This window comes from Kogia breviceps, chromosome 17, assembly GCF_026419965.1.
Source record: "Kogia breviceps isolate mKogBre1 chromosome 17, mKogBre1 haplotype 1, whole genome shotgun sequence".
Taxonomy (NCBI): Eukaryota; Metazoa; Chordata; class Mammalia; order Artiodactyla; family Physeteridae; genus Kogia; species Kogia breviceps.
The window spans coordinates 74225931-74348786 of NC_081326.1; the positions used below are offsets into that span (position 1 = coordinate 74225931).

Consider the following 122856-nt stretch of genomic DNA (forward strand, 5'->3'; position numbering starts at 1 on the left):
TACAACACCAACAGTGAACCCTAATGTAAACTATGGGCTCCGTTACTGTATCACGTGGTTAGATTTTCACCAAGTTTGTTGGGTATGTTTGTGAAGGCCTGGCATTGGATACAGGTACACACAACTTTCCCTTTGGGGGTCCCTGAAGACCCCAGGGGGCAGTGCAGCTATACTCCAGTGCAGCTGAAACCAAAGTGACAAAGAGGCCTGTGACTCCTGATCGGGGGTGACAGGCCACAGCACAAAGAACACGCTGGGCGGTGGTGCCCAGGCACAGCCAGGAGGCCAGCAGGGCTGCAAGGGGGTCAGGGGAGCAGGTCTGGGAGGGCCTGGTCAGCTGGGGTGGATGGGAACCACCGGGAGGGTGGAGCAGGGAAAGTGGCCTGACCTTATTTACACTCTAGAAGGATTGTTTGAAGTCCCTGTGTGTTGTCAGGATTCAGAGAACTCTACAGCCAGAAAGGGTGACCTGCTCTGTATGCGAGTTATGCCTCGCTAATCCTGAGTTTAAAATGCAAAAGCATGCATTCGGCTTCTGTATTGAAAGCAGATGGGAGGAAAGAGGGAGGGGAGGGGAGGTGGGGGGGGAGGGCGGCTGACGCAATAATCCAGGCAAGACCTGGTCCTGTGGACCCAGGGCGGGTTGGTGGAGGTGAGGAGAAAGGGGTCAGGTTCCGGATAAATGTTGAAGATACAACCAATGGGACTTTCTGAGGGCTTGGATTTGGGGTAGAAAAGAGAAGTCGAGGATAATTCCAGAGTTCTTTGGCCTGACCAGCTAGGAGCATGGCACTGACTTACTGAGATGAGAAGCAGGGGTCTGGGGAGGTGGCGGGAGGGGGGTGATCAGGAGTTCACGTTGGACCCGTGAAGTCGGAGACGCCCATTGGAAACCCGAGTGGACACGTGTAACGGGCGGGTGGATGCACAGACCGGAGATTTTTAATGAATGGTTTCTGGATGGAAGGGAGGGAGGTGGGGAAGGAGAGAAGGAGGGAGGGGGGAGAGCAGGAGGAATCCACACCCGACTGTTGTCCCGTCCGAGACCTCCCGTGCTCTCAGCAGCCTGGCCGGCTGACACCAGATGGAGGTCTGTCACCACCCACTGAGACCCATGGATCAGAGAGAGACCTTCGTCTCTAAAATGTCAACACAGATTGTAAGTCCTTTTCCAGATGCTGCCTGTGATCTTCTTGGGAGCCTCCCAGAGGCAGGATGAGGAGACCTGGCCTGAAGAGGTTCTCTGTGGGGCGACAGTGGCAGGGACAAAGGCCTGGGCTCCCTGACCTCGCCTGGGGCTGCGGGGACGCTGCAGCTGGCCCGTAACTGTACTTGCTGGGTTCCAGCACTGCCTTCGCTGATGCTGGATGTTCAGGCGGGGCTGGGGTGGTACGGAGCCAGGAGAGGAACCACCGTCAGGGGCGGCTGGCCTGGGCTGGCCGGGCTGATGATCTCTCTGAACCCTCCCAGAGGCGGACGTCCACGAAGGATGGACAAAATGAAGCCGCCTCTGACCCGTGAACTGGTTTTTTTAGCCCTTGCTGCTATCGTGAGAAACCCTGGCTCAGATGAGAACACTGAGTGGTGAAAACAGTACCAAGCTCGGAGGTTGTGGGAAGATGAAACGAGTCCGTATCTGGAGAAGAGCTTAGGACAGGCGTCTGCAAACTCTGGCCTCCAGACCACACCCGGCCCCCGGTCTCTGCGTGGCCCACCAGCTAAGAATGAGTTTTACATTATTAAATGGTGCAGGGGGTGGATACCAAAGACGAAGAATATTTTGTGACCCATGAAAATGCTGTGAAAGTCAAATTTCAGTCTCCATAAATACAGGTGTATTGGATACAGCTGTACCCGTTCATTTACGTATTCTCTCTGGCTGCTCTCCTGCTACAGCGGCAGAGTTGGGGTATGGCATTAAGTCTAAAATAGGTGCTATCTGGCTCTTTATTGTCAGAGTTGTCTAACCCCTGGCTTAGAAGACCCAGCTCCTGAAACAAGGTGTCCTATCGAGGAACAAACTGTGGTGATGTGATGTTGACCGTTGAGAGTCAAGGTTCTTACCAGGGTCAGGCCTGTTCCCTGTATGAGCCTCTGTTCTGCGGGAGCCGAGGAGAGCAGGCAGCAGGTACCCCATGAATGAGTGCACTTACGACAGGACCGGTAGAAAGGAGCCTGGCTTCCGTGGGGCTGCACCTGTGGCCATGATGTGCTTTGGTCCAGAATCTCCCCTTCATCTCAGCGTTGGGACAGCACGGAGAAGACCACGGTCCTCAAGGTGTGGTCCCCACCCAAGCAGCATCAGGACCCCTGAGGCCTTGTTAGAAACGCACAGTTGTGGCCCCACCCTGGACCCACAGTGAGGATGGGGCCTGGCAATGTGTGTTTTCAGGAGCCTTCCGGATGCGGGCAGAATCGGAGAGTACCACCCCTTCAGGAAGTCTGACACTGGCACCCCCAGAGTTCCGTGATGCCCGGGCCTCTGCAACATGAGTGAAGTCAGAAGCCCCTAACCTTTCAGCAGCTACCGTGGGTTGCCGGGAGCGGAGTTTACCTTTGACGCAGAGATGACAGAGCATCTTTATCTGCCTGTTTCTCCTTTTTTCCACACACACGCAGAGACAGGTAGAAAAGGGCAAAAGGGGATGTCTCATGTTTTGAACTCAAATTCCTCAGCCAGGAAAACAAAAATTGGCAAATCGGGGGGTCTCGGTTGGTTTGAAGTCCTTGCTGAGGTTTTTAGCGGCAAAGGCTTCTCAGCGGGCCTGCCTGCGGTGAGGAAGACCAGTGAGAACCGCTGCCCGATTTTGGCTCTGTCCACCCTGCTTGAGAGGGTTTTCCGAACGTGGCTTAAGGCAGGAGGGCCTGGACAAAAACGGCTCTTCATTCCCCTTTCTTAGTGAAGGAAGACCAAGACACATTTGCAAACGTGCCATAGAGATTTTAATGAAAAAATTAGAAAAGTGCATTATTTTACAACACTACAGTAAATGATTTTCTTTTTTCTGTAAAGACATTGTAAAATATATACAGGGTTGCTTAGTGCATTCGTTACAAAAGAAAGATGCAATCCCTTGCATAAATTACATATTTTACACGGGCTGGATGTCTACTTGGACTTGTAAACATTGGTGATACAGTTTTGTTTTGTGTTTGTTTTTCATTCTTCAGGTAAGCTGCGATAGTAAATACCTCTGATAGTCATTTGATGGTTGTCTCATTCTGTTAAACTTCAGAACGGCATTCTAAGGCCATTTGTGAAGGCGTCCTCTCCACAGGTGGAGAAGGCCAGAGAAGATAAACAAAAGGAAAACGAACAGGAACAGTAGGCTTCTTTGAAACTGGTTCACCGTGGTCCAGTTGGGATCACTGAATCTGCCAAATCCGGTGCGCCTTCCCACCCAAGGTCTGATGCCTCGACCACAGTTGGGCCTGTCGTCCAAATCCCAAACGCCCACCAACGTGGGAAGGGAGGGCCTAGCGCTCGGGACAAACCGTTCCATCCTCCTGGCATGCGGCCAGGCTGACCCAGCTTCTGCTAGAAACTTCCTGACCTCCATCACTCCTCGGGAGTGTTCTGGAGGCCTTCCAGCAGCAGCACCGCCATCAGAACAAACCCAGGTCCTTTTAGCATGCAGTCATGAAAACGTCCAGCGACGCCAAGGAGAAAAATATCCAGAGACCCAGAGATACCCGGTCAGTGCGTACACGCGCGCGCCGCAGGTGCATAAGCGAGGCTCACACCTTTGTGCCCCCAACTCCCAGAATGCACTCCCTGTGCACACAGGCCCATCATTTTAATGGGCGTGAGTTTGAACCTAATTCAAGCTTAACTTCTTCTATGCCTAGGGTCACAAATGACACTTTTTAAATGTTTAATGTTTGAGGTACAAGGACACACAGTCGGCGAAGTTTAAAAGTGTACGTGGTAGAGGGAGTATCTATCTGCAGTTTCTTGGCCTGCTGGGAATAGACTAGAAATCCTTCCTTCTTGCTACGCGGTTCAGTGACTTAAAATCTCCTCACCCTCTTTGACATCTTTCCTTTGTCTCCTCTGTTTGTTTAATTACAGGTCTTCTGATCAACAGTATGTGCGGACAAACGAGAGAGCCTCAGACCTTCCGGGTGAGGTTAGCCTGTTTTCCTATTTAAATTTCACTCAGTAAGACCGACAGCATCACCTAATCCAATGCATTTTCTGTGCCGTGGAGATTTCTGATAAAGCACGGGGTGGACTGAGGTGGCCTCTGGAGGTCCCTTCCAGCCGCAAGCGGCTGTCAAAATGCTATTTGTGGGCTGAGTAAACAAATATGTAATTAGCCTTTTTCGGGACCATGTTCTTCTCTGAGGAGCTATCAAATTATACAGAAATCTGGTTAATTGTGGGTTCTGCTTCATTGGATTCCCACTAATCGTGTTTTGCCTTTCATTCGATTTTTATTTTTCTACCCAACTTCTAAAATTCAGCTCAAGAAAATGCAGCAATAGCTGAGCCATGTTCTGATTCCAAGAAGTGCTCATCTGACTCTCTTTCTAGAACTTGTGCATCTTGGGAGCATGTGACCCAGTGGAATTTTAGCCTTAGGAGGCCACAGAACTTGACCGTCCAGTTCACCACAATGGCCTCTCACTGAGGTTGATGGCAGATGCCCAAAAGCTCTAAAAATAATCGCCGGGTAAGTGAATCAATCAGCAGGAATACTGCTCAGAGGGGGCCCTGCAGAGCCACTGTTGCAGCTCACGTGAGTAGCTGCTTTGATCTCTCAGGTTAAGGAAAGGTAGGACTATCCTCAAGGTTTTTCAGGGAAAGGGGGGCTTTGGTTCACTGGGCAATGTGTCCCCCCACATTGCCAGCATTTGGTCCACTTGGGACTGAGCCAGGGCCACAAAGGAGAACCTGTCAACAGAAGGGTCAGAGGAGCTGGGTAAAGACATGATTCTTTGGTGCGAGGAGGGTTATAGAACAACTCTACCTGGAATATGTGGCGCTCCCCAGGGGGAAGGAGCTGGCCCCGCTCAGGAACCCTATGTTTGGGAGGACTTGGCCATCCCGCCTCCAAAGCGCCCCCCCCCCAGGAAATGTCAGCCAAGGGCGTGGAACATAATAACACTTATCTCCTGTCATCTTCACCAGCATCTGCCTCTCCCCTGGCCATTCCATCCTTTGTGGGAGAGGAAGTGACTTGCCCAAGGCCACCTGGCCTGATTACAAAGAGGAAGTAAAGAAAGCCGTTGAGGGGGGTGGGTGCTTACGAAGGCCCTGAGGTCTCCACCTCCCAATGCTCAGGAGCTGGAAGGGGCAAAGCTGAGGTTTTATGTTTTTAGTGGTCGAAGCTTATAGCTAAACTTCCCAAGACCTCCCTCTTCAAGATCGAGAGCTGCTCTCTGGATGGTAGGGGTCCCCAGGCAACTCGACTGGAGCCTCCAAGAGGCTGGGGTTAGGATCCAAGAGTGAACCGGATGATGTGAAGAATAACAACTGCCCAAGTGAAAAGTTACCTTGCCCTCAAATGCGTCCTCTTCTCTCTGCATCCCTGATTCCTGGTCACAGGCAGTCACAAAATCTGTTGCTCTCAGAGTCTCAGGAAACAGAAAATTCTTCACGCCAAGAAAGCCCAAGAATTATACATTTTCCTTTTAGTGGTTTCATGCTAATCTTTGGTCAAGCTGTTGGAAGTCTTCACCAGAACAAGCCCCCAGGATGCTTAAATGAAAGACCAAGTAGATCTTATCCAGAAATATTCCCATATGCAAATTAGACCTAATGTCCAGAAGAAGGAAGAAAACCTCCACCTGAAGAATAGGACGCCATAGAATTCAAATTGGGTGAGACTCCAGGATCTAGTTTCAGACTTTTGTAATCAGAGGAGAACCCAGTGGGGATATCAGGCTGGATAGCTCCTCTGTCAGAGCCCAAGACTCAGGCTATGGGTGTTAGAGCGAAGGACCTTGAAATAAAATGCGTGGGCACTGGGGAGCCATGGAAGGTTCTTGAGCAGGAGAATAGCCTGGATGACTTAAGGTGTGGCCAGCTTGTGAAGGGCCTTGACAGCTCACTGACTCATCTTTCAGGTGTGGCTCTGTGGTAGGGAGGGAGCCACTGAGCACTGGATGAAATCGCTGCTCCCTGCCCTTTCCCATGCCTGGGCCTCTGCCCGTGCAACAGTGCCCACTTGCTCCTCCAAGGCTCTCCTCAGAGATTACCAAAAGCCAATCCCCCCCCCACCACGAAGCCCTGCCTGCGTTCCTCCACCAGACTGATCACCTCTTTCCACAGCTGGACTTAGTCAAGTGCCCGGGAGTAAGCTTGCAGGAGCCTTGGACTGGCCTTTACGGGAAATGCAAACGGTGTGGAGGACTTCTAGCTCGGCGCCCGGCTCAGAATCGGCGCCTGGAGTTGTCCCATGCTGTTCCTGCAGCCACCCTAGGCGCTGGGGTTTGTCTGAAGTCTCCAACTTTAAAGGCTGGAACACTGAGGCTCAGAGAGGCAAAACCACCGCCTGCCTGTGAAGGGCCGAAGCGGGTCCCAGGCGTGCGTGCGGCTTTGTTCCCTCACGCTGCCCTGCGGAGACGGAGGAGCCTGCCCTGCGCCGTCGCGGGGCCCCAGAGCGAGCACTGGGCAGGGGCAGCGCCGAGGCCGGGGACCCCGCCCCTCGCTGTGTGTGCCCCACCCCGCTCGGCCTCTGCCAGAAGTCCTCCCAGGAGAAGACGGTGCTGCCCTGGCTCCTCCTGACGTTGGCCTCACAGGGCTCACTCACTCCAGGGCAAAGATGCCACAAGCGTGCCCCTGGCGTCTGAGGACGTACCGACCACCTGCTTTATGGGGAGTGCCCAGCCGCGGACAGCTTGTGGCCCTGTGGCGCGTGGCCCGCCCAAATGCCTCTGAATCGCCAGCAGTGGGGGGAGGGTCCTCATCCCGTGGATGTGTAGCGGTTTCCAGGGATGGAACAAAGGCCCGCAGTGAAGTTAAGACGTGCCTTGATGACAGCGACGGGTGGCCATTTAGGCAAAGATGCTGGAAGTCTGACTGTCTCTGTTCCCTGCTGTGGGCGCTGCCCGGGACGTCTAGCTCCTATGGCCGGGCCCCTGGAGGCTTGCTTCCCACTGTATTTGCCCAGGATAGAAAGAAGGACTGGGGACCCCAGAGGAGGGCATCATTGAGCACCTCGTGGAGCAGATAGTTAGAAGGAGCTTTTAAAGTAGGCATGAGATGCTCCCATCTCCACCTCCATGCTGGAGGGCGGCAGGGATACCTTCCAGGTAGCAGGAACAGAACCTGTATGGACATATTTTCTTGATCAAAATTAAAGGGACCGTGCCTCAGCCGGCGTGGGGTGCTCTGTGTTACCAGAACTGAGAAGGCCATGCTACAGAACCTGCCAGTGCAAACACACGTCTCAAACAGAGACGAGAAGAACTGGGTGCCGAGTACCCCACTGGCTCCCGGGTATCCTTCCAAGCCCTCTACCGGGCGACACTTGCTAGCCCTTTACAAGCCATGAAAGAAGATGCCTTGGTGCTTTATGTCTGTTTACAGCTGGGTCATCCGCACGGGTGTTTAGGGGAAAGATTGCTGACTCGGCAGAGAGGAGAGATCCATGTGAGAAGTTAGTTAGAAACAGCAGAGCCTTGCCCGGCTTTGGTGACGAGACCCGGCATCCAGGGGCTCCTGGACACCTTTCCTACAGCTTCGGTTCGTGTCTCCGGCAAAGGAGAACGGCATTTAATATGCCTTATTTATCTGCGACGGAAGAGGTGTTCACAGAGGTCTCCAGAGAGTCAAATTTCTCAAATGCATTCATCGTAACGACATCACCTTTAATTCCTTAACCTCAGGAAAGAGAGGCAGGTCGTGGGCCCGCCCACGAGAGAACTGGCCCAGACTCCAAAGTGGCAACGTCATGACGGACAAAAACGGAGAAGATATCCTAGACTGGGGGAGTCTGGGGTGCAGCAGACAAGCAATGTGGGGTGCAATCTTGGATTGTCTCTCAGATTCACAAAAAGGCCCTGGAGGACAGTTTTGGGAAGACGTGAGAGATGTGAATATGGGCTGCGTCTTAGATGATATTATCGTATGACTGCTAAACTTAAGGGTGATAACAGCACCCTTACCAAAGAGAATGCTCTTGTTCCTGGGAGAGAAACAATGTTTCCCTTTGGCCGAACCACCTAAAAGTTGCAGAGGCCACTCCGTCCTCCAGATGCCCCTGGGTATGAGTGTCGGGGGTGAGGAGGGGTTTAAGCAAACGTGGCAAAGTTCTGAAGGCTGGTGAGTCTGGGTGAAAGGGATACGGAAGTTTTCTGTAAATCTGGAATTTCCACAACAGAAGCTTGGGGCGATAGGGAGGAATCACGGTGATAGGTTTCCCTCCCCCCAAAACAGCAACCTCTACTAAGGTGTGCTCGAGAAATAACCACACAAAATGGAGGTACGCCCAGGGCCTTGGGGAACCCAGCACGCACGGGTCCTTGGTTTGCACGAAGACCACCCTTCGTGATACCTCTGCCTAGTCACTCGCCATCTTCCCGGCTCCCAGGATGCTGCCAAACAAAATGATTTGGGGTTTTCATTTTTGTGGCTCAACCCTCAGATGTGCCCAGTGACCAGAACGTCAGACCGAATGTCTTCGTCGGTCAAATTGATTTTGTGCTAAATGCTCACAGATTCGGCCCCCATCGGCCCATTGTGTGGATGAGGAAGCTAGAGGCCCGGAGAGGGGAACGGATTTCCAGGAGCCCAGTGAAGCTGCAGGTGAGAGCCGGGTCCCTGTCCTGCCAGACCTTCCTTGCCTGGGATGCTTCCGGGGTCCCACACAAACCACGACGCTGTAAGAAACACACGTTAGCCACTCCCAGGCAGCAGGCCTGCATGTGACAGACCCCAAAACCCACCCCTTTCAGGGCGAAGATACACCTCATTGGAGTGTTGGACAGATGATACTGCCCCTCCCGCCAAGAGAGCGGACGGAGTCCGGCACAGGCGTCAGACCCCGCGCCTCTGTGGATGCCCTTAACGGGCACCCTAATTAGGGCCCATTATTTAAGAAGTTTATGTGAAGAAGTAGGCCCGAAAACCTCAGTGATGGGTGGTTTTCCTTCTTTAATCATTTTTTACCTCTCTCACCTTCCCCTCCAAACTCAGTGTGCACAACGGATGTCTCCAAACCATTCTTCCCTCCAGCTTCAAACTGCTAGTGACCAGGAATCACTAAGAATCACTAGGAACCACGGCTTTCAGATCTGGAGGCAGAGGAAAATGACCTGCCCGGGCTTATCTGCAGGTTTCCAAGTCACCATCCAGATATTCTCCCAACCGAGGCCCCGTGTGCAGAGACCAAACGACGGTGCACCGAGATTAAGCAGTCAGCTCACCCTTTTCTACAGGTGGGTTTTAACGAGCACGTGCAAAGCCAGGCCTCCTGGGCAGCAGTCTGCATCCATCTGCTTCCTCTGCTGGAAGGATTAGGGACCCAGTGGGGATTCCTGAGCTGCACGGGATCTGCTGTGATCATTCCAAAGCGCAGGTACCCTCCTCCCAATCGGTGGTGCACAGTGGAGCACGACAGATGCTTCAGAGAGTATTTAAATTTAGAGCACCAGGCAGCCCGCTGTGTTTAAGAGGCCACTGCCTGAGTTTCAGGACAGAGTGGTGTGGATGGAAAGAAGTGCTCCGATCCCAGCTCTGGGGCTAACTGGGTAGCTCAAATGCCAAACAGGTTGGTTCACTCCTATGTAAAGAATCTAGCAGACCAATGGCATGACGGCACCTTCCACCCAGGATGGATGTCATAAAGATAGAAATGGGATGGTCTCTAGAAAGCACGGCACACAGAGCTGCTGGGATAATCGGTACCGCTGCCTACCTTCCTTTTGTCTTTGATGGAGGGGACGGATTGAGATCTCCTAGTTGGAAAGCATTCAAGTGAGAGTCCAAAATCTCTTTATCTATGTGGCATGTTGATTTCTAGACTCCCACCAGGGACCACGTGGCAGGCCAGCCTCCTGTGATGCTGGTGGAATGTGGCTCTTCTTCAGCTCATTCTAACCGAAGTTGAGGCCCCAATTCAAACAACTTGGTGCGATTTCTTCCCCCTCCCTGAGTGGGTGTGGTCAACTGGAAGGAGGGTGTGGGAAACCTGGGCTGAAAGAAAGAAATCATCAGCTGTGAGGGGGGAAGAGAGACGTGGGTCCGAGATGCCAAGAAGTCCAGCAACAAGGACTGTTTGGAGGGTGTGAGTGACAGCACTGACGAAGCAGCCAGGAAAGCAGCAGCACGATAAACAAGTGGGAAGACCCAGGTTCCGGCTGTGGGGCCTCAGATTCGTGTCCAGCCTTTCTGGACCTCGATTTCCTTTCCCGAAGAGGAGGGACCTCAGCGAGGTGACTCAGACTAAGCTTCCCCCTGGCTTTTGAGGATTCCAGTGCTGATGCGGTGGGCCAAGCTCTAGGTGGAGATGCCCCAGGCCCCCTTTATCAAGAGAGGAGAACCCTGGAGAACTCCTGACTCAGCGCCCCCATCAGAGCACCTCACTGGATGCACCTAGAGGACTCCTTGGCCAGACAGCGTGGCAGGGAAGAGCTGGACCATCTGAGCAAAAGGAGGACATCACAAGGGAAGCAAACCGAGGTTCCCCTCCACCCCCGAACACTGAGCATAAACAAGGATGTTTACCTTTGGAGCAGAAGACTCGGTACATGTCCTTCAGGGGCTGAGCTGGTAGCAAAGGGCAGGGGGTGGCGGGGGGGTACATGGAACCAAGAGAAATTCCAAGTTGCTTCGGACACTTAAGTTGGTGGTCATCCCACAAACAGAAAAGACTTCATCTTACCATCCTTAATCCTACAAAAAGGAGTCAGCTCTGTGGAAAGAGAGATTATGGGACGTTTTCTACACTTCTCTGCGAAGGGAGGAGCTCCCTGTCACCGGAAGCATTCAAGCAGAGGTAGGTCACTTTATGACCACTGTACACTGGTGAGGGGACCAGTTCTGAGTGAAGGGTTGAACCCACGTACCTCTGACTGACTCTAAAAGCCTGGTACACTTACCTGTGGAGAAAGAGATACAGGTTCCCTCATCTGAGGGCTCAGTGAGGGTGCCACAGTGTGGTGGGGTCAGCTTCTTGGACCCTTTTGGGGTCCAGACTGAGACTAATGTCTCAGTTCTAGCAAAGACCAGCTCTCTGACCTTGAGCAAATCACTCAGCCTCTCAGTGCCTCTCTCTCTTTTTTAGATCAAAGATTATGACACATACCCCCATTTGAGGTCAAGTCTTACCGTACAAGGGTTTTGTTGAGAAACCCCACACTTACTTACTACAAGCAGCCTCCTCCAGAGCATGAAGCACTCTGCAACTATGCACTCGTACTTTTGCACCCGTGACCCGCTAAAGCCAACAATCTCTTCCGAGAGAGAAAAAAATCAAAGAGCGACTGCTTCTATTCTCTAGACAGATTTTAGAGCCCTAAAAAAAAAACTTTTTTTCAAGTCTTAAAAATGAGTTAATCGATACGATGTTGAAGATCGATAACTAACTGTCCTCTTTGGCCTAGAGAATCTGAGGTTCCCAGACTCATTCCACAGGCCCTGTGTCCTAGATGAAAGGGCCATCTCAACATGGGATGTAACATTCAAGTGCTTGCCTTTTCAGAGGAATCTTGAGGGCCTGTGGTCACTCCAGTGGCCCCAATACTTGAGAAAGGATCGGGTGCACTTGGGGCCGTCTCTTAGGAAATCTTGTAGGTCTGCTCTTGCTAGGGAGCAGATCCTCCGTTCTGGGAGATCCCACTGGGGCCCCCACTGCTCCTGCTGAGCGGCCCAGCCAAAGCCCATTTCTATCCAAGAGCTGGAAGAACTGAAAGAACTTCCAGTTTTGGAAAAAGGGAAGTGATGATGGCTGATTTTTAGAAATGGCCGAGACAGCGATGAGGGAAATGAAGGTCCCCGCCCCCCCGTGAATCTGGAGGTGAGACTTTCCTTTATTCCCGTCGTGGAAAGGGCCTCCAATGTGCCATGTTCTATAGGCCCCCCTGGATGTTAGCAGGCCTTCCCTTTGGGGTCATCCCCTATTGAGCGTGGGGAGGAATTTCTCCATTATTCAGAAAAAAACAAGTCACCCCCTGAGACTGACAAGTTCCCAGCAGGCCAAGACGCAGCTCCTTGCCTCCAAACTCTTCCTGAGACCAACATCAAGGTTCCCTAACTTACAAATCAAATGCAGTTAGAGACAATCTTTCTTAAAATACATTATATACAGTCTTTAAAATGAGGAATGCCCTGTCATTTTTCATTAGGAAAAGATACCACATCCACCTACTAATATCCATTCTCCTCCAAGCATCCTGAACTGTAATTCTTATTCATGTGGGCAGATGCTACACAAATCGCCATCATCACACAAAGAAGAGAGAATAAAATACTCTGTGGTTGCAACAATTTTCCAGTTTCCCCCAACACGTCCAGTTACATGGAAAATTGTTGGAACTAGAGGTGGTAAAATTAAAAACGTCTCTGATAAATTAAGATTATTGGCTTTTTAATTATTCCATTGCTAGTTTTGTCTTCTTGTGTTGATAACGCATACCAGTTTAACAAAGTGCATGCTTGTTTAAAAAATTTTTGAACTGGCAAGCTAAAATGATCCGTGTCGGCCTGCCCCCCCACCCCCTAAAAAGAAGTTAATATAATTTAGAATCTAGCACTTTAAAAATGTGGTCATGACATATCTGGGATAAAGACTGCTTGTGGAACATGCTTGATTTGGCAAAATGATAAATCAAAAACCTTGTGGGTCCTGTTTTCCCGTTTTGTTTGGAAGCGGCCGAAAGCAGGCTGTTAACCAAACTGTGTGACAGCAAAGAAAGATGAACACCTGATACTTTGCACGTTGTCACATCAGAAGCACACTGGTGTGTGCGCCCATTCACACGCACTCGGACCACACACTTCGGGCCGCCCACCGCGTGGGGAGGAAAAGAGAAGGGAGCTGGGTCAGAGATACCACTGCGGGCGGTAGGGGGTGGGGGGGCACTCGAGGCTCTCAGCCGCGTGGGCAACTTTGGGTCAGGCATCCTCTGGGCTCTGTCTCCTTGTCTGGGTCTCACACCTGTCCTGGGAAAGCCGCCCCAGGGATGGGGCGGGCTGGGGAGAAATGTAAGGCATACTTTGCTGGGAAGAAGGAAGAAATCCATGCTTCATGCTCAGATGCGAGTTTCACAGGAAGACGGGCCTTTCTTTTTTCCCTTTGGCCTTTTGCTCTGTCTCGCTGGAAAGGTGGGGAAGAAATGAAACCAAGGGAGAAGGAAGGAGAGAGAGAAAAAATGATGACAGTAATCATAACCATGAAGGGTGACCATCATAAATAAATAAGACAAGGGGGGGCCAATGAGACTTGACGTCAGATATGACAAATGACTTCTGTTTGTATCTCCCTCCCCAGACCCTAGATGGACTTCCGCCGTCTCATCAGCCTGTGGTTGTCGGTAAAGCTGTGTAACCCGGGAGAGATGGAGCTAATCGGGGACGGGAAGAGGCTGTTCTTCAGTGTGCTTGGTGAGATCTCCTCGATCTTGTAAGAGATGGGGTGGAAGTAGTGGGGGGCGAGCTTGGCGCCGCAGGAGTTCTGCTGCGCCGCCGGGCGGCCGCCGTATTCCTGCGGGCGGTAGCAGGTGCAGGAGCACACGGACCGCAGGTCCGCCACGTCCGCCTTGCAGCGGGGCCGGCCCTGCCGCGCCTCCTCGGGGATGGGGGTGGCCATGCTGTTGCGGTTGCCGGCGAGGGACGCCCGCCCCTCGGCGTCGCGCCGCTCGTCCTCGCTGTTCATGGTCAGGAACCTGAGGACCACCAGGTTGAGGAAGGCCCCGATGACCGTCAGCCCCACCAGGATATACATAAAGCTAAAGGCCACGTAGAGCGGCTTCTTTTGCAGGGCGCCCTTGGTCTGCAGGGCCACGTAGTCCCCGAAGCCGATGGTAGTCAACGTGATGAAGCAGTAGTAGTAGGCGTGGAAGAAGCTCCACTCCTCGCACTGGGAGAAGGCGGCCGCCCCGATGCACAGCGTCCCCATGCAGGAGAAGAAGCCCACGGTCACCATGTTCTCCATGGACACCTCCGTGTTGCGCATGCCGCAGCACCGCTTGATGCGCTTGAGCAGGTAGCGCACGAACGTGTTCATCCGCTCGCCCAGGCTCTGGAACATGACCAGCGTCAGCGGGATGCCCAGCACCGCGTAGAACATGCAGAAGGCCTTGCCCGCGTCCGTGCCGGGGGCGGCGTGCCCGTAACCTGCGGGGGGGGGGGGGCGAGAGGACACACGGAGAGCGCGTCAGCTGGGGGCTCCTGGCGCTCGGCCGCTGGGAGGGAGCTGGGGGCGGGGCCAAGAATGGGGAAGAGTCGCCGAAGAAGTATCCTTTGCAGTTCGGGGACGGGGGAGGAGGTGGTCTGGGGCACGCAGTCCCGAGGGGCGCCTGGGGGTCACTTCACTGTTCTTCCAGGAACACACAGGGTTTTCGTAAGAGGAGAAGCAGCCTGTTCACTCATAATGTTTTGCAGCAAACCTGCAAAAGTGGCCAGCCCCGGGGAGAAAGTTAAATATCCCAACGTGGGTCGACATTAAGAGTGAAGAGTCCAAGAACGCTAACTGGGGTTTTTTTTTTTTTGGGGGGGGGGGGCTTGTCTTTGACCACCATGATTCTATCCTGCGATAAATGCGCGGTCCGAGGCCAGGCGGGGCGGACGGCCGAGGAGGCGTGGATCCCGGCGCCTCCCCCACGCTGGGAGCTGTGGGGCTGCCCAGGGAGGTGGGGGCACGACGGAAGGTAAGAGGGGTGCGCAGGTGGTGGGAGGGGATGCTGGATCCCCTAGAGCCCTTTCTGCGTGTGCTGGGGAAGGGGAGAAAGAACCCCGGTTTCCACGTTCTCAGCGGTGGTGCCAGGAAGCTCAGCACGGAGCAAGACAAGCTGCCTTCCGCCCCAGGCTCCCCGTGCCCCCGGCTCAGGCATCGGGAGCCACCAGCCCACAGCCAGTCTGTGTGGACTCCTGGTCCTACGTCGCCTCCTCCTACCCTCGTGACGACCCTATAAAACAGGCCCGATGCATCTGACACCACTGGCAAGGAGGCCGACTTAGTTACTCGATAGCAGAGTAGCTTGGTTTCTTCAGAGGTGGTGGCCGCAAACTCTGGGTTCAAATCCCAAGAATGAGGCTTTTTTTAAAAGCACACGTCTTGAATCGAGAGAGGTCACCGCAGGGTGGAGCATGAACGCCACGAGGGCAAAGATTTTTACCTGTTTTGTTCCCCGCTGTATCCTCACACCTGGAGAAGCACCGAGCACATAAAATACCGCTTTAACAAGGGACGGAATGAACGTAGGCCACTGTGTGAATGTGGCCTTTTCAGAATCGAGGGAACGAATAACCCCTAGAGAACCTCACGTGCGTAAGTGCTTTTGAAACTCTTCACGCAGCTGCACGGACCATCACTTCGTCGACCCCCTGCATCAACTATTGCAAAACCGAGCCTGTATTTCCTCACATTCAAACGAGGACAGTGGTGCTGGAGAGGTGAAGTTACCTGCCGGCCTCCCCCAGCTGGTCAGTGATCGTGTCAGAGCCGGGACAGGGTCTGCACAACGTGGCAGAAGAAACCGAAGACTAGTTCAAGTGCCGGGACTGATGCTGCCCAGAAAAGTACCAGGATCATGGGCAGTGTTTGGACTGAGAACTTGGAGGAGGCACACGGCCTTCCACCATCTCCCATCCTGCCCCGTCTAAAGAGGCCTCCCTGCTGCTCGCCCGAGCCACAGTCACGAGCATTCAATCAGCTGCGCTACCTTGGGCCCCGGCCAACCTCTGCCAGCCTGGGTGTCCTCATCTGCTACGCGGGAGGATGGGGATGTTGTGCAGACCTGCGGGGGTCAGAGAGCAGCTGGCCCAGGGCCTGGGGCTCGGGGGAGACCTGCACCCCGCCCACCGCATCCCCCAGGAAGACGACTCTGACTGCCCTAGCCCAGGCCTCCCTCCCAGGGACCCATCGCCTCCGTTCAGCCTGCCTGCCTCTCCCCGGGCGTGAACCCGGGCCACGCTTTCACGGCAGAGATGACATCGCACGTTTGTATCCTCTCTGGCCCTCAGTCCCAGTGCAGAGCTCTGACCCCTCAGCAACCCCACAGCCCTTACGGAAGAGGAGAAACGGCAGGTCAGCGTTGGAGTTGGGCCAGAAAGGACAGAACACGGAAACAGCAAGGAGGAGAGGACAACCGGCTTATCGATAGAAGTGATCCAATCTGAAGAGACGACTAAAGATCAAAAATTAAATTTTAAAAGCCTCAGAGACGTGTAGGACAGTGTCACCAGGTGTCCTAGAAGAAAGAGAATGAGACCAAAAAATTGAAGAAATGATAGGCAAAATTAACCAAATTTGGTGGAAGACGAATTTACAGATTCAAGAAACTCGGTAAGCCTCCAGCAAGACAAATACAACGAAAAGCACACATCGGAATCAAGCTGCTGAACACCAGAGAGGGAAGATCTTGAAAGCACCAGAGAGAAACCATGTATCACATACAGGAGAACAACTATTTGAACAGCACTTATTTCCAATCCTAAACAACAGGGGCCAGGAAACAGTGGATAACATCTTTAAAGAGCTTTTAAAAGAGACCGTAACCCAGAACTGTCTGTCCAAGGAAAGTATTCTTTAAGAATGGAGGCAAAATCCACTTTCAGACTAAAAACTTGTTTCCTGCTGCTCTGCACAGCAGTGATTACTAAGGAAGTTCTTCTGCCTGGAGGGAAGTGGCACCAGATGGAGACTTAGGTCTTCAGGAAAGAATGAAGTGCATCTCGGTAAACACGTGGGTTTATATTTATACAAAGTTCAGGGGTGGGAATCCCGTGACATCGCCATATAGCTCACCTGTGTGGCTGATATAAAACCCAGTTGGATGCTGGGAGACAGTAGATTTGCTGGCAACTTAATAAGGTGAAGTTAGCTAACGGTTCCGGCTGGGATATATTTACTGGAGGAAACCAGCGCGGCGGCGTTTGCTGGCTCAAACCCAGGTGCTCAGGCCCCCTCCTGTAAGTAAAAATGATCAGAAGCAGTGTCCCTTCACAGGGCCTGGATGGCAGTATGCCCGCGTATCCTGTCCCGGGGTGGTGTCAGTTCTCCCGCGGCCCGTCATACTACAGAAAGAAGGCCATCGCTTTGACGTCCCACAGTACATCTCACTGATGCGTGACAGCAACGACCTCCCTTAGCAAGACATGTGCACGAGAGAGTGTGGGCCGGGAACACCCCCAAAGTTCAGGGCCTTCCAAAGCTAAGGCCCTAGAAGCAATCTCCGAGGGCCCCAGCGGTCCAGGGCACAGGACCGAATATCCCACTGCAGCGAGAAAGAAGCTGCCTTTCAGGAAGATGGAGGCCTGGCCAGATATCTTCAGTTTCCCCATCTAGACGCACCCATCTCCACCCTGCTCTCCAATGGAGAGGCTAAGTCTGCATAAGCCACCTCAAGGGGTTCTTGGCCCTCTGGTGTCCAGCTGAGTTCATCCAAGGCACAGCCCCAGCAGGAGGTCAGAGGAAGGGAGGAAGATGAGGACCTTGGTAATGAGCTACATCTGCCGGCAGGTTCACGCCATGGAGCAACTCTACAAGTGCTAGCAGCTACATCCAGGCGTGATGACTGACAGCTCTCCACAGTTGCTCGTCCCAGGCTACCACACCTTCCCTCGTTGCTTTCCCTCCAACCTACCCACCCTCCCACGCTATAAATAGCCATTAATTAACTGTTCAAGTTGAGAGTGCCACCTCCTGCAAAGACCCTGGCTGATATACCACGTGTATTCTCCACTGGATCTGCTTCCCAGCTCTCCTTATGATGCAACACGGTGGGCACTGCATGCAAACGGGTCAACACACATCAAGTCTACATACAGAATATCCATAAAGTATCAGTGGAACACACAGACATAGCATGGATGCTTTATACAAATACACATGGTATATATACGCTTGGAACTTTGTGAAAGATGGATGTGTTGGATAGAGTAACTGCACGTGGATGTGAAACGTGGGCAAAAGCCACATACCACATACGTATTAGACCAACACACAAAGCATCTACGGTATACCCACCGCACACCCAGAGTCACACACTTTGTGCAGAACGTGCGTGTGCACGGAAAGTGCACTCAAGACACAGGACGTGTGCACCACGTGTATGCATGGGCTGCAGGGATTGTACGTACCCATATCTCAATAGCATCCATGATATCTACAGATAACAGGTATGCGCAGTGGAGAACATACAAAATACACATACGCCAGACACACGAGAGAAGACAGCTTCTCCTTCCCAAGCGGAGAATGGAATTAATATACAGAAATCTGTTGTATTTCTATAACAACGGAAGATCAGAAAGAGAAATGAAGGAAACAGCCCCACTGACCAGCACATCAAAGAGAATAAAATACCTAGGAATAAACCTACCTAAGGAGGCAAAACACCTACTACACACTGAAGACTATAAGATGCTGATGAAAGAAACTGAAGATGACACAAACAGATTACCCAAGGCAATCTACAGATTCAGTGCAATCTCTGTCAAATTACCAATGGTAATTTTTAGAGAACTAGCACACACACAAATTTTAATTTGTATACAAACACAAAAGACCCCGAACAGCCAAAGCGATACTGAGAAAGAAAAATGGAGCTGGAGGAATCAGGCTTCCTGACTTCAGGCTATACTACAAAGCTACAGTAATCAAAACAGTATGGTACTGCCACAAAAACAGAAATATAGATCAATGGAACAGGATAGAGAACCTGTTATAAAGAGGAGAACAAGCTGCAAATCTTCAATGCTCTCAGAGAACCTGTGTGACAACTCAGATCCTAGAAGACTGTGGGTGGTGGGTTTGTTTTGTTTTGTTTTGTTTTTTTATTGTGAGTGAATGAAGGCAGCCTGGCCTTCCTGGGCTGGGAGCCGGATTTATGCATCTACTCATACGTTATCCACTGAGACTCATCCAGAGCCTTGACTATGCACCATGACCTGTGCCTGGCACAGTGGATCCACGGGGGCTTTTCATCTTCCCCCGAGATCTCCAGAGGGGCACCAGCCAGCCCGTGCTCAGAGCCCCACCCAGCACCTGGACAAGGGGACCTTAGGTGGAGGGCATGGGTGTCGCAGTGCTGCTGAGGACTCTCAGGCTGATGCCTGTTCTCCTGGGTTGCCTCCCAACCCATCTGCGAGGACCAGTCCCTTGAGCTCAGAGCCACATCCCTGTCCAGGTTTTGGGAGCCAGTTCCTCCTCCACTGACAAAACCTCAGGAATCCCACCTAGGACCATACTGCTCATCCTTCCATCATCATAAACGATTCATCCTTTTGGCAGAGACATCTAAAACTGATTTATACGGGGCTCAGGAGGTGTGCTTGGGGTGCACAAGATATGCTGAAACCTCTGGGCTGCTGTTCTGTGACCTCAGCAGAGTTCTTCAGTTCCCTGGACAGATGTGAGAAATGAGGCTGGAAAGGAGAGATCAGACCAGCTCACGGCCACTCTGCAAGAGAGAGGGTCATCCTTCCCCAGCCCCGCAGGAGCCCAGCAGTGACCAACATGACCGTCACCCAGACCCCCACAAACTGGAGAACATGAAGACCACCCGCCACCAGAGGTGAAGCTCCCTACACACAGGGGACACAGTGACTCACACTGTCCCTCTGCACCCAGCCCCTTACGCCCCCTTTCTGCTGACTTTTCCACGTGTGCAGAGCCAGAGACTCAGACTTGCTCGTGGCCCCGATGGGCTGCTCAGGCGGCCACAAGGGGCCAGGCCCCTGGGTGTGAGGCCAGCCATGGGGACCACTGACATGGGTGGCGACTGCAGTGACAGCCTGAAAAGCCACCCTCAGTGCAGCCACACGGCAGCTGCGTCTCCAGCACGGTGCTCCCCGGGCCAGGGTTCTCTGTCAGCAGGTGGCAGGGCCCGGGACCAGGCTAAGGGCAGAGGCAGGTGGACATATGGGGTGAAGGAGGTTTAGCAGAACGGAAAGGAAGACTGCAAGCCCAGCCCCAGGGGTAGGGGTGGAGCATTCGAAGAGCTGCGAGGCTATTTGTTAAGAGGAATGCACAAAGTCAGCCTTGCGAAGAACCTCCACTTCGCCCGGCCGACCTCCCCACCCAGAAAGGGCCGCAGAGCCCAGCTCCATACCACAGGCCAGCATGGGCTTCCTAACCGACAAATCCCAAAGGGGGATAGAACTGTTCAAATCACAAGCCCCACCTTGAAAAGCTGATCTGGACTCCTGAGCATCCTAGAAAGACACCTCAGTTTCCTCATCTGTGAAATGGGGCCAAGGACAGGGAGCAGAAACAGAGATGCAATGGAAATTGATCTCTTATCAGGTCACCAGGTCCCTGCTATGGACTAAATGTCCCCCACAAATTCATACACTGAAGCCCTATGCCCCACCCCCAGCGAGATGACATTTGGGGGTCACCCCTCCCTCCTTCCCTCCCACTGCCTTCTTGCCAGACTCTGAGCTCCCAGGAGGGCAGAGCCCACCCCTGTGGACCCCAGAGCCCAGCACGGACCAGGCACTCAGAATTTGGAGGGCGGCATCACCACGCATATGGCCTCCGTCTTCCAGGCCTGCCTTGAAGTCCCGGCCCGTCCCCAAGCCCAGCACGGCTGAGGGCAGCTTTGCCCAAGACACTGCGTCATCCAGCCCGATTTTCATGGCCCCTTTGATATACTTAGTGGGTCTCTTTGATCTGTCCTGGGAGAGGCTTTGCAGAGAAGAGGCCTGCATCTCTGGACTGCAGCTGGCTAACAAAGAAATGGGCTCTGTCTTCCCGGAGGGGAATGAGGCGGGGGAGGAGGGTAATAAAACTAATCATTTCTGTTGGGTTGGGGGCTCCCCAAAGAGCCAGCTGCAGCTACAAGGCAGTGCTCCCTTGCAAGACACCCTGTGCTCCCCTAGCTCCTCCTAGGTTTCCCAGAAGCTGACAACTGCCAGGTCCCAGAAGTTCCCAGGCCCAGCTCCTGCCCTGGGCAGCATTTCATTAAGATGCCATGAGTGAGTGTCCAGCGGGCTGTCCTCACTGGGAGAAGTAAATAAGGCAACTGGGCAGCGTGGGTCGTAGACCAGCCTCACTCCTGACACTCCGGGCCTGTCCACGGCTCCCTCCTTGGCCGTCAAAGCCCTTTCCAGACCCTCACAGCATTTCACAGTTTGCAAAGCTTCCCCCACTGTGAAATGCCCCTCCCTGAAGCCTGCCCTTATCCCTCTGCCAGAAACGACCAGCCCAGCTTTGAATTCCCCTCCAGGACACTTCAGCGGGCGGGGCGAGGCTGGCCCCTGGCATCAGGACAACCTGGGTTGGAGCCCTGACTATGCCCCTTAGGGACCGTGGGTGCCCAGGCCTCCTCATTCTCTTCAGTCAAGTTCACTGTGATCCCAACCTCCCAGGGCTACCCTGCTGCTTACTGCACAGAAGTGGCCATCAAGGCCAGGTGCCAGGGGTCATGGGCCTCTCTTCCAGCCCAGAGGCCGCCCGGCCCAGGGAAGGAGATGCCCACCCAGGCGTTTGGGCATCAGGAAATTTGCTGCTGGAAGAGAATGAAATATTTATAAAGGACACGCAAGGATTTTTGTGCCTGTAGGAATTGAAATAGGCACAAAGTCCACTAAAGAATGACTCAAGGTGGCTTTGTGGAGAGAGGTGCCAGAGCAGGGGGCTGCCCTCAGCCCCCCAGGCTTTCTGGCTGGCTCCCCACTTCAGCCTGCAACAAACACTCCACTCATCCGTCCTCCAACCGTGCTGGCCCGGCTCCAGCCCCCGCATGGGCTCCGCGTGATTATTAAGACCCAGGTGTCTGCAGACACCAAAAAGGAAAATGGGGATGGGGGTGCACAGGGAGGGTCCTCCAGAGGTTCCTGGATGGAAGTCAGCAAGTCCCAGGGACTACATCTGGCTCCATCGCCTACTTTACCAACCATGACCTTGGGAAAGCCACCTAGACTCTAAGCCTTTACCCTCTTCTGTAGAAGGGGAGTGAGGAACGAGGCGTCCCTTCCAGTTAGTTCCACAGCTCTCGACCGTCTGCAAAGCTCTTCTGCATTCGTTCTTTCATCTGAAAGGGCCATCCCTTGTGGCAGCCCCAGGTCAAGCCACCCTTCTCGCATCATAACCCAACCTGAATTTCTCCCGGGTCCCACCCCGGGGGGTTGGGCTAAGGTGCAGGACTGCCGTGCAGCCCCCGAGAGGGGATGATGCTTCCTGGGGGCTCCGATTGGGTCTCCGGCCAAGCCCTGAACCAAGGAGCCTTTTGTTCTTTGCTGCCAGACTTGAAGGGGCCACAGGGCGTGACGTGCGGAGCCTCTGAAGCTTCACACCCTGAGGCTGAGCCCAACCAGGCAGGATCCACCCCCAGGTCTGAGCCCAGTCTCCAGTCAGCCCTGCTCAGGCACTCCCGTGTGTCTCCCAGTAATCTGGCTTCTGCCAGGGTTCTGATTGCAGTGGGTTAACACTCAACCCGTGCTACACCTCAGCATGGCTACAAATAACGAGCAGCCTGGGATGAATAACAAAGCACTTTGCAACTCCCGCACCCCTGCACCGCGCGCGCTTTCTCTTACAGGCCACTAGGTCTGTCTGAGGGGAAGTGGGCAGGTGAGGCCAGCCAGGCCTGTGGGCAGCCGTTGGCCAGCTGGAGACCCACGTCCCCGGAAGGAGAAGCTGCTCCCCGAGCCCAGCGACCGGGGCTGTAGGCCGGGGTCACCCAATGTCCTGATTTTTAAAGAGAAGCCGGAAACACTGGATATTGAAAACGTGGGCTCTAAGTGGTATCTAATGAAACATTTTAAAACGTGGCGCAGGCCAAACACAGTAAGAGACAACGGACCACCTGTTTGTCCAACGGAGAAGTCATGCTGCTCAGGAACGGGAGGAGAGGACAGAAGGGACTTGAGGAAAGGGAGGGCGGGGGCAGCAGGAGGAGGCGGGGAGAGGGCTCCCCACCCCCGAGCCCCTCCTCACCCCCCACATTCACCTTCCCCCATCACGGCGCGGTCTCTGCTGCAAGTCACCCGCCGGTTCCATGTCACAGACGCGCCCACCCCGCTCAGAGCCACGGCCCGGGGAGTGGCCCCCTTGGGTACCATCCCCGAGGGGACTCGGCCCCCAGGACCATGACCCCATGTCACCGATGAGAACACTGAGGCTTCCTGTCCAGGGCCGGGGAGTCCAAGGCCTGAGCCCTGGCCCCTCTCAGAGGCGCCTGGAGGCCCGGCGACTTGCTCGGTCACCAGTTTGGCACTGTGATCCCTGGAAGAAAAATTGAATGACAGAGCAATTCCCTCATTAATTTCCCGAAACGTTCTCTTTTGCTTTCACTTCATCGTTTTGATATATCTTAAGAGGGAAAGAAGACCTAAAAATATATTTTTAAAAATATGCAAGCTCACAAGGCGCAGATTTCTAACAACAGCTCAGGGTAGGTCTTTCTCTCCTGTCTGGAGGGAGGCCTCATGTGAGGACGCCCTGGGGAGAGCCCGGCGAGCCCCTTCCTGGGAGGGCTGGGAAGGCCGGGGTGAGGGCCACCAGGTGAGGCCAGAGCCCGCTCGGCCTGAGGGACCTTCCCACTCCCCCTCCCCCCGCCCCGGCTTGTGCTAAATGGACGCTGCATCTCTCGCTTGGTCTGCGCTATCACTCAGGAGCGCGTGGCAGACGAGATGGTGGGCCCCTAGAAACCCTGGTCCAGACCCCAGCTGGGCCTCTTTCCCAGCTCTGGGCCGCACCTCCCCGGGTCCTGTTTCCTTTGTGTTATGAGGATCCAGCGGGCTCCCGTCACGTGCCGTTATCCCCACCTTACGGAGGAGGAGCCTGGGCCGCCCCGTGTGCTTCTCCTTTAGTCCCACAAAGACCTCGGGAGGCCGGCAGCAGGAGACCCCTCAGATGGGGGCAGAGACGCATCCCGGGGTCCCTGAGGGTGCTGAGAGCGAGCCCACAGCAGGCGGCAGCGGCGGCCACCCAGACGGCAGCGGGGAAGTAAAAGGCAAGAGTTTACAGTTTGCCCAAGGATGTCCTCTACTCTTAGCGCAGGCCAAAGCGACACAAAATCCTTCCTTTAAAAACTCTTTTTAGCAACTCTCCTCCTAGTTACACAGCCAAAAGAATTTAAAATAGGTATTCAAATACTCGTACACGCATGTTCATAGCAGCACTATTCACAACAGCCAAAAGGTGGAGACGGCCCAAATGTCCATCAGCGGATGAATGGATTAGCAAAATGCGATCTATCTCTGCAGTGGGATATTATTCAGCCTTAAAACAAAAAAAAGGGAATGGAAGCAAGCTAAGTGTCCACTGATAGATGAATGGATAAAGAAAATGTGGTGTGGGACCCAATTAAACTCAAAAGCTTCTGCACAGCAAAGGAAAACATAAACAAAATGAAAAGACAACCTACGGAATGGGAGAAACTATTTGCAAATGAGTCAACCAACAAGGGATTAATTTCCAAAATACACAAACAGCTCATACGGCTCAAGATCAAAAAAAGAACCCAATCAAAAAATGGGCAGAAGACCTAAATAGACATTTCTCCAAAGAAGACATACAGATGGCCAACAAACACATGGAAAGATGTTCAACATCGCTAATTATCAGAGAAACGCAAATCAAAATTACAATGAAGCATCACCTCACGCTGGTCAGACTGGCCATCATCAAAAAGTCTACAAATAATACATGCTGGAGAGGGTGTGGAGAAAAGGGAGCCCTCTTGCACCGTTGGTGGGAATGTAAATAGGTGCAGCCACTATGGAAAACAATATGGAGGTTCCTTAGAAAACTAAAAATAGAGCTACCGTATGACACAGCAATCCCACTCCTGGGCATATATCTGGAGAAAACCGTAATTCAAAAAGATACACGCACCCCTATGTTCACTGCAGCACGATTTACAACAGCCAAGGCATGGACGCAACCTAAGTCCCTGTCGACAGATGAACGGATAAAGAAGATGTGGTGCACTTATACAATGGAATATTACTCAGCCATAAAAAAGAATGAAATAATACCATTTGCAGCAACACGGATGGACCTAAAGATGATCATACTAAGTAAGTTAGACAAAGACAAATATCATGATGTCACTTATACGTGGAATCTAAAACAATGATACAAAACAGAAATAGACTCACACCGAAGACAAATGGGGGAAGGGGTGTCAGGGGAGGGATAAATTAAGAATTTGGGGTTAAAATATACACAGTACTATATATAAAATAGATTACCAACAAGAACCTACCGTATAGCACAGGGAACTATACTCAGTATCTTGTAATAACCTATAATGGAAAAGAATCTACAGAAGAATATATATATGCATATATATATAAAATCTGAGTCACTTTGCTGTACACCTGAAACTAACACAACATTGTAAATCAACTCTACTCCAATAAAAGAAAAAACGAATGAACCAAACGGAAACAAGCACAGATACTGAGAACCAGGGTAGTGGTTACCAGGGTGATGGAGGTCTGGGAGAGGGTGAAATGGGTAAAGGGGGTCCACAGTGTGGGGACAGATGGAAACTAAACTTTCAGGGGTGAGCGTGCTGTGCTGTGTCCAGAAGTAGAACTATAACGCTGTACACATGAAACATAATGCCGTAAACCAATTTTAAAAACTAATTAATTTTAAAAAAAGAAAAGCTGGCGCATGTATACAATGGAACATTACTCCCATAAAAGAGAAGGAAATCTTGCCATTTGTGACAACACAGATAGACATTATACTAAGTAAAATGAGTCTGAGAAAGACAAATACTATATTATCTCACTTATGTATAGAATCATAAAAAAACCCATCAAGCTCATAGAGAAAAGATTGACAGCTGCTGGAGGCGGGACTCGGGGACGGTGGGAAAAATGGGTGCAGGGGGTCAAAGGAGCAAACTTCCAGGTGTAAAATAAATAAGTCCTGGGGACGTAATGTACAGCACAGCGACCGTAGTTCATAACACTCTATTGCATATTTGAAAGTTGCTAGGAGAACAGATCTTAAAAGTTCTCACCACAAGCAAAAATACTGTAACTGTGTGTGGTGATGGATGTTAACTATATGTATTGTGGTGATCATTTCACAATATAAACAACTATAAAATCGTTATGTCATACACCTGAAACTACTATGTTATGGTTCAACCGTATCTCAATAAAAAACGTTTTTAAAAGGAAGGAATCTCTGACACATATTACAATGTGGCTGAGCCTCGAAAACATTATTCAAAGAGAAAGAAGCCAGACACAACAGGTAACACTGTATGATTCCATTTATATGAAATATCCAGAATGGGCAAGTCTACAGAAACACAAAGCAGATTAGGGGTTCCCGGGGCTGGGGGAGGGGACAACACAGCGACTGCCTGATGAGTCGGGGGTTTCCTTTTGGGGTGATGGAAATGTCCTGGAACTAGATTGAAGTGGTGGTTTGCAAAAGTTATTTATGAACTAAACGCCATTGAACTGTACACTTGAAAATGGCTAATTTTATATTATGCCTATTGTACCTCAAGAAGTGGGGGGGGGAAACATTATTTTTAAAGCCAAACGCTTCCCATTTTCCAGGGGTCCCGGCTCTGACCCGAACGGGAGAGACATCAGGAGCAGGACTGGGTCAAGGCATACCCAGACCCCAGACCCGCAAATATCTCACGCTTGGACCCTCAGAGGCATGGAGCCTCTCGCTGCTGGAAGAGGTTAGAGGCCCTCCATCTGCGAAGTAAGTTTGCTCTTGAAGAGGGTCATATAAGATGTGGCCAGTAAAGAGTTTAAGGGGCTGAAATGATGGTTAAAGCCTACAGCTCTCAGTATTTTCAGGCCCACTTGCTAAAGAGCCTCGGACCACCAGTCAGCGACCAAAATGCAAGGGCGCCCTCTGGCGGGAACACGGACAACTGCAGAGCCGGAACTCGGCCGCATGGGCCACCAGCCCTGGGTTCCCCTGGGACAGCATCCAGAGCCAGGGAAAAGCCATTCATCTTTTTCACAGAGGACGTGTGTCGTGTGGTGAACTTCTCATCAGTCACCACCAACCAACGGCATCACTGATGAAACATAATAATAATAGATGATGGTGGTCACAACCACTGTCTATGGAGGCCGTGCACTGCGCCAGGGACCGAGCTAGCACGTTTCACGTGCCTTAACTCATTCGCTCTGCAGCGAGAGGGAACGCGCTTTGCGTAGTGAGTGGTGTTCTCTCGGGGGCATGGATGAGAAGCCCCCGAGTCAGACGGAGCTGGTGCCCATCCTAACTCGCTGCTCTGGGCCAGCCACATACTGAAGAAGAGGTGTCCTCCTGTCTCCTCCAGCCCTTTGCAAGAAAACTCTCCTCTCTCTGCCATTCTACCCTCCTTCCATCGCTGCCCACAGTCCATAACGCCCCCCCATCCCGAAACAAAAGCTGCAAGGAAAGCTGGGAAAACAAACCTAAATTTGAAAATTAAGTTCATAAGAAAAATTACATAAAATCGGGCTGACTTGTGAAGAGTCTTGAGTAGAATAAGACAATTTTAAGCCAGGCGTAATACCCAAGAATACCCACTCATTCGGTAATCACTGATACTTGTATTTTTAAAGAGGTAAAACCAAGTCACAACTATTTAACCTCGTGCTTTGTTTCTGTTTGAGGTGGAGACGCTCCTTCAGGGCCTGGAGGGCAGGAGGTGGAGGGAGCAGGCGAATTCCTGGAGGCAAGATCCGTGGGCGCCGAACAGAGAGAGCCCTGGACGCCAAGGCACTCAGCCTCTGAGTGCCAGCTCCCCAAAGCCCCCAGCCCCCCAGCTGCCCTGCCCTCCCGGAAGCTTCTGCCTCCTCTCAGGGCCCGGCTCCAAGGTCACCTCCTCCAGGGAGGCCCTCTCCTCCTCACTCACCCCCAGATCCCAAAGGCGCTCTGGGCACACAGGGACCTAAGGGACACGGCGTTAGGTGGCCTGTCTTCAAGCCTGGCTCCCCTCTCGGTGAAAGGAGTATGATTCAGGCCGCTGAGGGCAAAGACACGCCGCTTTCACAGCTGAAGATGCTACAATGCAAATGCCTCTGCCTCTGGGACACACGATGAGCTGAAGAGAAGGTAAAAGGTAGACAGCTCGGCTCCACCCGTGCTCACGGGGATTGCCGCCCTGGGGTCTTGTTCCAGGGCAGGTCCTGAGGCAGGGGGTCCGGGCCTGGGACTCTGCATTTCTCTCCAGCTCCCTGGATCCTCCCACCACCAGGGAGGGATCTGAAGGGAAGCAGGGGCCCGTCGGAGCTGGGGGGGGGCGGTCAGTGCCCGGCCTCAGGGGATGTCACCGGCCTGGTCCCCAGCGCGTGGGGCGATGGTTAGAACTGAGCTCATGTCGCGCGCACGACTCGGAACCGACCGGGGATCTGACAGCAGCAGCAGACCTGCTCCACGCGGTGCGAGAGGCTCATTTCCTCCAGCAGCAGCAAAAGCGAGGGGGGCTCTAGCCGAGAGCGCTGGTGCGCACCCAGGTGTGGGCCCTCTCCCGCCCCGCGCACGGCGGGCCACACGGCCCTCGGGCCTCCTGCAGGGCTCCAGGCCTGGCCCGTAAACCCGGCCCTGGGACGCTCGTTGTCTCTCCCGTGTCCCCTCCCCCCCCCTTCGCCGCTCTGCCTGAACTGGGGGCCGACTCGGGACCTCGGGGAGGATGGAGCCTCCCGCTGTCCGGAGCCCGGGTTCCTGAATGACCGTGCACAGCAGAGGTCCTGCTGGTCCCTGGTGGCTGCGACACGAGGCATAAAGGAGCTGGGGTCGCGTGAAGCCGGGGATGAGGGGCGGCGCTCGCTGCGCCCCCGGCTCACAACTGGCGCTTGTAGAGATCAGCGTCTGCCAGCACAGGGGCCACGCTCAAGGGGCAGGTACGTGCAGGCCGTCGCCGCCGACCCCGCTGTGCAGCAGGATCCCCCCCGACTCGGGTGCGGACACGGATGAGCCCTTCTGTACCTGTTTCCACATCTGCCAGGGGCGGCCAGGCGGGGACGGCCATGTCCATTTCACAGGTGAGGAAACTTGGTCTCCGGGACGTGATCAGCCGTGTGACCTTAGGGACGTCCCATAGGTAGTGGGGCGAGGCGCGGGACACGGCCGTGACTACACAGTGCAGCCTGCTGTACGATGCTGACAGCCCCCGTGCGTGTGTGTGCAAATACACACACGCGTGCACAGACGTACACAGATACCTATGCATGTACACGTGCGCACAGATGCACACACATGCAGACACCACGTGCACACATGCACACATGTATGTGTGCACGCACAGGCAGACACAGACACATAGGCGCACAGAGGTGCACATGTAGACACCCCACATGCACACGTGCACACAGACGTACACAGATATACATGCACACACATATGCCCGCCCGCACACACGCACGCACCTCTGGGGCCCAAGACACTGGAGAGCAATAGAGAAGAAGCAAGATAAAGCTGAGGAACACAACAAGCCCCTCACTCCTTCTCGTTATTAATAGTGAACGTGCGTTACACGTGAGCGCTTACAAAAGCCGAGGGGCAGCGCTCGGCACGCAGCCTCTGTCCTCGGTCCCCTTGTTGGAAAATGGAGAGTAAGAACAGCACGAGCCTTGCAGGGTGGGGAGGATTCAAGGATTCCAGCCAAGTCACTTGCCCGAGGACACACAGCTAACATGGGGGCCGGCGCGGCCGCCATACAACCACCCCGTGTTCACCGCCTTTTCAAAAGGTCGCAGGCAGCAGCTGCGGGTAGACGCGCGCGCCCGCGCACACACACGGCCCGGTCCACGGCTCCCCCAGACCCTCGCTTGCACAACGGCAGCCCGAGGTGTCTCCAGGTCAAGTGGAAACAGCCCGGCGTGAGCCACACGGGCTCGGCCTGCTTGCTCGTTTGGTCTGTGGGAGTCTGGGAACGCGCCCCAGCACCTTGCGTCCAGGTCCATCCTGGAGGCGCTGTAAACCCGCGCCTCCCCCAAGGCCTGCTCTGAGCATTAAAGAAGGTGACAGACATGAAACACCGGCACTGGCCTCCCTACGGGCAGGGGCCTCTCCCTGGACCCTTCTGGCCTGTGGTTTTTGCCTTTCGGTTTCCCAGACACCCCGCAAACGTTGTAAATGAGCTTGTCCCAGGCGCACACGAGTCTGCTTTCTTCTACCTTATGCCCGGGGACTTTGCACGTGCCGCGGTGCCAGCCGTGGACGCCGGCACCCTCCTCGGCTCCACCTTGCTTACAGGTTCACCCCTGGGCCCTCAGCCTCAGGCTGGGATGGCTCAGCGGAGGGACCCAGTGCGGAGCCGAGGTGCCCCTGCCTCGTGGCTCCCTTAGGTTGGTGGCCTCAAGGGACCGGGTAAGTGCCAGTCCCGAGGGAGCAGGACTCGTCCCAGAGGTCAATGGGAGGAGACCCTGAGGAAGGGGAGAGCATGTGGGCAGCCCCAGCCAGTTACTGCTCTGCAGGGTCACGGCCCAGGGGGCCTGACCTCCTTCGCAGAAAGGGAGGCATCCAGATGCACAGACCGAACGTCTGCAAAGCCTCTGCCTCATCGGTGTCTTCCCTACCCTCCTGGCAAAAGGAGGCGCTGGTGTCTGGGTGCCAGGTGCCCTCCCCGGAGCCCTCACTCTCCTCGGCCCGAGGGTCGCAGGGGAGGCACGTCCACCGTCACTAGCCCTGCAGGACGGCACCATCTCTCCGGTATCTCGAGGTTTCCCACTCCCTCCCACCGCCTGGAGGGGCCGGGTCACCCGTGCTGGACCATGTGTCCTCCCCAGACCAGCAGGAACACCTCAAGGGCAGCCTCTGACTTGTTTCTGGAGCCCCGGGACCAAGCCCGGCATGGCGAACGGCCGGACAAGGGGGGTCTCCTCTGGGGCGTCTCTTCCAGGTATGATTCCTCTCGGGACTGACACTGCGGGGTCAGCGGGATGCTTGGGTGGAGGCAGACGATACAGATACCAATCGGCCGAGACATGCCAGGCCTCTCGTGGTGTGCGCGGGAGTCGCGTTCTACCGAGGACTTTGTCGGGGGGAGGGGGGCGCTGCCTGGGGCACAGGGGTGGTCAGTGGATGACCAGGAATCACCTGTGACACCGGCGGGGGAGGCAGGGGCAGCCTTGCTCTGCTCCCTGACTCGGGTCACCGTCCGGTCATTGCCCTGCGGCACACAGAGCCCTGGAAGAGGGGGCGGGGCGGCCAGGCCGGGGGCAGAGTTGGGGACAGGCAGTGTCCCTCACTCAGCTCTCTGAAGCCCATCTAATTCACGGCCATGAGTGTCCCCAGTGTCTGGTACCCAGCACTTCAATAAAACGTTCGTGAAACGAGTGAATAAGTGAACAAATACAAACCATCGCGTACGTAACGTGTCAGCCGCGTGCCGGCCGCTGTTCTAAACACCCACAGGAGGTACAGTTACTACGCCCATATTTTAAACAAGCAAACTGAGGCTCAGCGGCCGGGAACTAGCACGGGATCACCCAGCCAACCACGTGGCAAAGAGGGAATTCAAGCCCAGAACGATGACAGCAGTGACGCGATGATAATGCTGGCGGTGGCGACGGCGGCGCCCTGTGTCAGGCACTGTGCTGAAGCTGTAAGTCAGTGGCACTGTCCCAGAGGCACCGTAGCCACCGGGGTGCTGTGAACGATGTGAGACAGAAGGGCTCTCGGAAAAGCCCACTGTACCCTCAGTGCACGCTGTCGCTTCCCCAGGACCTCACACGGCAAGCCCCCCAGCCGGGCCCTGGCTGTTAAGTGAGGAAGCCAGCCCTGGGCTCAGCATCTGAGAAGGGCAGGGTACCCGCCGACCCACCCACCCACCCCCATGGAGAAGAGCCTGCCCGGAACCTCCAGCCCTGCTGCAGGAAGCGTTTATAAACAGAAGCTGGCCTCAATTCATCTCTCCAGAGCCACGGAGCCCTTTTAATTAAAGAGCCTGCCCAGCTGTCTGTGGGTGAGGGATGGCCCTTGGACCGTGAGAGCGGCCCCGTATCAGTCTTGTTAGTGGCTTGGTGTCCTGGAGCTGCGTGTGCAGGCCTGGAGACTCAGCCTTAACCAAGGGAGCCAGGCCGGAGAGAGGACCGCCCCATCCTCCTTGCCTACACGGCCGTGCTGTCTGCCAGCACGGGCTCCACCCCGCTCAGCCCCCAGGGAAAATGAGGACGGGCTCCGCTTCGGAGGCTGTGCCCTGGGTGAGGTCCCCTTGGGACTGCGCCGCCCTCCTCCGGAGATCCCCAGATGCCGGCCACGGGGAGAGGTGGCCTTCGAGGGACAGGCTGGCTGGGAAGAGCCCCGGGCACCGGTGACGGGAAGCGCGCTGGCCTCTCTGGGACCCGGTTTCCCCTCTGCCACACGGAACAAGATTGGTCCTGCTGCCTGGGGTGTCTGGGAGGGCTCACTGGGGTTAACGTGAACGCTGATCAGACAGGGCCGGGTGTATAGAAACGGCCGCGTGACCGCTGAAAACAACACGCCGCCACCATCTGTTCCTGACCTTCCCGAGAGCACCGCGGTTGGCGTGAAATGACGCTGCAGGCACACAGTAGGCCCTCAACAAATGTTAGTGGAAACCTAACCCCCTTCCCATCCCCATCGTCCCCCCAGTCACAACCTGTCTCCAGGACACTATTCCTCCAGGACAGTCTGCTGGAAGAGCCGGGTGGGTGTCGCAGCAGGAGAGCTGCCCAACCTTTGGCCTATAGGATGGAGGTGACATTCGGGGAGCCCGGCACTGGCTGGTCTAAAGTTGGACTTGGAGTGCTCTCATGGGTCATGTGACGGAGCAAGTCACTTAGCCTCTCGGCGCCTCCAGTTCCTCATCTGTCAAAGGGACAGGAACCCCCCCAAATGGGGGGTGGACATCGTGTGGGAGTCCTGCCCGGGGCCAGGCACACACAAGTCCCAACGGTGGGTCATCTTCTCCCCCAGCCAGCCCTGGGCCAGCGCCACGTGTTTTTCTGCAAAATCCCACATCCCTTCCTTTTGAGGCGCCAACCATTCAGGTGCACCCCAGCCCAGTGTTTTGCAAAGCATGGCCACAGGCCATTCGTGGGACTCCCTAGCGCAACGGTCAAAATGCAGATTCTGGGCCCTGCCCCTGACCCATGGAATCAGGACCCTGGGAGCAGGCCCTGGAATCTACGTTGTAGAACTACCCAGACCGGGTTCCGAGAGCCACAGCCCGAACCTGAGCTGGGCTCTGGGTTTGGTGCCCATTTCCGAGCCTGGTGTGAGGTGGGAAGTTGGATGGATCTCCAAGGGTTTGGATGCAGTTTGCATGGATGCTCGCAGGGCCCCCAAAGGCAGATACCCACTGTCTTAGGCTTCTCTGTGCCAGCCCCACGGGGAGAAAATCCTGCCCACCCAGAGCACTGCCCTTAATACCCTTCCCGAAAAAGCCAAGGGTGACAGTCACTGGGGTGGACTCTCTCCTGAATCTGTCACCATCAATTCCCATCACCATCTGATGCTGGAGCATCAGACACCACCAGCCAAGGGGAGCAGGCTGGCATCTCGGAGCAGGATGCACTGCATTCGTAATCACTCTGTCATAACTATGAGAGGAGACCCGGGTCCCGGCGCCACCTCCTCCATGTCTCAGCCGTGTGACCTTGGGCAAGTCACCTAACCTTGCAGAGGTCAAACACTGAGATGCAAAACAAGAGATGGAAAAATCCCCACCCACCTAATCCTCCTTAATTTATCTCCTGGACTTCCAACCACTTCTCTTTGTTTTCTACTTTTGAGATTTTTTTCATTTTGTAAATTGCTAATTGTAGGAATAATACTTGCTTACCGAAGAGCATTGCAAAGTTAAAAAAAAAAAAGTCTACAGAAGCAGGAAAGAATTACCCACAATCCCATCACTCAAAAGGCAGCCCTGTGAACATTTTGTTATATTTCCTCCAGCCTTTTCCTAAATACATCTTTCATGCCTGAGAGCAAACTGTATATAAGCAATTATGTAGCCTTCTTTCTTCTACTTATAAGAAAATGCTTATGCCACTATATTGCCAATAAAAATTTTCATAAACGTTTTTAATTTTAAACAACTTCAAGTAGATGTGCCATAATTTCTTCGGCTAAATAGGGAATCCACTGATCTCCAGTTTGTCTCTGTTGCTAATAACCATTTGTGTTTTAGCCAAAAACACACTGTTTCTGGCCCTTGGTATTTTACTCATACCACATTAAAAAGACCAGAAACCGAAGAAATGCCTGAACCTGGGCTGAGCACGGCAAGAGATTCAAAGCTGAAAAGGATCCCTCATTGTCCCCTTTCCTGAGGGCAGCGTCTAATGAGAACCTTCTTCCCACGGCATGCCCATCTTCTAGGAACAATCACCCCCGTTTTCCTGGATGAAGACACATGCTTAGAGAGGTCAAGTGATTTGCTCCAGGTCATACAGCTAGTACGACCCCAAAGTTCCAGCTATTCTCATGCTGATGGTCACAGCCCGGGCTGGAGACATCCAGGCTGGGAGGAACAGGGCCGGCCCCGTGCCCCAGGGTAGGGCCAATTCCTGAGCCTCTCACCGGGCCAGATCCAGAGTCTCCCTTTTCCCCTCACTGTGGCCCTTTCCTTTCAGCAGAGGTGGATCCCACCTACTGCTGATGAACCCAAACCGTAATGTGCTTTCTGAGGTCACAGAATTTCACTGCTGGACAGCCAGCCTCCAGAATGGCAGAGTAACAGGACCTCCAAAAACCTGCTCCGCCAGAAAAACAGTGAGAGCACTGGGAAAAGTGTCAAAATCAACTTTTTCAAATTCTGGAGATTAACAAAAGGCTTTCAATAATCCAAGATGTTTATTCAAGAAAAGTGACTAAATTGCAGTAAGAAGGGAAAGCTTTATGGTATTTTGACTTTTCCTCGTCCCATCTCCCTGTCCCCGGCTCCATGGTAGCCTTGAAAACCAACAGCCCAGCAATCGTGACAGCTGTGAAAACATCATCCCAGCAGCCATGGGAGGGGGCAGAGGAGGGTTGGAGCTCCAAAAAATGCCTACACCCAGAGAACTGCCACTATTTGACCTGTCCGGCAGCTTCCTGAAAAGTTCCATTCCCATGGCTAGTCTTTATGTGACCTGACTCAGAGCCTGCTCTGTGAGAAACCATATACCCAGGGCATTTGCTGAAAACAGTCTGAGGCAAATTCTTTAACAGTGCAGCCGCCTGAAGTGGAATTACCAGTTGGGGCTAACAAGAGGCCGACCAAAAAATTTAAAAACTGGGGAGTGGAAGACTTTGAAAAGCTCTGACATGTTCCTGGGAATCTAGAAGGTGCACATTACCGGGGAACACTTTAGATGGCCCTAATCCCCCACTTCTGGATGACCATGAGACTCTACCCAAGCAGGAAGTGAAGGCTAAGATGAAGTGGTAAACTGCCTGCCAGAGCACCGTGTACCCCAACCCACACGTAGATTCCCTCAGCAAAGACGGGGAGACTTATCTGCCCAAGGCATCTGAGGAAATCTCCGTCCAACAATTAGATGACCACTGAGCTAACCAGGCAGAGACTTCATGGTTGCATGTGACAAAGAATATAGACTTTACAGAATTCATCCAGGAAAGGTGCTAAGCCAGCAAACAGCAGCATCAACAACAACAACAAAATAACAACATTAAATCCTGGAGGTTAAGGAGCAATTTGATTTCCAGAGTTTCCATATTATATCATTGTAAACATCTAGTTTTCAACAGAAAATTCCAAGACACACAAAGACACAGGACAGTATGGCCCACACACAGGGGAAAAAGGTGGCGGGCGGGGGGGAGTCAATAGATACTGTCTCTGAGGAAGCCAGAGATTAGTAGTGATGCTAAATCGTGTTTTAGAAATATGTTCAAAGACTAAAAGAAACCATGTCTAAAGAAATAAAGGAAAGCATGAGAATGATGTCTCACTAAATAGTAAAGAGATAGAAATTATTCTTTAATAAAAATTCTGGAATTGGAAAGTCCAACAAGTGAAATGGAAAATCCTCCAGAGGGTCCAACATCAAATATGAACTGACAGAAGAAAAAAACAGTGAACCTGAAGACAGGTTAATTGAGATTACAAAGTCTGAGGAACAGAAAATAAAATAAGAAAAAAGATAAACAGAGCCCTCAGAGACCCATGAGACTGTAATAAAAGATCTACCATTTATTTCATTATGGTCCTGGATGGAAAAGAGAAAAAAGGGCAGAAAGAATATACAAAGAAATAATGACCCAAATCTACCAAAATTTGATGAAAACATTAATCTGCACATCAAAGAAGACTAACAAATTCCAAATAGGACAAACTCAAAGAGATCCACACCTACACACATAATAGTTAAGCTATTGAGTCATAAACAAGGATAGACTCTTGAAAGAAGCAAGAAAAGAATAACCCAAAATGTACAGGGAATCTTCAGTACGATCACAACTGACTTCTCATCTGACACCACGGAGTCCAGAAGGCTCTGGTGACATGTTCAAAGTGTTGAAAGACAAAGACCGTTAACCAAAAATTCTATACCCAGCAAAACTACCCTTCAAAAACAAAGGAGAAATTTAGACATTCCCAGATAAACAAAAATGCAAAGAAGTCATTGCTAGCAGACCTACCCTACAAGAAATATTAAAAGAAGTCCTTCAGGATTAAATGAAAGGACATTTGACAGTGACTCAAATCCACAGAAAGAAATAAAGAATGCCAGTAAAGTTAACAACTTTATATAGGTAAATATATGAGTACATATGTGTTTTATTTGTAACCCTTTTCTTCTCCTATCTGATTTAAGACCATTGAATAAAGCAATAATAATAAAACAGTGTTGAAGGGCTTATAATGTGTAAAGATGTAATTTTTTTTTTTTTGGCCAGGCCGCACAACTTGCAGGATCTTAGTTCCTCGACCAGCGATTGAACCCAGGCCCTTGGCAGTGAAAGCGCTAAGTCCTAACCACTGGACCTCCAGGAAATTCCCAAAGATGTAATTTTTTTTTTTTTTTTTACAATAATAGTGCAAAGGAAGAGAGAGGGAATGGAGCTATAGTGAAGCAGTTTTAATATACCATTGAAATTAAGTGAGTATCCATCAAAACTAGACTTTTTAAAGTTAAGATGTTAATTATAATCCCCAGGGAAATTTAAGAAAATAATTCAAAAAATATATATAGTAAAAGAAACAACAAAGAAATCAAAATTATATACTAGAAAATATCTATTTAAACACAGTAATGGAGGAATCAAGGCACAAAAAAGCATACATACAGAAAACAAATAGCAAAATGATAGACTTAAACCCTACGTTATCAATAACTACACTGAATGTAGATTTACTACATACTACAATTAACAGGCAGGAATTGGCAGAACGGACAAAGAACAGAAACACGATCCAACTACAGGCTGTGTGTCTATGAAAGACACACTTTAGATTTAAGGACGCAAACAGGTTTAAAGCAAGAGGATGGAAAATATAGATCATGCAAACTTGCCAAAAGAGCTGGAGTGTGGCTATACTATCAGACCAAACAAACTTTAAGACAAAAAGTGTTAATAGAGACAAAGAGGGACATTTTAGCAGCATAAAAGGTTCAATCTGTCAGGAAGGCATCATCATTATAAACATATATTTACCTAATAACAGAGGCCCAAAATGCATGAAACAGAACTTCACTGATGTAAGGACTGGTTCCATTTTTTCCCAGGCAACTGCCGTCAACCACACCCTGTCCCACCAACCCTTCAGGGTACCTGGGGAAGATTCCAAAACTGTCCAGTCCCTTTCAGTTATTCAAGTCTCAAGAAAGTCTACAGTGCCATCTCGAACTCAATTTAAATCTTGTCTCCTCCTCTCCTTCCAGTGCAGAATGGAGCTGGGGTCCTGACTGGGAACAGGAAGAAATGGAAGGGGACCCACAGCCTGGCAAAGACACCTGCTCCCATCCCCTCGTAGACTCAGTCTTGTGTGAGTGACAGAGCAGGGGCGGGGTCTCAGCCCCCTCCCGTGGCCTCAGCTGTCTCCGACGACGTATTCTGGGCACTTGCTCCCAAATATCAAAGCCCAGTATTCCCGTGGAGCTCTACGATCGACAAAAGCACCCCATATGTGCTGCTAATTAACATAAGTGCGAGGGGCACGGAGAGGGTGAAACCTGAGCTTTGAAGCCTAGTAGCCAGCTGTGCCATCTTGGGTACGTCACTTCATCCCTCCGAGCTCCACTTTTCTCATAAAATATTAGCTGCTAATATGCACTGGACACTTTGTTCCATGCCAAGTGATGCTAAATGGATAAGCCCACTAACTCTCATCACAGTCCCCTAGCAGGTCCTAGTGTTACCCCCATTCTGCAGAAGCAGAAATGGAAGCACAGGAAAGGTGAAGGACCTTACCCGAGGCCAGGCCACTAGCAAGTAGCAACGCTGGGGTTTGAGCCCAGGTGGTGTGACTACACGTCTGTTCATTTTGCAGGTGTGTGTCTGGCACCATGCCTGGCATATAGTAGTTGACCAACAAATGCTAGCTACTCTCCCTTCTCTGTCCCAAAGTGCCAACGAACCCCGAGGCCACGGGGTGAATAAACGCCGTGTGCCAAGCAACTGGGCAAGGACGAGAACCCAGTTACAGAGCAGTCTGCCCTGCGTTGGCCTGTGACTCCACCCCCACAGCTCTGAGTATGTGGAATCCGGGCCTGGCCACGTAGCTCATTTTAGCCAAAGGGACGGTAGAAAATGCGATGCAAGAAAGGCTAGAAAAGTGCTTCTGCTCCCAGGCTGGCTTCTCTGACTGCTTTTGCAGCCCAGCCTCCGTGTGGGTGACAAGACCCCAGCTTCCCTATGCGAGTGAGGCCACACGGAGCAGCCAGCCCAGCTGAGTCCCCCAAACCAACCAGCCCCCGGCTCGCCGGCACCGCACAAGCAAGCCGTGGCCAGACCGCAGGGCTGCCCAGGTGGGCCTCAGACATAGCCTCTCTGAGGTTCAGCGTCCACATCTGCAAGAAGAGGTAAAAGGACCCCGGCTCTGCCCCATCCATCCCAGAGACGGCATCAGGGGACAGCCTGCCTGTGGCCAGGGCTGAGTGGCAGCCTCATGCCTCACCTGGTCCCCGCACGAGCCTCCGGCGGGTCGCGGAGCCTCTGAGTCCGGTGAGCAGCCCTCCGTGCATCCCGAGCGGGTCACAGAGCCTCTGAGCCCGGTAAGCAGCCCTCCGTGCATCCCGAGCCCAGCCGCCTCCTGCCCTGCTAGGCGAGGCACAGATCGTGGGGCCTCCTGTGCTCGGCACGCCCCCCGGCCCCAGAAGAGCAGGAAAATCAGCCAAGCTCGGCTAACGCTTAGGAGTGCGCCCCAGGCAGCGTGCTCAGCTCCACGCAGCACAGAGAGGCTGTGTGCGACTCAAAGGAAATAGCGCCCGTGGCCTTCGCATCTGCAAGGCGTCCCTGCTTGAGCACGTCAGCGGTCGAGCTGGTGACTTGAACCCTAGTCTGCTTGTCACCTAACCCACCTCCTTAAATGTCTTTCTCCTTTGCTCCACCCCAGGATACCCGCCAAGCTCCGGCCACGCTGTACGCTTCCCACTCCCAGAACAAGTCAAGGTGTTGGCAGCCACTGGGATGACGGATGGGCTGGTACCCCAGCCTGTGACCCCCTCACACCTCTTTCTCCAAGATGGCAGTCAGGGTTCATCTGCGGGGCCCTTATAAACTGGTTGGAGGTCCTCCCCGTGCTCCCGCAGCCCCGCGCTGGCCACGGTCAGAACCCTCAGTCAGAGGGGTGTATTTCTTCAATGCTGTTCATCCTGGTCACAGACCTGCACCCAGAGCCACTTGGGGCTCGCCGGGGCCTCCTCGAACCATGAGCCCATCTGCCCTCGGGGCTGCCGAGGACGGCCTTGGACAGGGACCCTGAACGCCGCGGGGGCGGGTCTGTGCACAGAACTCAGGAGTGTCCGAGACTTGGATGTGGAAAAATACACCATCTTCAATTTCACCACCCTCTGGCTGAAATTTAGCGATTCCTTCCATGACACTTATGAACAACACACCAAAGAGGGCTCAGTAGCGGCTACTGCTGTGACCTCACCAGAAACGAGACGTGTTTCCCTCCCGTGTGTGCAGCTGGGGACAGTTGAGACATCGCAGACGGGCATCATCGCCGGGGCTGGTGGCAGTCGCTGGACCCACCACGGTCCCTGTCACTGAATGCGTCGCTCAGAAAGCACACTTATCGGTGGGTCACCCACTCTTAAAAATTAGTTTCGTACCTGTGTTTCAGTTTTACTGGTTTCTAGAGAGGATTAAGGGAGATGACCAGGGAAATCGCCCTGCCCAGGGCCTGACACCAGGTAGGGGCTCTGTCTCTCCCGGTGGTTTGGGGCACCCCGTGACCTGTACTTTTGGGGGTGGCAGTGGATGCCTGGACCACCCTGCAGGTAGAATTCACCCACGCCCCGCAGCTGCACCCCGGCCCCACTCCAGGATGCCCTCGGGGCACAGGACACTCAGGGCACTTCCCTCTCCATCTTCTGTCTCCCAAAACTACCCCGCTTTCCCCAGCCTGTGGCAGAAAGGCCACCCGCCAGCATGCCGAGCTCGGCACGGACCACACAGCCTGCTGCTGCGGATTACCCGAGGGACACGGGGCCCTGGCGCCCTCAGACCGCCTCCGCCCCCAGGAAGCGGGCATCGTGACCTTCTTCTCCTGGAGGTGGAGTGGCACGTCAGAGTCACCCCAAATAACGGTGTCCTCACCCACTCTGACCCCCACCTACCTCTCCAGCCTGCCGCCGGCTGCACACCCAATTCGAATACACCACGTTACCCCTTCGTCGTGAGCAGGCAGAGCCCCCTCTCACCAGCAGCCTTGCCCCTGCCATGCCCTCTGTGTCTGCTCTGACCCCCCGTCGTAGGACGAGCTGACCTCGGCCGCCCATCCATCGCAACGTCCCTCATGCCGCTCTGCCCAGCGCCCGACCTCTGCGCCCGGTCAGGGCCACGATCCCCTGGTGATATGCTTCTCTCCCCTCCTCGCCCATCCCCCCAGCCAGCCCACACCTCACCAGGAGCTCCCTGAGGGCAAGGCCTGTGCTGCAGGAGATGAGAGATGAGAGCCCTGGAGGGGCCACTGGAGGAGCCGTCCCGCTGGCAGGGCTCGTGCTGTGCAATGGACAGGTCTCCTCCCAGACTCTGCCAGACAGATGTCCATTTCCGCTCTGCAGCAGGGACCAGCCATAGCCCGGAGAGGCGGCGAAGTGCCCATGGCTGAGGGTATGAAGCCAGGGCTGGGCAACCACTCAGCCAGGGTGGTCCAGAATAGACCCTTTTGCATCAGAGAAGGGAGGCTGAAGTGTCCTGACTCCAGCTCAGGTGCTCCTATAACCCCAAGTGACATCTACAGCTCAGGGACAGCCCTTTCCCCACCTAAAACTGAAATCAGCTAAATTCCATCCCCCACCAAGAGCAGGTTTTAGTGCAAATTTAGCGGCTCCTTCAGAGACAGCGCTCAGACTCAGGAGATGTTAAGTACGTGGCTGGAACCAGAGGTCCTTGAACAAAGGAGATTCAACCCCTGCTGAAAAAATTGGGAACAGCACCAAAACAATTAAATTGATTGAAAAAGAAGAGCTCTAATTCACTCGTTTGCTGTAATCAAAACCCATAAACAATTTTAGTGAGCTTTAAAGCATGTTTTTTTTTAAAGTCTGAGTTTGGTTTTTTTGTTTTTTTTTTTAAGTGAGGCTCTTATAGAATGCCATGGGTGTGAACTAGCCCCCAGCCTTGTGAAGTGACAAGTGACTTTGCAAGTCAGCGTGCCCTCCCTGGGCTCCACTGGGATCTCTCCCCACCTGGCTTAGCCTGGTGGCCAAAAGGCCCGGAGCACAGACAATTCTCGACGGGGCACCCTCAGAAGGGACCCTGGGAGAAGCTCCTTTCTCTGGGTAGAACCCACCCACTCACAGGGCTTTGAGGAGCGAGGGTGAGGTCGGCGGCCCCAAGCTGGATCCTGTGTCCTGAGGGACACAGGACGGGGGACTGAGGGTGAGAGCAAAGAACATTCCAGAACCCGGACCCTGGAGGCCAAGGGGTGGTTTCTGAATCTGCTGTGGGATGGTGATGCCAGTCCCCGAGCTCCAATTGCTCCCCCCACCGCGAGATCGCCAAGCAGGACGCCTCCTCCAGCCTCCTCCCTTGCCACACCCACTCCCCAAAGAGAAAAGCTAAGCCCCTAGACTGGCACCCCCACGTGGGCAGAGGGCGCCGGCCAGCTGGCTCCGGGCCCTGGGAGAGTATGCGATCCACGCCGGGACACCAGGATCCTCTCTGTCTGGTAGGAGAGCAGGTTTGGGGGTCGATGGCTGATGAACGTGAGCTGTGTACTGTGGTCAGAAAAAGGGACAACGGCCATCCACCCCCTGCTCAAACACCCCCAGGGACGCCCCAGACACTCCAACAAAGCCCAGACCCCTAACAGCCGAGACCTCTCCCAACCCGCCCCAAACTCGGCTAGGCCTCCGAGAGCCCCCCACGCCCTCGGCCTCATCCCTCTCTACCTCTCATCCTTGCAGCAGGGGAGCCGGCTTGCCAACCTCACAGGTGCTCTCATCTGGCAAGTGGAGATCCTAACGCCCCCTCATCCCACCCTGTCACTGTCCCGCAAAGCAGGGACCTGCTGCCGGCACCATGCTCAGCGAACAGTTCCGAGTCCATGGAACCAGCCAAGCTGGATCCCCTCCACCTCTGCGTCTCCAAGCCGCTCCCGTTCCGCAAAGCCCCCCCTTACAGGAAGTCCTCCTGATATTCCAACAGGAAGCACTTTGGAGAAGGTGGGGGAAAAGCATCCCTTCCCTCACTCATTCATCTCACGGCGGAACACCCACCGCGTGCGGGTTTCACGGGAGCCCAGAGAGCTCGCGGTGGACAAGTCGGGCTGATCAGGGAAGAGCCAGGCGCCCCCCCCCCACTCCAGAAGCCAGCTTCCAGGTCCACCCTGGTCAGTCCCTGGGCTGTGGGAGGAGATGAGGAGACCACGCTGGGAGGCAGCAGGAGGTGTCCCTCACCCAGACCGGGGTCCAGAGAGGCCCCCTGGAGGAGAGGACTTCAAACCCGTCCCCCTGCAGGACTCAGCTGCAGCTGGACCAAACCCTACACATGGAGGGACAGCAAAGAGGGGGGAACTGGGTCCCGGACAGAAGGACTGCCTGAGCCAAACGCTGGGTGAGACCAAGCGGGTGCCTCTAAGAGAGGCCCTAGAGGGCCGGGGCAGGGCGCGGGGGCCAGGGACCACACCCGGTGCCCCCTGAGCCGGGAGCTTAGGGAGGGAGATCACTGGAGGGGAGGGCTCGCGTGGGGAGCCAGGGCTCCAGGGACTGAGAGGGCCTAGCAGGGACGAGGGACACAGGGGCCCTGAGAATTCTGACGACACCTCCGCCTGGCACCGCGCATCACGCAGAAAGGTGAGCCCGGACCCCAGCCCTCCGGGCCCGGCTGCTCTCGGCATCAACGCAGGCCCCAGCCGGCCGCTGGCTGTGGTCTCCACCCGCCCCGGCATTTTCGCCCGGGAGCTACTAGCTGCTGCTGAAGTAACAGCAGTCCCAGCTTCAATACTCTCGCCGTTAGGAAGGGCCAGGGCCGTGCAGAGCGTCCTGCAAATAAAGGGATTTGGGGAACTGTGGGGTGTGGGTCTATCATTATCCTTATTATCCTGTCTGACCGACGAGGGACAGAGGGGGAGGAGCTAACCGGCATCTGCTTGCAGGCAGCAGGGCCCACAGACCCAGCCAGGCTGAAACCCATGTGGCCAGAAATGTATTTAACGCAGTGTGGCAGCAGCCAGCGTGTGAAGCTGGGTCTCAGAGCACGCTCTCCTGACAGCGCGGCTCCCTCTCTCTCTCCTACTATCTGATCCCCTTCTATTCTAGCTTGTGTTTTAATATGCTGGCTGTGACCCACTAACTTGATTTCATGACCCACTAGTGGATCGCAGCCCACGGTTTAGACGATATTCCCGGGCAGGGTTTGGCAGCCTGAGGCGGGCGGGGTGGGCTTTGGAAGCAAGCGGCTGGAACGCTCAGGTGGGTCCAGAGGCTCAGACTCCCAGTCGTCCGTGGGCATTAGTGCCCCTGATTTGGAGCTGAGGCAACAGGCTCGGGAGGCCTGCTCCGAGGCCCCGGGGGGCACAGGGCGCCTGCCTGGGCCCATACCAGGCGGGAGGAGGCTGCAGAAACAGAAGGCTGGCACCAGACGGAAACACGAGGCTGCTTCCCTCCCCGCACCGTGGGCCGCTCTGTCATCTCAGAATGAAGAATGTGGAGTGGGAACCATGGGCCATGGCCCCCCAAGCAGGGGCTACCCCTGAGGGCTCCAGAGGGTCCCAGGGAAGCATTCCACAGGTGCCCATGGGGCCCTGAGCATCAAGGTTGAGTGGAAGATTGATGCTGTGTGACCTTAGGCGTCTCACTCACCCTCTCTGGGCTCTTGTGGAACCACCTACCTGAAGAGGTCAGGATTCTTTCACCTTCCAAAGGCTGGGGCTGCCCCGTAAGCCCAAGGCCCGTCCCACTCAAGGATTTGGCTGCAGAGGGCAAAAGCCCCTGCCCCTCCCCGCCCAGGCCTACCTGCCCTCAGCACTGGAAAGGGCAGGGGGTCATCAGAGTCCAGGCTGGGCGGTGAGGAGGTCGGCAAAGCCAGGCAGTGGAAGAGCTGGGAGCCTCCCCAGCTCTGGGCTTCCCTGTCTGTAAATCAAGGCCTGAACCGCCCCCCGCACAGGGTGTGTAAAACGTTACAAGAGAAGGTATCTCAGGAAACACTGAACTCGTTTGATGCCCAGAGCAGGAGCTCCGGGGAAGCCAGTCCTCTGCCCTCCTGCCCACCGCCAGCCTCCTGGCACCTGGGACCCGCCACCGCCAGCCCGGTCCACGTCTGCCTCGGGGACAGCTTCAGCCAGACACTCTCTCACATCACCTGCAGCCAATTAGGCATCCATTTTGAGCACCTGCTTTTGCAGCCCCGAGAGGTATTCGGGGGAATTTATCGCTGCCTGGGGCCTCCCGCTCCTTCACCTACTCCCAGCCTCCGCCCCAGCGACAGCAAGAGGGGCCTCCCGAGCCTCAGACCAGATGCTGCCCTGCCCCTGCAGGAGACCCCAAAGACTCTCCCAACACTGCGCTCAGCACCCCACTGCCTTAGCCGGGCGCCCCAAATGCTCCCAGACCTTACCCGCCTGCCCCTCCTGGCATGCTCAGGGCGCCCGGGAAAAACCTACCGCCTCCCCACTGCCTACCCTCTGACACCTCCACCCCGTGGCCCCGCTGTTCACCACAAGGATCCCTCCTGCCCCCTCCTCAGGGCGGAACCGTACCCAGTGTTGAAGGCCCGGTGGACGTCACCTCCCCTGGGAAGCCCTGCCTGGGTCCAGCGAGGAGGACCCCTGGGGCCAGCACCTATCGGGAAAGGCTGTGAGCGTGGAGCATCGGCAGCCCCGCTGAGATGCAGCCCTACGGCACACACGCCTTGTGGCATCTCCCCTGCCGGCCCTGGGCTGCCCCCTGCAGGGGTACGGTGCTGGTTCCGTTTGCAAAGACCAAGACCAGTAACAATAGACATTTTGCCAAATTCGTCGGTTTCCGGATCTCTTCCAGTAAGCGGTGGAGAAGACGGGTGAACGTGCGCAGATGAGGAGGCAGTGTCATCTGACCTTCTGCTAATAACAGCACAACAGGGATTCTAGTGACCGGGTCAACATGGAAGGGGGCCTCTGGTGGCCACAGGGCTCTATCTCGGACGCGGCCTGAGCAACGGTTTTCATTAATGACTCAGATAATGACCCGAGAGAAGCCTCTCGCGCAGAGCCACGAGGGGCAGCCCACTGTAAATGGATGGGTGCCCTCGAGGACGCTGCCGTGTCTTTGTGTCAAGCAGTATCTGAGACACGGGAGTAACAGGTATTCCAGGGACATTTGCTAACTGACTGACGAATGAATGGTATTTTGGCCGGTAGCTCTGGCCATCTTTCCAGCATTTTAAGATCCTGACCCCTAACGAGATAAAATCAATCGTGATAAATGAGAATTCCCAGAAATGGGCTCTAAGTTTATGGCGCAAACATAGACTTGACATGAACAGGTAACTAACTCTTAGTTGAATACGGTAAACTGACGTGACCGCCCCCAAAGAGATCTCTGACGTCTCTAACAGGGGCACGCTGGCTCACTGCCCTGAAACTGGTCACCAGCCCTAACACATCCGCAGAGCAGGTGTGCTACACGTGTAAAGGAGAATCGGTCCCTCTGTGCACTGGGCACACAGGCCCCTAACCGAGCATCCCCTCCCACCCTCTGTTGGCAGCAGGATTCTCTGCAAGTCTGAGGTTCAAAGGCACGAGAAGGGGTGCTAGGGCTGTGCCCCGGTGAGCGTGGGTTTTCGAGGGGGCACTAACACAGTGGGATGGTCCCAGGGACAGAAGTCTGAAGGGGGGGGTGTCCCGGTCTCCCCAAACCCATAGCCCAGAAAAGCTGGTGGGAGGTCTAAGGGAAAAGCTCATCTGTGTCCTCACCTTCATTCATTCACTCAGCAAATATTTACTGAGCACTTAACCGGTAGGCGCAGTTGTAGACATTTGGATTCTTTTGTGGGGAGAGGAAGGAAGGGAGACAGACAACGATTACCAAACACAATAAAGAAGTAAATGATACAACAGGAGAGAGGGAGGTAAGGGCACGTCACTGTCTTCTGCAGCAACCCCCATGGCTACGGGACAGCCGTGCAAAGGCCCTGAGACACGGGCATGCTGGTCACTGGAGGACAGCAGAGGGGCCAGGGTGGCTGGTGAGGGGGAGGAGGCAATGACGGGGGCAGTCGCAGGGACCCGACGGGCAGGGCTGTGGACCCTTTTAAGGGCTTTGGTTTTTCCTCCAAGAGACACAGGAAGGTCTAGAAGGTTCTGAACCCACAGTGTTCTGCCCTGGCTTCCACTCTAAAAGGTAGGTCTCCAAGTCCTACCTTTGCCCCCTCTCCAGAGGCTACCGCAGAATATAAAATGGGGCGGCCACGTACAAATAGTTTGGTGGTTCCTCCAAAAGTTAAACCTAGAATGACCACATGAGCCAGCAATTCCCCTCCTAAGTATGTACGCCAAAGAACTGCCGACAGAACTCAGACAAACACACGTTCATAAGCGATGCTATTCACAACAGCCGAAAGGTAGAGACAACCCAGGTGTCCATCACATGAACGTGTGTGTCCTCACGATGGCACGTTGCTCAGCCGTGGACACACGCTACAGAGAATGAAGGTCTGACACAGGCTGCAACGTGGACGAACCTCGAAAACATTCTGCTGAGGGAAAGGAGCCAGACACAAAAGACTTCGCACTAGATGATTCCACGAAATATCCAGAATAGGCAAAGCCACAGGAACAGAAAGCAGATGACAGGCACACCTCAGAGAGACTGTGGGTTGGGTTCCAGATCATAACAAAGCAAATAAAGTCACATGAACTTTCTGGTTTCCCAGTGCATATAAAAGTTATGTCTATATTATACTGTCGTCTATTAAATGTGCAGTTGCATTATATCTAACAAAATGGACGTACCTTAATTTTAAAATACTTTGTTGAACTTCCCTGGTGGCACAGTGGTTAAGAATCCACCTGCCAATGCAGGGGAACACAGGTTCGAGCCCTGGTCCGGGAAGATCCCACATGCCGCGGAGCATCTAAGCCCGTGCGCCACAACTACTGAGCCTGTGCTCTAGAGCCTGCGAGCCACAACTACTGAGCCCACGTGCCACAACTACGGAAGCCTGCACACCTAGAGCCCGTGCACCGCAACGAAGAGTAGCCCCGGCTCGCTACAACAAGAGAAAGCCTGCGTGCGGCAGTGAATACCCAATTCAGCCAAAAAAGAAATAAATGAATTAAATTAAATTACTTTTAAAAAAATCCAAAGGTATTTTTTTAAAAATAAAAATAAAATACTTTGTTGCAAAAACCAAATGCTCAGTTATCACAGAAACACCAAAGATCGCTGATCACAGATCACCGTAATACAACAATAATGAAAACGACTGAAATATTATGAGAATTACCAAAACGCGACACAGAGACACAAAGTGAGCCGATGCTGTTGCAAACAATAGCACCAACAGACTTGCTTGACATAGGGTTGCCACAGACCTTCAATATGCAACAACCAGTATCTGCGGAGCACAGTAAAGGAAGTCATGCCCGCCTGCTGGTTTTGAGAGCTGGGAGGAGTGGGGATGGAGAGTTCGTGTTTAATGGGTACGGGGTGTCCTTTTGGGAGGATGAAAATGTTTTGGAACCATATAGAGGTGAGGGTTACATTACACAACATTGAATGTACCAAATACCACTGAATTGCACACTTTACAATTACCGATTTTATGGGATGTATTTTACCTTAATCGGAGATGGGGGCCACACAAGCCCGACTCAAGATGGTAGCGGCTGCAGTGTCGACCCCCACTTGGGGCTTCTGCCTCCTACCCCCTCCCCCCACCAAGGGGGAGGCCACTAGCTCAGCACACAAGTTCAGGAGCTCGCTGTCACCAGCTAGTGACCACAAACACCTGCTGGCATCAGCCCATCCAGAGCAGCCGTGTTTCTACCCAGAGCCTGGTGCAAACGGGGTTAACCAGTGAAAAGCACATGCTGGCATGCAGATAGGTAAGGACAGGGCACCTGCCCCCAGGGAGCCAGCCCCGGGCTATGGGTGGATGGGAGAGACAGACGCCCCACCCCATGGGTTGCCCCACTGCCCGGAGCTCCGTCCTGGGGACTGGGCTGGGGGCTGCTGCTGCTGCCCCGCCCATCTTTCCCAGTTTCGGTCTCCACCTCACGTCTCCCCTGTGGCAGGAAGTCATCTGCCTATAAGAGGGAAGGAGCCTCCGGAAGCCTAAGGAAGTCTTTCCATGGGTTTTCATAATTCACTTCTGTGAAATGCCCCCCCAAAATAATCAAAGACGGCTGAGCTGCTCCTTGCCCTCCAAGAAGTGTTCTCTTCCCTTCCACACCCCGGATTTCAGGTCCTTCAACTGCAGATGGGGTCCAATTGCTCACTTGCATTGAAGATGGATGCACTCCGGTTAAATTCTCCTTTTTCACTGTAACTCAGCTGGTGAAAAATGACAGGATTTTCAAGTAGACACGATCTGGAAAATTGGCCAGAGTGGCGTGTCAGAAGCGTGTGTTTAATTACGCAAACGCTGGCGCTGGGGGCGCAGGAGGCCTGTGATGAGCTCGCTGTTGGCTTTGGGGGTTGGCAGCAAGTGGACATCGTGGGTGTAGAAAGAGGGTGGGCTGGGCAAAAACAGAGTCACAGGGCGGGCCAAATCCTCTCCCCAACAAGCCCCACGCACATGCCCCGCTCCCTGGGGTCCTGACGTGGACTCTGCATCCCACCCTGGTCTACTTCCCAGCCCCCATCCTCCACGTGCACTGTGCCCAAGGGGGCACCCCCTGCTCAGGTACCTTTGACGGCTCCTCAGCACCTGCAAGGCGACCGGGGTCTGGTTCCAGGCTGCCTGGCTTCCAGTCCCAGCCCCTCCACTTCTCAGCTGTGTGACCCTGGCTGGACAAATTACTTAATCTCTCTGCCTCAATCACTCATTAAGAGAACATTCACTGAGCAACTAGCATGTCCTAAGATCTGGGGATACAGCAGAGAACAAAGCAGTGCTGCCAGGCAGTACACAAAGTCTCCCCACCAGAACGGAGGATCCGAAGAAGCTGAGCGGAAACTCTCCGTTCACTGGGGGGAAAGGTAGCGTGGGGAGGGCCCCTCTATTTCATCTTACGAAAGGCAGTGAGAGAGCAAGCCAGGCCGATACCTGAGGGGCAGAGAGGAGAACCGCAGAGAGGACGGCACGGCATGTACAAAGGCCCTCGGGGCAGAGGCAGCCAACCCAGGCAAATTAAGGTCCAGAGGCCATGGGAGGAGCTTGGCTCAAAACTCCCCATGGCTTCTCATTTCACCCAGAATAAGCTCCAGAGTCCTGAATCTGAGTTCCGTTTTCAGTGGATCATTCTGGCTACTGTGTGAAGCGTAGACTGTTGAGGGCAAAGGTGGGGTACCTGTGGCTAATCGTGTCACCCCCATGGCAGCTCTATGAGTACCAGTAACTCCCCACCCCACCCGCCGCCAGCCCAGCCTCAAGTCTCACCGCGAACCCTGAAGCAGCTGGCACACACACCAGTGGTTAATTCAGGGCACATTATGATTGTTAACAGGGCACCAGAGAGCCCCAGGGTAGGCAGTGGAGGCAGATGCTGCCTTAGGACAGGGGAAGGGGCCGAGCCGAGGTGCCCCTGTGCCCACCCTGGTGCTTGTGGCTGCTCTGGCCCCCTCCTCCCCGTCCTCCCCGCTGAGAGGCGACCCCCAGGAGGGAGGGGAAGGAGGGAGAACAGAGGATCCACGTCCGCTCCCCACCTCAGGTCCTTGCCGTCTGACCATAGCAGGAAGGGACTGGCTTTAGACTGGATACAGACTGAAAGTTTGCAGCTGGCCCAGAGTGAATTTCAACAACCAGAAGTCCCTGGGAAAGGCAACACTCTGCCCAAGATGTGGGTGAGGGGTGGCCTGCGCCCAGTGAGGGGTGCAGCCCTGCCATAGCCGGTGCTGTCGCGGGGGAGACACGAAGAGGCCGCCCATCAGCCCTCAACGGGCTGGGCCCGGAGACTCACCGAGACGCCCCCAGCCCCTCGTCCCCTCGCAAGTGATGCTGGGTGGGGGCCTTTGGAGCCCCAGCCAACCGCAAGAACATCTGCTGCTACTAATATCGAGAGTTCCAGAATCTCTGGATGAACGCAAAAACAAGAATGTTAGACTGCGGGTCAAGAGAATGCGTCTTAAATTCCATTCCGCTTCTTCCTGGCTGCAAGGCCAAGATGGATGACCCTCGAGCAGTTCAGCAAACGTTCGAGGAGGGGCTGGAGCCAGAGGGAGGCCGGGAGGGGGTGTGAACGCGGGATAATCTGCAACCGCAACTCAGCCTCTGTCAACGGGTACCAACGACCACACAGTCAGAGACACAGGCATCTGGTTCACCTCCAGGATCAACGCCCCACCATACACACACGCCCAGTCTGTGGTCCTGGGGCCGGGGGGGCGCTTCCAATCACAGCCCCATCCCACCCTCGGCCTGAGTCTTTCCCTGGCGTCGCAAATAAGGATGCCGTCTCTGCTCCGGCTAATGCTGCGGTTTGAGCCCCACTCATCCTCTGCGTCCTCCACCCTGTAGACAGAAACACCTGGGCTCCTCTCTTAGCTCTGACGGCATCACACCTGAGCCCTCAGGGCCCCAACCAAAGCACCTAAAATCCGTTCCATGCCTGAACCTCCCCATCTTGTGAACCCCCCCCCATGTCATCAATTTGAGTCTCAAGTGTCCTCACTCTCAACCCCCTGTGACCTGGGTAACATGATCCCAGCTTTTTGCAAAATTAAATGAAATGCTAGGATAGGCGGGCACAGGCTTGCGGCCAGCAGATGAAAAACACCCACAGCAGAGGTTCCACACGGCGCCCGGCCCTCCCGGCGGACCGGCGACAAAACCACCCAGGATCAGACACACGGGATGCTTCAGACCTGATTTTCCGAAGGCGCCACCACGCTGAAGTCACCCACAGCTCGCCTGGCTTCAAGCCCGACGCGCACTTCTCAGCCCACGACGGCTCCGGGGTTCTGCGTCCTCGTTTGGGAGAAAAACGCTTCTCCACTTAAATGCAGTTAAGGACCAACACCTGAGCGACCTGGGCGTGGCGAGCTGACCACTTGCAGGTGGGGCGGCCGATTTGGGAGAACTGCCCTCCCTACCTGGTCCCTCGGCTGCCCCAGGGGCTCAGGGTTCGAGCGCCTCTCCTGCCACTGGCCTGCTGCCTGCATCAGCACCCCTCCCTGTAAAAAGCTGGGGGGAGGCTTCCTCTGGTACTCATCAAGTGAGGGGCGGGAAGAGGTGGAGGCCGCTGGCCCTGGAGTCCTCCAAAGGCACGATTCTCGTGCCAGGAGCTGGGGGTTAATTAAATGGTTATTTGTTCTGCCTTCCAAATAGGGGAAATATGCACCCTAAAGAGCATTCAGGAGAAAAAGTGCTGTGTGATGATCATTTAATATTTTATGGGTCCATAAATACACCAAGCGCTGTGCAGCCAAGCGCTGTCAGCCGCTGGCTGCCGAGAGCACCCGTCAGCAGGTGGCATGCCCTGGGCGCCCCTGACACCCGGGTCCCAGTTGGCAGCAGCCCAGGGTCCCTCTGAGTTCAAAGCCGCCAAGAGCAGGCAGGGGCTCCCAAGCCCGGCTGCATCCTCACCCTCCCTCCTGCAGTCAGAACTTGGCATCTTGGGGGCGAGGGATGGTGTGCCGTGCGCCGCGATGGCGGTTTGTTGCTGCTCCCGGGGGGCTACGCACGGAGGACGATGGGGGCGCAGAAGCGCTGGCCTACCTGTGCCCTGCCGCCCAGTGTTCGCTGCAGGAAGCGATGGAGAACCATCACACAAGCCGCCAGCCCTGTCGGCCTCTGAATCCCAGACCCGTTTCCAAGCAGCTGGGGCCACTCTTCTAAAAAAGTATTTGATTACAAGAGATCACAGATACCTGGCCAGGAATAAATGTTTGGACATACGTTATACACATTGGCTTTACCTTAGCATAATAAAAAGAGTACCTGAAATGTCTGCTTTCTTGGTGCCATATTTGCTTTGAATAAAATTGAGGTCTCCCACCCCGAGACCCTGCCTGATCGAGTGCCCCCCGCCCCCCCACAGATGACCCTCCTTCCAATCTCAGGGTCCGTGGTTCTGGTGGTCCACACTCAGAACCCCCCACCAGAGACCTACCCTTCCTCCTGCTCTCTCCAGAGATTTCTGGGGGGGGGCCCGGGGCGCCCGTGGGAATGTGATCCCCTGGGGGCAGAGCCATCCCCAGGGCCCCACAGGGCCCGGCCTCCCCTTGTCCACTACATGCAAACACTTGTTCGGCAGACACTCAAAACTCAACTCAGATGACACAAGGGAAAGTGCTTTCAAAATCCATAAATCACTCTACAAACACAAGGCGGTATTATCGGCTCAGAAGGAATCCGCCTTCCACGCTGTCCAGAGGCCCACAAGCTCACTCCTCCCCGCGCCAGCCCGGCTCAGCTCTCAGCAGCACCCTCCCGAGAATGTCTGCTCCATGCTGCCCAAGGCCTCACGGCCCCCACGGCCCCCAAGCCCAGAGCCTCAGAGCAGAAGTGGCAGGCTCTAATCCCCATGTTCCTTTTAGCCAGGAGGAAGTGGAGGCCCAGAGTGGGCAAGCGAGTGCTCGAAGGCCACACAGCAATCCAGGGCCAGGCTGCTGAGCCTCACGCCCAAGGCCCTGTCCACTCCATTTTCTCAGGAACAGAGCTTTCCAGGTTAACACAACCGATGAGAAAAAGGAAGATGCTTTCATTTAAGAAAAAGAAAACTCTAAGTCCAAGCATAACCTAGGAATAGCTGAAGTTTATCTCAATTTTCAGCTTATAGAGCCAAGGAAAGCTCGGGGAGGGTTTTTAACACTTACTTTTAAAACATAAGGCACCAAATCGCGTGGGTGCTCCAGTGTCCAGCTGCCCCAGCCCCCTTCATCTGGGGACGGCTCTGCCTGATCAAAGAAGACAGTTTCTAAATAGGAAGCTGGCCTCAGAGCGTGTGCCCATGTGTCCAGGCCCGTCCAGGTGTGCCATGGACTATGTCAGATGGCAGACAGACAGAGAGTCTCCAGCCCTCAGAGCCCCTCCCCTCTCCCTCGCTGAGCTGCAGACCCTCTGGTTCCCTGACAACAAGCCCCTCCCACCTCGAGGCCTCACTGGCTCCTCGCTCAGCCGAGTGCGCTGGGCAGGCACCTGGACCCTGCCTGGGTCGAAGCTGGGACACCATCCCTCCAGGAGCCTTTCGTTTTGGCCCCCAGTGGTTCCCTCACACAGTACCTGGTTCAAATCTTCCAGACCCCTCGGGACACTGTAAGGTCCAGAAAGATAAGCACTAAATGCCAGGTTAGTTGTTTAATCACGGCCTCTAGTGGGGAAGGCGGGTGGCAATAGTGTGTCTTGTTTACCATTCTATCCTGGAGCCTTGTACAAGACAAAGCACGGATTTATGGAGCACCTGTGGTATCTGCTGAAAAAGGATGATGGGTGGGTGGATGGATGGATGGATAGATGGGTGGGTGATTGGATAGGTGGATGGATGGATGGATGGGTGGATGTATGGATGGATGGATAGATGGATGGATGGGTGGGTGGGTGATTGGATAGATGGAAGGATGAATGGATAGATGGATGGATGGAAGGATGGGTGAGTGGGTGATTGGATAGATGAATGGGTGATTGGATAGATGAATGGGTGATTGGATAGGTGGATGGATAGATGGATGGATGGATGGATGGATGGATGGATGGATGGATGGATGGAAGGATGGAAGGATGGAAGGATGAATGGATGAATAGATAGGTGGGTGATTGGATAGATGGATGGATGGATGGATGGATGGATAACTGTTTCAATGAATAGATGGTTCATATGGACAAACGGATGGATGGGTGGATGCATGGATGGATGCATGGATGGGGGGGTGGATGGGTGGATGAGTGAGTGGGTGGGTAGACAGATGGGTGGGAGGATAGGTAAGTGGGTAGATAGATGGATAGAAGGGTGGGTGGGTGGAAGGATAGATGAATGGGGATGGATGGATGGATGGGTGGATGGATGGACGGATGGGTGGATGGATGGACGGATGGGTGGATGGATGGATGGATGGGTGGGTGGGTGATTGGATAGATGGATGGATGGATGGAAGGAAGGATGAATGGATGGATAGATGGATGGATGGATGGATGGATGGATAACTGTTTCAATGAATAGATGGTTCATATGGACAAACGGATGGGTGGGTGGGTGCACGGCTGGGGGATGAATGGAGGGGTAGATGCACGGGTGGATGGACGAATGGGTAAAGAGGACGGTTTGTCACAAATGGACAGGTCGACGCACGAGCAGATGGCAGAGCTGGCAATAAAACTCTGGTGTGGCAGGCTCTGAGTTCCCTGCTTTCTCGACCCTCCCCTCCTCCACTCCTCTTCTCTCAGACACTGCTTGGGGACAAGATGACAGTGACGAGTGACGGGGGCGAGGCTGCAGACCCGCGTGGCCTCCAGTTGTCAGGAAGTCTGACAGCCCATCTCGCTGAGAGCCATGCCCTCCTTCCCTTCCCCACCCCTCGCTCAGCCCTCACGGGGTGTCCAGGGGAGGAGAGGCAGAACTCTGCCACCTCTTGTAATCACAAGGAGCAAACAAAACAAAACACTCCTTCCCCGCTCGTTCCCAAAATAGCCTCTCTCGCCACCCAGACACGCTGGCTGGCTGGCTCTCCCTCATTCAAACCTGACTAGGCAGATTTTCTAGAGCCCTGAGCTGGGGGTGGGGGAGAGAAGGGGCAGGAGAGGCTGGACTCCCACCAGGTCCAGAAGGGAAGCAGGGAGCTGACTGGCGTCAAGCCCTGTGCTGTGGTGTCACGACGTGGAGAAACCCCAGTCCACCCTGCCAGGAAGGCACTGTGACCCCCATTTCTCATACAAGTAAACTGAGGCCCAGAGAAGGGAAGTAACTGCTTAAGCTCCCACAAGCAGGTGTGGCTACCTCCACCAGCCTGCTTCCCCGACGCCCGGAGCCTCCTCATCCAGGGGCTCTGCCAAAGAGTGGGAGGGGAGAAAGCAGATGTGGCAGGCCAACGCAGGGTAGTCAGGGAGGGCTTCCTGGAGGAGAAGACAGGATTCAAAAGAGGATTTCAACCTACAGCAAATGAAAGGCGGAGCAATGCTGGGGGGGCCTTGGGAAAGTCCCTGGAGCCCTGTTAGCCTCAGCTTCCTCATCTGTGTAATGGGAACAAGAACCCTGGGAGGGAGGTGGAGTGAGGTTCAAATCAGATAAAGAGTTAAGGCCGCCCTCTGATGGGCACTGAGCCACGTGGCTCGGTGGACACTCAGGTGACTCAGGGCCCCTCTGCTCCACTCTTCTCACAGGCACAGCGAGGGAGGTTTGGAGGGGCCAAGGTCAGGGGCCGCTGATGCCCCCAGGTGCAGGCGAATGAACCCCACTGGGGCTCTGACCTGAGCTGGGAGGCAGCTGTCGGCTCCCCCCGCCGCCAGCCTGGCCCTCAAGAGCGCAGGAAGCAAAAGGAGAGCGGCCTGAGAGGGGAGCTGGAGGTGGCTCGGCCCCAGACCCCGACCTTCCGGCCTCCTCCAGTGCACACCTCCCTGCCACGCCTGCTGTCCAGAGGCAACAAGCACGTTTTCACCTCTGGGCCTCCGCCCGTGCTGTCCCTCCTGCCCAAAGCGCCCGTCCCCATTCTCCTTGGTATGCTTCCCCTCCACCGACATCTCAGGTGGGACCACGCTGACTTCCCCCTCACCATCTCAGGCCGGTTCTCCCCAAGGGGCTCCCAGCCCCGAGGAGCACACAGATAAACAAGCGGCTGGGTGCACGGAGCCTTGTCAGATGGCCTCTCCTCCGGGAAGCCTCCACCCTCCTTGCCCTCACCTTCCCGGAAACAGTTGATTACTTCCTCCTTTAAGGCAAACTTTGGAGGGGCTCAGACTCACGCAATGCTCCTTCTACTGCCGCAGAGACGTCCTGAACGATCAGGGTCCTCTCCCAGACCCGTCGCTTCTCTTGGGCTCCACGCACTCTGGCCAGGTACAGGCCGCCATCATCTCTCACCTGGACGCAGGCCACAACCTCCTCGTGGCCTCCCCATCCCTGGCACAAGGGACGGACCATCCAGCGGCCAGAGCGGTCCTCTCTCCAACACAAATCGGATCATGCCCTGGCCCTGCTCGACCTCCCAGCGCCAGGGCTCTACACCCCCCCCACCCCACCCCTGCACAGCCTGTGCTTCCCCCCTTCCAGCCCCGTCTTCCTGCAGCCTTCCTGGCCTCGGGATCCGTTCTAACTAAACCCACCACTTTGCCCCTGCACTCCCCACTGCACGCGCTGTGTCCTCCAAGGAACAGCCATCTCCATCCCGCTAGGGCCTCCCGACTACGTCCTGCTCCTCTCCAGGGTTCAGCTCCCAACGTCACCACCTCCAGGAAGCCTGCCCTTGTGTTTCCAGGGAAGCCAGGCTGCACTGAGCAGCGGAAAGGCAGGCACTGGTTTGAGCTAGGACTGAACCCAGGCACCCTGGTGCGCCTAACCTGCTGTGCGACCTTAAGCAGGTCACTGAGCCTCTCTGAGTGTAATCCTCTTAGGAGTCTAACCAGGAAATGAGGACCCACTTGAAGAATGTAGAACAGAGGGAACTCCACCCAGTCATGGGGGTGACAAGGAAGCTGAAGTGGCCCAGAGTGGGGACCAGAAGCTGCCACCAGGCTTGGGCAGTGAGAGAAGGCAGGCCAGCGTCAGGTCATTGGCCAGAGCAGGAGCCATGGCCCCGTCCACCAGGAGCTGGAGCCGCTGCCGGGGAAGCGGGGGAAGGGAGGGTGCAGCGTGCACCCTCGCATCACCCTGCCGTTTGAACTTCTGCCGCTGCCTGCCCTGCGCTAAAACCCCCCAGACCAGAGCGCAGGGGAGCCTGGGAATGAGCTCCCTGCCGTCCACCGCAGGAGAAGGGGGCGAGTGGGTGTGCGAGCACAGCCCTTCTCCCACCTGCCACGCGGAGCCGATGGCATGGTCACGGCTAGCAAGGCCGTGTTCCAGGAGCTCCGCGTGACTTAGCTTCCGTCTCCCCGCAGAGTCCCGGGCTTGTCAGGGCCCTGGACCAGCCCTCTAGGTTCCAGCTGACTCGGGCGCTGTCCGAGGTGCTGAGACCCCCAACTTCAGAGGGTAACACAGCGTGGAGAGAGCTAATGTTTTCTGGGGGGTTGTGGAGGGGGTGGTCCTGGGAAGCTCCCCGAGGGGACAAGATCAGAAGTGATTTGAAAGTAAAAGTTAAAATACTGAGGCAGGGCAAGTTACCGAGGGAGGCATTCCCGGGGGCGGGGGGCGGGGCGGAACAGCGCGTGCAAAGCCACTGGGGGCCCTGTGGGTACCAAATGAGTTCATAGGCCAGAAAGTGCTTGTGCCCCAAGGCACCCCATGTGGATGCGGGCCCCGACTCTCATAGGGGCCTGGCCCCAAGGCGCCCCGCCTCCTAGGGACACAGCTGCAGGCTCGGTTTTCCTTACTGGTCCCAGGGGTCCCCTTCAAATTTCTGAAGCAGAGCTCACGCCTAGGATTGAGGGCACAGGCTGGGCTTCTCTCCTCTTTGCTCTCTGCCTCAGGCACACCGATTAACAATGGAGAATGCTGCCCTGTCCCACCCTCTGGCACTGGGCCCCAAGCCCCTGGAAGCTCAGACCTGGCCCCGGTGCCAGGTTCGCAGCACCCGCCTGCTGCCTATCCATCAGCAGTGGCCAAGTGATCCAGCGAGGGGAGAGGGCGGGCTCCTTCCCTGGGGGCCTGTTTCTCAAAGGTTCCCCCTCCTCTTTTTACTATTCTTCCCCTATTTCTTCTCAAGTCCTGAAGAACTGGAATCTGAACCTGGGCGGGGGGGTGGGGGGTCAAAACTGAGAGCCTGGGCAAATGACATGAACAGACAATTTCCTGAGGAAAAAAACTCCACAAACAACCACTCAACAAAGGAAAAGATACTCAACCTCACGCTCAAGCTACACCAAGCCACCATTTCCCACTAATAGGTGGCTGGTGGGTATGCACAATAGCGCAGCCCCATGGAGGGGAATTTCTACATCTACCAAGTTTACAAATGCGTTTGCAATTCCACTTCTGCACGTTTATCCTCAAGGTGCACCTGCATACGTACGAAATGCTATAGGTAAAAAGTTAATTCATTCACGAGTTGTTTCCTGTGCTTTTCTACCAGGAAGAAAATATCAATTAGGAGAGGCCTCACTGAATTCTGGTACATTCGTAAAATGGAATAGTATGCCTATGTCCAAAAAAAAAGAAAGAGGAAGTTACGTACTGGTATGCAAAGATCTCTGGGATTTATTATTATGAGAAAGCAAGAGACAGAACAGTGATCGAGATGCTGCCTTTTGTGTCAGAAAGGGGGGAAGATAATAGATATTTGTGTCTCCATCAGAAACACAAGATATTAATAAAAGTGATTCCTACTTTATTAGTAAGAACACAGAAAAGCAGATGCAGATGGGATGAAAAGAACAGGATGGGAGTGAGTTATTTCACTGAACACCTTCGTATCTTGGCTTAACATCTGAACTATGGAAATGCATCAATATTACCTACTGGATCAAACAGCTGGTCAGAGCGGTTTTATTTATTCTTATGTGACCCTGGGCGAGTAACACATTTCCGAAGGTGCTAGTGTTAGCAATAAAACTGAGCCTTAGCCTCTCTGTAATATTATTATATTGATGAAATGTGAGAATTGCTAAAAAGCACTTAGAGCACCAAATCGCAGGTAGCAATCACTCGGTAATAACAACTGACAAGGAAGAATGGGGCTATTATGATCCAACTCCTTCATATAAAGCACAGAAATGACGGGGTAAAACCTACATATTGGATCTGTTTCTCATTCCGTTAACAGACGTTTATTGATTATCAACGATACATGCTGCTTGCAATTAAGGGGCTTAGCGTGAGAGACAGTCGCTCGCACCCGGGCTGTTTTGAGACTTTCTGTGTCTATGGCCATCCCCACATTCCCGATGGAAAAACTAAGGCTTAGAGAGGTCAAGCCATCTGCCTAAGGAGGTCTCAGAGCCAGTCAGTAAAAGGAGCCCAGTTCCCTCAGCTTCAAAACCCCCATTGCTGCCCCACTGCCAGGGGGGGCAACCTCGACCCCCAGCTCCCAACAAGCACCAGCACCTTCCATGCATCTCTGGCAGAAATGCAATGAAAATGCTCAGCTCCAAATAACTTTCCTGGGGCCCCACTTAGAACGTGGCAGAGCCAGGGCCGAGGGCGGTGGACGACAGAGCACCAACCGTGCCCGGGCCTCCAGCCACACAGCGGGGACCGCTCATGCCGCAAACGCGCCCTGAGCTCCTACTGCGTGCCGGCCCTGTTATAGCCACTGAGGACAGTGAGCTGGGGACAGCCCCTCTCCCACTGGAATGTGAGCTCCCTGAGCAGGGGAGGTGACCATTTAGTTTGTGAGACAGAGTGAGGCAGGGCCAGGGCACAGGTGATAACACACGAGGGGTGTCAGGGCTAGGAAGGAGCGCGGCCAGGCAGCCAGGTGGGCTTTGAGCAGACCTCGGAGGACGTAGGGGTGTCCAAGGGAACAGCATCTCTGCTGAAGGAAGATGAAGTGCCAGGGAGCAGGGTGACCGAATTCCTGCTCTCCTCCTGTTTCCTGGGGGAAGTACAAGGCGGGGCAGGGGACCTAAGGCCTTGTGGCCCACTGTGAGGACTTGACTCAAACCTTCCAGAAGTTTCCATCTCCTTCCAAATGGAAGCCGGAACCATGCAATCAGACCCCGTCTTTAGCGGATCTCCCTCAGTCTAGCTGTGGTGTGGGGGATGAGAGGGCCAGCGGGGCAGCTGCAGGGCGAGGGGAGGCCAGGCTAGCATCAGTGGCCTGTCCAGGGTGTGGCCAAGGTGACAGGAGGAGGGCTGGATGCTGCGTCACTTCCTCAGGTGGGCCACAAGCCTGGGTGTCGGGTTGAGTGGAGCCAAGGTTTCTAGCCTGAACGACTGGAAGGACGGAGGAGCCAACACCCGGGCAAGGCGGGAGCTGCCGGAGGCACCGGGTGGGGCAGTTATGAGGATGACTGCTAACAGCACTCCCATTTTGCAGATAAGGAAACTGAGGCACACGGAGGTTAGACTTGCCCTTTGCAGAACCAGGGCTCAGCAGAAGTCCCCCCACCAGGCTGCTGCCTCAGCACCCAGGCCCGCCAGGCGCCCCCAGACGTAGGCACAGCCGCTTTCCTTCATGGGGAAACTGAGGCTCCGAGGGGCGAGAGCCCAGCTCCCCAGGTCTTCCTTGGGACTGAGGCCTGGGCCCCACCTCCCAGGCGGGCTGAGGCCGCAGACTCCAGCCCTCTGGGAGCCCCCCGTTGCCATGACAATCGCCTTATAATTCCTCACTGCCCAAGTGGCAGGGTGGACACAGCGTCTGGAGTATCCCAGCTGAGGCTGCCAGGGGCTCAGGACTGGACAGTGCTGGCCTGGGCGGGTGGCTCTGCCCTCCTCCAGCACCGGCCCAGGGCCTGCCGTGCTCTGAGCCCCCTCTCTCCCCACTGCTGGGGCTGCGGACCACGGAGCTCTCCCACTCCCTGTGGGCCTGTCTGGTGTCCTCCCCTCTTCGGGCCGGCCCGGGGCCTCCCGCAGTCCCTTGGCTCCTGAGTCTCCACTGCGGGCAGGAGGGCGCAAGTGGGGAGGCCGGTGGTCCCCCCTCCCTGCCCAGGGCTTGCTGGCGCGGTGGGAGGAGAGGGGGGCCGGGGGACCAACTGCAGGCCGCGAGAGGACCACAGGGATGGGGCGCCACGGCCATAGGTTTGGAGGCAGCGTGGGTGGGGCGACCCCTCGGTGTGAGGAGTTTAAAAGGAAGCTCCCCGGCCCCCAGCTTCTCACCAGGCTGGCCCCCGCCTCCCCACGCCCAGGGGTCCTCGGCAGTTCCACCTGAGGGATTTGGAGGACGCTTCCTTCCCACAACAAGGGTGGGCAGACCCCGGCACCAGCACGGTTCTACACGAAGTGCTCAGGCCGACGCAAACTATTACAGAGAACGGATAAACAACAAGCTCCTACTGGAGAGCGCAGGGAACTGCAGTCAATACGCTGGGATAAACTATGATGGAAAAGAAGACACATACGTGTATAACTGAATCGCTCTGCTCAACAGCGGAAACGAACACGACACTGTAAATCAACTACACGTCAACAGAATTAAAAACAACAGCAACAACAAAGTAATCAGGACGACATCTGCTCTGCGTATCGGCTTCTCACGGTGCCCATAACGGACTGCCACCAACATGGTGGCTTAAAACAGCACAAATGGATCTGTTTGCACTTGAGAGGTCAGATGCTGAGCAGTGTCTCATCAGACTAAAGCCAAGGCATCAGGAGGACTGCACTCCTTCTGGAGGCGCTCGGATGCCATGGCCCCTTCCTCCACTTTCCAAGCCTCTCCCCGTCTCCCCCTCTCTCACCTCTGCTCGCATCACGGCATGCCGTCTGTGACTCTGGGCCTCTGTCTCGCTCTTTCAAGGACCCTGTGATTACACCGGGCCCTGGACAATCCAGGACACTCTCCCATCTCAGGGTCGGCTGGCTGGCAACCTCGGCTCCACCCGCTGCCTTAATTCTCCCTGCTGTGCAAGGTAACATATTCACAGGTGCGTGGACGTTTCTGGGTGAGGGGCACGTTCTGCAACTGCCAGGTGCCCAGCCCGCCTGGAACAGTTCACAGGAGGTCCCCCGGAGCTTGGCTCCTTCCCCCCACCCCTCCCCTAGCAACTTCCCCTTTTGTGAAATGGGACGAGGAGGTGCAAAGGGGGCTGAGTCCCCAAGATGGACTCCAGAAGAGCCGAGGCAGGATGACCCCCAGCCCGCCATCCAGACCAGGCTTCTCGAACTTGAACGTGCACGGTCCCCTGACGGGGGGCCGGGGGGGGGATCTCGTCAGAAGGCAGCCTTGGATGCTGAAGGTCTGGCCGAGACTCACCTGTCCGCCCAGCTGCCGGCGAGGCCGGCCTGCTGGCCCCAGACAACACTGGGTGCGGCCGAGCGCGAGGATCTCGGCTCTAGCCCGCCTCATCGGAGCTAAGCTCATCCATGCCCACGTTCTACCCCAGCTCCACCACACCTGGGATGCACTTAGCGGTCGTAACCCAAAGCTGAATCTTGCAAGGGAAGAACCGGGGACCCTTCTGGGATCTGATCCCAGCTACCTGGCTACCAGCCATGCAGCGTGTAGCACGCAGGCATCCCTAGTCTGGAGCAGAGACAACTGGGGGCCAATAACAGTGGCTACTAGGAATAGAGGTGCAAATCCTGCTTTTGCCAAGTACTGCCCGGGTGGCCAGAGGCAAGTTCCTAATATTCCCGAGCCTTGGTTTCCCTACCTGTAAAATGGGAATAAGCCCTGCTGTGCAGGGTGGCTAGAGCAACATGCAATAGTGTCTCAAGCCCCGCTATGTGCCCTTTCTATGAAGTGCGAGATAAATATATACACGTGAGTACCCACCTCCTGGGTGCTGGCAGGTTTGAATGGGTCCGCTCCTCGCTGGCAATCTCCACAAGCCGGATCATCCCATTTTACAGATGAGGAAACTGACGCAAGGGAGGCCCCATTCATCAGCCAGCTCTGGAGGCCGGTGAGCGGCACAGCCAGCCCTCGAACCTGGCAGCCGGCCCGAGTCTGCGCTCTGAGCCACAGCAGCGCTGCCTGCAGCAGGTGCTCAAACGCCTGCTGTCTGAAAAGGCTCCACAGGCAAGTCCAGATCCACACCAAACTGCATCTGATAACTGAAAGCCCACCCCCTCTGCACCAACACGCAGTGTGGTTTTTATTTCTTCCCACTTAGGTTTCCTCCACCTGTTTTTTGACCTTCGGCCACGTGCCTCCTTGGGCATCGATGCCCGTGGCCTTGCCCTGGCCTGGAGGGCTGGGTCTCGCCCTTGAGCAAAGGCCCCCCACCTCCAACCACGGCAGCATCACTGTGGCTGCATCTGAGGCTGCCGCAACACCCCCCCCCGCCCGGCACCCGACGGCCCGGTGGTCGAGGGCCCAGTGGGGACGCACAGCCGCAGAGGCGCCTGAGTGAGATGGGAGTCAGGCCCCAGGCCTACGTTCCACAAGCAGCCCTGTGACCCGAGAGAGAACACAGCACACACCCGGCACGCGATGGTTCCGCACTGCTGATGCGGAGACCAAGGACTTTCAGACAGGATGAAGCTACAGCAGAGGGGGACGCGTCCCCCGACGGAACACCAGCCTCCGAGCCTCAAAACACCTCTACGCAACCCGTCCGCACCAGCAACACGCCACAGCTTCTGAAAGGTCTCCCACGGGTCCGGCGACAGGCGAGGAGACACGGCAGGGGTCCGGCTGTGCAGCCTCTCGCTAGGACTCGGCCCTCCGTCCTACAGCGGGGGAGTCAGAGGCCAGAGGTGGGGGAGGAGCCCAGCCAAGGGTGATGGAAGCTCCCAGAACGAGGGCCACGCTGTACCCCGTGTGGGACGCGTGTTCTCTCTCTGAGTCCTGGCCAGGACCCCAGAGGCCGGGTCCCCGTACACACCCCAAAACCGGGAAAAGCCGAGGCCTCCAAGGCCAAGGGGCTCGTCCAAGGTTCTGTGCTAAGCGTCCAGAGCAGCCTGACTCCAAAGTCAAGGCCAGGACCTTGGAGAGAGCCTGCTCCCTCCGGACGCTGCGCCTAGGGAGTGTCCGCAGACTTAAAAAAATAAACAAATAAAGGTCCCATCTTCAGGATGTCTTCCCAGTTCTGCTGGGGTCTCCGCGGGCATCCAGAAGGGGAGAGGGCCAGGGCGGGAGACGCCTGGCTCAGCAGAGCCTGTACCAGAGACCCACAGACAACGGCAGTGGCCGGAGAATCGATTTCGCGGCTGTGATCCTCATCTTCTGATCACGGAAAAGAAATGAAGAGAGAGGAGAGAGGAGAGGGCAGGGAGAGGAGCGGGGAGACGGAGGGGGGGGACAGGAGAGAGGCAGGACCAGAAGCAGCCGGCGCAGCTTGGGCGGCGCCGTCCTCCCTGCTTCACGGAGCTGCCAGTTTTCCAGGAGAGGTGGGGGCGGGCGGACAGGCGCTGGGCCACAGGGTGAGACGTGTCCCTCACCCCTCTCAGCCTGCAGTCTCACGAGCCACCGGCTGGCCCGTCCATTCCCTGCAGACGGCACCGAGGCCCCACAGAGGGTCCTGCCCACGATGCCACCCAGCCAGGGCTGCCCGAGACCAGCCAGCACGCAGACCCTGGCTCTTCCGACGCCAGCCCGGACCTGCGGATAAAACAAAGAGGCCCCGCGGGGCCGGCAGCCCTCCTGCCCGTCACGTCGCGCCACCCACGCCCGCGCCAGGCTGATGGGCCACGCGCACGCGGCAGACACCGCGCCAGCCGAGGCTCCGGGCGGGAGTCACCGGCCACGGGGCCCTGAGCACGGTCCTGACGTAACCTCTCGGGCTCCACAGCCCCGAAGGGAGCCACGAGGCCCAGGGAGCTCTGGAGGCGTCACCCAGGGAGACGACGCGACCAAATTCAGCCTGCGCCCCACCTGCTTGGATCCTGAGACGCTGGCTCCATTCCGGAACCTCCATCGAAAGGACTTTTCACCGAGGCCCAGGCGACCTCTGAGCAGCTGTTCAGGGAAACCACTGCCTTGGGCACCCTTCTCGGCCCCTCTCCGCTCACGCCCCTGCCCGGAGCCCAGGCAAGCGCCTCCTCCATCGCCCCCGACGTCCCTGGGCGTCTCTGGCTGCGGCCCTCCTGGTGGCCTCGCTGGCACCGTAACCCGAGCGGGACAAGGACTCGGTCCGCGGCCAAGAAGGGGCAGCAGCACACAGACCGACGAGGCAGGCGACGCGGGCCCGGGTCCCTGGCCTCCGCCAGCACCGCCTCGAAGCTGCCTTACACCCCTTCCCCAAGGCAGGGCTGCAACTGGCGGCAACTGAAAACAGTTCTGGCCCCCAAGGTCACAGCTGAACTGCCTTCTCAGGCCCAAGAACGCCCACTGGTGCCCAGAGCCCCCTTCCTGGGTTCTGGGCAAGGCAGGACCCAAAGACAGGCCCACGAGGCTCACGAGGGGGGCGGGGTCACGTGAAGGCCGCCAGCCACGGGTTGGGGAGGCCGAGGGGGGTGGGAGCCGCGGGGCCCTGCCGCCTGCAGGACACATTCCACCCGCCTTGACGCCCTTCCCCTCTTCGGGAATCGCCGCGCTAACAACGGATGAAGCCTTCGTCAGGACGACCCCCAGCCCTCCATTCGCTCCCGAAGGGGGGCTGCTCAGAGACCCCAGACACACCACATCCCTCAGTCGGACACCTCTGACCCGCCACGCCGGAACGGTTTTGTAGCAATTACGCCAATCACTCACCTGGACCCCGTTTCCTCTCCTCCCTAAACGGCCTGCAGGAGACTCGAGGGGCCCTGAAAGTGGCAGAGGAGGACACTGGCTCGCCCCCCGTTCACGCCCACCCCCGCTCTGTCACCCCTACAAAACCCCGTCCCTCTGTAAAAATCGGTCCCAAACACCATGGGTCCCAGAGGGCGAAGGGATTCACTCCCGGGTAGGTCCTGCTGACATGTGAGGCTCTGCTGTGACCTCGCCCTGCCCGGGGATGCAGAGAATCAAGACCCAGATGCCACCCGGCCGGAGGCGCCATCCACGCATTTCCTTAGAAAGGCCGGCGCCCGACACCACGAGGGACCCGGTACCATGAGATTTCACCTGCAGGAAGAGCCAGAGAGGTGAACTGCGTTATATCCGCGGCAAAGATGAGAAGCCCGAGGCTCTCGGTCACGTGCGTAACTGCCCTGTAAGCAGAGAGGGCTTAGCAGCTCCGGGGGAGGGGGAGGGGTGTCCCGCACAGCGCAGAGCCCCACACGTCAGCTGCCGTCCACGCCCTCCAGCAAGGACCCCCCAGCACGGGCTCCACCTTCACCACGCAGGCAGCTTTTGCGAGGATGGAGCGGGTGGGTTGTAGAGGACGGCACTGCAATTGCACTCACAGGGCTGCATCCTAAGGGGACAACGGGACAAGCACACAAAGGCCTGAGAACAAGACAGTCATCACAGCGTTCCTTCTACCAGCAAAACTTGAAAGCATGTGAATCTCCAACGCCGCAGGGCGGTTCGTTGTGGCTTATTAAGATTCCACCGCACAGATGGACCATTAAAGCAGGGCTAGAGACGCCCCCACTGTTATACTTATGTCCACGAGAGTAGGTTCTGGATACACTAAATGGCAAATAGCAAAGGTCCCGGGAAGTCAGTGTAGTACAATCCTGGCTTCTTGCAAAACAAATAAAAATAAGAACAGAAAACAGAAGCCGGCTGCACATGTATTTGAAAAGTGGGGACCAATACACTAGAAACCGTAGGTTCAGCGGGTAGGAGATCAGATCTTCTTCCTCACCTGTACTTTCTAACGTTGCTTACAATGACCATGCATTGCCGACCTGATTATAACGTTTTGCCTTTTAAAGTTAGAAACACGCGCAACAGGACACGTTTGGGCAGCCCGACCTTCCACCGAGAGTCTTGCCACCTCCGGGAGCGGATGGTGGCCCCGGGGACGTCTCCATCACCGAGCAGGGGCTCTGTGGCCGCATCACCTTGACCCCGGCCCCCACCCAGCCACGTGGGGCACGTGTGTCCCCCGCTCATCCCATGGGCTTCCTTCCTGGATCCATGTCTGCTTTAATCACAACATCAGTAAGAGAATATCCAGATAAGAGCAGCAGCTGGCCTGCACGCATGCAGGCAGATCACCTGCCAGGCCCCTCCTGGAACCAGAGGCAGCAAAGAGAGCCCATGTGTGGAGAATGTCTGGGATCCAGGTGGCCTGACCCCAGAGACAGGCTCTCCACGGTCAGCACCTCCCTCCCTCCCTCTCCTGGCTCAACCCTCCTAGGGGTCACCCTCCCGGACCCCCTCTGGCCGACGTCCTCAGGTCTTTGCTCTGTAGCCCCAGCGGCAGGACCCCGAAGCCTGCCCAGGGGAGGTGACATGACGCCAGAAGCTCCCGCAGGCAAGAGGCTTGGCCAGCATCGAGCCCCTTCCTGAGGCCTCTCGCTGACATCCATTCTCTTATTCACAAGTATTTATTCACCATTCCCTTGTGCCAGGCACACGGCGGGGATGGTGGGAGGGGCACGGCCCCCGGCTTTCCGCTTGGGGCCTGCAGCCCAGCGGGAGAGGCGGACGTTGGGTGAATACACTCTCAGCTCAGGGTTCAAGCTCTGACGCAGGATGAACGCCCTGCAGGGGAGGCCGGGGGCCCCGGGAGCCAACAGTGGGCGAGACCCCGCGTCAGGCCAGGCCGCAGCCGGCGCTCCCGTGAACGTCAGCTACTCACCACGGCGCTGGCCGCAGCCAGTCGCTCACCCCCGGTCTCTCGTCGAATTCCCAGAGCCCGGGGGGACTCCCTCCCGGGTTCCTCATCTGTCCCACACGGCACGGGCCCCGCCCACTGATGCCCCGGCTGGCCAGAGGCTGGGGGAGGGACGCCACGTCGCGTCCTCTGAAGGGGGCCCCCGCAAGGCCCCTGCCCCACTGTTACGAATTGCTCCGGCCGTGCTCTGGGCAACGCCACAGCCGGAAACAAACCCGGCCCAACCTACTGGCCAGTCAAAACCCGCTCACTTGGGAAAAACAGAGAAAAACCAACAGCCAACACCAGGCGGTGATAAAAATCATGCTACAAAATGGTCTCAAAATAGATCCCAATACACAATTCCCATGGCAACTGCCCCACGCCTGAGGGCTGCCTCCAGAGGCGTATGGACACGGGGCAGGTGGGCTCAGGCGCTCCGGGACACGGCACAGCTCAGGGGCAGAGGGCCCGGCCCCCTTTCCAGTCCTGTGTCTCCTCCAGGGACAGGGTGAGTCAGGAGCTTGGGGCTCCAGCAACAGCCTAGAATGTGTGGACTGGGACGGGCCACAGGAGAAGCTGCCCAAGCCTGCAGGACCTTCACAGCTCCTCCCTGAGCCCAGCACCCCAGCATCACCTCCCACGAGGCACGGTGCCAGGCCCCACAGGGTGGGAGAGGTGGGTGGCAGCCAGTCCAGCGGGGGGACACGACAAGAGGGAGAAGTAAGCAAACAGCCATGGGTCCAGCCACAGAGTCCCCGCCTCACCCCCTGCAGAATGGGGTGTGGGCCCGGAGGGTGACAGCGAGGAAGCCCTGGGTCCTCGGCTTCAGGACCTAATCCCCGCTGAGCGGCCAAACCAACACCCAGCAGACACGAGCTCAAAGCCTTGCCTGAAAGAGGCAGCAAGGCGATCAGCGGCTGCTTCGAGCTGCTGGAAGGGGGCCGGGGTGATGGTTAAAGGGCACGGGGTTTCTTTGTGAGGCGATGAATGGCTCTAAAAGTGACCGCGGACAGTTGCACGATCTGTCAATATGCTGAAAACCATGGAATTGTACACCTTGAATGAGGACATTGTACGGTCTATGAACTGTATATCTCAATAAAGCTGCTACAGAAAAGAAAGAAAACCCCGCCAGACCTGTGCCAACAATCAGGAGGGGCGCCTTAGCAGGACCTGGCCGATGCCAGGTGAGCAGCGGGTCGCCAAACATTCCACCGATCGCCTCGACAGTCAGCGTCTCAGTTGACAGCCCTGATCATCTGACCTGCTAAACGCTAGTAGCCCACTTTTCAGGTGGGGACAGCCAGGGTACGAGAGCTTCAGGAACTCACCAGGGCCGCAGAGCTGGCAAACACAGGCTGGAGAGAGAGCTCGTGGAGACAAGCGAAACGCCAGCCGTCCACGTTTGAGACAGTGGGCTAAACACCTCTGCAGGCTGTGAAGATACCACCCAGGGGGCGGCCCAGCCTCCCATTTCCTTCTGCAGTGGGGGGACCTCGGGGTCCCACAGAGAGAAGAGAACCCATTCCAGCATGACACTGAGTGCACAGCCCACCCAATGCCCCGGCTTCCTCCAAGGCTGGATTTGGGGCACCCTCCTCCCAAAGCTGGGCCCCACTGCTCCAGCCCAAGGCAGCTCCACCCTCCCTGCCGCCTTGGCTGTCTGGGCTGCCTTTGGATCCTTCCAGCTCTCGAACCCAGGACCTCATGCCCCAGTGCCCAGCTCTGCCCAGAAACCTGTGCCACCCCCCACCCGGCCAGACGGCCTCCCTCCCCCACTTCTGCTCTGCTCGAGGCCCTCCTCCTTCGCTGACATGCTTATGGGAATAAGGACACTGTGATGGGACCCATGCGGTCAGGGTCACAAGAGCGCAGACACCCGGTGGCCCTGAGGCCAAGCAGCAGATGCGGATTCAGCACAGGGTGGGGCCTTCAGAGGCCCCTGCGCTCGGGATGTGCTTCCCTGAAAGCCACACCCAAGGGCCATGTCCCCTGGCATGTCAGCGCGGAGACGCGCTCTTCCTCCCCTCCGAGGCTTCCTCACGCTGGGTGCCCGCATGCACTCCTGGCCCGGTGACACAGATGCGGTGTGGGGCTCCAGAAATAGCACTGGCCACGGAGTCAGACACACTGGGACTCAAATCCTGGCTCCACGCTATTTGTCGAGTGAGCTGTAGGAAAATTACTTCATCTCCCGGAGCCCTGGGTGTCTACCGGCCCCAAAGGCAACAGAGGTGCAAGGGCTGAATGAGGTAATAATGTTCACGGCGGGGCCTGCTCGGGGCACAGGCACTGATTCAACTGGAAGCGAACACCAAAACCCTCAGGGACTGGGGGACGAGTGGAGACATCCCATGATCCCCTGCACGCCTTTCCACGCACCCCATCCCCTGGGCTTCCTGTCTCCCCCAAACGCGCTGGGCCCTCTCAGTCCTCACCCAAGCTGCCCCCCTGCCTGGAGGGTCTGCCTCCTCTCCCTACTCCTAGGCATCGTCCATGGCCTGGGCCAGCCTCAGCTTCTCCCAGAAGCCTCTTGGGACAGAACCACTTGTGTTCGCCAAAGCTGGCAAACCTCACACACTTCCTCCCGGGCACACAGCTGGACTACATCTCCCAGACTTCTTTGCAGCTAGGCAGGATCACATGACTGTGTGCTGGCCAACGGGATGTGGGCAGGCATGAAACACACCAATTCCAGGTCTGTCTCTGCACACACCTCCAAGCTCTCTTTCCTCATTGGCTAGCTGAACGGAGAGCACTCCAAGGACCTAGAAGAAGGCACAGTCACAAGATGGAAGAAGCCTGGGGCCCCGAGTGACCGAGTGGAGCAGAGTCTCTAACCTGCATTACCTTGAGCAAGATAAACTTGTATTGTGCTAAGTCACTGGGACCTGGGGGTGTCTGTTACAGCAGTCAGCCTACGCTGACAAATACACAGCAGCCCCGACTCCTCTCCAACAACAAAGATGTCCAGTGGTGGCTCCCTCCTCAAGCCCCCTCCTGGCCCTCAGTCCTCTGCACCACCACTAGCCAGGCTCTTCTTGTCTGTCTCCCACCCTGGTCTATGACCAAGGTACAGCCTGTCACTTCCTCATTCCCATTTCCCTAGCTGGGGCTGGTGCCGAGTGGGCAAATCATAATTTTTGCCTGATGAAGACACCAGAATTCCTCAGAATAGGATCACCTGGAAAATAAGCAGTTTGTTCCCAGAGGGCCTTCCAGTCTTAGCCTGTGCCTGGTTCTCCAAGCGTCAGCAATGACTATGGATCAGCCCCACGTCAGGCACCGTCCTAAGCTCTTCCCAAGTACATGCTCACTTTACCCTTCCCCTAACCGAGGTAAGTCACTTGTCCATGGCCCATGGCAGGCAGGTTGCAAGAACTGGATAAAAGCCAGGCCGTGGGGCCCCGGAATGTACATGCTTCCCCCAGACACAGGCCAGCATCGTGTTTGTTCCCCCTCCGGCCCCACCTCCTGCTGAGGACACACATCCAGGCCGTGACAGTCTGGCCCGAGGGTCAATCGTCCCCAGTGCCGCCCTCGTGAGCTGCTCACCCCCGGATCAGCCGAGTGCAAATTCCGGGCACTCAGGGCAAAGGAATCAAGAGGGACAGACACTGTCCCCCAGCTGAGCGGAAGTGAGGCATCAGAGAGGGACAGTGGCCCGCGAGAGCGGGCCTCCCTGCCCAGGAACCTACTTGGGCTTCAGAAGGAGGAACCTATCCCAGGGGCCCGGAGACCAGAGGGAACCCAAAGGGACACTGCACTCCGCACACGGGGTGCCTCACAGATGCCACCATCCCTTGCGAGGCGGGCGCACGTGTCACTAGCACTTCTCACCAACACAGGGAGCCCACGTTGCTGAAACGGCGCCATTCTCCCCACCAGCTGGGAGACAGCCACTCCCTCACTTGCCATCCTGTGCCCCACTGCCCTGTCCCTCATACCTACCAGCTGAAGGCTGATGCCGGGCAGCGGGCCCTGCAGCAGCTGGGCCGGGTGTCAGATGCTTTCCCTGCCACCTCTGGGTGTGCGAACCCCGTGTAGCCGATGGGGAAACCGAGGCCGAGACACTGAGTCACGGCGGGGAGGAGGGGCAGCGCCGGGCTCACAAGCAGGCCTGCCTAACCCCAGGGCCTGTGGCTCTGTGCACAGCACGTGTCCTGCAGGCTACTCTGACCCCAAATGCCAAGAAGTGTTCATCATCCAGCCCGCCTGGCCTGCTGGTTTGTTCCAACCCCGAGAGACAGCTCGGGGTCAAGAGAGAACACAATTCCTCTAAACACTGAGCACTCAGCAAAGGGGGAAAAGTGACCAAGAAGAGAAACCCTGGAGCCTGGACAAGAAGAGAAACAAGCGGGACGCTCCGAAGTCCAGCGCACGACCTGGCACCCCAGCCCCAAGGCCCGGCGCCCTGGCCACCCAGCCGCCCCCCTGCTCGGCCTGGAGCCCCCTGGACTCGAGAGCCCAACCTTCCTCCCCAGGCTCTGCAGGGCCACAGCAACTCCTGGGAAGTTCTGGAAGCGGGATTCCAGAACTTGGGCGGGATTCCGCCCAAGCGTGGGGCCCCCCTCTTTCACTCCACAAGGTCGCGGAGGGGCCTCCCCTCTTGGAATCAGAATTTGAACCCACCTCCCCTCTGTGGGCTGAGAGCCCCGAGGTCTCTGTCCCTCTGGAACCACTGCCCCGTGTTCACCCGGGCTCTCCGGACACCCCTCTCCACGTCACTTCAAAGTGCGTCTGGGTCTTAGTCCGTGGCCAGCTTGGCCCTTCCGCGGGGGTCCCCAGCCCCGCTGGGATGAGGCTCCGGGCGGCAGGCTCCTCACATACCTCGGATGTCCTCTGGTGTCCGCAAGGCGTCCGAGCCCGCTGCTGGGAAGGTCACTGGTTCAGCTGCACGGCCACTTCCAAAGCCACACAGACGCTATTCCCTTTGGGAGCCTGGGGCCTGCTGGCTTGGGGGCTTCGTGGCCAGGCTGAGGGCCACCACTGGGCCTTTAGGGACACGTGGGCTCCTGTTCTGGACCCAGGGCCTTGCTCTAAGATGCAGCAATGAACGGCCTCTCCCCAGGCATTAAGTGGGCAAGAAAGCTGCACCCTCCCTCACGGGGCACGGCTACACCCCGCGTTACATTCACACAGCGGCAGAGCCGCGGCGGCTACCGCAGAGGCCCGGGTCTACACTTACCTGAAACACCACCCCTGACGCACTTGCAGGGGTGGCTTCTTTTCAAGCCCATTTCAGAGCAGCAAGCGTTCAATTGGGGGCCTGCACGTGGGTTGGCCACTCCATACCGTACCCCCTTTTTCCTCACTGAGAGAACCCCAGTTTTACTTGGAACAGCCATGGGCCCAGCTAGAAACACCAGGGGTGGGCCCGGACCCCTGATCTGCCCAGTGACAGCGGAAGCGCCTACCAGGCAGGGCCCTGGGGGAGCCCGTGTCCCCGATACTCAAGGGCAGCCCCAACAGACACCCGCCTTCACTCCTCCCCTTCCTCCCACCGAGGAGGCAGGATAAAAGCTGCTCACTAAGATGGGGGCACGGGGGGCCAGAAGGGCCTGGGTCCTTGAAGACTTCCCCAAGGAGCTAGCCTGCTGACACCCAAACTTCCCGTTCTAGGGAAAATCCCAAACTGGTTAAGCTGCTGTGGTCAGATTTTTATAAGATTTCCAAGGAGTCAACCCATTCCTCACTGACACAGGTAGCAGTCATTCAAGCCAGGATCTCTGGGTACACACATGCCTGGGTAAGACTGAGGGACTGTTAGCAGGAACCAGCCAAAGTTACCAAGAGCTTACCACGCACCACCTTTTCTCCATGAGCCCTCACACAGGCGGTCCCGTTTTACAGATGCGAAAACTGCTCAGAGAGGTTCATGAACTCGCCCAAGGTCACACAGCCTGTGAGGGCACAGGTCAGGATCTGAACCCAGGTCTTTTCAGAGACGCCCAGTTTCCTCCTTCACAGAAGGGGACACTGAAGCCAGAGCCGGGAAGCAGCTCCCCACCTGGGGGCAGAGCAGGGCTCCACGCGGACTCACTCGTTAACAAGCAAGCACGGAGTTAGGGTATGGGGACAAGGATGAAAGAAGGACAGAGGCCGCAGCCCCACCACCTTCCCACCTCCGCTCTGGCCCTGGAACCCACACTTCGCCTGCAGCCAGAGGCTCTTTCTCAGCCTCGCTTTGAGCCATGTCACAGCTGTTATTATTCACCAAGTGATGCAGTGACCCCGGAGAGGTGAGCCTGGGGCACATGGCCTGGGGGCCTGCAGCTCCCGGGTCCTGTCCTCCGAGCCACCCATGCCTGCGGGGACTTGGGGAGTCATGCCCGAGGCCAGCAGGAGCTGGCAGAGACTCTTCCGGCTGGCACAGCCTCTGCCCAGGGCCAGCCAAGTGCAGGCTCCTGACCTGGCCTGGGCCAGCAGCGGTGGAGGGACCGAAGTTCCAGTGCCCGATCCTGCAGCGGTGCCACAGGGGGCAGGGCAGGTCCCAGCTTCAGGAAGGAGCCTTCCCCTTCAGCTGCCCACCCTGACCTCCTGCTTCACTGGCCTCAGGAATCAGAGCAAGGGCCTCGTCCAGGGCCTGCAGTGGCAGCTCCTGAGGCCAGCTGGGCCCTGCATACCTCCAGGGGGCTAGAGTTGGACAGCACTGAGGGCCACCTCGGGGACAGTCCCGGGGCTGGAGGAGGGGCAGAAGGGAGGGATCCTTCCCATGGAGGAAGCTGCCCTCCTGTGACTTCAGCATCTCAGGTCTGCCCCTCCCCTTCCCTGAGGCTACCACCCTACCCAGAGCCTCCCTCTGCACCCAGAAGGCATGAAGGCTGCAGCCCACCGCTCCCCCCTCTCCCCTCCACACCCTGCAGCCCACCCTTCCCCTGCAGCCAGAGGTCCTTCTCAAGTGCACCTTGCAACCCCTTGCCCTCAAGTGCATGCAGTGGTTTATTTAGCCAAGGGAGCATCTGGAAGTTAGTTAGGTGAGCTCTCACTGTGCGCCGGGCTTGGCACTTGTACTCTCTCTCTGAATCTACACACAACCCTTTGAGGTTGACGCTCACGACCCCTACTCTGGAGTTGAGAAAACGAGGGCACAGAGAGGTTAAGTAACGTGGGCAGGAAAGCCACACACTAGTAAATGGCTAAGCCAGGATTTGAGCCCCACTGCTCCCATTCTCCAATTCCAGAGCTCTGCCACCTCCCTCAACTCTTCCAGGCCCCACCCATCCAGCAGAGGGCACTCGCTCTGGCCTCATCCCCAGCCTTCTTTCAGTCCCTCTCCTGCCACAGGGCCTTTGCACATGCCACGCGGTTCCCTCGTCCTGAGCAAGTAACTTCTCCCTACATCAAGTCTCAGTTTATTTTTATTATTATTATTTTTGTTTCTTGTGGTACGCGGGCCTCTCACTGCTGCGGCCTCTCCTGTCGCGGAGCACAGGGTCCGGACGCGCAGGCTCAGTGGCCCCGGCTCACGGGCCCAGCCGCTCCGCGGCACGTGGGATCCTCCCGGACCGGGGCACGAACCCGCGTCCCCCGCATCGGCAGGCGGACTCTCAACCACTGCGCCACCAGGGAAGCCCAAGTCTCAGTTTAAATGGCACTTCCGGGGGACGGTGTCCCTGACCACCTAATCGGAGTTTAGTCGCCAGCACTCCCTCTCATAGCACCCACTTCTCGCCCTTCACAGCACATCCCACGACTTGGAGCCTCAGATCTGGGTCTTCACTTGTGGAACAACTATATCTCCCGGAGCAGACGTGTGGCTTTCGCGTCTGTTTCGTTCACCGCCGAGCCCACCGCGTCTGGCAGAGAGTCCAGCACATCGACGTCATCATCACAGCATCCACCGTCCATCCACCAGGGACCACATGCCAGGTACCAGGCCAAGCACTTTACCCACTTTCTCTTACTTAATTCTCAGAAAACCTCGCAGAAGCAGCCACCGATCTACCCATTTTACATACGAAAACACTGAGCTGCTCAAGAGAAAGTCCAGGACAAGCACCGAAAAAGCCCGAGTCCATGGCGGTTCTAACCACGGAGCAGGGCTCCTCTCACTAACCAGCTGCTTCACGCATGCGCGTTGGATGCCCTGCTCAGCAGGGCAGCCTGGAAGGGTGTGGGCCAGAAGGGCCAGCCTGAGCAAAGGTGGAAGCAGGAGGCACAGACCACAGTGTGAAGGCGAGAGGATGCTGGCAGAGACGGGCAGAGGCGGGGGGGCAGGTCCACACATCTCCGAGGTTTGGACTTGACCCCGCAAACTTCCCAGAGCCCCTGAGAGTTTGGGGGCGGGACAAGGGCCACAGGCTTTAGGAAGCTCACCCCACACCCCAGGGGACAGCAGGCTGGCTGTTCCCTTTGCTGGAAGGTACTAGAGTCCCAGAGGCTCCCGTGGTGAGGCCGGCGGTGGGTTGCTCCTACGTCAGGGGGTGGGGCACTGGCCACCTGCAGTGGACGCCTGGACCCAGCACCCTACTTAGAGAGGTCCGCACGTGGACCAGTGCACAGGGCGACGCTGTGGGGAAATTTATTTAACCGACTGGCAGCTTGCCTGGCCCGCGGTCAGAGCCACACCCGGGGCTCAAGCCACCTGGAAAAGTGGCCCAGCCTCGGGTGGACGAAGGAAGGCCCCCTTCCTTCCCACGGCCCCCGCTCACACAAAAGCTCCCGGCAACCCCAAGGGGACCAGACCAGGCCCCGCAGGTACCCTGGGATTCGGAGGAAAAACAGCAAAATCAGCAGGCTCCTGAGTGAGCCGGGAGGGCGAGGGGTGCAGCGAGAACCCCTCTCCCACGGAAAGCGGGGCCGCCCTCCCAGCTGGACTACCCACCACTTCGTGCAAACACCTGCCATTCGGATTCGTGGGCTGTGGTTTTTCAAGGATTTGCTTTTCTGAAAGACTTGGAGAATATTCTAGAACAATTAAATATAGCTCCTGCGGAAGCTGTTCCATTTCCATGCCTATATTCATTCAACAAACATTCTCCGAAGGCTTGCTCGGTGCCAGACACTGGCGGACAAATGCCTCAGTCCCTGCTGGGAAGGCAGGGGGCAGGGGAGGAAGTCAGACTTGGGAGGAGCTGGGCATGACACGGGGTGACAGGGGCTGAGCTGGCGGGGGCCCTGGAGCTACAGGGACAACAGGAGGGACACCTAACCAGCCAGAGAGGAGCGGTCTTTAGCGGTTAGGGACTCCGCCTACACGGCACAGGGTGCGGTGCTGAATGGCGCTGAGCGGTAGGCAAAAGCTCAGACTCTGAGGGCCGCGGTGGGCAATGCCTGTGTGCTGCAGGCAGCTGGGAGCCATCGAGAGCTTTGGAGCAGGGGAGTGACTCGATCTGATTTGGCCTGTGGCCAGCTTGGTGCATATCAGCACAGGCCTTGAGCCATCACAGAAATGCATGCATTGGGACAAGGCCGAGTGGGTAATGTGGCCTCAGTGCAGTGTTGCATAATGCTCCGTGGCCCCCCGCCAGCCCTTTAAAAACAAATGCTTAGGTCATCCCCAGAGCAAGCCAAAAATTAGAGAGGGCTCCTCTGTGTGCCCAGAAAAGACTGAGGCTGAGCTGGAAAACAAAACCCAAAGGAAAAAACCCAGAACATTTCCGACGGCTGGGTCTCCTGGGTCTGGTGGGAGGAAGGACTTCAGCCAGGGGCATCAGGGGCTGGGGGAGGGGACAGTGGCAGGACAAGGTCCTGGCTGATGGCCAACGCCCCCTGGATAGGAAGAAGCGAGTAAAAGGTACCAACAGCACTTAACACCCCACCTTGTAAAGGTCACTGATGGGCCCCGCAAGACGTCAGAAGAGGGCACTGGCCTGCCAGCATCTCCCCTGCCAGAGGGGTGGAGAGCAGGTGTCTGGACACCAGGCGTGAGAAGAAGGCAGCCAGGGAAAGCATCACCACCCCGGCCGGCAGCTTCCTCCGCTCACCTCTCCTCCCACATGAGGTGATCCCCTACCGGCAGCGTTCCCCGTCTCAGCTCCATCTTCTCTTCTGACCCCTTTACCGCGGGACTCTCGGGACACCCTGAGATGCCAAACAAAGCAGCCAGTGGCCTGTGTCTTCAGCAGCAGGTCCAAGGGTTTCCATCGCCAACCACCAGAGACCTCAGAGCCAACCTCTCGTCCGCGGACTCACTTCCCACTCGAGATAAAGCCCAGACAGGGAAGGGAAACCTGCCCGCGGGGTCGGAGCTGACCACGTGGTACCAGATCACATACCAGGACATGTGGTAGCTGACCATGGCCGAGGGCTCAGAGAGCTGTCCCTGTTACAAGGGGGTGGACAGGTGGAATCTGCAAGGCCTCTGAACAGGCTGCCAGGAGGTCCCTTCGACCCCAGAAGTCTAGGCTTCGTGTTCCCTAGGCCTTCAGGCATGTGTGAAATCGGGCACACAGCCACACCCCCTTCTCCATCATCTTCCAATGACTGGTCTAAGTGTGGCCACAGGATCCACCCCTGGCCAATGGGGGAGAAGCAAAAGTTGCTGGGTGGGGCTTCCAGGAAAGTTTGTTCAAAGGGCAATCTCAGCTGGCATACCCCTTCTGACCTTTAGCCCACCCTTCTTCTTTCTGCCTGGAGCATAGATATGATCGACACGGGTATAGATGACAACACGTAAAGAAGACAAAGCAGGAAAATCAAAGGAACTGGGAGCCCAGATGGCCCTGGACAGAGTACCGCAGAGACCAGCACGGTCACTCCCCAGATGTTCCACCCAGACATCCCCTGGGAACTCCACGTCCTCCGGCTGTCTCCAGGTCAGCCACGTCTCAGCACAGCCCACATCGATGTTTGTGACACCAACACATTACTCAGCGAGCCCTTCTTGTGCAATTTAGTGCCAAACACTCTACAACAGGAGTTATGACATTTGACATGTTTTCTTTTTGTCCTTTATCCTAGGAAACTCCATGAAGATTTGAACTTCTATCACGGCCATCAGGAGAGTTAATATACGTGAAACACACGCACACAGCCCAGATTCCTGGACCTTTGTACCTTATTTTTAGGCATTTTGTTATACGCAATATCAAAATCTTCCTAGAAGAGAAAGGGTAAAAATAAGCTCAAACCATGTGTGTGTGTGTGTATGTGTGTGTGTGTATATATATATATATATATATATATATATATATATATATATATACACACACACACACATATATATATATACACACACACATATATAACAAATGCTAATAAAAGAAAGCAGGCACAGAAATAATATCAGGAAAAAAAGAACCCAAGGCAAAAAATATCAAACACAATAAAGAAAAAAAAGCATGTTTTATAAAGGCAAGCTTATCTCCACACCAAGAAGGAATGAGAAACACGAACCTTTATGCATCTAACCAGATAGCTTCAAAATACATAAAACTAAAATTGACAGAAATAGAAGGAGAAAGTGACAAACCACAGTGACGAAGCACTGACAGAGACACTAACAATCTCCTTCAAAAATAAAGTAGACCTAATAATAATAATGACAATCAGATGATTATAAGGCAAGGGCACAGCAGAAACGTCTACAGAGCTATAGGCGGCTGAAGTAAATGAGTGAGGAGACCTGATGTGATGATGGTGGGGACTGTGGCACGTGCTCCATTAAAGGCATGAGAATTAACAAAATAATGATCATTTAAAACCGTATAGACGCACAGGTGTGCAGGCTGATTTAGCCAATAATCACTAGTTTCAACCCTTGAAAAGGCTTTGAACAACATAATAAGCAAGTTTGACTTAGATTTATATAGAACTTCATGCACAACAAAGAGATAAGTTCTTTTCAAATATACATGGAACGGTACAAAAAGTAATCATTGAGCTACAAAGAAAAATTACAGTAAATCTTAGAATATAGAAATTATGCTTCAGAAATGTGCCTACAGATAGCGAACACTCAATAAACATTAGCTCTCTTAAACTTTAGCTAACAATTTTCTCAACAACTTGAGGGCAGCTATTATTATTATTATTTATTATTCCTATTATTACTATCATTATTCTCAATTTTATAGATGGGAAAAGCCCAAGGTCACAGTTAGTAAATGCCCAAGAAAGAAAGAATAATACCCAGGCAGTCTGGCTCCAAAGCTTATGCTTGTAACCAACTATGCTAACTTTATGTGTGTGTGCAAAATTTTAAAACACATACACACACTTCAAATAATTCTTGGATTAAAGAAAATACTAATTTGCAAGTTATTTACAAACAAGTGATAATGAGAGACCTATGGGATATAGCCAAAGTGGCATGCAGAGGAACATGTATAGCCTTTGATACATTTATTTAAGAAACAGAAACTGTCAGTGTGTGAAGGGCGGAAAAGAAAAATAAAACTAAAGAATGTAAAATAAGTATTTAATAGGTACAAAAGTAAAAATCAGTAAGATAGATAACCTTACTATACCATAACAAAACCAAGAGCTGGTTCTTTTGAAAGACCAATATATGTTGGCAATTAATTCAAAATATTTTCAAGCAATGTAAGGGCCAAAGAAAACCTGTGAGCAGGCCAGAGCCTGCATAGGAGCCAACTGTTTCATCCTCTTCTACACAGCAACCTGCTGGCAGCTGTTACCTGGAAGTGGGGCTAAGGGGCTAGACTGTGACGAGAGACTTCCACATTTACTCTACGTTTTGTTCAAACATATACTAAGATAGAGATTAGAAGTATAATAAACCCCCAAACACAAATAATCAGACTTCAATAATTAACAACCTATGGCCAATCTCATTTCATCTGAACCTCCACCCACTTCCCCTGCAATTCAGATAATTTTGAAGCAAATCCCAGACATTTCATCTCACCTCTAAACGTTTCAGTATATATCTCTAAAAGGTAAAGACTCATTTATTACATATAACCATAATAAAATAATCACACCAAAAACTTAACATTAGTATGTATGTGTGCTTAATTACGGAAGTACTACATGTTACCTGTTAAAGATTCAATTAAGAAGCTTAAAAGAAGCACAGTAGACCTCATGTACCCCAAAATATGCTGAAGGATCACGCGGAGTGTACAAATGGGGACACTGAGGCTGAGACCAGTGAAGGGGTTTGCCCACCGTCTCCCAGCCAGTAAGAGGTGGAGCAGGGATTTGAGCTCGGGCCTCTTGATGACACCTGACACATCCCAGGCTGGGTCCGCTCTCTACAGTGGCAGCCTTTTGACCCAACACATAATCAGATTTTGAAAATAATGATAGGATAATTAATACATCGGGGCAGCAAAAGCTCCTTGGCCGTAAGGATACATGCTCACACTCACATGTGATAGGGCAGAGACCAGCATTTATGGAGGGAATTCTGCACGACAGGCCTGGATGGGTACTTCCATTTCCATTGCTCTTCTCACAGCAGTCCTAGGAAGATACTATGGGCTGAATTGTGTCCCCCAAATTCATATGTTGAAGTCCCAACCCCCCACCTCAGAATGGGACCAAATTCGGACATGAGGGTATTTAAAGTGGTGATTAAGTTAACATGAGGTCAGTAGGGTGGCCCTAATCCAGTGTGACCGATGTCCTTATAAGAAGAGATTAGGACACAGACTCCCATAGAGGGACAGCCATGTGAAGACACAGAGAGAAGGTGGCCGTCTCTAAGCCAAGGAGCGAGGCCTCAGGAGGAACTAAACCTGCCAACACCTTGATCTCAGACTACTGGTCTCCAGAATTGCAAAAAAATTAAGTTCTGTTGTTTAAGCTACCCAGTCCATATGGTACTTTGTTATGGCAGCCTGAGCTTGCTACAGAGGTAGATGATACACTATTTCACAGATAAGAGAACGGCACACCTTAGAGCTATGAAACGGGCCACATTTGAACCCAGATGAGAGTCCAAAGCTATGCTCTCTCCACCGCACCAGGCAGCTAAGCGCAGAGAACAGGAAAGGCTCAGCAAGGGGCGTGGACAAGCTGTCGGTCAGCCAGGAGGATGAGCAGAGTGCACCCCTTCCTTGGCCTCATCGTGGGCGGCTGTGTCTCCCGCCCTTACGCTCTGGACTTTGTCATGTGACTTGCTTCAGACAACGGTACGTGGAAGAAATGACAGCACGGTAGCAGGGTCATGGCATAAGACGCCTCACCTGCTTTCACTGCCCTCTTGCACCTCTGCCATCACCAAGAGGAAAACACACAGTGGCTTGGAACAGAGCTGCCCCGTCAGCTTCAGACCAGCAATGAGAAAAAAGCTGCCCTGCTGAGTGCTCTGGAGCGGTCAAGCCCATCTGAGCCACAGTCTGTGAGCAATAATAAATGGTCATTGTTTTAAGCCTCTATATTTGTGGGTGATTTGTTACACGTCACTAGCTAACTGATAGAGAACGTCAAAAGAAGCAGTATGGGGCTTCCCTGGTGGCGCAGTGGTTGGGAGTCCGCCTGCCGATGCAGGGGACACGGGTTCGTGCCCTGGTCCCGGAAGATCCCGCGTGCCGCGGAGCAGCTGGGCCCGTGAGCCGTGGCCACTGAGCCTGCGCGTCCGGAGCCTGTGCTCCGCGACGGGAGAGGCCACGACAGTGAGAGGCCCGCGTACCGCAAAAAAAAAAAAAAAAAAAAAAAAAAAAAGCAGTATATAATGAAATAGTAACAAGCACAGACTCTGAAGTCAGACTGCTTAGGTGTAACTCCTGACTCTGACATTATTTTGCTGTGTAAACTTGGGGAAATTGCTTGACCTCTCTGATCTTCCATAGCCACATCTGTAAAATGGGAATACATGAAAATATCTATGTGATAGGGCTGTTGAGAGGATGAAGTTAATTGAGATGGTATCTGTAGAAAAACAAAACCCCATGAGTGATAGCTCTATTGTTGTGATAGGGACTGGAGATTAAGCTTGTCCTGGGGCGCTCTGGTCAGCCTGACCAAGAAAAGCAGATGACAGACCTTCTGTCTTCTTTTGTTTTAACACCAGTCCCACATCTGCCTTTCCCTACTAATTTGGTGAGGCAGTGAGCTCCCCGTCACCGGAGGGTCAAGAAATGATGCCATCCTGAAAGGGTGGGACCAGATGACCTCTGAATCCTCCTGACTGTCACACAAGAATCACCGAGGCAGGTCTTCTGCCCTGTATCCAACCCATGATCCCAGGAAGGTGAACAGTGGTATAAAGAAGAGAACGTTGGGCTTGAGGGCAGAAGACCTGGGTTCAAGCCCCAAACTCCACCGTGTGACCCTGGGAAGCCACCGGACGAGTCAGGCCTCGCCGGCAAAACAGAGTTAGTCCTGCGCCCGCCTGTTTCACAGGGTTGCTATGTGGATGAGAGGTGGTAGCGGACGGGACCCTGCTTTGGGAACCAGATAACAGCAGAGGGACAAACAATATCCACACCCACAGAGTCCTCTACAGCGATGTCACTCCAGGCATATGGAGGGAAAAGCCCTCCACCTCGGAAGTTCTGTCTTTCGCTAGCCCGGGGTGGGCAAGTACATGGCAGGCGCGCTGCCGCTGTCCATTCTCTACCCGCGGCACACGTGACTAATCGGTCACAGCACTCCTCCCCACTGGAGCTGCTTCTCAGCTCTGAGTTCCAGCGACCGAGCCAACTGGCCGGACCAGACCGAGCAGGCAAAACCTCCGATCCTGGGAGCCAGACCGAGGCCCACCGGCTCCCCTGCCTCCACCTGGTTCTGGGGTTTCCGGGAGATTGTGGGTTCCGGGTGTCAACTGCCCCCGCAAGACTCCCTCGGACTAGCTGAGTCCGGGATGAGGATGCGTTTTCACGGCTGTGGACACCAGCCCTCTAACCCCACGTGACCTGCTGCAGGCCACATAAAGATTGCTAAGAGAAGGTTCTAAAATAGTCAGAACATCCCCAAAATGTCTTCAGCATTGCTGAGGGCTGCTGAAATTGCAATGAGACTAGAAGCCCTCACCATATGCTGTTGTTTACAAGACAACACACAACACTGCCAGGTGCTTGTGCCCTCTGACCTGGGAATCCCATCACCACAGCAAACACTTCAGTAATAACCCAGCAGAATCTAAACACACACACACACACACACACACACACATTCAATAAAGCACTACCTATAATTGGCAAAAGAAAAAAAAAGCAAAGACACATTAAAACACTATAAATAGAGAAGTGGTTAAATAGATGATCATACATTCATTTAGTGGATATGGAGCTGTGAAAATATATTTCCCTTAAGACTGCAGAAACACAAGGTAATGTTTGATATAAACTTAAAGAGAAAAAGACTCTGAAATGCCTAGACACCATGGGGGCCTACCGATACCGATCTCCACTCCTTCCTCACCTTCAGAACCCATTTGGCTTGAAAAGCAACATGCTACATTTTCCCAGACTTCCTTGCAGATAGGGCTGGCCATAAGACCAAGTCCTGGCCGATGACATGTAAGCAGAAGTCCTTAGGTGGACCATACAGGCAAGCTGCTTAGAAAGGAGCAGGCTCAGCTGATACATGCCTTTGTCTTTTGTTCTTCTTTCCTGCGAGAAAAGGATGCTGGAAGTGATGCTGGAGTTAGGGTAGCCATCTTGGAACCATGAGGCACCAGCCTGAGAACTAAAGCCAAGCTAAGACGGCTGAGCAGAAAGACGGAAGGAGCCTGAGCCTCTGAAGGCATTGTGGAGCCACCTGTCAGCCCATCGACCTGCCCCAGACTCCTCCACTGCTGTTTGGTCCCGTCACTGTTACCGGGGTTCTCTGCTACGGGCAGCTGAACGCAGCCCCTTACAGAGCCATCCTGATGAAAGGATAAAAACAGAGAGCACAGCTGGGCAACGAGGAGAGTGGGAACATGAAAAGCTAAAGCCATTCCTGCATGTGACCACGAGACCACAGGGGAGCCGTGGGGACTTCTCTCCCCTCTTTATAAAACGACCTCTGCCACGGCTCACTACCTCCCCTTTGCTGTGATGCAGAAGCTACTTTGTGAACCGACGCACGCTGGGCAACCACTTCGCTGGCGCTCGAATCCCTCTGGCCTAAACACTTGTCCCAAATAGATGCTAGGCCAGTTGTGCCAACGGCCAGGGCCCCTCGGCACTCGGGGCACGGTCAAAGAGGTCTTGATCTCCCCGGAAATGGCGCTCACACTGGGAAACCCTTCATCACGACCAGACTCAAAGGGAACATTCCCCCGCAGCCCGCAGCAGCCCTGGGCGAGGCCCTTTGCTGGGGCGCAGACGAGACTCGTGGTCAGAGCCCAGCCAGGCCAGCCCTGCGTCGCGAGCACTCATTTCCCACCAGAGCCCAAGAGAGAAAAGGCCCCCCGACGCTGCAGGTGCAGCCTGTGGGACACCGAGCTGCCTCCAGATGTACCTGGGGCCTCGCCGCTGGCCTGGAGCAGGAACCACACCCTCCGCGCTCCCTGCAGCACAACAACGTTGCCTAGAGCTTCTGCTTGAGGTGGGGAAGCCAAGCGCCCTCCTACGGTTCCCCCCCCCGACACCTCCAAGCTCACCCCAGCCGCCCAGAGCGAGCAAGCTCACCTCAGCCCCGCCTGGGCTCCCACCCGCCACGCACACGGGACTGTGTGCCTGAAAGCTCAGCGCCAGAGCCCCCTCCCTCCCGACGTGTGGCCGAGAGGCCGCCTCTGGGCAGGAGGAGGGGGCGGGTAGAGGGAAGGAACCCACCTCCCAGGCACTGACACGCGCACGCCACACCGCTCGGCCCCCTCCGGCCGCGATTCGGAAGGTGGCTCTTCCTCCCAGTCTGCAGAAGAGGCTCCGGAAAGGGAAGTCACCAGGCCAGGGGACATTGTGCACTTCAGGGGATATATGGCAACGTCTAGAGACGTTTTTATTTGTCGCTACTGGGTGGGGGAGGGAGGTTGCCACTGGCAACTAGAGGATGGAGACCAGGGACGGCGCCCGGTGCAAAGAGGTATCCAGCCCCAGATGATGTCAACGGTGCACGGGGAGAAGCCTGCCCGAGCCCGAGGTCGCCCAGTGACCAGAGCCGGGGCCCTGCGTTACAGCCCACGCTCTCTGCGACCCTCACGCCAGCGTCCTCACGGCGGTTCATGAGCAATGACGGTCTCCTGCCCACGGAAGTGGGGACACTGCCAGTGGGCACCACGGAAGTACCTAATGGAATCCCCAAGAGTCAGCAGGGAGATCCTCACCAAGCTGCCCTGTGCACGAAGACCACGGCTCGAAGGTGTGGGAGAGGGACAGCAAGGGAGCCAAGTGTGCACACGGGGAGGGTCCAGGGAGTAGCTGTGCCCAGCCTGGACACCTCAGGGCTGCAGCTCCCAAAGTGGCTGCCGGCGCCGGCCTCTGCCCCTCACTCCCAGCAGGCCTCCCCCGGCCCTGAAACCCACAGCACCCCAGATGTGCGCCACCCTGCACGCCTCCAACAAGTGGCCAACAGGGACCAAAGACACCACTGCCGCGTGCTTCACATTTACTGACATCTTGGTCCCTGAGTATAGCATCTTGCTCCTGACGGGCCATCGGGCAGTCAATCATCAAACACCTTCGGGGGCCCGGTATGTCCCAGGTGCTCGGGACACTGGGATAAAAGGCCCGACCCCAGCCCTCAAGCGCCTTTCATGCGAGCAGACCTAGCGCAGTGCAGGCCCCTGCTGTCACCTACTGACCAGCGCCCAGAGGACAGACACGAGTACGGTCTCAGCAGCTTGTGGGTGCACGGGGCCAGGCTGGGTGGAGGGGACAGAACGGGCAAGGTTCCAGGTGGGAACTGCCCGACAGTGGTGTCCCAGGGGGCGTGGGGAGGGGTGGAGGGAGGTTTGGGGGCCCAGAGGGCGGGAGGGGCCGGCAGCGCGCAGCGGGGCGGAGGGCTGGGTGCCAGGACAACACACTGGACGCCTCAGCCCCCGGCAAAGGCCTGGTGATGCTGCCTGCTGGCTGCCTCTCGCCTTCCTGTGCCTCACGTCCGGCGGGGCTGGTGACAGCCCAAGGCTGTTTCACAGGTGGGTGTCTCTTCCCGCCAGGTGCCTGACAGCCTCACGCCAGCCTGTCACTGGCGGTGGCCTTGGGGACCAAGATCACACATCTAAGACGTGGGAGTGAGAAGTTCCCTGTTTGGCAAGACGGGTCCCTAACCTGCTATCCTCCCTTAAAACCAACAGCTGAAGTCAGAAGGCCGGGCCTCTGCCCTGCACCTGCCCAGTGGCCCCGAGGCTCATCCAAGCGGGGAGGTGGCCCCAAACCACTCAGTTCAAAGCCCCCCAGCTCTCAGGGCCGGGCGCGCACCTCGGCCTCCGGCAGGTGCCCCGAGCGACCCTGGGGACTCAGGTGCCCCCTGTGGAGGCTGTGGCACAAACACACGCCCGAGGCGCTCTGCGGGAGGCGTGGTGGGCCTGGCTCTGACCCGACGAGTTGGGGGCAGAGGAAGATGGAGGCGTGGGCTTCAGAAAGGTCTCCGTGGCTGCAGGGTGGAAGGCGGCCTCCCGGAAAGCCATATTTTCCCAACAGGCCTGCGATGAGAAAACCTACTGCCCGGGGTTGGACCCCACGGCCCCAGAGGCCCCCGAGGCCCCCAGCCTGGCATCCCACCACGGGAGCCTCCTTCCGCTGGATGCCAGGAACGTTTCCATCTCCAGCGTTGCTCTCTCAGTACAGTGGGCATGGGGCAGCCCCCCAACGAGGGTCAGGGCCACGGGACCCAAACGTGGCGGGGGCTGGAGACAGGCAGGGGACGGGATGTCCCCCGGGTGGGGGCGGGAGAGCAGGCCTGGGAAGCTGCAAACGACGACTCTCCAATCTGCCAAGAGCCGGCGGCGCGCAAGGGGGCGCGAGGCACCTGGCAACCGCTGTCGACACAGCAAAGCCCCGGGGCTGTGACAGGAGGCCTTCCACGGTTGTTCTGGCACGTTCTCTGACGCTCGGGAGCCACCAAGCTCTACGTCCCCATTTCACAGGTGAGAAAGCCCCAGGCTAAAGGGACGTGCCCAGGATCTGACCTCCAGGACGGGCAGCCGTGAGCAGTCCTGCCCACGGCTACGGGACCCCCGGTGGTCTGCCTGCCACCCCCGGCCCCGAGTCCCTCGGACTCAGGCTCTGGAGGCAAGCAGCGCCACGATCCGCTCCTGCGGATGGAAGACCGAGGCCAGAGGTAGGGCGTGGCCCCGGCCCCCGCCGCTCTCCATACGCCCAGCCCAGCACGCCCCTTGCCACCCAAGGGCACCTGCGCCCTCACGCCCGCCACAGCTCATCCACCTCCGGTCTGGCCCTCCTTCACCTCACTGCCACCCAGGGCTCCTCCCAGGGCTGGGGACACGACGAGGGCGAGGGCAGTTCGGGGCAAGCCCACCGCACGGGGCAGCCCCGCCTTCGAGCAGCTCTTTCCCGGCTAGGCCTGTCATCGCTCAGGACCCCAGGAAGGAGCACGGTGGCGGAGGTGGCGGAGGGCAGCAGCCGGTCAACAGCTGGGGAGCCCCTGCTTCTTCGGGGCCCAGGGGCAGACAGCTCACGGCGTCCTGGCAAGCCGGGCCAATGCACTCACAGACGCTCCTAAATTTTCTCACCTTCCCCTGCCGCACCTTTTTCCATGAACCATCCCTTCTTCTCTGGGTCCACAGCACATGGCTGTTTTGTGCTCCGAGATCAACGTCAGGGCCTGGATTCACCCCAGTCCAAGACAGAGAATAAGAGAAGCTCCCATGAGTCAGAAGCTCGAAGCATGTCAACGCAGGGAGGGGGCTGCCCAGAAATGCTGGGGTACCTACTGCACGCCTGAACAGAAGTATGGTGCCGACCAGGGGAGGTGATCCTCTGCTCTCCCTGCGCGATCAGACCCGACTCGGAGAGCACACGCGTGCACCAGAGCTGCCCCGAGGAGAGCTGCCGGCTTACGAAGGCGTTATCAAAAGAAACTCAGGGACCCTGGGGCCATCTCCAAATTCCCAAGACTGTTACGGGACAGGAAGTGAACCAAGCTCTGCTCAGCCCCGCTGTTGGAGAACCGTCGTAAGCCACAGGGTGGGTGCCTTCAGCTTAAAAGGGAGAACCTTCTACAGACGGAGGTCCCAGAGTTGGCACAGGCAGAAGGGAACCTTGAACAAAATCCCTTAAGGAAATGAACACCAGACCCCGGCCATGGGTGGCCTGGAGGAGGATATCCCGGGGGCAGAGGGGAAGACCCTCAACCAGACTCTCACGTCCCAGATTCCACTGCCCATGGGCTCTTTTGTTTTTTTCTGGCTGCGTTGGGTCTTCGTTGCTGCAAGCGGGCTTTCTAAAGTTGGGGCGAGCAGGGGCTACTCTTCATTGCGGTGCCTGGGCTTCTCACTGTGGTGGCTTCTCTTGTTGCGGAACACGGGCTTCAGTAGTTGTGGCTCGTGGGCCCTAGAGCGCAGGCTCAGTAGTTGTGGCGCACGGGCTTAGCTGCTCCGCGGCATGTGGGATCTTCCCGTACCAGGGCTCGAACCCGTGTCCCCTGCATCGGCAGGCGGATTCTTAACCACTGCGCCTCCGGGGAATTCCAGGGTCCTTGCCTCCTAACTCCCTCCCAGAGCACTGCCAAGACCAGGCGTCACATTCATCTCCTGCGGCATTTTCCCTGGTCCTCTGGCGCGGCCGGTGTGAAGGCAGCGCGGGGCTGCTCTGTGTTCTGACTCACGGGGCAGGTGCCCGGGACTGCCCACCTGTCCATCCTCGCTCCCCAAGCCCACCCCACCCTGGACCACTCCACACACGTCCCACCCCAGACTCACCTGCACTCTGTGTGCCGAGTTCCCTCTCCTTTCCTGCGCCTGGGCCCCCGAGTTCCACTTTCTACATGGAGACCTTCTGGCCCCTCCTCAGGTGACCACCATAGAGACTGGCCAGCCCTTTAAGAGAAGACACCCCCAGTACACACACCCCCTGCCACACGGAAGCCCACAGGTCAGAACTTCACACAATAACCTCAGCGTTCATCTAAGCACACACATTCATCACATGTGAAGTGATGAGCTCCCCGTCACTAGAGGCGTTCAAGAAAAGGCTGGCCGATGAGGCGGGATCGCGGGTGCTGGTGACGTTCTGTTTCTTGACCCGAGTGCTGGGTGCGCGGCAGGGCTTGTTTATCGGAATCACTGAGCAATACGCTTGCGACACGTGCGCTTCTCCATACGAACGTTCTACTTCCTTAAAAATTAAAAATTAGAAGGGGCTGGGATCGGCTGACCATTCGGCAGGAAGGAGACGAGGCTGGAACAGCGTGACGATCCCGCGCCATCGAGGCATTAACACTCACTGAGCCCCGCCAGGGAATGCCGTGTGCCTCCTCCTCAGCGCCGTGCAGCCACCCTAACCTGCCCACGGGAGGAACTGGGTGACATCCCGCTGACGGAGGAAAGACGAACGATGCCTGGAGCTGAGCGAGCGCTCCGAGCGGTGCGCAGTGAGCGAATGAGTACGTGAACGACAGCAGGGAGGGGAGAACGGAGGACGCGGGCGTGTGTGGAGCCCGGCACACAGGTGCGGGGAGGGCCGGCTGGGGGGCGCTGTGGGGGGTGGGTGGGTGCAGGCGCGAACGCAGGTCCACGGGGCAAGAGGTGTACACGGAAGCCTGGCTCACCTCCCGCTCTGACCTCCCCGGACTTCACAGATCGAAGTCCAGGTCGTCCGGAAAGAGCAGGTGAAGGCAATAGGTGTCTGCACCACGGGGTCGCTTGCGATCCCTGCCGCCTCAGAGCCCTCAGCGTGGTGTCTCATACGCCTCGGGAGAGCCGTCTCTCTCAGGTCACCCCGAGTCAAGGAACCCACCCCTTTGCCTCCCCCAGGACATCTATAAATAGGCCGTGCTCGCTGGAGGGCCAGGGCCACGCTGAGCAAGGCCAGATCCGGGCAGGCCTGGGAGGAGGAGCCGAACGCGGCACCTCGCGCTCCTGCCGCCGACCAGCTGTCACACTGAAAGTCACGAGGAGACCCCAGCCCTCCCGTCCAGCCCACGGTGTGCTGGGTGGCCGGGTCCTTCACCCGGGCCCGGCTGAGCAGGTTTGCGGAACCGGGAAGGTAAAGGGAGAAGCAGAAAGACACAGATGGAACATTCCACAGGCCCATCCCTGGCTCCTGGCTGGAATCCATCCTTGGAGCCTGCGGTAAGGAGATCCCGACTGCAGAGTTCCAGGCCCTCGGCCTCAGCGGGCACTGCCTCCTCTGGGCCTCAGTCTCCCCACCTGTAAAGTGGGGCAACACCTCCTCCCGCCTCGGGGCTGACGTGAGTGCGTGTGCGTAGAAGTGGTGCTTCCATCCTCCGTCCTTCTGGAGGTGACCCCTCTGTGCGGGGCTCTGTGCGGGCCCCACCAGTGCCGGGAGGAGACACGCTTCCTCCAGGGGCAGAATAAATGGCGCCAACAATGCTGGAGCTGGGGGAGGTGCGGAGGGCAGAGGGCACAGCTCGAGGGCAGTGAGGGGCACTGCCCGTCCTGGAGGGTGAGGGCCCACCAGGACCCCCCCAGCCCAGGCCCTGGGCTGTCTGCCGGCGGCTCGGCAAGGGTTAACTGAGTTTAGCTGTCCCCACGCTTCACGCTGGACTGCACCCAACTGTTTGGGTTTCCAGCTCGTCTCCTGCCTCAAGGCCAGGCCTTATCTTGTCATCTAGATGGTCCCCAGAGCCTCAGAGGCAGCACAGGCCAGGCAGGGGCTGGCACGCAGCGAGAGTGTAAACCGTGGATCGAAACCTGCACCCCGGAGAGCGAGAAGAGGACACGGGAGACGCTTTCCACTCGGTGAGGAGTCTGTTCAAGGTCCTGCGGATGAGCGAGCAAAGGGGGCGCCCCACCGCATTCTGGGGCGGGGGACCTTGAGCAGGGAGCCCGCAGGAGCGCAGAAGCTTCTGGGACTGTGCCCCACCCCCTGCCAGGGACCCACCTCCTGAGCCCGTGCCCTCGAGCAGCCACCCCGCCTTCAGCCGGGCCCAAAGGGCCTGACGTCAGTCTGCTTCTCCTCCGAACAGCAGCAGAAACAAAACCCAGGGCCCTTCTTTCCCTCCTTCCCCTGTGAGGCCCAGTTTTTAAATCGTCCTCTTAGATCTTCCCGATGAGATCTGAATTCTAAGCACAGTTTCCTCTTTAATGATCCTGAAGGAGGTAACTACTTGGAACACAGATGTTAGAGTGGAAAGAGAAGTGTCTGGAGATTCCCGCTGCTGTCAGAAGTAGTCGCTGATGGCGGGACACAATTTTGGCCTCAAGCGCCTCCTGTAGGAAGAGCCCCGGCGTGCCGGGGGTTCCTTCCCACCCAGGCCTTAGCCCCGAGCAGAGCAATTCAGAGCAGGCGCTCCACAGCCCCCGGCCGCCGGGACTCTGACTGCCACCACTCCTACCAACAGCTCAGGAAGGCAGGTGGGAGGGTTTCCAACCCGCCTGCTAATCAGATGGGCACGGCAGGGGATGCAGAAGGAATTTTCATCTCGAACATGATGGAGAGTTCCGAAGGCCTCGGGCTCGCCAAATTTAGACGCAACAATACCATCTCCTGGGCAGCAGCTACAAGTGGCACAGACATCAGAAGCGGCGAGCGGGGACGGATGGCACCCAGAACTGGAGCAGCGATGGGAGTGAATCTGCCTTCTTGGAGCCAGTGGGACCTGTGCTTGTCCCTCCTTAGGACAAAGGTGCCTGTGCCTGGGCTCCCGGGAGAGCTGGGCGGCGGTCAGTGTGAGAGCCCAACAAAGCCTCTGACGAGAACGGCAGCCACGGATCCAAGGCAAAGTGGTAATTACACACGTTCTTAGAATCCCGTTCACCGAGCGCGCTACTAACTGCATCCGGGAAGCAGCGTACATCATAGCAGAGGGAGTGAGGGTGGTTCCTGCCCCACCTTGGAGACTCGAGCTCAAAGTTGAAGCACACATGCTCAAGAAGCCGCTCAAGGTTAGATGAAAGAGAAGAGCACCCCTGAACATGCGCCTGACTCGTTAATATCCCCGTCCGATAGGAGGCGGTTCCTCGGAGGGCCTGGCTTGGGGCTGGGTTTTGGGCTGGGCCTAGGAGCACCTGAATTTGCACTTATGTTAAAAAGGAAGAAAACAAACAGAATTAACTAGAAAGGTGCTTGGTTTCCCATAAATTTGAGCTCTTCAGAGCTAAACAGCTTCCTAGGGCAGAGTCAGGCTCAGCTGATGTCAAAATTCATGGATTCTCACCTACGAAGCACACACAGCGCTGTACCAGGTGGCTGCAGGCACGAGGGATCCCGCCGGCCCTTCCGAGGCACCCTGGCGGGAGGTTACAGTGTCACGCCCCTTCTACAGGTGGGGAAACAGGCTGGGAGCCAGCACACCACCGTCCACTTCGTGGTCGTCCCGTCTGACAGGACTCGGGTCCCAAGCCCCGTCGGCGGGCTCCGGGTTCAGCATCTTTCCGCCGCAGGGCAGCTGAGCTAGGACGGTCTTTTCTTCCTAGCCTTACACAGATATTCCACCCTTTCTTTCTGGAAAATCAGTTGGAAACTCAACACAAGAAGTGAGGAATCAGTCAGCACGGTCATCAGCTGCCTGGCCACCCTGCCTTGACCCTTTCTCTTTGGAGCCCCAACCGTTCGAGGCATATGCCCAGAACTGCCAATCAGAATCAATAAACACAATCGCTAAGAACCTTATCAGGTAAATGGAACATCTCTAGGTTTGATTTTAACTCCAACCGTCTCTTCGATGGTGCAGTTCAACTCTTGGGACCAGCCAAAGGTTTCCTGCGCTCCTTTCACTACTGGTGGCCGGCATGCTCGCAGATTTCACCCGATTTGGGTCTACATCACTCAAGGCGCTTTAGGGAATGATGGGTTCTTGCCCTCCCCAGGGGCGGCCAGCGAAGGAGGCATATCCCCGGCTCCCCGGCTCTCCCACAAGCAGGCCCTGCCCCGCAGGATGGACGCCCTGCGCGTGTGTGTCACGGCCACGGCTCACACTGGAAGTGTAAAGAACAGCAACGATGGTTATGACTGGCTGGCCCTTTCGGGAGCCGGAAGCACGGGGTGGGAAAGGAAGGACTTTACTGTGCTCGGGCCCCTGGGCCAAGGGCGTGTGGCAAGAGGAGCAAAGCTGGTTCCGCAGACGACAGAAGGACAATTTCCTCCTGAAAACATAAAAACCTACATCAATGAATTAAACATTTCAAACAAGATGACTCTCTAAAAACTCTTTTCAACCAAGAAGGAAAGACAAGCCGTCCTGTGCTGGCGCTTCCTGTTGCATATGGCACTGAGAAATCCTGTTTTTTCAGCACGCAGAGCTTTCCAGAGGAAGAAAAATATCGAGGGGAAAATCAGAGAAGGTCCAGAGAAGTCAGGCGGGAGGGACGGAGAGAAGGTTGGGGAGGAGGAGGCCTCTTCTCAGGGCACAGGGGCGCAAAGGACTGGAGCGGAGCAAACCCCAGGTGGCCCCGAGCCAACACAGTGGCCCTGACAGGTCCAAGGAGGCGGCCGTGAGAGGCCGGGTGCCGCGCCGGGGCAAGGCGCACACCACAGAGACACCACCCTGCCCCCTGCGGCCGCGGGGAGGGCAGCCCCAAATCCACCGGGATGAAGTGACCTGCTCTCTTTCCCACAGGTCTCCAAGCGTGATGGACGCAAGTTGCCTGAACCCCTTGGTCTCAGTGGGGGGTCCTGCCCTAGGTGCCCACGAGAGGCTGCTTCACGGGCAGCACCTTTGGGCTCAGACCCACAGAAACCCCCAGGGTGTACCAACTGGACTCTCTCCCTGGACCGGAGCTGAACTTCCCCGGCTTCTGGGCAATACGCACACGTGCCTTACCCACCGGCACAGCCCGGGGGTGGGCTGGTCCTGCGCCGCACCCCCCCCCCCCCCGCACGGGCCCTCCACCGCGCTCCTAGAGCCTCTCACCAGGCTGCCACCGCCCCGCCACCCACCCACCCCCATCACCAAAGAGCAAACCCTCTCCTCCCAGGGGCCTGACACGACCAGGTTCCAGCTTGGAAGAAGAGGAGCCCGGAGGCAGGAGAACTGCACCCTGGGCTCGGAGAAGGCTGGAGGCTGGCGAGGGTCAGCGCCTGCCTCGCTCCGACAGCCGTCCGCGGCCCCCTGAGTCGGTCTCCGCGCCGCAGGTGCCAGGCCAGCCCTCTCCAACTCCCGAAGAGGTAGTAAGTGTAAGGCTCGGAGGCCCGCGCAGCCCAGCCCGCGCCGGGGCGGCGGGTGGGTGGGTGTCTGCTGTGGGATTATTCTTAGCGCTCCACTCTCTTCGCAAAAGTGGCGCCTCCGCCCTCCAGGCTCCGGCACGCTCGCTCCGGGCTCGCACGCCCGGCCCAGACACCGGCGCGGAGGAGGGCACCGGGTGGGGTCCGCGAGGGCTGAGACGGCGCGGGGGCTCCGGAGAGGAGGGGGCGCTGCGGGAGGGGCCCCGGCGACAGGCTGCGCTTAACCCTCGGCGCCCCGCACCCAGCCCTGCGCCGCGCGCTCAGCCGCCTCCCGGACTCCTCCCGGGACGCGCCCGGCCCTTACCTATGGTGGTGATGACCGTGATGGCAAAGTAGAAGGAGCCGGCGAATTTCCACTGGACGCCGGCGCGGTGCGGCTCCGCCTGCAGGATCACCAGCTCCAGCTGCCGGTAGTCCTCGCTGCTGATGTTGTACTTGCCCTTGATCCGGACCTCCTCCGCCTTGAGCTTCTCCTCCTCGCGCATCTCGTGGTCCGACTCGAGGGCGTCGAAGACGGCGGCGCCCACCAGCAGGTAGGTGAAGGTGCAGACGATGAGGGACAGAGTCCGCACGTTCTGCCTCTTCATGGCCGCCAGCAAGGAGCCGGCGCGGGGGGCATGTCCCGCAGGCTCGCAGCCGCGCGCGTCCCACTGCAGCGCCCGGCGGCCGCCGCCGCCTCCTCCGCCGCCGCCGCCGCCTCCAAGTTGTAAGCGGCGGCGGCAGCAGCAGCAGCGGGGAGGCGGGGGGCGGGGAGGCTGGGGGGGCCCCCCTCCGCCGGGGCCGCCACAGCCGCCGCCACCGCGAGGCGGCTGGCGGGGCAGGGGCGGCGCGGGCCCGGGCTCGGGCGAGAAGGCGGACAGGCACAGGAGGCTGCTCGAGCGCCGGGGCCAGGCGTCCGGGAGCCCCGACACCCTGCGCCAGACCCGGCCGAAACAGCCCGCCCCACTGCGCAGGGCCATGCACGGCGGCCCCGCCGGGCACCGCGCGGGCCTCGCTGCCCTCCGCACCCCGCCCCCAGCTCCCGCCGGAAAAGCAGGGGCGGGCGCGGGAGCCGGAGCGCGGCCGCCGGGGCCCGCGCCCCTCCGGCTCCGGCTCCGGCTCCGGGAGGCGGCGCCCAGCTAGGAGACCACAGGTCCGCACGCGCCCCGCGGGGCCTCCTGCCCCTTTTACCCCTCCGCGTTCCCCTTCGAGGGGGGTGAAAAAGTTTGCGAAGTGGCGGCGTCTCCGGAGTCCCCAGCGAGCGGGGAGGGGGCCGAGCAGGTGCAGCGGTTGGGGCGGCCGGGTGCCCGAAGGTCCGAGCGCGCTGCGTCCACCCGGACGAGCCGGGACGCGGCGGGGTCCCAGCCAGGCGTCGGCCGGTCCACGAAGTTTGCTCGGCTCAGCCCCCGAGGCGCGGGAGCGGGGCGCGGCCCCCGGGTGGCAGGGCCCGCGGCGGAGCGGCCTCGGGGGCGGCCGGGGAACGGCGCGGCGGCGGTCGCCCAGCCCGCTCCTCCGGGGGCGGCGGGCGCGGCGGAGGCGGCGGCGGGAGGGGTCCCGCGGGCCTCGCGGAGATGCGGGGTGGGCGCGGGCGCATGAGCCGCGCGGGGGTCGGGGCCCTCCGGCGTCCGGGCGTCCGGGGAGGCGGCCGCAACGCCGCTCTGCCTGGAGCGCTGCGTGCGTGCGCGCCGGAGGGAGCCCGAGTGTGTGTGCGTGTGTCTGTGCGTATGTGTGCCTGTGTGTGTATGTGTGTGTGTGTATGCGCGCGCGGGCGCGCGCATGTGTGTGCGCGCGGGCGGTCGTGTGTGCGTGTGTGTGCGCGCGCGCGTGCGCGCGCAGCAGCCCCGCTCCAGCGGGAGGGCCACGGGGGGCGGGGGCCGGGCTAAGCCGAGGCCCGGCCTCCCTCCCTCCCTCCCTCCCTCCCGCAGCCTCCCGGGCGCGCCACCTCCCGCCTGGTCACCAGCCAGCTGGCGAGGCTGCCGCGGCGGCTCCCGCTGCAGACCGAACGCGGCGCAGGGCGCACGCGAAGGGAGCTCGGGAGGGGCGGCCGGTGCAGCCGGGGAGGGGGCGGAGGCGGGCCGAGGACTGGGTGTCGCCCGAGAGGGGGTGGGGGGCGGAGCCACCAGCAGGTTTTGGCGGGGGATGGGAGGATAAATGAGGCTGCTTGGGCCGTTCTAGGCCAGCTCCCCGAGAGCACATGCAACCACGAGAGGCGGAGAGTTTGAGGGACCCGGGGTTAGGGGAAGAAACGGGATGCAGCCCAGCCGGAGAAGGCAGACAGGCAGCTTAAGGGAGAGGGGAAATCCGGCGGAGGGTGGGAGCACGAGGGGAGGGTCGGTGGGCTCCCGGGAGCGCGGCGGCGCACGCGGCTCCCCCAGGGTCAGCCACCCGGCCCGGGCGCGGGTGCGTGTCACTGGCCTGGGGCACCTCCTCGTCGCGTGCTGGGGTCCCAAGGGCCGCGTCAGACCCGGAGAGCATCGCCGGCCGGTTGGCCCCGCACCGGCCGACCTGAGCCATTCCCAGGGAGAGCGCTGAGGATGGGAGGAACCGCCACTCGGGATCGGCGCCGCTGGGGAGGACGCCGCATCCCCCTTTCCCTGTCTGCTTCCTGTTGCTTTTCCGAGAAACACTCCTTGGTTCCCCGAGGTTGGGCGCGGGGTGCACCCAGAACTCAACCCTGACCCTCCCCCCCTGCTCCCCGCACCGCGCGACGGCGCCTCTCGGGACCAGCCCGGGGAGGAAACCCGAGGCTCGGCCTGGGCGTAGCTATTCCCTGAGTCCAGAGAGGAGTTCTCGCTCGGCTTTACCCCCTTTCTATTTCAGCCTCCTTTGCCCTCTTCCGCCCATCTCCCTTCAGGTCGTCGAGGGGCTTTCCCTCAACCATCGACCCCTTTAATTGCCTCTTGAGCAATGGAGCCCGGAAGGGGCAAGCGCAAGTGGCGGAGACCCCCGGGGGCTCCACTTCCCTGGTTCAGGAGATCTCCCTTGGACCCCAGCCAAGAAAGACATGGCGACTTGGGGAAAGGGGCGCCACCTCCTCCCCGGCGGCGGGCTGAAAAACGGGGCAGGGGCATATAGCCTTGGACTATGAGGGGTGGGCCAGGGAATTATACTCAACCCTCGCGCAGCTCGCTCCGGGAGCCCTGACCCCTCGGGTCGCCCCCAGGACTCTGTCTGGGTCGAGCGAGTCTAGGGACCCACGGAGGCTCCCCGGCGGGGATGCTCTCCATCACATTTTGGGGACTCGCGGGTGCTTGCGCCCCGGGCGCACCAGGGAAGGGGGCTCCCGCTGTGGGCGACGTGTAGGCCGCCCGGTGTCCACGGGGTCTGAGCTCGCCCGCGGGGCGGGGGGAGCCCCACCCCTAGCAGGCGCTCTCTCCAGAATTCATTTTGGAAACCGAGGCCCCCGCGCTCGGCGAATGAGCCTGGCCGCCCGGTGAGTCACCGCGAGCGGGCGACAAGGATTCCCAGCAGCTTGTAATTAATTGCGCCGTGGCTCGGCCCACGACGGAACCCCAGTCGGGCCTCCCGCCGCCCTGCAGCGGCGCCACCCCTGAGTCACAGCCGTCGGGCCTACGCCGTCCGGAAGCAGCCTGCCCGCCTGGACGCCACCAGGGGGCACTGGACTCCGACCCACAGGTCGTCCCGCTTTGAGTCAACGCCTCTAGGAAAGTGCAAGCTGTCCCCGCTGGCAGGTGCGGGAGCGGGGGATGGGGTGCTCTCCACCCACAGATTCGAAGCTTTGTGGGGAGCCACTTTTATTCAGTTTACATACAACCTTTCGGGAAAACGGAGCAGCTTTGTGTGCGTATTGGAAGGGACCTCAGAGATAAACTAGTCCAAACCGCTTGCTTTACAGATGGGAACACTTCCAACGGGAGAGGATCACGTGCCCAGGGACACAGGCAATTCGGATCCAGAACCAGCACTTAACCTCCTCCTGGCTTCTGTCCTGCGTTCCTTCAAGGACCCAGCTGCCTTCTGACCCCAAGTTCACAGTGCCACGAATAGCCACAGACCACTCCCAAACGCCGTTTCTTCCTTTACTTCCCCCCATCCACCCCCAAATATGGCCTTTGGACTCAAGAGAAACAAGCCTGGGAGCCGGGCCTCTGGAGGGTTCCTGGTCGCGGAGGGGGGTAAAAGGAGGGTTTCCTAGTCTGTCCATCCAGCACCCATACTCCTCTCCTCACCCTACACTCTCCTTCCATGGTCTTGACCCGCAGGTGGAAGTGAGCTCCTTGAAGCAGAGCCTGGGGCTTGCCATCTTGCCCGTGTCCTCAGCACGCATGCCCAAGGCAGGTGCTCAGCTAGCACTGTGGGTTGCCGCCGCATGACGGTCCAGAAAGCAGTTAGGCTGGTGGCAGTGCGTCTGGGGAGACCACCTCCCTCTCTGCCCCTGTGGTCTGGCAGCACCAACTCCAGCTCAGCCTAGAGGTGGATTCAGAGCACAGGTGTGGCCAATCAGAGCCAGGTTTCCCCCAGCCACGGTGATTGGCTGGGCGTGGCTCACCTCTCAACCAATGAGAACCCTGGGAAAGCATTTCTTTGAGGAGGCGTGGGAGGGAGGCAGGTACTGAGGCTGCAGGCCACTCCCCTACAGGGAGCAAATACATTCACTTTTTGGTTTAGGCCACTGTGAGTTGGTCCCAAGAAGACCAGTGCTGCTGGTGCCTGTGAGCTGGCAGCCCGTCTGTGCCCCTCCAGCGATCTGTCCCTGGGCCTACCTGGACCTCAGTGTCTTCTTTAGTAAAAACAGATGTATCTGATTAGATAATAGAGAACATCATGGTTTTATAACGCTATCTACCACCTAGTTGGTTGCTAGGTTCTTTACACACAGTGGACGTGTCCGTAGCCCCTGGGGCTACGAATCACTACCCCGTGTTACCCAGAGAGGCCGACCAGCTTATTCGGGCCCCTCAGTGAGTCAGAGTGGATCTCACTCCCAGTCTAGTGCTGCTTCTACATCAGCGCTATGTGTGTCTGTGAAAGACTCAGCTGCGGGCGGGAAGCAGGGAAGTACCGTGCTCCAGGCCAGCCACCCCGTGCAGCACATCACACCTCCGTGCCTTTGCTTATGCTGTTCCCTCTGCCTATATACCTTTCCCTGTCCTCTTCAGGCTCCGTCTCCTCATCTTTCAAGATTCAGCTCTGGCAGCATCTCCTCCAGAAGCTTCCCCTGTCCCCAGCCTGGATGAGGCGCCTGTGTCCCTGCACATACTTCTATCCTGTGACCCCTTTGGTGCCAGTAACACCTCCCCTGCCAGACTGTCAGCTCCTTGAGGACAGGGGCCATGCCGGCCTCAACTTGGTCATGCAGGACCTGCCACACAGTAGGTGCACAATAAATGTTTGTTAAAACTAAAGAGCAGAGTTGAGTTCACGTGCCAGTGCGTCTAGAGTCATCACCCCAAGCGAGATCTCTCAAAGGAAGGCAGGAAGAGGTAGATGCAGAAGAGTGAAAGAAAAAAAAAAAATAGCTGTGCAGATGGCAAAGGTGGTTGCCTGCCAGGACCCCGAGAGTCTCTGAGGTTTAGGCCTTGACTCTGATGTCCCTGGGCGTCCAATGCAATGAAGAAGGAGGAGAAAGAACACGAAATGCAGAGGTGGAAGAGAGGGTAGTAAGCAACAAGAGCTCAGACAGTGGAAGGAGTGAGGAGTGAGCCTGGAGAGGGGAGTGGGTCCAAGGGTGAGCTCACCAGTATTGGCACACAGGCTGCCTTCCCTTGGCCTGGGCCCACAGCAGACATTGCTAATCAATCCCAGCCCTGTTTTTGGTCGAGATCTGTTACAGCCTGAGAATCTTGAACACAGGGGTCCACACAGGGCTCATCCTGGGCTCAGTGCTCACCTGTTTCCTTTCAAGGCCATCACCAATCTGGCCCCAGCTGAGATGCCAAAGAAGTGTTTACACCCATTGTGAGAGGACGTAGGGAGCCGTGAACAAGTGCCACCATGATGGTGGTGTATGGCGCCCTGGTGGGCTGGTCCTGAGTGAGCCTTTCTTGAGCACCTGCTGGGTGTTCAGCCTGAGCTGGGCATTGAGCACTCATCATGATGACTCTGTGAGGCCACCATCATCCCCTTGGCCGGTGATGAGGCCAAGGCTCTAAGCTTAGGACAGTGACCATGACTGCAGATCCTTTGTGGGGTGGGCTGGGAGCTGGGGGGCTGCGTCCTTCTCTCCAGGCACAGGCAACCAGGCTGGACCAGTGTGATGGCGAAGAGGCTGAGAAGGAAGAGGGAGAGTCAGCACAGTCCCTGGTACACAGGAGGTGCTAAAAGTTGTTTCACTGGCTCCATGGTTAAATCCCAAACATGCTAAGGCTGGCCCCAGGGCTGAAGCGCTGAGTCGGTGGAGGGAAGCAGGGAAATGGCCCAGGGCTTCCAAGACACAAGAGGCAGAGCCAATGCCAGAAAAGGGAAACTGAGGCCGGCCAGGCTCGGTCTGCCCAGAGGATTCCAGAATGTCATGTCAGGGGCAGGGGAAGTAGTTCATAGGGTGGACAGTCAGAGCCTGTGACCTGGGGCTGCTGGACCTCCAGCTGCCCCAAAAGTCCATCAACAGGTGATGTGAGGACACAAAGCCCCAGATGGGTGGGCTCCTCCCTGAGATGTGAAGCCCAAGGGGGGGTCTTGCTTGGAATTTCTGAGCCCCAGAGTTCTCCTTGTGCGGTGATGTCTCCAACTGTGACCACGTGGGCAAAGACACCTGGGAGATTCACACTCTGAACTGTTGCAGGAATGATCGGTGTGCAGATTCGAGGCTCAGGGAGGATCTGCTCTTTCCCCGGAGTTAGAGAACTCTTAAGAGTGGGAAGTTCATCTAGCAGGTGAGGAGCCAGCCAGCCCCTCTCTGGGACTCAGGGTGACACGCAAATGAGGGCAGAGGCAAGGCCAGGGGCCCCTCCTTCGAGCCAAGGGCAGCCCCCAACCCCCTCCCCCCCCCGCCCCCCGCCACAACACACACACACACAAGCCCTTGCTTTACTGCAGGAAATATGATTAGTGGATTTCAGGCTTCTTAACGCATGAAGCCTGAACCATTGCCCAGCTCCACACCTGATCCATAAATAGCTCCATCGTGTTCCCCACGGAGCCCCAGTGCTGCCAGGATCAATCAGGCCATCGGCAGAGGCTTCAGCGGCTTACAGCTCCTGAGGGGGGCTGCTGGAGGGGCACGAACCCCGTGCCCACCAGGAGGGGCTCATTAACCGAAGCCTGAGCGGCAGGACCAACCCCCTGAGGGAGGCTGCTCGAAAACCAGGCCCAGGAGATGGGAGGGCAGCATGTCCACACCCACAGCGGGACTCCTGGGCAGTGGGGAGGGCATCCTGTCCCCAGCCTCGGCCTCTGGGTACGCGGGGCTTTGCAGAGCAGAGGCTCCTGGGCATGTGCTGACTAGATTAATGAAATGGATTCAAGAACGACATACCGGTGGCCAGGAAATGGCACTGGTGACCTTTCTCTCAGTCACCTCCTCACCACCCAGTGCGTAAAAGCATTAGACACGCATAGAGAGGGGACATTTGTTGAACCCAGCTCTTCTCCTTCGTAATACTAATGCTGACGTAAATAAGAATAATTAAAAATGAAAAATCTTCCGCTCCTAAAAGCAAACAATAGCTTACGGAGAACGCTCTAAATGCGGGACGCGGGGAAGCTCGCGCTCGGGTGCGAGACGGGATGCCCGCGGTTGTTGACGTGCCTGTGGACAGGGACGCCTGGAAGTTGTCCAGCGCGGGCACGGGGCAGAGCCGGGGCGTGCGGGCTGCTCTGCGGACCCCCGCCCCCCGCCCGAGGCATCGTGTCCCTAAAGCATGCACACGGGGGGCGAGCAGGCTCTCCGGCACCAGCAGCAGCTCCGTTCTCCCAGACGGACCCGACGGGCCCTCGGGCTGCGGGATAGGTACCGGCTTCCGAGGCAGGCGGCCGGGATCCAAATCCCAAGCTTGTCGTTTCCACCGGCCGTGACCGTGCGCGAGTGGGCGACCCGCCCCGTGCCCCTGCCCCCGCCCCACCGGTTGGCTGGCAAGGGCGGAAGAGGGCTCTCCATCCCTCCGGAGGAAGCGCGGGGAGGCGTGCGCGGCTCGCCGGTGGGGGGGGGGGGCCTGGCCCGCAGGCGGGGCCGCGCGGTGCGGGAGCTCGCCCCGCCCGCCCCGCGGAGGACACGCGGCCCTCCTCCCTCCGCCTCCCTGGCCGGGCAGCCGGCTTCCTCCGGGTGGGAGCTAACTTTAGTCCAGTCACATGGCGCCATCGTTGTCCCTGTGCCGAGAGTTTACAGATCCCCGCGGAAGGTGTTTGAATATTTTTCCTTTTCAGAAGGCTGGTTCTCGCCTCTGCCATTTTCACCTTTGTGTGGCAGAAGGTATTTTTGCAAACGCAGCCGAGGTGGCAGCGATTTCGCAGCGAGACACGGCATCCCTGTACACACTGCTGCTATTTTGGGGACTCGCAGGTGTATCGTTTGTATCATCACGGGCCTGTCACCTCCAGGGGGAGGGAAGAGAGGCTGGGGTGCCTCCAGAGGCGCCTCTTCCACGGGAGCCTTCCACTGGGAGCCCTCCTGGCCCAGGTGGGGTCCGGGCACGGCCCATGTGCCCCGATGCGAAGAGCCCCTGTCCTCAGCACTGTTGTTCCATCCCCTGCTCCGGTCCAGGCCTCGAGATTCCTAGGACAGGGCCTGTCCGACCTGTCCGTGTCCCCAGCACAGAGTAGGGATCAGGAAACATCCACTGAGTTGATGGGAGCTCTGCAAGGGTCTGGGGCTTCAGAGAGGCTTTCTCTGCCCCTGAGCTGCTCTCTGCCCCAACACCATCTGCCAGGCTCGGGGCCGCCGTGCCAGCCAGGGGCTGGGAGTTTGTGACACAAGATAGATGGGAGATGGCCATGGCAGGTCTGGAGCTGGAGACCCGTGGGTCACGGGGGCTACGGGAGCCCAGACCAGCCTGGACTGTGGCACCCCAAAGGGCTTCCTGGCCAGTCCGCAGGCCGTGGGATGGGCTGACCCCAGCTCTCTGGTTGCTACGGGCGTGGAGCTGACGCAGCTACACTCTGAGGACGCACGCGTGGTAGGGCCCCATCCAGGGTTTAAGTCTCTTCCCACAGGGCCAGAAGGTACACCGGCAATTAGGTCTCCTTCCTCGTTTGATGAATAAGGAGGCCGCAGCCTGGAGAAGCCCAGGGACTTACGGGAGGTCACGGAGTCATCATCGTCTGCAGAGCCGGGACACCATTCACCTCCCAGGCCCCCGAGCCCAGGTCCAGGGCCCCCCAGAGGGTCTCCAGGGAGTGCACATAGCTTGGCAATCCAGCCCTTGCCTCGAGGAGTCTTGGGGAGCCAGCAGCAAGGTCTCTGCTGTCACGGAGCAGTCGGCCTGCTGGGAAAGTGAACAGGAACCCAGTTAACCATCGGGGAAAAGCCAGAGACAGGTGACTGCAGGAAGATGAGAAACACGGGACAGTGAAAAGTGTACTAAGCAGAGAGAGATCTGCGGGGCAGTGGTCAGGGATGGCCAGCCCGTGGAGATGACACTGGAACTGAGACTTGAATGACACGTTTGGACCCAGGAAAGGGTGTCTAAGCAGAGGGAACAGCCTGTGCAAGGGCCCTGGGGTCAGGGGAGGGACACTGGCTTATTCAGGGAAGAGCCAGAAGGCAAATGTCGCTGGGATGCTGGCCCAGAGGAAGTTGGCACAAGATGAGGTCAGAGGTCAGGGCTCCGAGCACCCCCGGGAGGACGGAAGGCAGGGCCAGATCACAGAGGCTCTCGCAGCCCGCGGGAGGAAGACGGATTTCACTTGCGCATTCACGCAAGTCCAGGCGTGCACCGTGTGGGGAGGGGGAGGAGGCACATCCGCCTCATTGGACAGGGAGGGGCGCCCACGTCCTGCAGAGTCAGCACCACAGAGCACCTGGGGAGCTTCTCCAACCTGGAAGGAGAAGGATCCCCAAGAAATGGGGGGTCAGTTAAAACAATGGTGACTCCGACTCTTACGACTGTGAAGCGGCTGGGCCTGCGGCGCACGCAGCCCGTGGCCCCAGCCGCCCAGAGGCCGCTGCGGAGCGTCTCTTGTCGGGGCCGGGGTCCACTCACAGGGGAGCGGGCGCCCTGGGGGTGAGTTGGGTGAAATCAATGCAGCTTCTGATGCTGTCTGGTCTGCAACGACCTAGGACGGGCCTGGTGGACGAGGTGTGATTTCCGCAGCAACAGGAAGAGCCCCCAGTTCCCCAAATGCCTCTCACACCCTCCACTCAGAGGCCTGAAATCTCTTTAACGGTGGCAGGTCCAATTACTGACTCTTTATAATCATTGTACCCTTTTAATTTACTTATTCTTGATCACAAACAATACTTTTTGCATAAAATATAAAAAGTAGAGAGAAATATAAAGAAACAAAATCCTAAGGATTTTCCCCAGGGAAGTTCGCACCATTTCAGCAATGGGTCCGGCCCTGGGAAACACTGACTTTTACACCCTAAAGTCCGCGGATGCTGATGTAAGACCTTCCTTAAGCGTCAAGTGCAAGGGAGCAGGTGAGAACGCAAAGGGGATGGATGTTCACGAAGGTTCGAGGATACGGTTAGAGACGAGGACGCCCAGGAGAGAAGGCTGAGCTGAGAAGAACCACACCACAGGCGGCACGACTGTTTTTCCCGCACTCGGTTGCCGCTGTGCAGCTTGGACGGAGCCACAGGCAGAGATCCCGTCCCTTGCGTATGTGACAACCACAGACCGATGTACTGTGTACATCTTGGCTTTCACGATCCTTCATCAGCAATACTGTCCACAATTCAGTCCCCAACGCACCCCACACCCCTTTCTCTCCTGTGCAGCCCATGCTTGGCCATACTGACCTGTGTTCTGGCCTGCACCTCAGCTGCCATGGAAAGCCTCAGGAAAAGGGTCAGGCCAGACTCTGGGGCCAGGCCTCACTTCACCTCCTGTCTATTTGCCTCCTCTGAGCAGTAGCCTTTGGGCAGCTAAATTTAACTGAGTATTTGGTTTCCACCCTACCCTCCTTCCTTCCCTCCCTCTTTCGCTTGGGTCAGATCACGGTGTGATGGCTCTCCCAGCTCCCTCCCCGTTTCCTCTCTTAAGTGTCCTCCCTAGTAAATTTCTTCTGCGTTTAGCTGCATCTCAACATCTGCTTCTTGGAGGACCCAGATTAACACAGGGGCACTCAGCTATCAGATCGGAGCCTCCAAAGAGCTGAGAAAGAAAATCATGGCATCTAGGGGGTGCCCAGAGCCAGACAGGACGGGGAGAGTTGTACCTGGTGAGAACACCCCACATCCTATTGGTTTCTGAGTCAGTCAGGGTGGGATAGATTATACAGCACGTTATGGACTGAATGTCTGTGCCCCCCACGTTCCTATGTTGAAACCCTAACCCTCAGCGTGACGGCATTTGGTGGCGGGGCCGTTGGGGGGTGATCGGGTTTAGCTGAGGTCATGGGAGTGTGGCCCCGTAATGGGATTAGGGTTCTCATAGTAAGAGGAAGAGATCAGAGCCCTCTCTCTCTCTCACTATCTCTCGGCCACGTGAGGACGCAGTGAGAAAGGGCGTCTGCAAACCAGGAAGAGGGCTCTTGCCACGTGCCGGATCTGCCAGCACCCAGTCTTGGACACTCCAGCCTCCAGAACGGTGAGAAATAAATGTCTGTTGTTTGTCAACCCACATCCCCACCACTGTTTGCAGTATTTTGTCACAGCAGCCTGCACTGACCGAGACACATCAGTACCAGAAATTTTTTTAAATAAAAAAATCAGTGGCTCAAATTACAAAGGCCTATTTCCTGCTCATGTGAGTTGATAGTAGCTCTGTTCACTGGCCCCCTGAGACCCAGGCTGACAGATGCTCCCCTGTCCTAGGCTTCCACCAACCCCGACAGGGAGACGGAATCTGACAGATTTCACCGTGGTGCCCAAAGCTTCTGCCCAGAAACATCCTCCATCACTTCTGAATGTGCTGTGTTGGCCAAAGCAGGCCACACGGCCAAGCCGGAGGTCTTCTGTCCACCCTCATACCCAGCAAAGACCTTCACCCAAGAATCCTGTCCCTAGGCAAGTTCCCACTCACCCGTGAAGGCAAAAGGAAGATTCTGAGAGTACACTTCCCAAATTCTCTTCTGTCCCCTGCATCCTTCATTTGAAGAAGACTCAAGAGAAGACCCAAACCTGAAAATAAAGAAGAAAGAACAGAGCCCACGAAATGAAGAATGATGAAAAGGGAAAGACATAATGGTGTGTAGGGGAACTTGCTATGTGGTAAATTGAATAAAAATGAATAAGGATAGACCTGTCTCAGACTGTATCATCTAAGTGCTAAGTAAGGGTTCCTAAAATTGAAGGTCCGTACTGAAAGGAAACATTGTAATGATAGTCTATTTATAAAAGTCATAGCTCAGCAATAGCTACAAGTTATGGCCAGGAAGGAAATTTCTAAACTTTGCAAGGATCTCATCTTGGAGGGGGAGCGGAAAGGAAGAAAATAAACGATGTCTAGAAGTGTCATCTTATTAGACTGGGGAGGAATAATCGGGGAAAAATAGAATATCTTATTGTGTGGAATGGGTGGTATCTTATTTTCAAAGTAGAGAGATCTGGGAAACAGGGAAGAGAGAATGGCCATCGGTGCAATGGAAGGGGTCTTAGGTCTATCTGTTTGGGCGATCATAACAAAATACCACAGTCTGGGGGGCTTACACAACTCATATTTGTTTCTCACAGTTCTGGAGGCTGCAAGTCCAACACAACATTGTAAAGCAATTACACTCTACTAAAGATGTTAGAAAAAAGACATTAAAAATAATAATAAAATAAAATAAGTTGCTGGGAAAATATCTATAAGGATAAAGTAAATGAAAATAAAGTAGGATGGGTAGATAGTAATCTCAAAAAGGTTTAAAATATTTATATGTGATAAATTAGAATGTTATACAATGAAGTAAGTGCCATACAGTCATAAGCCTGTATTTAAAAAGAAAAAAAGAGTTAAATATATAAGCAGAACCTATTAGGAAAGGAAAGAGAACCTGATAAAAGTATAATTATAGTGAGAGACCACTGCACGATCTCTGTGAGAAATGGACAAGAGTATTAGACATTAAGAGACTGTTAGAAATTAGGAGGCTATCAAAATTATTGCATGGCCATTGATTGGATCCTAGTTTGAACAAATCAGATTTTTAAAAGCTGTTTTAGGGACAATTAGGGAAATTTGAATATGGATGGAGTTTTGGAAGATTATAGAACATCACTGTTATTTTCTCAGGCGCAGTCATGGTGTCATGTGGTTAAGTAGGGAAGCATCCTTCTTTAGTAAAGAGATTAAACTGAGGTATCGAGGGTGAAATGCCATGAAGCCTATAATTTAATTCTAAATACCTCAGTAAAACACAAACATAGCGAAACGTACACAGTTATTGAATCTTGATGATGGATGTATAGTATACGTTATCTCTCTGCTTTTATGTACATTTGAAATTCAAAAACAACAAAGTAATAACACCAGAACTGAATAATGCAACCAATAACTGTGAACGTATATATAATATAGTTTTTATATATATATATATATATTTCTTTTTTTTTTCAAATAGTGAATCCCTGTTTATGTGCCCAAATGTCACTGAGGAAAATCAGTATATAATAGGCTGACAAGAAAACATTACCAAATTCAAGAACCCAAGAATGAAGTTTTCACAGGCCTCACGCTCCAGCCATATTCAACACAAGTAGTAATTAATAATAAAATGGGAGCCAAACACTTTACTTGCAAATTTAAAACATTCATGCATAACTCTTGGATCAAAGAGAAAAATCAAGGGAAAAGTTATATATCATCTGGAAAACAAAGAAAAAGAAAATGCTTCATGTTAAAACATATGGAGTAAAGATAACAGCTTAGAAACACACAGCCTAAATGCCTTCATTCGAAGGGGCAAAGGCTAAACATAACATCATTTTTAGTACTTGTCTCAAGCAATTAGGAAAAGAAACAACAAAAGAAACAAGGAAAGGGGAATTCATAAAGAACTGAAATTGATGAAATAGAAAAAAAATTAAATAGTGGGAAGAATATGTAAATGCAAAAGCTTATTCTTTGAAATGGCTAATAAAATAGAAAAAACTCTCGTGAGTCCAATTATGGAGAATGAAGAGAGAGAGTAAAATTAGACAAGATTAGGAGTAAGAAGGCAGACATACCAATATAACTACAGATACAGGAGAGATAAAAATAATTATGGGAGAATATTACACGCAACTCTGTGATAACAAATTGAAAACCTCAGGGAAATGGATGATTTCCTAGTAAATTACCAAAATCAGTCCAAGAAAAAATGGAAAATTTTAATAGACTAATTACCATAGAAGAGATTAGAAGGTGACTGGAGATCGATCAGTGAAAAGACAGCAGAATCAGACAGGCTCACAGCTGAGTTTTATCTAATTTCTAAAGAATGAATCATTTTAATACTGTTTAAACTATTTGAGGCCATAGAAAAGGATAGGAGAGAAATGCCCTTAATCGTTCTATGCATCTAGAATATCTTTAATACAAATAATACAAAATAAGGGGAACTATAGACCGATGGCACACATGTAGGTGAAAATTTCTAAATAAAATACTAGCAAATAGAATCTAGCGACTAATCAAGAGAACAATATATTACCCTTCAGGTTCATTGTGGGAAAGCAGCGTGTGGTTGAGGACCCTTAGCCTCGGGGACATTTTGTAGGCATATTTTCACCCCTCTTCTCTGAGCGTCTCTTGGCATGACAAAGTAAGAACATATTAGGCAACGATCAGGGGGCTCGAATGAACCAGACTGGACAAAACTAAGACATCCACATCCAAGGGAGCCTTAATATCTGTTAGCAAATGCCAAGATTTTATATGGAAATTTGGTGGGGTTTATTTCCAGAACAGCCTCTAGTTGTTTCAGCACCTTTTAAATGTTCCAAAGAACCAATTTTTTTTTTCTATATGAAATCCACTGAGGGAAAGGGAATTTTCTTGGTTTTAAACGCACACCAGAGCACAAGAGCTAATATTACTGAATTCTCGCAGCAACTCTGTGGGGAGTTGATATGATTGACACTGAGGCTTGGAGAGGTGAAGAGACTCCCGAGCACTCAGGTGGTACAGGCAGAGTCCGATCTCAACGCCGCTGAGACTGACTGCAAAGCCCAAGCTTTCCATGGCACATGTGGAAGCCACATGTGGAAGTCCCCTGGCGACTTCTTGGTTCAGGGAGGAGTTTCAGTCCATTTAGCCAAAGCCAGGAGCAATGCAACGACGACTAGATTAGGTGTCAGGAGGCCTGAGTTCTATCTCCTCCTCTGCCTGGGCCATGACTCTGGAAGGCCTCTGCCCTTCTGCAACATTCCGTGTCCCTACAGAGCTGGTCTCAGAAGGGCCGGCCGTGGGTTGCTGTCCGTGGTGCTGAAGGTCCGAGGGCTCCCACTTCACCTATTTTCAGAGGAGCTGGCCTGGGCGGCTGCCAGGAACATACTATGATTAATCAGCAGGTTTGAAATGGCAAACTAAAGGTGGAAGGAAAGAATTTCTTTATTGGTTTGCTGAATCTGTGCCAAAGGAGCTTTCTTTCTCTCTCTCTCTCTCTTTTTTAAAATTTTTAAATTTTTTTTATTTTTACCGAAAGCCATGTCTTTGACAATTCTCATCACCTGGGCCTGAATTGAACATCTCAATTTTTGGAGAGAGGCATAGAACTGAGTTTCCACTGCCCAGGTGAATAAATGGAACATTACCTGATGCCCAGAGCCCCGTCTCCCCTCTCAGGTCCCATGAGGGATCTAAGGGAATCCAGAGGGAATCTATGCTAAATTTTGTATCAGTTACTCACTTGTCTGTCTCTATTGTCTTTTTTTTTGGTAACAACTTGCTATGTATCCTTAACAAATACACTGATTTGCTTTTTGGACTTCATGTAATTAGAATCATATTGCATGTGCTTTTCTGTTGCCTGCTTTCTTCCATCAACGTTATGTTTTGGAAGTGGATCCACACTGCCGCATATTCATCACTGTACACTATTCTCCTATATGAATATGCTAAAACGGATCTGTACGTTCCATTCTTACCATGGAAGGTGAACTTATGTCCTTTTTTTCCCACTATGAACAATTCTGCTATAAACATTCTGGCACACAGCTCATGTTACACAAGCCACTGTGCATTCATTACGTTATGTACGTGGCAGTAGAATCGCTGGCTCTTAGGGTCGGACCAGTTCAGCCTCACTAGGTGTGGTAGAAACTTCTGGTGCTCATTTTCGCCTCCTCCCTAGAAGAGACATGCCTCGTTGGCAGTCAGGCGAGGCCATTTCCAGGTTGAATAATCTCATTACGGTGTAAGACCCTCCTCACATTTCTCCCAGTTTGTGACTTGTCTTTCTTCTTTATGGTCTTTTGATGAATGGAAGTTCTTAGTTTTAACACAGTGAAATTTATCATTCTTATGGCTTGTGCTTTGTGTGTCTTATTTAAGATATCTATCCCTACCCCAAGATCGTAAGATATCTTTAATGTCTTCTAAATGTTTTATACTTTGCCTTTCACATTTAGGTCTTAACCCAGAATAATTTTTATGTATGGTGTGTAGCAGGGCCCAGTGTCTCTCTTTCCCTATATGGCTACTCACTTACTTTCTGGGCGTATTTCAGGAAAAGTCAATCATCCTCCCACTGGCATGTGACAGCAATATTTCACACATCATATGTCCCTATATGCATAGGTCTGTTTCTGAGCTTCCCATTGACCCATTCTTCTAATCCACAGTGTGTACTTGTTTCGCATTAGAATACATTTTGACTCATTCTTCAAGAGTATCTTGGCTATTATTGGGCCTTTGCATTTATATATGAATTTCAGAATCACCTTGCCAAGCTTCACCACCCCACAAAAAAATTAAGATTTTTACTGGTGTTGCAGTGAACCTATAGATCAATTTAGTGAGAAGTTACATCTTTATGAAAGAGTCTTCCAACCATTTACTTAGATCTCCTTTAATGTCTTCCAATAAATTTTTATAACTTCCTCCATAATGGTCTTACACATTAAAGATTTATTCCTGGATTCTGTGTTTGTTTCCTATTGTTTCTGTAACAAGTTACTATAAACTTGATGGCTTAAACAACACAGATTGATTATCTTACAGTTCTTGAAGTCAGAGTCCAAAATGAGTCTTGCTGAGTAAAAGTCAAGATGTGGGCAGGGCTTTGTTCTTGTGGAGGCTCTGGGGGAGAATCTGTTTCCTTGCCTTTTCCAGCTCCTAGAGGTTGAGGCACCTCTTGGCTCACGGCCCCTTCCTCCATCTTCAAAGCCAGCAACATCGGGCTCAATTCTTCTCATGCTGCCATCGCTCTGGTTCTCTTTTGTTTCTCTCTCTCCCTTCTAAGAAACCTTGTGAATATACTGGACGCACATGGATAATCCAGGATAATCTCCCTATTTTAAAGTCAGGCGATTAGCAACTTCAATTTTATCTGTACCCATAATTACTCTTTGCCATGAACCCATCATTTTCACAAGTTCTGGGAATTAGGATGTGGACATCTTTGGAATGTCATTATTCTGCCTGCCACAGATTCTTTATATTCTTTTGTAGTTCTATAAATGGTAATGTTTATGATTTTATTTTCTAGCTGGTTTTTTTTTTGTGGTACCAAAGTGCTTTGGATTTTCTATATTGATTTTGTATCCAACAACATTGCTTAAGCACTTACTAATTCTGATAAACCTGAAGATTCTTTAGGATTTTTTAGTGTAATTGATGATATAATGTGCAAATAATGACAGTTTTGTTTCTTCCTTTCCAGCCCTTATGCCTTTTATTTGCTCTTGTATCTAAGTTTCTGTGCCGGCATGGACCAATTATACAATGTTGAATAAAAGTGGAGATAATGAGCATCCTTGTTTTGTTCCTGATCTTAAAGAGAGTGCTTACATTTCAACATTAAGAATAATGTTTTCTGCACCACAATGTTCACTGCAGCTCTATTTACAATAGCCAGGACATGGAAGCAACATAAGTGTCCATCAACAGATGAATGGATAAAGTAGATGTGGCACATATATACAATGGAATATTAGCCATAAAAAGGAACGAAATTGAGTTATTTGTAGTGAGGTGGATGGACCTAGAGTCTGTCATACAGAGTGAAGTAAGTCAGAAAGAGAAAAACAAATACTGTAGGCTAACACATATATATGGAATTTTTTTTTAAAAAAAGGTCATGAAGAACCTAGGGGCAGGACGGGAATAAAGACACAGACCTACTAGAGAATGGACTTGAGGACACAGGGAGGGGGAAGGGTAAGCTGGGACAAAGTGAGAGAGTGGCATGGACATATATACACTACCAAACGTAAAACAGATAGCTAGTGGGAAGCAGCCGCATAGCACAGGGAGATCAGCTCGGTGGTTTGTGACCGCCTAGACGGGTGGGATAAGGAGGGTGGGAGGCAGGGAGACGCCAAGAGGGAAGAGATAAGGGAATATATGTATATTCCCATCAGTGTATAACTGATTCACTTTGTTATAAAACAGAAACTAACACACCATTGTAAAGCAATTATACTCCAATAAAGATGTTAAAAAAATAAAACAAGCACCCTAAAAAAAAAAGAATGTTTTCTGTATGTATACTTTTAATAGATATCCTTTTATTAGGTTAAAGAAACTCTTCTAGACCTAGATTACTAAGAGGTTTTTGCGGGGTTTTGGAGTTTTTTTGGAAGTCATAAGAGGATGTTGACTCTTAAAGACTTTTCCCACATCTATAAAAATGATATGATTTTTCTTCTTTAATTTGTTAGAGTGGTGGATTCATTACTATCTTTTCCAATGTAAAACCAAGCTTGTATTCTCTGAATAAATACAGCTTGATCATAGTATTTTTTTTATTTTTTTTGCTGTGAAAAATAATTTTTATTTTATTTTTTTAACATCTTTATTGGAGTATAATTGCTTTACAATGTCGTGTTAGTTTCTGCTGTGTAACGAAGTGAATCAGTTATATGTATACATATATCCCCGTATCCCCTCCCTCTTGTGTCTCCCTCCCACCCTCCCTATCCCACCCCTCTAGGTGGACACAAAGCACCGAGCTGATCTCCCTGTGCTATGCAGCTGCTTCCCACTAGCTATCTATTTTACATTTGGTAGTGTATATAGGTTGATGCTACTCTTTTACTTTGTCCCAGCTTCCCCTTTCCCCTCCCCCTGTCCTCAAGTCCATTCTCTATGTCTGCGTCTTTATTCCTGTCCTGTCCCTAGTTTCATCACAACCATTTTTTTTTTTAAGATCCCATACATGTGTGTTAGCATACAGTATTTGTTTTTCTCTTTCTGACTTACTTCACTCTGTATGACAGACTCTAGGTCCATCCACCTCACTACAAATAACTCAATTTCGTTCCTTTTTATGGCTAATATTCCATTGTATATATGTGCCACATCTTCTTTATCCATTCATCTGTCGATGGACACTTAGGTTGCTTCCATGTCCTGGCTATCGTAAATAGTGCTGCATTGAACATTGTGGTACATGTCTCTTTTGGAATTACGGTTTTCTCAGGACATATGCCCAGTAGTGGGATTGCTGGGTCATATGGTAGTTCTATTTTTAGTTTTTTAAGGAACCTCCATACTGTTCTCCATAGCTGGCTGTACCAATTTACATTCCCACCAACAGGGCAAGAGGGTTCCCTTTTCATCCCACCCTCTCCAGCATCTATTGTTTGTAGATTTTTTGATGATGGCCATTCTGACAGGTGTGAGGTGATACCTCGTGGTTTTTGGGTTTTTTTTTTTTTTTTTGACATCTTTATTGGAGTATAATTGCTTTACAGTTTTGTGTTAGTTTCTGCTGTATAACAAAGGGAATAGGCTATATGCATACCTATATCCCCATATCCCCTCCCTCTTGCGTCTCCTTCTCACCTCCCTTATCCCACCCCTCTAGGTGGTCGAAAAGCACCGAGCTGATCTCCCTGATGAATGGATAAGGAAGATGTGGCACATGTATACAATGGAATATTACTCAGCCTCATTGTGGTTTTGATTTGCATTTCTCTAACAATTAGTGATGCTGATCATCCTTTCAAAACGAAGCAACTGACAAAGGATTAATCTCCAAAATATACAAGCAGCTCATGCAGCTCAATATCAAAAAAACAAACAACCCAATCCAAAAATGGGCGGAAGACCTAAATAGACATTTCTACAAAGAAGATATACAGATTGCCAACAAACACTTGATGATGGTATTCTTTTACACATATCACTGAATCTGTTTGCTAACATTTAGATTCAAATTTTTTGCATCTACGTTGATGCAAAATTTTAGGATTTAGCCTAAAATTTTCTTTTCGTATGCTGTGTTTGTTAGATTTTGATATCAAGGTTATACCAGCCTCAAAAAATATACCTGAGTGTTTCACCTCTTTTCCTATGTTCAGAAATATTTTGTGTAGCATTAGAAATTTTTGTTCCTTGAATTAGAATTCACTGGTAAAAAACCATCTGGGCCTGGAGTTTTCTTCTTGAAAAGATTTTTAACTACAGATTTGATTTCTTTAATGGTTTTAAGATTATTCATCCTATTTATTACCAGAAATTTTAATTGTTATTATATTTATTAGAGAATTTATATTTCATTTACATTTTCAAGTTTATTGTTATGAATTTCTTCATAATTTCCTCTTATAATAGTCTCCTATTATTGTCTGCAGTATCTGACGTCCTCTCTTTACTTGTAGTGTGGCTATTTGTGTCTTTTCTTTTTTCTTTATTAATCTACTCAAAGGTTTCTCAATTTTATTAGCCTTTTCAAGAAACAACCTTTGGCTTTTTGTTATTGTGTGTCTCTTATTTTATTAATTTATGATCTTATCTTTATTATATTCTTCTATTTTCTTTGATTTCTTACACCATCTTTTTTAGCTCCTGGAGATGGTGCTTTGTTCATTAACTTTCACACTTTCTTCTTTTGAATATAAGCATTTAAGTTTATAAAGCCTTCTAAATACTGATTTATGTGTATCACACAAGTTCTGATATACTTTTTATTAATTGTTCAATTTCAGTATTTCCTACTTTCCATGGTTACTTCCTCTCTCAACTCTGAGTTAAGTAGAAGTGTTTACTGGATTCCAAATACATGAGAATTTTATAATCATCTTTTTCTGATTTCTAAGTTAAGTATATTGGGTTCAGATAATGTATCTGTAGGATAAGAGTCCTTCAACTACTTACTGGGCCATAAAGCAAATCTTTAACATATGCCCTTGACAAAAATGTCTTTCTAAGCTGCTGAGTATTCTATATAAATCCATTAAATCAAATTTAATGATGGAATTTAACAAATCTTGTTACGTCTTTAACAATTTTTGTCTTCTCGATCTTTTAGTTACTGTGAGAGGTTTTGTTTATTTCTCCTTTTAGTTCTACCAAGTTTTTTATGTACTGAAGGCAGTGTTATTGGTTGCATACGTATTTGGAGTTATTATAGGCTTCCTGATGTTATTACTTTTATCATGATGTTATTGTTTTTATTTCTTCATTTATTTTTTGCTTTAGACTTACTTTTTAATTAGGATTTTTCTGGTACATTTTTTCCAACATTTCATTTCAACCTATTATATCCTTAGGTTGCAGTGTCTCTTGTAAATATCATAAACATGATTTTGTGGGTTTTGTCTAGTCTTCTATCTGGGATATTTAGTTTAATTTACTCTAAGTATGGATATGCTTTATTTCTACAACTTACTTTATAACCACTTCTAGGTGTTACTTAATTGCTCTGTGCCCCATTTTTTTCACCTGTAATATGGGGATAATACCACCATGGTTGTCATTTTCTTCTGTTTGTTCTGTCATTACCATTTATTTCTTTGGTCATTTTCTTTCTTTCCTACTTTTTCATTGAATAATTAATTTTCCTTATTCCATTTTTTTGGAGCATCTAGTTTAGAAGTTGTTCATGTTATTTCTCATTTTCTTACTGCTTATCCCAGAAATGGAAACTTCCATAAACAAAGCACCAAAGCTTAAGTTTAAACTACTCAATATCTTTACCCTCTTCCTGAAATGTCAAAATTGAAATTAAAGCATTTTAGAATACTTTAATTCCAATCATCCCCTTACCAACACGTGTTATTTTGCTATATGTCAATTCTGTTTTTTTTTTTTTTTTTTTGATATGTGGGCCTCTCACTGTTGTGGCCTCTCCCGTTGCGGAGCACAGGCTCCAGACGCGCAGGCTCAGCGGCCATGGCTCACGGGCCCAGCCCCTCCGCGGCACGTGGGATCTTCCCGGACCGGGGCACGAACCCGTGTCCCCTGCATCGGCAGGCGGATTCTCAACCACTGCGCCACCAGGGAAGCCCTCAATTCTGTTTTAAGTTAACAATTATTACTATACAGTAAATGTTTGCTTAGATTTATCCACACGTGTACCACTCAATCTGTTGTTCCTTCTTCCTTGCATCTCTGGCTTCCTATCTGGCATCAATTTCTTTCTGCCTGAGATTCATTCTTCAGAACTCCCTTCCATGAGGTTTTGGTGGTGGAACCCCTGTTCTTGTTTATGTGAAAATATAATCATTTCATCTATTGAAAAATATTGCATCACTCAGCACATTCTCTGATACTATACCACTGACTTCTGGACTTTGTTTTTGCTGAGGGAAAGTCAGCTGTCAATCAAATTGCCACTTCTTTGAAGGTAAATCTGTCTTTTCTTTCCAGCTCCTTTTAAATCATCCCTTTGTATCTGGTCCTTGAAATTGTATTATGACGTGTCTATTGTGTCTTTTAAATGTTATGCTACTTGGGAATTGATCAGGCTTGTTAAAATATGTGGACTTTTGTCTTTATCAGTTCTGAGAAGTTCTCAGCCATTATCCCTTCAAATCCTGCCTTTTCTCTATTCTCTTTACCCACTTCTCCAGGAACTTGATTAGATGTATGAGAGAGTATCTCACTCTGTCCTCTGTGTATAAGTCTCTTTCATATTTTTTGGTCTTTCTGGGCTGCATTTTTTTCCTTAACATCTTCAGCTCTATCTTTCATTCACTAGCTCTCCCCCAAGCTGGCTTTAATCTGCGCTTCAACCTATTTGTTAAGTCTTTAATTTCAGCTCTATTTTCCAATTATCGGAGTTCCATTTGATTATTTCATGATGCTCTAGGGCTTTACCCATTTTAATCCTCTTCATTTCTCAAAACATATAAAGCATACTTATTTTGTAGTCTCTGTCTGATAAAGCCAATGTCCGATTCCTTTTCGAGCCCAAGTTTGCTGCTTTTGTTTCTTCTGGCTCTCACGCACGATGCATTGTTTCCTTGTGTATTTAATGACCTTCTTTCTTTTGAAACTCCGAATTATTCATTTTCCTTGTAGAAACCCTTGGAACTCGGGACAAGAGTAGATTCCTCCAGAAAGGATGCATTTACTTCTGTAAGATGTCTGGTATGTGGTGGTAGGGGTGTGTCTATCTCGGGTCATTTTCAAATTAACGAGTGACTTGAAGTTTGGGGGCGGCTTTCAGGGAGTGAGCCTTGGGACTGCAGATTCAAGGGAGGGCCAACGTGGGCTGGACTCAGAGGGCTGAGACAGAGTAGTTTTATTTCCACTCTCTAGGTATGGTAGACCTCCCGAGTTATTGGGGAGGGGCCTTCTATGAGACTTCCCACCTGATGGGCCCGGGGATGCGTCTTCCTCCTTTTCCTGTTTGTGAGGCTGCAAAACACTGATGCTCCTGCTTCGGCAAAAACCCTCAGAATGAAACTGGGCGTCAGCTCACTGCTTGCCTTTGTGGATTCTGCATACACACAGGTACCGGCCCGAGTATTTCTCACTCCCCTGCCAGCTTTGTGGACGCGCTCACAAATGTGTTTTTATATAATTACCATCATTTTCAGTTGTCTTCTACAGGAGCTTAGTCCGGGCCCCGACTCCATCGTGGTGACACCCTCTTTTGATCTTTACTTGTTATTTGTCTTAATTCCTTAAGACACTGCTCAGAGGCCCCAGGAGCCAGGTGATCACATTCACCTCACTCTCTTCTCTGCTTTTGCCGGGACCAGGCTGGCTCTTAAGACATCTAATGACAGTGGCTTCTGGGCTCACAGGCCTCATCCGACACCTGCATCGTTTGAAACCATCCACCGTTCCCGCTTTTGCTTGACTACAGAGAGTCACACAGCTCACTCCTTTGTCAGACAATCCCGTTCCCATTTGAGCATTGGTGTTAGAAATACCTGCCTTATATTATTTCATGTTACCTAATAAGTTAACCTGTGCAAGGGTCTAATGGGAAACAGCAATATCCCTTGTTAAGCTTCCCAGGGGAATGGTGGAATTCCATCACACGCCGGGGATGTGGATGGGAGCACACGGGCGACGGGAGGGGTACGAGGAGGGAACCAGTATTCACAAGGAGTTGCCCTCACGTGTGGGAATGTTGAGGAGATCAAACCAAACTCTTAGCGTAAAAGTGCCCGTGAAATAAGTATTTTTATCTCCACTTATTCGGATGAAAAGAAATCGAGTCTTAAGCGACGTGTCTGAGGTCGCAGAGTTGACAAGTGGCTGCGTTGGAGTTCAGTTCCTCAGACCCCCTCCCATGGATCCGGGCTCTGCTTGGTGAATTTCGGATGACAAGAGTGTGATGGCTGGGTGATTACGGGGTCATTGCAGGCCTGTCCTGGCCAAAGGGAACAATGTCAGGAGGCAAAACCAAGCCAGCTCAGCTAGTGAAATGAAAAGGACACGGTCTATTCCAGGCTTAGCCTCCTCTGGCCTTGGGAGGGAGGAGGGTTCCAGACACGGCAGCTGTAGGACTGTTGTGCTCAGGAGCCGACAGCACGGGGACCTGAAGAAGCAGGACACTGAGCTGTCACCCAGACACCTGCGCCTGGGTTCTCTGCCTCGGCCGCACCCCTCCACGCCGGAACGACCCGGCCACGCCGACGCCGACGGTAACATCCCTGCTCTACACGGTTCCCGGGCTCCCGCCGACCCTACGAGAAAGCTCCAAACGCACACAGTCCGCACAGGGCTGTCCTTGGGCCGGATGCAGCTCGTCTCCTCCACCGTGGGGGGCATTCGGGACACGGGCCTCACATGGGTCACCTTTCAGCGCGCCTGGGTTAGTTCCAACACCCCCTCCCCCAAGAAGCCCTTTGAGACTTCTCTCTCAGCGCATTCAGTAACTTCTCTGGCAACTGTTGCATTTGTTCTGGAAACTAAGAAACACATGGGGTTCCCGTGACCCCCACCTCCGGTTTGATAATCTGCTAGAACGGCTCACGGAACTCAGGAAAACACTTTACTTACGGCTTATGTTGACCAACTGATTATAAAGGACGTTATAAAGGATACAGATGAACGGCCCGATGAAGAGGTGTCCAGGGTGAGGCCTGGGAGGATCCTGGGTGCAGGCACTTCGGTCCCCGTGGAGTTGGGGTGCACGACCTCCGGCTCGTGGGCGTGCTCACCAGCTAGGAAGCTCTCCACACCCCACAGCTGAGGGACTTGTACGGGGGCTTCACCTTGTAGGCAGGACCGATCAACTCGATTTCCAGCCCCTCTCCCCTCCCCGGAGAATGAGGGTGGGAGAGAGAGGCCCAAGCTTCTAGTCATGCTGGGCCTTTCTGGCGACCAGCCCCCATCCTGAAGCCACCTAGGAGCCCACGCAGAGCCGCCTTTTTTCGAACAAAAGATGCTCCTGTCACCCAGGAAATCCCAAGGGATGAAACAGCTCTGTCAGGAACTGCGGGCAGAGACCACATACCTACCGTGAGAGACTCAGCCAGTCCCAGAAAATGGCTGCGGACGAGCCCTCACTCCCAGCCCCCGAGGTTCCCTGGAACGCCCAGCACCCCTGGGGCTCCCAAGGCTGGCATCTGACCTCTCCAGGTCGGAGAACAGCTGGCACGGCAGGGACGAGCCCCCGAGGGCTGGGCGACGCACGGGCCAGCTCTCGCCGCTGGCAGGAGGAGTCTGAGGCTGTGTTCTCACTCCCCGCACGCTCCCCGAGGGTTTCAGCCCAGGGGCCCAAGGAGGCTCCCGCGCTGGCTCGCCCCCGCCCCTGACCCCTCGCTCCCCCGCGGGGGACCCCCCATCTCCCAGATGAACTTGTGCTCAGATTCAAGGTTTGCTGTGGGGCACTCAAACGAAGACCCTCCCCGGGCCAGCCTCTGCGAGAGACCAGGTGTGTGTGCCCCGGGCAGAAGGGAGGGCCGGCTCAGGGCAGGGCTCTGGGAGAAGCAAGGTCCGCGAGGGTGGAGGCCGATGGAGTGGGGGGGACGGGCCACCCCAGGCCACGTGGCAGCTTGTGCAGTTTGAATAAGCACCCCCTGCCCAACCCAGGCGGCACCGCCCCACGAGGGGCAAGACAGGGTTCTGGCCCTCACTCGACCTCCCTGTGGGCGACAAGCAGCCTGCAAAGCCACGGGTGGCAGCCTGGCCCATGAGGCCTGGACTCGGGCCCTGAGAGCCTGCGAGGGACCGTAAGCATCGTCAGGGAGGTGGAGTGAGGGAGAAGGCGGCTCCTCCCACGTGTCTCCTGGGGTGACCCTGCCAGGGCAGCCGGATCTGCTCAGCCGCCTCTGGCTCTGTGCTCCAGGCACCTGGAGACCCAGTCCCCCGGGACCCGTGATGGGGCAATGCCCCAGGGCCCAGAGGGTTTGAGGACGGCACAGCAGGGCGAAGTCCCGGCACTGGGAGGCGTGCCGGGAACACGTGCAGCCCGTGTGAGGCGGGCCTGGGAAGTTCTTCGCCGCCCTGAGCCCAGAGCGTTCGCTGAGATGTTTTCTAATCGGGCTGTGCCGGTACGCGAGGAAGGGCACCCATCGCTGAAGCCGTGGGGTCCCCACGGGCCATGCGTCCCAGGCCCACGGCAGCTCACCACTCATCCTCCTCTGTCGCTGGGTGTGGGCTGGCCACGCGCCTGCTGCCCGGGGGGGGCCTCGTTTAAACAGGGTGACCCGGGAGCCTTGGACACGTCCGGCTTCACCACACCCTGCTCTGTGCCTTGGGACCCCCGCCCCCTCTGTGGCCCCAGAACTCTGCTCAGCAGGTGGAGTTTACTAGACAGGGCCTGAGGATGCCTGGGCAGAGGTGGCCTGAACCTCCGGGGCTGGGAGTGAGGCTGCGGGGGGCAGCAGGCTGGGCGACCGGAGGGGAGCCAGGAGGGGCCGGGGCGAGGCAGCCCTCGCGGTGGGTGGGTAGGTGGGTCCGAGGGCGGCTGCGGAATGCCCGCCTCCAATCCGCACCTCGACTTCTGGACGCCTGTGTCACCCCCAAACATCTTCCCGAGTGTGTGTGGACCTCAGGAGAGGAAGTGAGAGGCCGAGGTGGCCAGAGCCATCGGGGGAGCTGAGGGCCGTGGCGTGGGACTCGAGACGGTGCTCTGGGAGGGGTGGCATAGAGGCCCAGAGAGCACACGTGGGGGAGGGGCCTGGGGGGGGCCACAGGGACAGGCACAGGCCCAACCCTGCCGGCCACCAGCCGTGCGTGCTGTGTGGGGTCGTGCGAGTCCCTACCTGCGCGGGGGGCTGACGAGCTGGGGGGCGGCCCCTTGACCACACTGGACAAGCAGAGGCAGGGATGCAGCTGGAGCAGCAGAGAAGCGAGGCAGGCCCTTTATTG

The 122856-nt window shown here is 54.9% G+C and overlaps 2 protein-coding genes, 1 long non-coding RNA gene and 1 pseudogene across 7 annotated transcripts in view; 1 reads left to right on the top strand and 3 right to left on the bottom strand.

Moving 5' to 3' along the window:
- Positions 1-2929: 2929 nt before the first annotated feature.
- On the bottom strand, positions 2930-96150 carry KCNK9 (potassium two pore domain channel subfamily K member 9). Its single transcript, XM_059042700.2, has 2 exons — positions 95490-96150; positions 2930-14284 (listed from the first exon to the last, which is right to left on the bottom strand). Exons 1-2 carry the CDS (start codon positions 96142-96144, stop codon positions 13443-13445), a joined length of 1497 nt encoding a protein of 498 aa, XP_058898683.1. The 5' UTR covers positions 96145-96150; the 3' UTR covers positions 2930-13442.
- Positions 54167-54809, bottom strand: LOC136792953 (guanine nucleotide exchange factor subunit RIC1-like; annotated as a pseudogene).
- LOC136792960 (uncharacterized) lies at positions 95312-101930 on the top strand. 2 transcript variants are annotated; one of them, XR_010837599.1, is made up of 3 exons: positions 95312-95718; positions 99021-100497; positions 101907-101930. It is a non-coding gene; the product is annotated as an uncharacterized lncRNA (long non-coding RNA). The 2 variants fall into 2 exon arrangements; XR_010837598.1 differs by lacking the exon at positions 101907-101930 and having other exon boundaries at positions 99021-100530.
- A 20885-nt stretch (positions 101931-122815) lies between these two features.
- Positions 122816-122856, bottom strand: part of TRAPPC9 (trafficking protein particle complex subunit 9) — a 460520-nt gene continuing 460479 nt past the window's right edge. For all 4 annotated transcript variants that reach the window (XM_067018121.1, XM_067018120.1, XM_059043000.2 and 1 more), the window contains one exon: positions 122816-122856. This exon is cut by the window's right edge and continues 743 nt beyond it. The gene's annotated coding sequence lies outside the window, so the exon portion shown is untranslated.

Coding starts and splice junctions, on each gene's coding strand:
- KCNK9 (XM_059042700.2), bottom strand. CDS start 96,144: ATGGCCCTGCGCAGTGGGGCGGGCTGTTTCGGCCGGGTCTGGCGCAGG. Junction 14,285..95,489: donor CACGGTCATCACCACCATAG/GTAAGGGCCGGG, acceptor CCCCCCCCGCAG/GTTACGGGCACGCCGCCCCC.